Consider the following 121,896-nt stretch of genomic DNA (forward strand, 5'->3'; position numbering starts at 1 on the left):
ATGCAAATGATACATTGCTATAAAATTTTCTATTCAACAAGGCTTTTCATTTGGGAATCCTAAGGGAAGAATTTGAAAGAAAATATTTTACACACTGGAAGAACAGCAGCAGTGGTATGGGAAAAGCCAGATTTTCAGGCCAAGTTGAAACACAAGGGAAATGGTATAAAATAAAATGCTATAGTAGCCTTGGCTTTATGACTATTTCAGGTACAAGCTTCACTCCACAAGAGTAGCTCTTAATTACTCTGCTCACTTACATGGCCTTCTCTTCTAGTGCACTCCTCTCCACATAAGCTCTTCTTCTTCCTCTTCCTCTGCCTCCATCTCAGTCCACATAACCAGCTTGCAGCAGCATAGATGTCCTCTTTCAAACTCAGTGCTGGTGGTTGGAGTCTTCAGTTCCAGTTTTGCTACCATCATCACTGTGAATGTCCGGTCACCAAATGTGAAGGAAAAAATGAGTCCTTACATTTAATTATGTTTTTCAGTCACGTAATCACAGTATTTTGCTCTTACAAAACATAACACTTCTCACTTGAAGACCTCTGAACTTCTAACTGATTACTTAATTAAGTCACAAAATGTTCCTGTGATCTAGGAAAGTATTGAAATGAGTAAACTGGTATAGATGAGTAAAGTCATTAGTCAAGATGACTAACAGAGATGAGAAATGTACTAATAGAGGGTAGTTGCAGTAGAAGAAAATGAGCTTCAAATGGGTTAGCAGAGTGATTTTTAGAGAATATTACTGACCACTTATGCTCTTTTGTAGCCAGCAGGAACTGTGACTGCTGAGGAATGTCTAAAAACTAAGTCTAAGTCTGACTTACACAGGGACACTGATGGGGAATAACAAGACATGTCTGAAACAAAACTGTGTTTGTGGCATAGGAATGCAGGGCTGAATGGATCATCTGGGTTACTGAGTCCCCTCACCTGCACAGACAACCACAGAAATTATACTGTCTAGGAGTCCCTACAGACCATAAACTACTCACCACCCATCTCCAATATCAGTTATTATTACAAATGTTACTGGCCCAGAAGTCTCTCCTGGTGGGTCTCACCATTGCCTGGCTCCAGCGGATGATACCGAGATCACTCTCCTGTGTGGACGTATTTACTGAGACTGTGTGGGCAGGGTGCATTATGACCAAGACAGCCATAGTTTTATTCAGCTTATCCTGTACTTTAAGTTCCCTGCACACCGGGGCCCACCAGCACCTTCTCCAAAGGTAACAGGAGAAAGGAGCAGAGATGGTATCATTTATTTCCCCCATCAAGTAGTGAGGGTAGCAAAGGGCTGATGAATGTGGAGTAATGCTTAGGTAAGATTGACAACTATTTCCTTCTGCTTCATACACATAACCAGCACCCACCTGTTTTCCTCCCACCCAGAGATATTTTTGAAAGCTTCTTCTAGCAAATTTCTGTACCAAAATTAAACCCATCTAGCAGTCAGCCTTACTGCCTTGCTCCCACGTCAGCTGTGTGTCATGACAACAGATGATAGAAATGCTGCTATTCAGGCTTCAGGATGCATGTTTCTTTTCTTTTTCTTTCTGTCTTTCTTTTTTTTATTTTTTAAAATTTTAATAGCTTTAAAAAGAGCTCTGAACAAAAGTGCTTGCTCCATGATGCATCTCTGAGCTAAGGTGCACAGGGCAGGTATACCTGCCCACACTCCAGTGGGCAAAAATAGGTAGAGTGGGTGAGGTTTCCTGTGGTGCTGTGGGGGTTGAGGAAGAAACACTCTGAGGAGAAGAAGAGACAGCAAGAAAGGGAAAATGGAGAGAAAGGAGAGGCAGAAGTACTCCCCACTTTGCTCCACACCAGAGCCCTACACATCTCCATTTAGGTCTTCAGCAGCTTGGCAGCCAGTACCTGGCCTGCATCAGGAACAATATGGCCAGCAGGAGCAGGGAGGTCATTCTGCCCCTCTACAATGCACTGGTTAGGCTGCACCTCGAGTACTGCATCCAATTCTGGGACCCTCAGTTTAGGAAGGATGTTGACTTGATGGAACGAGTCCAGCAAAGGGCAACAAAGTTGGTGAGGGGTTTGGAACACAAGCCCTATGAGGAGAGACTGAGGGAGCTGGGGTTGCTTAGCCTGGAGAAGACGAGACTCAGGGGTGACCTTATTGCCCTCTACAACTACCTTAAGGGAGGTTGTAGACAGGGGGATGTTGGTCTCTTCTCCCAGGCAGCCAGCACCAGAAAAAGAGGACACAGTCTCAGGCTGCATCAGGGGAGGTTTAGGCTGGAGGTTAGGAGGAAGTTCTACACAGAGACAGTGATTGCCCATTGGAATGGGCTGCCCGAGAAGGTGATAGAGTCACCATCACTGGAGGTGTTCAGGAGGACACTTGATAGGGTTCTTGGTTGCATGGTTTAGTTGATTGGGTGGTGTTGGATGAGAGGTTGGACACAATGATCTTGAAGGTCTCTTCCAACCTGGTCTATTCTATTCTATTCTATTCTATTCTATTCTATTCTATTCTATTCTATTCTATTCTATTCTATTCTATTCTATTCTATTCTACCCTATTCTATTCTACCCTGAACAGACATGTCCCTTTCCAGTCCCCTGCCAGCCTTCCCAGCCTTGGACATTCCTGGGCAGATGCCAGCATGAGCTGCCAGAGGGAGCCCACCATACCCTACCTGCCTTCTCCTCAACCACAGCGCTGACCCAGGATGTAGAGGCTGCTTGGAGACAGAGCCCAGTGGAAATAAGCCTGTGACAATCTTTAGCATCTACCAGCTGATCAGGGATGAATCCTATGCAATGGAGGAGAGGGCTTCATGTCCGTCACAACTTGCTTGAGTTAACATGTAGCACAAATGCCACAAGCCACCTAGGAAAGATGAGTGCTAATTTAGGAACAGTAAAGCCACAGTCAGGCTTTCACTGCATGACCACCTGCCCTCATAAATCTTACCTGTGGACTAACAGATCAGGAGACCCAAGAGTAGGCTGAGCTTCTATTTTTCCATTATTGTGATTTTATAAGAAAGGGCCATCACATGCAGCAGTGAAAGTGTGAAAAACAGGACAGCTGGTATAGATTAGTAGATTCTTGGTGTTAAATATTTCATTTGTCCCATGCTAGGTAATCAGAAATACTGAATGGCTTTCTTTGTAACAAAACCTGTTCTGGAATATGAATGTCAGCAGCATAAGGAACCCTGAGACAGGCAACTTTAAACACCATGAGAGCCTCCTCCCATAAAACAGCTTTCTTCCCACAAGATATAATTTCTCCTAGGACTGACCTGCAAATACTCCTTTGTGCTCAACTGCTGAACTAAGAAGTTTGTCTGTATGTCCCTTTTTTATTTTTGTGTACTGCTCACTCCTCAAGTAAGAAAAAGAAATAAATGTAGGCTCCCAGTTACTTTTGGGATCAGGCTATGCAAGGGCAGTCAGACGCTTAGAGAAGGGCATCTTCAGCTGAAATTGCTGCAGTTCACAGCTAACACTTTGGTAATCATCACAGTTGTTTCTGTTTCACAGCATATAAAAGACCAGAAGCAACCTCTGAGTGAAGCAAGAATTTAAATATGTCTTTGAGGCCTTTCCCATTTAGAAAATCACTTGTGTCTATGTTTGATTCTAAGGGCTGTTTCTGAATATAAATGCTTCCTTGAATCAGGGCTGCACAAGTATCAGAAGCTTAGATCAAGGAGCTGATCTGTCCAAATGAGACATTAGAGGCATGATGAAATGCTGCAGATCTTCCCTTTAATGAAATTTAGTTATGAAACCCTTTAATAAAGCTGCAGTGAGTATATTTACATTCCCAACAGAGAAAACCTCTCTCCTGAAAGAGGAAAAAAATTACCACAATTAATAATATCCTGATATTCTTCATAATGCCAGTAGATTGCAAATTTTTGTTGAGCTGTTCATCATTTTGAATTTCCATGCATCTTTTTATTTCACATACACACCCACTGGGGCATTTTAAGGACTAAAATTCATTGCTGTATATTAAAAATAGAAAATGAATCTCATGATTTCTTTTGTATCTCCCCAGTTTATTCAGTACACAAAAGACAAAATCAGTGGCATCCTGCCTGAAGAATAGAGTTATTTTTATTTTGGGTTTTTCTTATGTGCTGCAGATTTTTGGCTTAACTGTTGTGGTGTGAAGCACCAATGTATTTTCACACTATGAGTTTTCACATCATCTGCATTTTGCTCTGCTAATCCCAGATGTTTAATATCAAGAGCAAGGGCATTGATACCCCATTGGTCTCTTTTTCCAGCATCTCCCATGTATCTGTGTGTTTCTTTTCTGTTGCCAAAAGTTTTAACTGAAATACTGGTTCTACCATTTGAGGAGAGCTCATACCACAGACTCAGTGTGACTGTTGTGGAATTGGTCTGCTTTCTATCCTAGAAAAACATTGTGATATTTCCTTTCCTTCCATCTTTCAGCAGTTCCACAGTTGCCCACAACTGTCAAATAGTTACACATGGCAGAAAATTATTCCAGAAACAGCATCATTAGCACTGAAGGATGTGTATCAGATGACCCATATATGCCCAGATTTCCTATATCTTGTTTCACCCTTTTTATGGTGTTTTTTTTTTGTTTGGTTTGGGTTTTGTTGTTGTTGTTGTGTCCAGTAGGTTATTCCCTTTTGCACTTACTGGGGTTTTTTTCCACCCTCTTTGTCTATTATTTTATTTCAGATGAATGCAAAAGCATGTTCAGTGTTTCAGCCACGCTAATTGTCTGTTAATTTAATCTCCATCTCGATTTATTAACAGTGGGACTTTCTAAAAAGTGCTGCTACTTCCCCAGCATAATGATAAAACCCTTTCTATTTCTCCTCATGTTTCTCATGGAGGGTATTCACTTCGCTTTAAATGTCCTCTTTTCTCTGAAATCATTGGCTGCCTAATTGCTCTATCTCCTTCATTTCCCAACTACCATTCAGAAGTTTGGGTTACATGACTTTATTATTCTCGATCTTGAATGGCAAGACTTTCCATTTTTTGACAGAATTCTCCTGAGTGTAACTTTTTGGACATGTTTTACTATTTGCTTTACAGTATCACAGTATCACAGTATAACTAAGGTTGGAAGAGACCCCAAGGATCATCAAGTCCAACCTGTCCCAACAGACCTCATGACTAGACCATGGCACCAAGTGCCACATCCAACCTCCTCTTGAACACCTCCAGGGACGGCGACTCCACCACCTCCCTGGGCAGCACATTACAATGACGAATGACTCGCTCAGTGAAGAACTTTCTCCTCACTTCAAGTCTAAACCTCCCCTGGCGCAGCTTGAGACTGTGTCCCCTTGTTCTGATGCTGGTTGCCTGGGAGAAGAGACCAACCCCTTCCTGGCTACAACCACCTTTCAGGTAGTTGTAGAGGGCAATGAGATCACCCCTGAGCCTTCTCTTCTCCAGGCTAAACAATCCCAGCTCCCTCAGCCTCTCCTCACAGGGCTGTGCTCAAGGCCTCTCACCAGCCCCATTGCCCTTCTCTGGACATGTTCAAGTGTCTCGATATCCTTCTTAAACTGAGGGGCCCAGAACTGGACACAGTACTCAAGGTGTGGCCTAACCAATGCAGAGTACAGGGGCACAATGACCTCCCTGCTCCTGCTGGCCACACTATTCTTAATACAGGCCAGGATGCCATTGGCCCTCTTGGCCACCTGGGCACATTGCTGGCTCATGTTTAGGCAGCTGTCAATCAGCACCCCCAGGTCCCTCTCTGTTTGGGAGCTCTTCAGCCACTCTGACCCCATTTAGTTTTAATACATAACAGAAAACACAAAAAATACACTTATTCCTTCTTTCACATTTTAGGGACCATTTCTTCTGGGACTTTTAACTAAAAGATGACTCTTCCAGTAAAGCAAAGCAGATGCTTTCTGTTTTCACAGTTAGAAGCCCCTGACAAGCTAAATATAATACGTGTCCTGTACTGCAAGCATTATAGATGTACCTTTACTTATAACCATTCCCAACAAAATTAGTAGGAATATCTAACATAGTAAGCATATCTTTGCACTTCCATATGTATTTACCCCTGTAGCAAGCCAATTAAAAGGAAACAATACAAATACTAAGTGTATCTTGTGATGCAATTTTGGCTTTATTTCTTTGATTTCCACCTCCTAACTTATGGCTCTGGTAGCTAAAAGATGTGTTTAAACACTAACTAAATGCTTATGAATTTGGGAAAAAAAATGGATACCTAATATGAGCTTACCCTGAATTTATTTTGGGTGCACTTCACGTGCAGTATTTCATTGGATCCCACCCCATGTACCTGAAGAGCATTCATCTTTTTCTTCCTTTAGAAAGCAAAGATATTTTCAGTTCACTTCTGCTCCCTCTTTCCTGCCACTGAAGCAATGTTTGCTTCCTCTACAAAATGGAGACAAAAAAGGCAATTATATGAGTCATCAGAAAAGAGCAATAGCAGTAGATGGTCACTGATGGTGATCAGCCTGAATTGCTGATCTCTTGCAGATTTTGGCATCTGTAGGACAACTGGGACTTGTCTGGAGAGCAGCCCTGGTGCCCACATGGCAATAGGCAAATCCAGTTCTATATGAGAGCTAAATTTGGATTCCCAAAACATTGTAAGATAAATATCGTAGACTATTGCCTTAGCTGATCACAGGACATCAAAAGCTAGTAGCAGAAAATGGAGGTATTCCCTTCTAAGCACAATCACAGAATCACAGAATGGTAGGGCTTGGGAGGAACCTCTGGAGATCATCCCCTGCTAAAGCAGATTCACCTCAGATGGGTTGTGCAGGATTGTGCCCAGGTGCATTTTGAATATCTCCAGAGCAGGACTCTCCACCCAACTCTCCAGACAGTCCATTTCTCAGTGAAAGGCAGCACACCCTTCTGGTTTGTCAGCTGCTGCTCCCAGTTTTGTATTACTAGAGAATTTACTGAGGGTACATTCTGTCCATTCATCCAGCTGGTTGATGAAGATATTGAACAGGAGTGAACCTAGTACTGACCCTTAAAGAACACTACTAGCCATGGGCCTCCAACTAGACTGCACCACTGATCACAACCCTCTGAGTCTCATTCAGCCTCACTGTACCCTCATCTAATCCATACTTCCTAAGCTTACTGAGCTCAGGCTGACAGGTCTGTAACTCCCTGGCTCATCCAACCAGCCCTTCTTGTGGATGGGCATCACGCTGGCCAGCTTCCAGTCATCTGGGACCTCTCCAGTGAGCCAGGACTGGTGGAAAATGATGGAAAGTGGCTTGGCCAGCTCATCTGCCAGCTCTCTCAGCACCCTAGAATGGATCCCATCTGGTCCCATGGACTTGTGGGAATCCAAGTGGCTGAGGAGGTCTCTAACTACTTCTTCCTGGATCACAGGGGAACTATACTGCTCCCTGACTCCATCTGCCAGCTCAGGAGGCCAGTTGTCCTGCAGACAACATATCTTGTTATTAAAATTTGAGGCAAAGAAGGTGTTAAGTACCTCTGCCTTTTCCTCATCTTTTGTTACTATGCTCCCCTCCATGTCCACTAAAGAGTGGAGGTTGTCCTTGCCCCTCCTCTTGCCATTAATGTATTTGTAGAAGGATTTTTTGTTGTCCTTCACAGCAGAGGCCAGTCTAAGCTCTAAATGGGCTTTTGCCTCTCTTATTTTTTTTCCTACATGACCTAGTAACATCCTTAAACATTCCATGAGTAACCTCTCCTTCCCTCCAAAGAGGATACACCCTCTTTTTTCCCCTTAATTCACTCAGATGTTCATTGCCCATCCAAGCTGGCCGTCTGCCCTGACGGCTCATCTTCTGGCTCACACATCAGCTGTGATAAAAAGCTGTCCTCCATACTCTCTAAGAACCTTCTTGACTGCCTCCTCTCTACTGTGTTAAGTTCCCAGCAGATATCAGGCAGGTTAAAGTCAGCCATAAGAACAAGGTCTGGTGATCCTGAGACAGCCTCTAGCTGCCTATAGAATAATTCATCAACCTCTTCATCCTGGCTGGATGGTCTATAACAGACTCCAACCAGGATGTCAGCCTTTGGTGTCCTTGCCTCTAATTCTCAGCCACAGGCACTCAACTTGATCATCCTTGATCTCTAGTTCCATGGCATCTACAGCCTCCTTGATTTACAGGACCACCCCTTCACCCCTTCTCCCTCACCTGTCTCTCCTGAAGAGCCTGTAGCCATCAATTACAGCGCTCCAGACATGTGAGTCATCCCACCACGTTTCTGTGACAGCAACTACATCGTAACTTTCCTGTTGTAACAAGGCTTCCAGCTCCTCTTGTTTGTTACCCATGCTGCATGCATTAGTGTACCTGCACTTCAGCTGGGCTGCTGGTTTCACCCCCTGACTCCAGCTTACCACCCTCAGACTCCTGTCTGGGGGGACTGGTTTCAGCCCCTTCCCCCTTCAAATCTAGTTTAAAGCCCTGTCAATGAGACCTGCCAACTCCCTTCCTAGAACCCTTCTCTCTCTGTGGGATAGGCTGTTCTCATGTGCTAGGATCTTTCTCCCCCTCTGGGACAGATGTACTCCATCTGTTGCTGGCTGACCTGGTGCCATAGATAGTTCCCCAAGATTGAAAAACCCAAAATTCTGTTGGTGGCACCAGCCTCTGAGCCACTTGTTAACTACACCTGCTGTCCTGTTCCTCTCAGTATTTCTTCCTGCAACTAAGGGTATTGATGAAAAAAATTACCTGTGCCCCTGACCCCTCAACCAACTTTCCCAGAGCCTTGAAGTCCTTTTTGATTGCCTTTGGACCTCTGGTTTCAGCGTCATTGCTCCCCACCTGCATAACTATCAAGGGAGAGTAATGAGAGGACAGTACCAGACTAGGCAGCCCCCTGGTAATATCTCTGACCCAGTCCCCAGGGAGGCAGCAGACTTCCCTGTGGGAAGGATCCAGCTGACATGTGGGGCCCTCTGTTCCCCTCAGGAGGGAAACACCAGTAACAATTACCCTCCTCTTTTTTTTGAGTGAACAAGTCCTGATGCAGGGGGCAGGCTGTTTGGCTTTAGGCAACACCTCAGATTGTGTCTCTTCTCTCTTCTCATTCACCTCACCCTCAACTTCCAGTGCCCCATATTTATTTTGTGAGGGCAGCTGGGAAGGTAAGGGGAGCCATGAGGGTTTTACTTTGCCTCTTCTGACAGGGACCTGTGTCCATTTCCTGCTGCTTCTTGGGTCACCTCCCTCTGCTAGGGGAGCCTGCAGAGCCTGGTTCCTCAAATCCAACTCCCTTTCACATTCTCTTACAGTCCTAAGCCTAGCAACTTCTTCCTTCAGTTCAGCCACTGGACTAAGCAGATAATCGAGCTGCTAACACCTAATGCAGGCGTTATCTCCCTTGCCCTTCATTTCAGGTGCCAGGCTCCAGCACTCTCTGCACCCAGTTGCCTGGGCACCTGCTTGCTTAAGTTCGACCTCAGTCTGGGTCGACACAGATCTTTTGGGAGCAGCTTTGTGGTAAGTTACCACCATCCCTGTCCCTGGCCACTGACCAACTGCAGAACAACTCAGGAAGGAGCCCACGAGACTCAGCACCTCCCTCCCTCTGGTGAAGAGGTGCCGCGGCACGTGCCGCTGGCTGCAGCCGGGCCAGAAGGCTCTCTTGCCAACTGGCGTCGCGCGGCTCGGCTCTGCCGCGTTTAAATTTCCCGCGGCTGGTGTCACGCTCTCGAGCAGGCACGCCAGAAGATGACCCTGCCTGTCCTCGCTGCCTGCCAACGTCCTCCCACCCCGAAAAGCCCCACAAGGAAACTGCCTCTCAGCTCGAGCACGCCAGCCCCGGTGCCGATCCCTAGCAGCTCTCTTGCAAAATGGCGTAGGTAAAGAGAACAGGAAGAGAAAATTCAGTCTGTTTGAGATTTTACTATGTGGAAAACCTCTCATTTCTTCAGCATTTCCATACTGCCATCTGAATTTGAGCTTCACATCATTATGCAGTTGGGCAGCTGGCTACAGTTGGGATAGAAAGAGTTTCAGACACATGTCATCAACATGTTACATGAAAAGAAGAAAACCTAAACAATGCAAGGAAATTACTGAAATTAAAAAGGATTGGGAAATATTCCCCTTCTTTAAGCAAATGGCAATACAAAAGAAATTCACCAGATCTCAGCAGTTTACACTAAAGAAAACTCACCATTTACTGATGTGTTCCAGAATTTTAATCAATTTTTTCATTCCATATTTTAAAACAGGGCGAAGAGAGAAGCGTGACATTGCCCAGATAACGACGCTGAAGCACTCTTTTAGGTTCCTAACCAGAAATTAAACACAGAGGTTCGCGGCCCATTAGCAGTATTGCACAGCTGTATGAAGCTGTAGACGGGAACTTCGCTCACCCTGCCGATAGCCGCAGCAGATGCGTGGGGCGGCGGCTGACACCTCTCAGAGTCTTCACGCCGGGGAACTGCCGAGCGGGGCCGGGACTGCCCGGGGCCGCCGCCCGCCAACATATGGCTGATGAGCGCCCTCTAACGGCCATGGGGAGAGTCGCCATGGGCGGCAGCTGAGCGGCAGCGAGCGACGGCCTCAGCTGCAGCGCCGCGGAACCTGGGCTGGCTGCTCCAGCTGCTGATGCCGGGCCATGTGCTGCCCCTCGGCCCGCAGGGCCGCCTGCAGAAAGAAACCACGGCCGTCCTTAATCCCTGCCTGTGACGTTCAGGGAGGGTGGGAAAGTGCCTGCCAACGGGAGATTTATCAGCGTGCTCTGATCTCCCAGGGATTTTGGCTGCATCTCATCTCCTCGAGTAGCTCCAGCCACAGCTGTGTACCCTCAGCCAAGAACATTTTGTTTCCATGTCTCACATGCTTTTCTCTTTTCTTCACTGCCTTCTGGTCCCGGAGGACAACACTGTGTTGGGACGGCGCAAAGGGTCTGGTGGCTTCTCTGGCGGATGGATCCCAGTTCGTGGGTGGGGAGTGAAAGGAAGAAAGCCCAGGGCTCAGAGGGATGCAGGCAGCAGGGATTAGGGTTGGCTCCGGATGACACAAAGAGTGGCCAGGCTCAATGCATATGGCCTGCCAGTGGCCTCAAGGTCTTATAAAGAGGACTTTTTGGAAGAAAGAAACAGTCCTGGCATTTCCTCCCACTATGCTTCAGTGGGGGAGGGGGGGTGGGGTGGGGGAAGAAAGACAAAGGGAGGGAGGAAGGGACGGAGGGAGGGAGGAAGGAAGGGAGGAAGGAAGGAAGGGGCGGAGGGAGGGAGGGAAGGAAGGAAGGAAGGAAGGAAGAGAGGAAGGAAGGGAGGGAGGAAGGAAGAGAGGAAGGAAGGGAGGGAGGAAGGAAGGGAGGAAGGAAGGGAGGAAGGGAGGGAGGAAGGAAGGAAGGAAGGGAGGGAGGAAGGAAGGAAGGGAGGAAGGAAGGGATGGAGGGAGGAAGGAAGGGGGAAAAAAAAAAAAAAAAGGAAAAATACAGGGTGAATAGTGAAGGGTCCAGCTATAGTCACCTTCTGGTGCTGCCCCATATGGCCCATATCCCTCATTGCCTATAGAGGCTGTTTGCGTCTTGCAGGCTGGGATTACCTTCATATACAGGGTTCAGCAAGGTCTCACCTACTGCACACATGGCAACACCACTTAGCAGTTTCTTTTAGGCAGCAGAGGTGAGCAATCATCCATTCTGGTGATGCATCACCATCTTTTGCTGAAAGTTCCCAAGCCCACGGGGGCCTTTTGGCCATGCACCAACCTGTGTAGTCCCAAAGGTGTGTTTCCTGGAGACACTGCACTCACCAGAACCATCCCCAGTGGGTTCACCTGAACTGAAAGAAGAGAGAAGAGGGAGGTAATGAGTGAACCTGTCTCTTTATCTCACTGTACCAGATGAACTCAGTGATGTTATGTGTAGAGGCCGGTAAAAGGGAGGATGAAGGCAGAGGTTGGTGCCACACTCCCTCTTCCCTGCTCATCCTCCACTCATTCTCCCCTACTCATGCTCCACCTGCAGCTCATACCACAAGGTGGTATGTCAGGCTTCTGTGGGCACCAGTGGTCTGAGAAATGCATTTTTCACCCCATTTTGTGGGTGTAAATGGCAGAGCCTGTAGAACAAAATCTGTTATTAATTCCCAACTGCAGAAAGGAGGCTGCAGCTGTTTTGAGAGGTTTTCCTGAAAGCTATGCAGATATGCTCAGAATTTTAATGGTTGTTTACCAGCTAAAGTGTGCCATCGAAAGAGCATTAGGTTTCCAAGCAAATAAGGTGTGAACATCATTTCATCCTGGAAATAAACCTCTTCCTTCTTGTGAGTGTTTTTCTGGGTGAGCAGACAGTTTTTTATTTGATTGTTTCAGTTTTCAGTTGTTCTTTTTTAATTCACCCTTTCCCATCTAAGGAAAAAAAAAAAGAAAGATTCCTTGAAATATGCAATGCATTTTTAGATATACAAAAATCCTTTTGAGAGGGGGGAAAACAAAACAAAAAGCAAACCCCAAACAAACAAAAAAATCCCCCAGCCAAACATCAAACATTCACTCTGTGTGGTCTCTAAATCACTGAAAGAAAAGGGTAGCCCCAGAAAACACTGGTTGTAGTACATGCATAAAAATTAGCATCTGACTGAAGTGCCTAGCAAGCCCTGAAGAAAAACATAACACACAAAAGGATAAAGAAGTAGAAAATGAAGAGGCTTTGTAATATTCTGAAGAATGACAAGACATATGGCAGGGGTTTTATCTCCCATTTTCTGCAGTGGCCATAAACTTCAAGAGGATTCTTATTGCAAAGAAAATAACATGTCTTTAGCCAAACTCTCCAGTGCACGTTATTTATTTCAGGAATTAAGTCTCTGCAATCCTATTTGTGCTTTAAGGCAGTGTATAACTATAAGCCCTGTTTCTGTGACATTAATACATGCAGTTTCTCTGCAATATGTATATCATACATAGCTGCAAGGAGCACTACAGAAACACCGCAGACAGATACAGCTACACAAATATTTTTCACTTCATGCATTTGAAGTTGAAGATGTTTTTTTCTTTATTCCAATGGACTGTGAACTATCTGACCAGCAGAGAGTATTTACAGCTGAAATGACAGTCCCCAAATGCAGGCCAGCATTCCTGATATTGCCACTGCATGTGGGGAATGGGAAAGGTCCCCCAGTATCTGCCATCTAGCCAAAAAGTTATGATAATCCTGTATTTAGAGAGGACTATGCCTGAGCAATAGAAAGGACAAGAAAGGTAAGTGATGTAGTAAATGGTGGCCAGGAAATTACTAGGAATTTAATATAATATTGAGTCAGTGCTAAGGAGAGGGTTGGACAGCATGCTGCTATTCCATCAGGCCATCCAACTGAAAATATTAGTGAGAAAATTAAGCTGATCATCTTTCCCTATGGCAGAAAAGAAAGGAAAAGTAATCTGGACAGCCTGACCATTCAATCTAAGTCATCACATAATAAAAATGAGGTAATATTTCAAGGATTTTCTTTTTAACAATTGTAACAGTTCAGGTTACCATGAGATATTTTTGTGTAATGTAATAGAATCCCACTAAACAGTCAGTATTTGACCCCTGGTAATGGAGACACATAGGATCACTGTGCATTGTGTGCTTCTATTACAGGAGTCCAGAGGCAGATTAGGCTACTGAGATCACTTTCACCCATGTAGACATGAATTTATTCTCTCTTAACATGTAGTAACCTTCAGATTTGTATAATGATGGTGCCAAGTGAATTTCTATTTCATGCTAACTAATTTGTGGCAACTAGTTTCTAATACAGCATATGACTGCAGACAGCTGAGACTGCTTAATTATCAAGGATGGTTAAATAGATTTTTTTAAAGAAATGTCACAGCTGCCTATTCCTTACAAATGAGTCTTCTGCTCTGCACTTGAGCCTACAGCATATTGAATCAATGACTGAAAAAAGTGTTAAAATATTTTTTTTTTTAAGGATAGGAAATCAGAGCAGTGATAAACGTGATAAAGTTAATGCATAGTCTGAAATGACGAGAGGCATCAACTGAGCAAGCCAAGGGAAGAAATCAGCTCTCACTGCCCAGGGTTTTCCTCATTAAGAGAGTTGGTGCTCTCCCATTTTTCAGAAGTATTAAATAGGATTTAGTTATATAATCCCTCCACCTCCAAACTCTATTGCACATGCTGGCTTTCATGGACATGATCTCAAAGAATATAGGCACTTTGATTTACTATGAGAAAATACCAAGAAAACATTTACACTATCTGAACATAAACTGATTAAATATTGCCACAAGATTCTACCAATGCTCTGTCTGCTTGTGTGTACAGGCAGATAAGGAAATCATAGAATAGTTTGTGTTGGAAAAGACCTCCAAAGATCACCTAGTCCAAACTCCCTGCTATGAAAAGGGACAGCTTTAACTAGATCAGGTTTCTCAGACCCATGTCCAACCTGACCTTGAATGTTTCCAGAGATGGGGCATCCATCACCACTATGACTGAGACACTTGTTTCAATGTCTTATCATTCATATATAGTTTGAATCTACCCTCTTTTATTTTATTTTACCCTCTTATCCTATCACAACAGGCTCTGCTAAAAGAATTGTCCCCATCTTTCTCATAAGCTACCTGTAAGTATTGAACAGCCACCAGTGCTGTTCAATATATTCATCGACGACTTAGATGAGGGCACCGAGTGCACTGTCAACAAGTTTGCTGATGACATTAAATTGTGTGGAGTGGCTGAGACACCAGAGGGTTGCACTGCCATTCAGTGAGACTTGGACAGGCTGGAGAGTTGGGCAGGGAGAAATCTAATGAAGTTCAACAAAGGCAAATGTAGAGTCTTGCACCTGGGAAAGAGCAACCCCATGTACCACTATAGGCTGGGGACCAACCTGCTGGAGAGTCCTGAGACAGCAATGTGCTCTTGTGGCCAATGGTATCCTGGGGTGTATTAGAAAGGGTGTGGTCAGTAGGTCTAAAGAGGTTCTCCTCCCTCTCCACTCTGCCCTGATGAGGCCACATCTGTGTCCAGTTCTGGTCCCATCAGTTCAAGAAGGACAGGAAACTACTTGAAAGAGACCAGCACAGAGCCATAAAAATTATTAAGGGAGTGGAACATCTTCCCTATGAGGAGAGAATGAGGGAGCTGGGGCTCTTCAGCTTGGGGGAGACTGAGGGGTGACCTCATTCATGTTTAGAAATACATAAAGGGTGAGTGCCAAGAGGATGGAGCCAGGCTCTTCTCAGTGCTGCCCAATGACAGGACAAGGGGCAGTGGGTGGAAGTAGAGGCATAGAAGTTCCGTGGAAACAGGAGGAAGAATATTTTCACTGTGAGGGTGACAGAACACTGGACCAGGATGCCCAGGGGTGTTGTGGAGTCTCCCTCTCTGGAGATATTCAAGACCCACCTATATGAGTTCCTGTGTGACCTTTTATAGATAATCTTGCTTTGGCAAGATGGTTGGACTAGATGATCTCTTGAGGTCCCTTTCAGCCCCTAATATTCTGGGATTCTGTGTATAATATTCAGTATTCAGTATTCAGTATCACTAAGGTTGGAAGAGACCTCAAAGATCATCGAGTCCAACCTGTCACCACAGACCTCATGACTAGAGTAATATCTCACAGAGCCTTCTCTTCTTTGGGCTGAAGAGCCCAAACTCTCTCAGCTTTTCTTCACAGGAGAGAAGTTCCATTGCTCTGATCATTTTTGTGGCCCTTCTCTGGACCTACTTCAACAGGTCTATGGTTTTCCTGTATTAGAGGAGCAGAAGTTGGATACTCCAGGTGCAGTCTCACCAGAGTGGAGCAGAGTAGCAGGACCACCCACCTCAACCATCGGCCACATTTGTTTTGATGTGTCCAAGGATGTAATTTGCTTTCTAGGCTGTGAGCTCTTGTCCCAGCTTTCATCCACTGGTACCCCCAAGTCCTTATCAGCAGGGCTGCTTGCAAACCCTGTATTTCCATAGCCTGTAATGATACCAGGGATTGTGCTGACCCAGGTGCCAGGCATTGCACTTGGCCTTGATGCACCTCTTGAGTTTCACATGTGCCCACTTCACAAACTTGTCCATCCCTCTAGATGTCATCCCATCCCTCAGACATGATAACCACAACACTCAGCTTGATGCACACTTGCTGAGGGTGCATTCAATCCCACAAACAGTACTGGTCCCAGTACAGACCCCTGATGGGCACCAGCCATGACTGATTGCTATCTGGACATCGAACCATTGAGCACCATCTGTATACAACCATTCAACCAACTCCTCCACTGAACAGCCTACCCTGTCTCCCTGCATATTTGTGGGCATCCACAAATCCATGGGCCTCAGTGGGATACACCTGCAAGTGCTGATGGAGCTGGCTGAAGTTGTTGGTAGCCACTTTACATCTGTGAAAAGTCTCAGAGAACAGGAGAGTTGCCTGAGGACTGGTAGAAATCCAATGTCAGTCCAGTCTTCAAAAAAGAGCAAGAAGGAGAACCCAAGAAACTACAGGCCAGTCAGCCTTACCTGCATCCCTGCAAAGGTGATGCAAGTGTTTGTTCTGGGTGACATGGTCTGAAAAGCATATCAAGGAACAGTAGGTTATCCGGAGTAGTCAGCATGGATTCACCAAGGGGAAGTCATGCTTGGCAAACCTGATAGACTTTTATGATGGTACAATTGGATGCATGGATAAGGGGAGGGCAATGTTTTGATCTACCTTGATTTCAACAAAGCTTTCAACACTGTCTCCCACAGCTTTCTCACTGCCAGGCTTAAGAAGTGCAGATTGGGTGACTGGAGAGTGAGGTGGATTGAGAACTGGCAGAAGGACAGAGCTCAGAGCATTGTGGTGAGTGGGGCAGAGTCCAGTTGGAGGCCCAAGGTTCCCCAGTGATCAGTACTTGCTCCAGTCCTGTTCACCATAGTACCAATGACCTGGACAAAATGACAGTGTACCCTCTGCAAGTTTGTTGATGATGCAAAACTGGGAAGAGTGGCTGAAGCATCAGCAGGCTGTGTTGCCATTCAGTGACATCTGGACAGGCTGGACAGTCGGGCAAGGAGAAACCAAATGAAATTGCACAAAAGCAGTTGTAGGGTTCTGCACCTGGGAAATAATAATCCCATGTATCAGTACAGTTCAGGGGCTGACCTGCTGGAGAGCAGCTCTGGGGAAAATGACTTGGGAAATCTGGTGGACAAGTTCACCATGAGTCAGTAGACTGATGTCACAGACAAGAAGGCCAATTGCATCCAGGGGCACATTAAAAAGACTCTGGCCAGCAGGTCAAGGGAGGTTGTGCGCTCACTCTCTACTCTGCCCTGGTGAGGTTTCATCTGGAATACTGCACTCAGTTCTGAGCTTCCCTGTTCAAGAAAAGGAAAGGAGTGGAGAGAGTCCAGTGGAGAGCCACTAAGATGATATGGGGACAGAAGTCAGATTTTCTGAGAGAACCTGTGGGACCCATGCTGCTTCTGAAAGGCTGTATGCCGTGTGAAGGACCCATGCTGAAACAGCCCACAAAAGGACCCACAATGGAGAAGTTCATGGAAGACTGTTTGCTGTGGGAGGGACCTCACAATGGAGCAGGACAACAGTGTAAGAAGATAGGAGCAGTACACCAAAACTGCTACAAACTGACCACAAACCCCATTTCTGATCTTCTGTTTCTAAGGGTGGTGGAGGTAGAAAATTCAGGAGTGAAGGAGTGAAGTTAAATCTATGGGGGTGGAGGGAAATTGCTTTAGGGTTTGTCTCTGTTTCTCAACATAGGTGGTAACCTACCTCTATTCTTTTGTTCACAGGAATCCATGGACTTCTGTCTTTCAGAAATCCCTTGCTAAAACAGCAGTAAGCAGAGATTCCTAACTAGGCTAAAATGCCAATCTCCTGTACTAGCCTGTAGATTCATTACTATACAGGATCCATCTAGAGTAATTTCCTACTTATTTTTCCTGTGTAATTGCTCACCTAGAGCAATGTGAAATCAGCATCAGGTAATGTGACAAATTCGTTCATACAGTATCCCTCTGTGTCCAATGTATTCTGCAAGCCTGTATGCGTTCACTGTAAACGTGTAGAAACCAATAATACAGAACACCTCTTGCTGTTCTTATTTGGACACTTACTCACACACTTAGAGAAGTAGACCTGTCGTGTGACTGACCACACATGTTTTGGCTTATGCCAGGGGCTCTTTTGGACCAGATCTCCCAAGTTATCCCTGCAGTCAGAAGGCTGTGGGCTGGGGAAGAATGACACTGCCTCATGACAGCTGAACTGAGTGGGATTTCCAGGCAGCAGCTTGCTACAGTGAAGAAATCCATCCTAATTTAATTATTTATTAAATTATAATGATTTGGGGATATTTGAAGAAAACAGAGTATTGCAAACCTACTTTGGCCTACCCCCTATGTGGACATAAATTGGCATGATGTATCTCGGACAAATGGAAAGTTTTTTGATGCAATGTTGGTTTTTAGACACTATGCTTTCCATTGCAAGTCTATTTTAAAACTTTGTCTGGCTTCTTTGGCTAGAAGAATCTCTCGATTTCTTGCTCATGACCTTAGGTTGTGAATGCTATAAACATAAACTTTGTCTTGGAAGATAATATCAATTAAAATTTCTATTTAAAGAGCTGAGAGTGCTCAGCATAGGTTTTTTAATGTTGGATTAGCCAAGTCATCAATCTGAAACAGGAACAGACCAAATAAACATGACAAAGTAGAAATAAAAACTTGTCCTCTGGAGACACTCTGTCATTTATTTAAAGTAGACTAAGCAGAACAACTGGCTCAACAGTAGTTGGGGCAGCTCTGTTAAGGGAAATTGATTTCAGCAGAGATCATCTTGGAAAAAATAGTAATTTCCAAAAGAAGCCATATGGAACCACTTGTTATTCCCTCCTTTTTCTTCCCTAATCTACATCACGGGAAAATCTTTCATGAGCACAATCTTAAACATAGCTCCCTTGGGTCTGCTTCCAACAAAATTTTTCAGACACTACTTCTGATTAAAGGATGTGTTCTCATCAGGTTTACACAGACACCATATTTCGTGGTTTCCAGGTTCTAACTCTAATTCCTGTGGCTAGTACTGTGCTCCTTATTATTCTTCACCTTCTGTGAAAGGAACTAGTAGCCCACATGAATCACTCATTTCATGTCCAAATTAATCAAAAAGAATTGCACCAGGAGAAAATAGAACTATGACTAGAGGCTCGAGCACTAGATCCCCTGTATACATAGCTAATTCTGCCTGTGAAAAGGTGTTATAGTTGAGGTTTTTAACTACTGAGTGTAATTTATGGAATTTCACAGCACTGCTAAATTCAGTTTCAATTTGAGTAAAGGAATCCAGCACCTTCTGAAGTCACGTGTTTTCTTTGTCACACAAGCAGAAGTGAATTTCAGTAGGAGACCAAAACTGAAAGGATGATGGGACAATTTCTTTGACAGAAACCAAAATCAAGCTCAGGAAAACAGCTCAGGAAAAAGCAAAATTAAACTGATTGTTGTCATGGCTTTTCAAGAAATCTAAGTTCACATCTTACAATCAGATTTATTTTGGTTGGAGAAGAGCTATAAGATCATCAAGTCCAACTGTAAAGCTAAGGCCACTGTGGCCATTAAACCATGTCCCAAATTGCCATGTCCACAGGTTTCCTGAACACCTCCAGAGATGGCGACTCCACCACCTCTGTGGGCAGTCTGTTCCAATGCCTGGCCACTCTTTCAGTAAAGACATTTTTCCTCATGTCTAATGTAAACCTCCCCTGGCATAGTTTCAGGGCATTTTCTCTTGTCCTATCACCTGATACTACGAAGAAGGGACGAGCCCCTACCTCTCTACCATCTCCTTTTGGGTACTTGTAGAGAGCCTCCTCTTCTCCAGACTGAACAATCCCTGTTCCCTCACGCACTTCTCATGAGATTTGTTTTCTAGACTCTTCACCAGCTTTGTTGCCCTTCTTTGGACACCCTCCAGCACCCCAACATCTTTCTCATAATGAGGGACCCAAAACTAAACGCAGTGTTTGAGGTGTGGCCTCACCTGTGCTGAGTACAGGGGCATGATCACTTTCCTACTCCTGCTGGCCACACTATTTCTGATACATGCCAGGACACTGCTGGCCTTCTTGGCCACCTGAGCACACTGCTGGCTCAATCAGCACCCCCAGGTCCTTTTCTGCAAAGCAACTTTCCAGCCACTCTGCTCCAGTCCTGTATCTTTTCATGAGGTTGATGTGACCAAAGTGCAGGACCCAGCACTTGGCCTTGTTAAACCTCATAGAGCTGACCTTTGCCTATTGATGCAGCCTGTCCAGGTCCCTCTGCAGAGCCTTCCTACCTTATTGCAGATCAACACTCCCACCCAACTGAGTGTCATCTGCATACTTACTGAGGGTGCACTCAATCCACTCATCCAGATCATTGATGACAATATTAAAGAGAATGGGCCCAAATACTGAACCCTGCAGAACACTACTAGTGACCCCCATTCTTGGGGTCCAGATATTCAGAGAGTTTTTAACCCTTTGAAGTGTCCACCCAACCAAGCCATGAGCAGCCAGTTTCTCCAAGAGGATGGATGTGAGAAATGGTGTCAATGACTTTACTAAAGTCCACATGAACAGCATCCACAGGCTTTCCCTCATCCACTAAGCAGGTCACTTTGTCATAGAAGGAGATCAGGTTTGTCAAGCAAGACTTCAAGAACCCATGTTGACTGGGCACCTGCTGCATAATGGCACTCAAGATTCCCTGCTCCATGATATTCCCCAGCACTGAGGTCAGACTCCCAGGTCGGTAGCTCCCCAGGTCCTCTTCCTGCCCTTCTTGTACATGGGCCAATCTCCAGTCAGCTGGGACCTCCCCACTTACCAAGGACTGCTGCTAAATGATGGAAAGTGTCTTGGAGAGCACTTCCACCAGTTCCCTCAGTACCATTCGGTGTGTGCTTTCTGGTCCGGTAGACTTGTATATGTCTGAGTGATGCAGTAGGTCACTAACTATCTTCTCTCGGATTATGAGGACTTCATTCTGATCCTCACCCCTATCATGCATCTCAGGGGGCTGGATATCTAGTGAACATCTGGTCTTACTACTGAAGACTGAGGTAAAGAAGGTATTGAATACCTCAGCCTTTTCTTCATCCTTGACCCCTATGTCCACCAAAGGACAGAGATTCTCCTTAGTCCTTGTTTTATTGCTAATATATTTGTAGAAGCATTTCCTGTTCTCTTTAACAGCTGAAGCCAAATTAATTTCCAGATGAGCTTTAGCCTTTCTCATTTGCTCCCTCCACAGTCTCATGACAATCCTGTAGTCATCTTGAGTGTCCTGCTCCTTCTTCCAATGACCAAATCTTTTCCAAAAGACTAAGAGTTTGGGTTTGTCTCAACAAATACAATCAATGAGGCAAACAAATATCCTTAACTGGCTGATTTGTTACACAAGGAAGAACACCTGACATAAGCTTGTAGATTGTATTCATTTAGCCAGTCTGAGATTAACCTGTCAGGTCTACCCCCTTCCCCACAGCTATCAATGATATAAAAGCATCTCTGTGTGTTCGTGTGTGCACACACTACTAAATAGCTACAAAAAGCAAGAGTGTCATATTAAATGCTGATAAATTTAATCAGTCTACATTCTGCTACCATGCCAGTTATTTGCCTCCAGTGCCCATAAACTGTATCATTAGCACCATTATTGTAAATAGTGGGTAAATTTTCCTGGGCAGTGGCTTTTTGCTAAGGGTAGCAGAACTTCTGACAACTACCTCTTAAGGAACATTTGTGTGGGTTGTTTTTTCAATTTTAATTTAACAACTTGAGTGTAATTTGCTGAATATTAAATATGTGGAAGAGCTCACATAAAATCACACCCTATAAACATCTGGGGGATGTGAAACACTTAGCAGAGCTACAGTGTCCCTGGCTCAGTGACTCAGAAACCTGCTGTGTCCCTACAGAGATCATGTCATCGTTTGCCCACCCAGGCAATACAGATGTCTCACACTTTTGAAGTCTCTCTCCAATGCACAGCCAAATTAACTCTGCATTACTGAGCAAGTTCATTCTCTCCACCCAGCCCTGTAAACTCCATTGACTTTTATCTTCTATTGACTGATGACTCATTCACCCTGTAAGGGATAACATGAAAACAGCAAACACCCCTTATTCATTTGGTGAACTGAGAACAACAAATGCCCCTTATTCATTTGCAGATGGGCAAAAATCATAAATTGCTGCTGGGTTTGTATACTTCTACTTGGCCTAAATTGAAAATTAGTCTCAACTTACCACTTTCACACACACAATGTAGAGTCACTGAACTGCATTCTTTTACAAAACCCAGTCATTTGGAGAGAGTCCAGTGGAGGGCTACAAAGATGCTTAGGGGACTGGGCTATCTCTCCTACGAGGAGAGGCTGACACCTGAGTCTGTTTAGCCTGGAAAAGAGAACACTGAGAGGGGATCTTGTCAATGCCTGTAAATATCTGTAGGGTAAGGGTCAAGAGGAAGGGGTCATACTCTTTTCAGTGGTGTCCAGTGACAGGACAAGCTCAGGGCAGCTGGCACAAACTGAAATACAGGAGGTTTCATCTGAACATGAGGAAGAATTTTGTTACTTTGAGGGTGACAGAGCACTGGAACAGGCTGCCCAGAGAAGTAGTGGAGGATCCTTCTCTGGAGATAGTCCAAAACCACCTGGACACAATCCTGTGCAACCTGCTCTAGTCAAACCTGCTTTAGCAGGGGAGTTGGACTAGATGATCTCCAACCCCTACCATTCTGTGACTGCAATTAATATAAGCCAAATCTCTACTGATTTTCACAAAGGACAGGCTAAAGTGATATTCCTGCTCCCATATTACACAATAGAAGTATGTCTATATTTTAGTCAGCAACTATGAAATCTGAGTGTTTTGCACTCTGAAATTGTGAAGACAGTTGTGCTGGGTTGAAGTTTCCCATTCACATTAACTAACCACAGCTAACTTGGAAGCAAATGGAAGCTGTATTTACCAAGCAAAACCTACACTCTACAATGGAATGCAATGAATATGTATGAATACACAGTATTTGCAATATTATACAGGTATTTACAATTAGAAAATAGCACAGAAACCCCCCTGCACCCCCTCTGGTATTTCCAGGGATCAGGGAAGCTGCTCCACTCTGCCCCCCCAAATCTCCTCTCCCCCTCCTGTAATAGAAGAAAACAGGAGATGGAAGGAATGCTAGCTTAGAGAAGCAGAGTTAATGTTCTTATCTTTTCTCAAGGCCCACCAGTAGTGGTTATCTCCCCAGCAGAACAGCTAAGCAGCTAGAGAAAAAGAAAAGGAATGAGAATGGAAGTGAAATATGAAAGATGTTTATGGAACAGCTTCCCAATGTATTTGTTTAGAATAATCTTTTGTTTTCCTTTTTACACCCAATAGTGAATTATTCATATTTTTCTACTTTTCTGCTTGAAATCTGCAGCTAGATTTTAAAGGCACAGCCTAAAACTGCCACAACAATTTAGGACATATTTTTTTTTTTCAAATGATAGGAAGTCAGCTGGAGAAATACTTTGGCCACCATGAAGTTCTCAGTTCCAGTATTTTTCATATGAAAGAAGCATTCTGGCCCACACTGTGGCCTTCTGACACCATTTACTACAAAAATCTCTAATTCTGTCCAAATCACTTCCATGCAGTACTTACTGTTCCATATCAGCCTCCACTAAGCATGAAATACTTAGGAAACGTCTACCATTTGTTAGGACAATATAAACTCTCAAGAGAATAGAATTAGGGAAGCTACTGTTTTCTTACATCATCAGAGGTTCAGATTATCCAGATCATGGTACTCATTGCTAGCATATGCATTCCATAGTGTTTTTATCTGCGCTGTTACACAGCTAAAAGAAACATTCGAGAGAATGACCCTTTTCCTGCACTATACATTTTATATATATTGTCTTTCAACTATATTGCCAGTACACACATGCAAAGCAAAATAAAGCAGACAGAACTCTGATATGTGAATGTTTTATATCCATGGAGCTGTATTCTGCAGTCATGGGGAAGCTTCAGAAGGAAGAAAGAGTTTTAAGACAGAAACACTAGAGTTCTTTCATTTCTACATCTGAAAAAATGCTGGGAACATAGGGCAGTTCTGTCAGAGAATTCTGAACACTGTTCATCTTTTTTCAGCACAAGAACCATAAAGAAAGGCACTTTTTAATGTTTTGTTTGGGCTTATTTATTCTTTATTGGCAAAATGCCATGTCACAAGATGGATGAATATCAATACAGCTGATGACAAGTATTGATCCAGTTATATATATTCAAGTTAACTCCAAGTTAAGATGGAGTAATTCACATTGACACTTCAGAGGACAAATTCATCGGCAGAGCAAAGCCACACAGTCACAGTTTATAGTTCTCAGACACACAGTTTGTGTCAGTATCAATGTGATAACTTTCTCTAACCAGAGAAGTATGTGTTGGGTTTGCGCCTGGGGAGTTTTGGTAGCAGCAGAAGGGGGCTACTGGTGTGGCTGCTGTAAGAAGATCTGGGGAGCTCCCCCAGCTCTAACTTGGACCTGTCCCTGGCTACGGTCAAGCCAATCAGTACCTCTGCAATAAGGCATTTAAGAGAGGAAAGACCTATTGGTCAGCTTCCTTTGTTTTGGGGCTCCTTTTGTTTGGGAGACAAGTGGAACAGAAGAGAGGCAACCGCGTGGACTCTGAGGTTAGTACAGGAAGCAGTGGAGGCACACCAGAGCAGCCAGTCTTCTTCAGCCAGACTGAGCCCTTGCAGCCCTTCAAGATCAATGGTGGAGAAGAATCACGTCTGCAACCTGTGGAGGACCCTGTACTGGAGCAGAGAACTGTTCATGATGAAGGCCATGGCTCTGAGGGGAGGCCAAGCTTGTGTAGTCAGTTAGTGGAAATACTGCAGCCCATGCAAAAAATCCACACTGGCAGGAGAAGCTGTGAGTAGGACACCACATTGCATCAGGGGAAGACTGTGAGGAGTTTTGCCCCTGAGAAGGGAGCAGCAAGAACAACATGGGAAGGACTGATACTGACCTCCATAACCCCCATTCCCTGCCCTGCTGTGCCACTGCAGGGAGGAGGGAGCAGAGCTGGGCATGGGAGGAAAGGAGAGGTGGAGAGGTGGTGCTTTCACGATCTGGTTGTATTTATCACTGGCCTACTCTAATTCAATTGTTATGTGGATGGTGGTTTTGTTGTTTAAATTAAATGGATTTTGTTTCTCCAAGTCAAGCCTGTTTTGTGCTTGTGACCATTATTAGTGGGTGAGTTCTTCCTGTTCTTTGTCTTAACCTCCAAGACTTTTGTCATATTTTCTCCTCACCATCCCACCAGAGCACAATAGAAATGAGCTGTGTGGTAGGCTGGATAGGCTCAAACCACAATGAAATATTTGTTATGAAATAATTTATAAAGAAGATATGTCTTATATTGCTTATAAGGTATGCAAAATCCATTGTATTGCCCCAAACTTACAGCTTTCCATACAAATTTGGGGTGACATATTTTCAGATTTTTTAATCAGTACTTGGGATTTAGACTATCATAATAATTTCATTCATGATACAGCAGCGCTGCGATTTAACCCAAATCAGGGAATCTGTATGCTATCTGTAAGTACAGATGCTTGTCTCCCTAGGAACTCAAGAGGTGTGTCCTTGCATCCAAAGGCAGGTTTTGGCTTTAAGACCAAACCAAATTTTGTTTCTTTCAGTCAAAGACAGATAAATCTGGTTTCCTGTGACTTCACTTCAGTGATTTGAATGGAGGAGGAACTATGTCACTTTTGTTCTAAAATGAGGCACAACACGACTTGAGCTATGTTATTAATTGAATAACAAATTAAAGATTCTAACTTTCATATTGTAAACATGTAAACACCTCCTTATCTTTATTTAAGTAATTGAAATTAAAGTGACCTTGAGCTTATGCTTTGGTATGGTGAGGGCCAAAGTCAAAATGGCAGAAAGAAGCTTTTTGAAATCATGGACAACAGTTTTAATTTTGTGTATTTTCAGGAAGGAGACTAGGCAATGAACAAATCATATGACTTTTTTCCTGCAATGTTGTCGCAAGAAGGGGTCGCCAACGATCAATATGACCCACGAAATCCAACTTTATTGAGCATCAGACACTTCTTATATACAGTAGCCTAGCTGCCAGCCCCACCTTCTGCGGTTAAACATCCTGCTTTCCCATCCTGATGAGATAATCACAAGAATTCTGTTTTACATTCTCCTTTACTTGTTATCGCCTGTAAGGGCGCAGTGACCTTGCTTTGGTATCTTGTTATCCTTTGCAGGCAGCTGCAAGCACAGCTACAAGGCCATGGTGGCCTGGCTGCATCAACACACTAGCTTACTGTGAGCAGTAAATAACAAGATGGAGTCCGGCCTACATACTCTGTTCAAACCGTTGTTCCATAGAACCATGTCTTTGCAAGCCATTCTGCAACAGAAATTGGTGAATCAGGATAAAAAAACATTACTGTGTTTGGAACTACTGAAACAATGGCTTTCAAAGGTTAATTTTTGCTAAATCACAGCCATCTTTCACTGACACAATCAGCGGTGCTTATTATATTCATTAAGTCTTTTCTTAGAATCAGAAATTCAGACTTTGGCCTCATGTGGCTTTGACAATACCAGATGTTCACATAAAATCCCTGGGACTCATTTGTTCATTTTTGTTGGCTTAGGGCTCTTCCTCCTTCCTGTACTCTCACATTTCAACATAGTGTAGATATACTTTTTTCTTCCACAAACTTTCAAAACCAATTCATCCTCCAGCAAAAGCCCCCACACAGCTTCAGTCTGGTAGGACAAAGAGAAAATTAGGAGTGAGTCATGCCAGAGACATGTGGATGACTGATTGTAGGGCTTTGGCTAGGGCTATAGAATCATAGATTCATCCTGGTTGTAAAAGACCTTGAAGAACATTGAGTCCAACTGAAACCTAGCATTGCCCATCGTTAAACCATATCCCTAAGCACCCTACAGTCTTTCAAATACCTCCAGGGATGGTTACTCAACCATTTTCCTGGGCAGGCTGTTCCAGTGCTTGACAACCTGTCCTGGCTCTCACAAACTTCCACAGACAGGAGGGGAAGTAATCCCCCCAAAAAACTCTGATAGGATAAGGAGTTTAATGAGATGATACAATGCACAATTACCCTAGCCTACTTCACAGAAAAGCAAAAGCAGAATCAGAAGCAGCAACAGAAGCTAGACATAAAATTACTCCCCCACCCCCCAAGCCTGCAGCCCACCCATCGGAAAAGACCAACACCCCAAAACCAGCAACTGGAAGCAGCAGCTGGAAACACAGAAGGCTTTCATGTTCCAATCCTAACTATAAGCCCCATGACACTTTGCTGCAGCCAGCACTTTCATTTGAAAGCTGGCATGACATCAGCGTGTTATTGAACACTCATCAGTAGATTCAATTGACTAAACCCACGACACAACCCCTTCAGTGAAGAAATTTTTCTTAGTATCCAATCTAAAACTCCCCTGGTGCAACTTGAGGCCATTTCCTCATGTTCTATGGCTTGTCACTTAAGAAAAGAGACCAACACCCATCTCTCCACAACCTCATTTCAGGTAGTTGTAGAGGGCCATGAGGTCTTCTTTCGGACTCCTTTCCTCCAGGCTAAACAACCCCCGGTTTCCTCAGCCACTCCTCATAAGACTTGTGCTCTCATCAGACCCTCACCAGCTTTGTTGCTCTTCTTGGGACATGCTCCAGCACCTCAATATCTTTCTTGTAGTAAGGTGCCCAAAATACATCAAGCATCAAGTTTCCCAAGCACGTTTCCTCTGTAGATCTCACAGAATTCCACAGATGTTAAAAACTATTAGTCATGCTGAAAAATGTGACACATATTAAATTAATTTTAAGTATCTTTTTGAAGACTCATAGTAAGTTTCAGCTTTACTAAGAGTTGAAGCCAGGCCACACAATTTCCAATGCCAGGCATTTTCCTCCAGCAAATCATTGCCCTTCAATACCCTGCTGGTGATTGGGTTTGAGTGGTGCAAATACTCTGTAACTTGTAAGACATGTGATACCCAACAGTCCTGAATTCAGGCTCTGAAATTCATTTAATGCTAAAAAAAAAAGCTACATTTCTGAACACTCTATGATAAGAAAATGCTACCACAGACATCAGTAGAACAGCCTTCCCACTCCCTTCTCAGTGAAAGAAAATTTCCCAGAAAAAGCCACTTGCTGTAACCAGAATTATTTTCTTTTCTCCTCTTCCCTCATTATGTCACTTTTATGCTTCCTATGGTTTCTTTCACCATCTTTACTACACAGACCTTTACAAATTCAATGGATGTACTTTGCCCTCCTCTTCCTAAAGGCACTGGTTTACATGCCTTCTTCATAGCTGAAGTTACCTCTCTGCTTTCTCTTTAGTTGTACTGTTCTTCAAATACCTGCTTTAAATGTTCTTCTCTTAGGCTAAAGAAGAGTGCAACCAAAACACTCTTAAAACCCTTTCTAGGCTTGTATCTATCTTGGAGCAAAAAAAATAAAGCACTTAACAACAGCAGGGTAGAGACTCCAGACTGTACAGCTGCTATCAGAGCTATGAAACTTTAATAAGGCACACAGAAGACAGGGAGATGATTCAAAACAACCAGCATGGCTTTACTAAAGGCAAGTCCTGCCTGACCAATCTAGTGGTTTTCTGTAATAAAATGTCTGCCAGTGGACAAGGGAAAGGCAATGGATGTCATCTATCTGGACTTGTGCAAGGCCTTTTACATGGTCCCCCACAACATCCTTCTCTCTAAGCTGGAGAGATATGGATTCAATGGGTGGACTGTTCAGGGGATAAAGAATTGGCTGGATGGTCACATCCAGAGGCTAGTAGTCAATGGCTCAATGTCCACATGGAGATGGGTGACAAGTGTCCCTCAGGGGTCCATACAGGGACAAGTGCTGCTCAGCAGGATCAAGTGCACCCTCAGCAAGTCAGCAGATAACACTAAGTGGCAAGCTTGATGTGCCAGAGGGATGGGATGTCATCCAGAGGGACCTGAACAATCTGAAGAAGTTGGCCCAGAGGAACCTCATGAGGGTCAACAAGGCCAAATGCAAGGTCTGGCACCTGAGTCAGGACAATCTCCATTATCAATACAAGCTAGGGGATGATGTGATAGAAAGCAGCCCCATGGAAAAAGACTATGGTGTACTGGACACGAGCCAAAATGTGAATTTGCAGCCCAGAAGGCAAATCAGATTCTGGGCTGTATGGGAAGAAGCATGGCCTACAAGAAAGTTGGGAAAGACTACATACAAAGGCCTGTAGCACTAGGACATGGGGCAATGGTTTTAATCTAGAGAAGAGTAGATTTAGGTTGGACATTAGGAGCAAGTTCTTTACTAGCAGGGTGGTGGAACACTGGGACGTGGTAGAGGCCCCTTCCTTGGAGACATTTAAGGTCAGGCTTCCTAGGGGTTTGAGCAACCTGGTCTAGTTGAGCATGTTCCTGCTTACTGCACAGGAGTTAGACTAGAAGACCTTCAAAGATCCCTTTCAATCCAGTATGTTCCATGATTCTGTCCTTATCAAAGTTGAAGTTAGTCCTTTTTTTTTTCTGCTGGTTTTCACTTAGTCAGATTACAAGGAAGGAATAAAAATGCCTATGGGCAGCATCTACAAGGTTTGTGTTTCCACCTGACTGAATAGCTCTGCTGACTGCTGGAAGGACTTAACTTCCTATGAAGCTGTGGACAGAGGGAAGGAGTGAGAAGAGCAGCTCCAAGTCACTTGTACAGATACTTACAAGCTGGGTCAGATATCCACTGTCAGTCTGCCATTAAGGATTACATTCAGCAAAATGTCTGTGACAGCTCTTTGCCAAAAAGTACTCTTTGATGTATAGTAACAGCGACATGGTGAGGATGAGATAGTGCAGAGTCCCTTGCAGATGTTTTTCCTATTTGCAGGTCCTTCCACACAATCAGTTTACCCAGGCATTGTATGCTGCAGATTACCATGACCCTGCTCCCCTGGGGAAAAAGGAAAAAAAAGCAAGCATCTTCTCCTGTTATTTTCTTTCTTATTCCATACCGGATCCAGGCTCTCCCCTGTGCTAAAGGAAAGGTTAAAATAACAGGGGCACAGAGTTCTTTTAGTCTTCATTAAACCATACAACAAGTTGTGTCAGCTGCAGGGCGGACATGGAAGATGCAAACACAACATGGGACTGGTTTATGTTTAGATGTACTTACACAGGCTTTCCTGAAAGGCATGGAAGTTTCTCTCATAGACAAGTGAAGACAGTTTATTGGTTACAAATATTAACCCCCCAAAAAATGGGGTTTCTGTATGGCATTTTACACTTATCTAAAGCAGATACTGCTTTCCATAGCAACATACTCTGCAATGAAAAAAATCAAGTGAAAAGAGCTCACTCCTTCCTGTTTTAAGCAATACTTCCAATCTCTTGGCTGCTGTGTAAACATTTATTCATGCGCATGTGAAAAACAACAACAACAATAAATATTTTTTAAACAGTCAAGGAAGAGACATCCTTTTGATAAAACGGGATAAGTTCAGCTTTCAACCACTAAGGTATCAATTTCTAGCATCTCTTCTCCAAAGTGATGAAAATCAGACTAATATTTAGACAAATATTTGTTCTAAGGGTATGGACATAAAGAGGAGATGCAGATAACTGGTTTACTACTCCAAAACCTTTTGCAGGTGGAAAAGGTGAAACACAAAGACACGCAGTTTACTCCTGCTAACAGAAGTCAGAAGAAGTGCCTGAATGAGCTGGAAGTCTCATGGTTTTCCATCCTTATGAGACTTCACAAGCTCTACTTTGCCTCATTCTCAGATATTTTGACCCAGTCTTTTGTGTTCACCCTTGAGGACAAAGAGAAAAAGAAGCAGGTAAAGAAGATGGTAAGGTCTGGCTTAATTAATAGCCACTTCAGAAAGATGTCTCAGTAATAGCAGACATTTCAGACATAGGAGAAACAGGGTGAAATGGGAAATATTAACTTGGAAATCAGAGATCTAGCGGATCGTCATCCAGTGCAACAAAATTTTAGAAACACTGTAATACAGCAGCAATTATTCCGTACTGCACAAGCGTTATTTTTGCCTTCAGAAGTGCTCATCAGAGGGCTATTTTCCCCTTGGTCAGCTGAAGACACTCGTGTTATTAGGAAAGAGTGTCAGGAAACAAATATCAATGTTACTGTGAAAGGAAACCTGTTTCAACTCCCATGATTGCAGTTTAACACAGCTGCACCCCAAGAGAACAATAATGAGATTTGTTTCTCTTTTAAGTCTCAATTTTACACAGAATAAACCATCCCTGCTAAAAAATGCTGCGAACGCAAGAACTGTCTGGGAGAATGTGAACACAACAGAGAGAGAGAAAAAGAGAGCACAAGAGTAGAGATGAACATGTATTTATGACAGGGGAAATAAACATGTTTCCATATAATATTTAACTCATTTCTCTTGGGTAATTCAAGAAAACAAATTGTAAACCCTCCAATATTCTAAACAAACCCCACTGAGTATACATTAAGGCCTATTTTACATGGTTGCTATAGTCATCTACTAGCTGCATGCCTGTGTGCAGAGCATAAGAAATGGGGCATCCAGGCAGAGTGCCCACCTGTGTTTCACAGTCCCTTTGCAAAACCAGGTGTCAAGAGGTGATTGTCTCCCAGTGTCCTGCCACAGATGCCTTATGTTTTATTTCTGAGTTTTGCTTTTGCCATGGGGCAAGCAACTTGGAACCTCTCTCTGCTGATGTTGCGCTGGCTGTATGCATGTGGGGTGGGTACACAAACCTCAGCACCTCACCCCAGAGGCACAGGCATATGCTCAGATCAGCAGCCAAGGGTGCAGAAGTGGGGTGTAAGTATGCTGGGAGGTGTTTCATGTCTTCCCCATACCTGGGAAGATTCCTATGGCTTCTGCCTTTTGTGTAAAGTCTTTCAGAATCTATGGACTTACTGCAGATGTCTCTCAAACTCAGGCTTTCTTCCTGTTTGCAGCTGTTGCTGCTGCCAGGCTGGTTGAGAGGGGCTGCTGTTCCCTACCAATGACCCATCACTCAGACCTCAGTTGCTCAGCAACATACTGCTTTTTCTTCAGCCAACCCAGAAAGGTCTCCTATGACTGGGGAAGTGATGAGCTGACAGGAAATCACATTCAATGCAGTGACCATGTCAAGTCTGCAAGAAACATCCTATTCTCACTTTGCTGTTTTGCAGCTGAGACAAGCAAATCTGCTTCTCAGCTGAGAAAACAGAACAACCATTCATGTGTTATGGGGAAAAAAAAAAAAGTTCAGGAAACAGAAACAATAAAAAACAAAGCCCAGACTTCAGAAATAACCACTAGGCAGACAGTACAGCCTACCAAGGTAGAGTGATCCTCCCTGCATGTATTTCAGTAATAGATAACTAAATATTCTGTATTTAAGCTGCTCACACTGGTCTGCAAAGTTACTGTTTCATGTAGAGCAGGGGGAGAAATTTTGTTATTATACGAGAAATATACAAAAAGCACTGCACAACTACCATCTCATACATTGCATTAGCAGTCAAAATTCATTCCAATTCCTTTTGTTCAGTAAACAGATTTTTCCAGAGAGTATGACATTTCTTCATCACCTGCCCTGAAGTACTGGTATCACCTTTTTTATCTGACAATGGTTTCTGCTTGTCAGTTCAGAAATATCAGGATTCACAAGTGGGAAAAGTTATATATTTTTATTATAACAGAGTGCTCAGTCAGGAAAACTAAGTTTTCTTTCCAAAGCTGCTATGGACATAAATCCCTCCTGCAAATCCTTTGACCCTTTTCCATACTTCTGTCTATAAAAAAAAGAATCAGCTACTTTCAAATTGCTCTGAGAAGCCAAGCTATACTTTTCTGCATACAAAATCAAAATCCTGATTTTGAAATGTGATGAGCTATCATTCACTGTTATTAAAGGCTACATATTATGATTTTAAATCCAGAAATGTCTGCATGCTGAAGTTTAGATGTGAAATTATAACCCAGTTTTTGTAGGAGGCATCTGAAAATAAAAGCATATTTCAAAAGGAAGGTAGAGTATTTGAAACCACAGGGTAGCTATACTGTACCTCCTAACAGTTCCCTCATTTCTCCGACTCCTGTATGTACATCAAAAACAGAATTAGAACAGGAGTAAAAGAAGTTACAAGCGTTCTGAAGGAAACTGATACACAACTAATACCAAGAAAGGGCCCCCCCTTATTTAAAAAAATTCAGCTTATGGCTCTTCAGGCTTAATGAGAAAAGGTCACAAACATTTCAGAACCAGTTTTACTTTCTCAAGCAGGGGAGTGATTGATCATGGATTTATTGCAAGGATGTAATTTTATTTTTATGGCAATTTTGAAAAAATAATTATATGACATTCTTTGCATTATTGTCATTTTCATCTCTTCCTTTTAGATAAGCAGGCTATAGTTACAGAATCATAGAATCCTTTTGGCTGAAAAAGACCTTTGAGATCATTGAGTCCAAACACTGTCAAACTCTACCAAGCCTGGCACTAAACCATGTCCCTTAGCACCACGTGTACAGTCTTCCAAACACCTCCATGGATGGGGATTCAACTGCCACCTAGGGAAGCCTATTCCAGGGCTTAATAACCCTCTTTCAGTGAAGAAGTTTCTTCTAATATCAATCTTAACATGCCCTGGTGCAACTTGAGGCCATTTCCTCTCATCCTATCACTTGCTGCTAGGGAGAAGAGACCAACACTCACCTCACTGCAGCATCCTTTCAGGTAGTTGCAGAGAGTGATAAGATCTCCGCCATCATATAAGGTCTCCCTTCCACTTCATGGCATTACTCAGAGACATCCACCAATGTGTTGAAGTCAGTATTTCTGAAGGACAAGAAAACATATCTCATAATTTAACTTTTTCATCTCCAATTTTCAGAGAATTAAAAAAATAGATAATCACATGTTTTCTTTGTTTCTATTAAACAACCGTCCTCAGATGCTTGGTCCTCTGATGCTTTAATATATGGAGTAGTAAGGGACTTCTCCCAAAAAGCTGGAAAGTGTTGCAGATCTTTGGGGAAATGTTTACTCTCCAAACTTGCCAGTAACAAGAGTATGAAGGGAAAAAAAAAAGACAACAACTTGTCTCTGCCATAATTCAAAGGGACTGCAATGAAATTAAATTAGGCATGGGTTTGACTCCAGAACTTAGATCAGTTTGTTCCCATGGATCCTGTACTAAGATGCTCCTGTTTGGAGCAGATATTTTTCATTCCTTTGCAAATAGGGACAACAATAAATTTTTTAGACCATCCACATTAACAACAATTATCTGCGCTAAGAATGCATCACTAACCCTAGCTATACTAAATGCTCACATCTGTCAGTGAAAGGATCATCCAATTACACAGCAAAACTGGTGGGCTCTGCTATTTCCACAAGACGACCCTTCTTTTCCTGCATCAAGACTGTCCTTCATACATTAGGCTGAAGGGAGTGGGGAGACAGAGTTCTTTTCCACCATGTTTGCATTGCATGGAGCCAAGCAAAGTCCTCTTCAGTGCAGCCCTCATGAAGCAGCTGGCAAGAAAATGCACCATCAGTTTCAAAGAGTGTTTTTTCTGCAAGGGTGTACCTGGCCTTCCAGAAATGTCCCTTATTTAGCTACCAGACTCCGTCTCGTGAGAAGCTGCCCACCATTTATTCTGTAGAATCTGTAAAACCAAAATGAAACTCAGAATTTGAACAACAAAAAGGGTCAAAAGCTTCTTTAAAAATAAACTAATAAAATTCAAACTGGAAAGACAGAAATTGGTGCAGAATTATCTCTTATTGATGTCGGACCTTTATTATTTTTCAGAACACTCAGAAAAGCACTTTTGTTCCACATCCCCAGCCTTTCTGGTTTAGATACTGTTCTGTCACAAAATCTTCATGAGTGGAGGGAGGAAGGAGCAGAGAAGGTGATTTCTCACAATCTACTCATGCTGAAGTCAGAAACAAGTAACTCCCAATTTGCCATACTCCTCATTTCAATCGTCACCATAGTTTCAAATATTTGCGCTGACAGTCAGCTCTTGAAAAGACTGGTAACCACCATGTGCTGGTTTGAGCCTTAACTAGAGTTTAACAACTCAGATGATAACAAATTGAGAATTCCTCCCATGCCCCCCCTTCCTTTCCCTGGTAAGGAAAGGGAAAGAAAAAAAAAAAATGGGAGAAAAGAGGGGGAAAAAAGGGATAGGGGAAAGGGAAGGAGGTGAATCTACAAAAGAAATAGTCTGGAGTCAGTTTGGAAGTAGGAGAAGTAAATTTTTAATAAGATAAATATATATATACACGCACACATATCTCAGTAACAGTGAGGGTTTACAAGGCTAAGGGATAAGGATAAATAGGAAAGTATACAAAACCAAGCCTGGAAGGCCTTTTATTTCCCTGGATGTAAGTGGATTCAGTCCTTTAGAAAGTATGGGTGCAGCTTGGAGAGAGAGACAGGCCTGACCACGTGGCCAATGCAGGAAACCAGTAGCAGCTGATATTCTTTCAAGCAGGCAAAGCAGGAGAAGAGGACACCACCATAAAATGTCCTCCTTTTTGTAGGCTTGGTGGACAGGAAGGGGGAGTGGAATAGACTGCCTTTGACCTGGAGGACCCCTCCTGCTGGGAAGAGTAAACCAACTCCTTTTCTGCCCACCTGGATCAAGTTTCTTTTGTCCTCTCCACGGGCAGGGCTCTTTCAGCCCTCCACCCAGGATGGGTGTAACCCAGCACACTTCAGATGGGCAGGATTATTCCAGTCCTCTGCAGACAGAAGGAAAAACAGACTTGTTACCATGTAAGCCATTATCCTCCTGGGGTAATTACTCTAAGAATCACCATCTAGAAACTTTTTGTTAATAGAAAAGACACTTGATATCACACTATTTGTATTTATGCTATATTAAGCATGTATAATTAGTTGCTAGTTATTAATAAGCTTGCTGTTATGCACCCTTTATCCAGAATACATAGAATCAAAGAAATCGGGACAAAGATTTTCAGTTTGCCATGGTGTAAACTGGGAAGTGGAGGCATGTGGAGATCAGGTATCCTGCTGGCAGAAAGGCCAAATGCTTTATGGGGAGAAGGCATGGGAAGAAAAGGAACAAGAGGAGGGAAATCATGATCATTGCTAAACAAAAACTCCCACAGGGGAAAACCAAAGATGTTCTCTAATAAACCCACATGAGTATTCCAGTCTGTGTATTAAATTGGCTCACAGTGGGGGTGAGCATGGTACAGGAAACACAACTCCTAAATTGCAGGTTTTCTGGTGATCTCACAACACAAACACCATGGTCAGAAGAGTTACATTTTTGTTTCATTTAGGGGGAATCACTTATGAACTATTGCCAGCCACTCAAAGCTGTACTGCTTCACACATCACAAATGACTCAGAGTCATGAGAGCTTAAACAAACATACAAGTAACAGTTGAGGAGATACATCAAAGGCACAATGGAATAATGAAAGCCACGTTTGTTACTGTTTTTCATGCAAATAATCAGATGCTGAGTACATCAGCCTCAAAAAGGGACAGAATCCTTTGTTCTCCAGGACATGGATTAGCTTTTGTATGGTTTGTTAATTATGCTTCTTTTAGATTTTCTTTGCTTTTTTTAAGTCATTTGTTACAACCAAAAAGCAAAGAAGGTGTCTTGAATTTGCAAGATATTTTCCTCTGAAGGCAAAGGAGCTAGTGGCACTTTATAGTAGATGCTTCCATTGTCTTTTCTGTCTAGGGCCTTTCTCTGTAACTCAGCACTGCTTTCCTTCACAGTGATTTTACTTCACTACTTGAGTGGCTTTGAGATTGCAACATCTGAAGAAACCTCTCCTTCAAAAGTAATTTTGACAAGAAATGTGGGTATATGCCTTCTGCATACCTGTTTGGAAACTCTTCCTTTTGAATTTGGGGTACAGTCTACTCAGGCTGGCTACTTGAACCATCAAGTCTTTGCATAGCTTCCCTACATTCCTTCTCCCAACACGAACACAGGCATTTTTACTGCAATACCACTAGCAGGAAAACAAAAATCAAGTGTGTGCAATAGTTAATGTCATATTTCTCAGAGAAAATCTGTTTGACAATTAGCATTCACAGAGAACAGAAAGTTTCCAGGTGTGTAGCAGGGTAGAAATAAATCTTCAAGTTTTAGGTTGCAAAAAACTTATTTTTTTTTTCTTTTCACAAAGCCCAAAGATATACTAGCTGGTCCAGCCTGGCCTTAGAAACGTGCCGGGATGGGACTTCTACCACCTCCCTGGGCAATCTATTCCAGTGTCTCACCACCCTCATGGTGAAAAATTTTTTCTAACATCTAATCTAAATCTACCCTCCTCTAGCTTGGATCCATTCCTCCTAGACCTGTCACTACCTGACACCATAAAAGTCCCTCCCAGCTTTCATGTAGGTCCCCTTCAGATACTGGAAGGCCACAATAAGGTCTCCTCAGAGCCTTCTCTTCTCCAGACTGAACAACCCCAACTCTCTCAGTCTGTCCTCATAGGAGAGGTGCTCCAGCCCTCTGATCACCCTCTTGGCCTTTCTCTGGACACATTCCAGCACATCCACATCTTTCTTGTAATAGGGGTTCCAGAATTGGACGCAGTCCAATTATCCCCCATTAGTTACTACAGTGGTGAATGGATAAGTATCCTGGGTTCAGCTAGGATAGTGTTACTTTTCTGGAAGGCAGATGGGAGGGACTACACCCAGGATACCCAAGAGGGTGTTCCATGCCATATTGACTTTTTGCCTGCTATATAAGGGGAGGGCAGGCACTGGCAGAGACAGTTATGGGCATACACAGGGCTTGATGAGAGCATCATGCTCTATATCACTCATTTTATGTATTATGTCATTAGTGTCACTGTTATTCCTGCTATTTTTTTAATTTTTTTTTTTAATTACTCTATTAAACTTTTCTTATCTCAACCCCAGAGTTTTGCATTTTGCTCCTGATTTTTTCTTCCCATCCCACTGGGCCAAGGAGTGGGTGCAAGTGCAATTGTGTGAGCAGCTGCATGGGGCTCAGCTGTTGGCTAGGCCTAGATCACAACAATAATAATGTAGAATTTGCTTTGATGTATAATTTTCAGTGGAAAAAATTTTATTGCTAGCATTTCCATTCATAGTTTGAACAATATAAATAATGTTTTCATGACAGAAAAAAAAAAAGAGTCAAGCATCTGGGAATGAAAAGTAATTTTCTTCTGCATTTTGGGGAGCAAAGCAGCCACAGAATCTACTGCAAACTCATCACTCACTTCTAGGTTGATAAAGGGTAGAAAATTGTAGCACCAATAAGTTCACCAGAGATATTACTGTTAAGTAGGCCAAGAAGATTATTGCCTATTTTGTGAAAGCTAGCTCATCACATATCCTATTGAAAACTGCATTAGAGCTTCAACTTCTAAACCAAAATAGTTTTCCCTAGCAACAAGACCTTTAAGAGGCGTTTCTCCTGAACAGCTTATTTAGATTCAAATCCCAAGCTTCCCCTTTAAGGCATATGAATCCAGGCTGCAACTTCCCTTGCATACACCTAGCCCATAAACAATAGGAATCATACACAGGTTTCTATGGCTGATACAAGGATCCTTTCATCCTTCTGGGATGAGAAGAGAACATCCACACAGTGCTCAAGATGAATAATAATATCATCAGGAATCAGGAACACACAAATTCCAGCAGAGATGGAGATGAGAACTACCTACCTCATTTAATTCTCAGTCGTATTCTAGAGGATTCCCTTGTGGTCACTCTGAGATATGCAGACATCTGTATCTTATAGTTTCTTCTCTGAGATCCCCAGGAAAGTGGTGTGGTACTATATGAGGTACTGCACTGTTGCTGAACCTCCAAGGACCACAACAAACAGAATCAAATTTATTGAACCACTTTTGTTATAAACCTTTGCTATCAGTTACATGAAACTTTCTACAGCTTTTACCTTTCAGTCAGAAATTTTCCAGGCTTCTCCTAAGGAAGTGAAGAAAACAAAAAACCCCAACCCCACATACCTGGGAACAAAAGGGAAGTAGAAAACCATGTGCCTTCCTCAATCACATGCAACAGTCATGGATTCACTTTACACAACATCTGAGGAGGCTTAAAAAAAAAAAAACCTGTAAGGGCAAATGTAAACATTTGTCAGAGAGGAAGCTAAATAAGTGTTATCATGTATTTGAACATTGAGTGAACACTGATTCGTGGAAATCATTAAGTTTTATGGAAAAAAAGAAACAATCAGACTTCCTCTGGAGCATCGTATTTCAGGCATGAAATATATTCCTCTGACATGTTCCAGGGGAGCAAGGCAGAGCAGTTCACAGCTCCTTCAGCTCACCAGCTGAGGCACTGCATCTGCAGCTCAACCCTCATTCTCCCAGGGGAGAGCCACCCCAGGCAAGTTCCTGGTGAACTCCTGACCTTGCTCAGGACCCACTTTGCTTTCTGTCCCTACAGACAGTGCTGTTATGCCAGCTGCATGTCCATGGGAAATGTCACTGGGAACAGCTCCTGAGGAAATGGGGAACCAATAAACTAGTTTTTACAGGAGTATCCTCACACAACAGGTGAATCTCAGCCTGTGTGCAGCTCTCCTGGCTGAAGGTGCCAGGGCATTGCATCTTGTCTGGTGGACTTTGTTACTGCAGCCCTTCTTGCTGGTATTTGTCTTGCGACTACCAATTTGCTTCCCAGCAAAGAATTACAAAGATGCCAAGGGGTTTTATCAAAACAAGGAACTACATAAAAAAGGGGTTTAGTCCATTAATAATTCTCTGCACTACATAGAAAGCTTCTTCCCTCAGCCTGAGCTGAGGGAAAGGCAGCACAACTCACATAACAATGGGATACTTTTGATGTGTATCAAACGATGTCATAATTCTGCCCTACATATATGCTTAGAAATTGCTCTCATAGGGGAAGAGTAGTGGTTTATTTCACCGACAAACAAAACTTTTCTTGGCCTACAGATCAACTCAGTATGAAACTGGAGAAGGCTGAGTGTGACAACACGAATTTGCAAGCAATTATTTAAAGTAATTAGTAAAATAAAATCTGGAACAAATTTTCTCTCCAAACCTCACCTGAATGAAACTTCTTCCCTCAGCTAAGAAATACTTAAATGGCATCCCACAAATTGCCACTTATTTGCAAACTATATTGTTCACAGATAATCAGAGCCTAACAGTGTCTTTTTCCACATTAGAAGTTACCAATCACTTAAAACTGTAACATTTTACAGAAATAATCGGTTTTCATAAAGAAAGGAAGGATAAAGAATATCCATTAACATTCATTTGGAAAACTGCAGAATGGAGTAATTTGGGTTTTCATGTTCAGAAAACATTTTTTTGTTACCCTTACTTTAAAAAAAAAAACAAAAATTAATTTTGCAGAGTGTTGACACCTTGTTTTAATTACCAGAGAGGATTCTTTTTTTTTTTTACTTCATGAGAGCTCTTTTCAAAACTTTCTGTTAATTTGTCACCAAACAAAAAGTCTGTATTAATCATGACACAGTCTGTTTTCTGTTCTGTTTCTCTTTCAGGAAGAACTGAATTTCATTCTATGGCTGGGAAACACAAAGATAACATAAATATTCTACAAACACTATGTTCTTGTCATAGTGGGTTTACTCCTGTGATTTTGATTTTTTTTTTTTCTCTTTTATTAACAAAGTCCTGCAAAGATGTCATTTGTAGCTATATCTTGTGGCATCAAATTATCATGTTAGTTTGTGCCTGTGAGTCATCCCAGCAAGTCAAAACGATGCTGCTTCTATGAATGTTCGTGAAATACAGGGCAACAGGGGCCTACAGGAAATTTGATGTACATAAAAACCTCAGAGTTGAAGAAATGTACTCGTAGGCACGTATTAAAATACTCAGCAATGCTTAAACACGCCATACTTGCACAGAAGGGTGATTCTGATTTTTATGATTTGGCAAAATCAGACACAGCAAGGTTAGCAGTGGTATCTGAACTTAACAGTAATCACCACTAATGATACTTTGTTTTGGAGGGTATTCTTAGTACAGAATCACAGTCAGAGCAGCAGCTTACATGTGCCAAGTAGTGCTTTCCGTCCCTTGGTTATCAAAAAAACCAAACACCATGAGAAAGTAAGCTGTAACAGATGAAGTCTGATCTCAGGTGGACCAGTGCATGCCACAGACAGATCAAGACAGTGCTTTTAGAAACATTTAAAAGCCACAACCTCCTAAATTTGCCTTTGTGAACACAAGGAGTAGATGGAGCTCCTGCTGATCTCTGCAGAGGTAGTTTATCATCACATACTTGCAAGAAATAGGCAATTCTGGCATTTTGTTTCCCCAAGTATTTGAGATAATGTTTGGCTTCTATTTACCACAAAATTAACAAAATCATTCTATGAGAATTTTTACTCGCACTAGACTACCTCTATTACCACACACATTTTAACTGTCCCTAAAATCTCAGCCTTGCAGGTTTTTTATTTAGTTTACATAGCTAAGAAGAGTAAATAACTGGGTTTGGTTAATGAGCTCACAGAGAAACATCAAAAAGGGGCAGTGATTTATCAAAATGTCAGATAGTAATGAAGACTGATTAGATCACATACTTCACCCAACTGCATGTCTGTATGAAAAGCCTGCAAATGGTCAAGTGGAACAGCCAGCCTCTGCTTCAAAATCTATTTGTGAGTCTCCCCTTCCTGACATAAGACATGGTTTGCTCTGGAATGTCCTGTCCCAAGGGTGATATTAAAATATCTGCTAAATGAAGGACAGAGCCTTCCCACCCACTCACATTATCCATCACAGAGAATTACAAGGTTGTCTGTAAACAAACAAGGTGTTTTCTCTTTTTCATTGCTTTTCTAAATGTTTACAATCTGCAATGTCACAACCAGTGTCTGTGACTTTCCTATATTTACTATTAAATCAGGACAGCAATCCTGTATCAGTCAGTCAGGAGAAGAGACATTATAAAAGAGAATATTAAATATATGAAGCAGGAGTGACAAGAAAGAAAAGACAGGGAAGTTTATGAGGACATACATGTCCTAAGTATTTGAAAGTATATATGCATTGTATATGGAGCTGTGTAAAATAGACAAAATCAGCTTCCATAGACCTACAAAAGCTGTGGCAACCTTGATAATACTTTTCAAAATACAAACACTTTCAAGATGTCCTGGAAAATATTTTCTTGGTCTAGAGCAAACTGAAGCAATTCTCATTTTGCAGTACATTGCAAATAACTGATGCCATTTCCTTGTTGTATGCAGGTGTTTTATGAATTATGGCTCAGATGGTATAATGTCTGTTAACTCATAGTAAAATAAATTCTGTTCTTATGAGGAAGCTTAATGTAACATGGTAGGGTTACAATATATTACTTGGGCCCAGGGCACATTCCATTATGCAGTATAATCTTCCTCAAACCCACAAATTTCTTCACTTGCACTATTATCAGCATTTGCAACAGGGTTTATTTCTCAGATAGCAAATCTGTAAGTTTGCTAAATTAACCAAAGCCTTCCTGCCAGTGTTTTTTCTAGTCAGTCACAGACACTGAAATTCTTATCACCTGCCCTTGTCTCAGGTCATAGTACTGCTCATACATCAGCTGAGCACAGGTTTCACTATGCTGTTCTCCCCATTACACTGCCTAAGTCCAAACATGGGTAAACAAGAGAGTGCCTCAAGAAGTAAACAAAGTAGTCACTAGGATGTATGCTGAAAAAATAATGAAAATAATTAAAGGTCAGTATCAGAAAATATACAGTGAATGGGTGTTGAGAATGTATGGCTCTGAGCTGATCTGATAATATAAAAATCTATTTAGTTGGTGAGATTCATGGGAAATGAAAAAATGTGGCACTTGAGCAGAAAAACAGAATCTGTGTGATAAAGTCTCGCTTCACAGTACAGGATCAGACTAATAGTATTCTGCCTGCCTGCCCATGGTTTCCTTCAAGGACAGCTGACTTTAAAATGCCTGTGAGGAGAAGAAATATTTGTGAGGGGAAGAGGTTGCAGTTCATTCACAGACTGCTGTAAGTGGTGAGAATTATTCAGCTGTATAACCCGAAAGATAGGAGGTTTAGTGCTCCTCCTGCTGCTCTGACATGTCTTATCTTTGGTTCTGAGTGTTTCCTGTGACGTCAGGGCACCGCTTTTCCATGAAGCATGAACAACTTTATAATGTACAGGGCTGGCTGCAGACCTCAACTTTCCCTGGGGACACCAGCTATTGCCGGATGAGGAGTGATCACAGATCTAGGCAGTATGCTGCAGGGCAAGCTGAAACAATTACTGTGGTGAAATGAGTCTCCATGTATTTGGTAGCTATTACAAAGCAGTTAGGTGGCATAAAAATCTGTTCCCACTATCCAAAAATCTATTAGGACACAGCGGTATTAAAAGTAATTTTAAAGGTTCACTGTGAATTTTTTTGGCTCTGGCACAATTTTTGTAGTTTCATTCTATTTTCTTGTTCTGTTTTGCTTTCAAAACCAATTTCTGCAGCCAAAGAAACCACATACATGTTTGCTGGACCACTTAGGTCTAACAGAGCAAAGGTTGTAAAAGTCTCTAAAGTGTTTCAGGATGACTTCTGTCATCATTTGACAGTTGGCTGGGTTTCACGTAATCTTTCCTATAAAAAAATGAGGGAAAATTGTTTACAAAGAAAAAACAACACATACACACCAAAAAAAGCCAAACCAGAGAAAGTTCTCAATTTGTGTCAGACTGGTGAAGTACGTTATATAAAAGCAGCTCTGAATTTTTCCTGAGCCTGAGGAGTGTGATAATAGCTCAAGTGGCAGCCTGAATGCAGCTGCTCTGTTTCCAGAGAGAAAGATTGTCTTGCAGCTGGGTTCTTCTCCTGGGACAGATCTCTAGTCCTCTGTGCAGTCCTAGAGGGGTAGGGTCTGACCTGCCCTTTCTGCTTTCTGCCTGCTTGCCTGCAGAGCCTCACCTTGCTACTCTTCTCTCTAAACCCTGCTGGGTGTCAGACATGCAAGATCACCCTGGTCACTGTCTCCAAAGTCCTGGTTCCAGCTGCCCAGGATGTGTTTTCCTAACACTTCTCTTTCTACACATGCCCAGCTTGCTGTGCTAGAACCTGTGGGTGGGCAGCATCTGCCATCTGTGGGGTGTCCTGCTCTGCATGTTATGGCCCCATGGCTACCATGCCCTTTTCCAAGATGGGTATCATGTGTCTGGAAAGCAAGGACAGCATCTTTGCACTGTGAAAACAAGCTTAGAGCATGGCTGACATCCATCAACTTTTTAGTTGTTGTTGTTGTTAAAAAGAGAATACTAAACCAAGTATATTAATGGAAGGAACTTGAAGAAGAGAACATTTAACCTGTGAGAAATAGGCTGAGAACTCTAGAATTTCCGTTACTCCAAATCTTACCTTCCATAGTGGATAGTTTATGTTATAATCTTCTTAGAATTTAAACAGTTGTGTCCAGGACCTAAGTTCAGGGGAACCAGCTTATTTGAATTCCATTCAGAACACCAATTGCAGGTTGTTGTACCTTCTGCAGAACTGAGAAAAGTTGAGGATAGCCACTGATGTGGGTTTTCTTGTTACAAAGCCACAAATAATCCTACTCTTGCCTTTCAGACATGCTGAATCACCCAAAGGAGTTTCATAATTGTACCTCTTCTGTATTTCTCTGTTATTTTCAGAAATTTCTGTAGGGAAAAAAAAAATAGATGGCGTCCCCCAGGGATCAGTGCTGGGCCCCATCCTCTTTAACATCTTCATTGATGATCTGGATGAGGGGGTTGAGTCAGTCATCAGCAAGTTTTCAGATGACACCAAGTTAGGAACAGATGTTGGTCAGTTAAAGGGTAGAAAGGCTCTGCAGAGGGACCTCGACCGACTGGACAGATGGGCAGAGTCCAATGGGATGGCATTTAACAAGTCCAAGTGCCAGGTGCTGCACTTTGGCCACGGCAACCCCATGCAGAGCTACAGGCTGGGGTCAGAGTGGCTGGAGAGCTGCCAAACAGAGAGGGACCTGGGGGTGATGATTGACAGTCGCCTAAACATGAGCCAGCAGTGTGCCCAGGTGGCCAAGAGGGCCAATGGCATTCTGGCCTGCATTAGGAATAGTGTGGCCAGCAGGAGCAGGGAGGTCATTGTGCCCCTGGACTCTGCATTGGTTAGGCCACGCCTTGAGTGCTGTGTCCAGTTCTGGGCCCCTCAGTTTAAGAAGGACATCGAGACACTTGAACATGTCCAGAGAAGGGCAACAAGGCTGGGGAGAGGCCTTGAGCACAAGCCCTGTGAGGAGAGGCTGAGGGAGCTGGGGTTGTTTAGCCTGGAGAAGAGGAGGCTCAGGGGTGACCTCATTGCCCTCTACAACTACTTGAAAGGTGGTTGTAGCCAGGAAGGGATTGGTCTCTTCTCCCAGGCAACCAGCACCAGAACAAGGGGACACAGTCTCAAGCTGTGCCAGGGGAGGTTTAGACTCGAAGTGAGGAGGAAGTTCTTCATTCGTCATTGGAATGTGCTGCCCAGGGAGGTGGTGGAGTCACCGTCCCTGGGGGTGTTCTAGAGGAGATTGGACGTGGCACTTGGTGCCATGGTCTAGTTGTGAGGTCTGTGGTGACAGGTTGGACTCGATGATCCTTGGGGTCTCTTCCAACCTTAGTTATACTGTGATACTGTGATAAGAATTTCATTTTGTATATTCACATTACAAACATCCCAAGCTTAATTCTTTCTGTGGTCGATTTCTATGCTAATGAGGTCATGAATGACCCTTTTTTACCATTTCTGACCTTCAAAGGAACTACTTGATCTTTCATAACCTCATTTATAATGCCAAGCAATAAAGGTTTGCCATCTTCCTTCTGCTTTCTGGAACTTTGTATCTTAAAAGCTCTGGGGATAAAAAAAAAAAAAAAAAAGAAAAAAAAATAAAGGGCAATTGTCCATTTTTGTTTTGACATAAAGAGAAAACAATGAACTATGAATAACAGCATGTAAAAAAGCTTTTAAATAAAAGAAATTTATGTTCAGAGCAAGTAAGGACATTAACACTGGAAGTTTTCTTTTACCTAGTTACTGTTTCTTATTCTTCAATTAGCATAATTATTTTGCATACTTTCCGTTGAAAATAAGTACAAGATAAAACAGATATTTGAATTCTTGCATGGGGATATTTTAGGGAATTTTGAACTATTTTATTATATAAACAAAGGAATAATATTTTGCAGTTACCCTGTCAAAATATTTATGTGCTCTACACACATTAATACAAAGATGAAAAAGTTCTTGTCAGATTTTTCTTGTTCTTTTTTCCACATGTACAACATGACGCAATCATTTGAAGACAGTGAAGCTGAAACAGCATTTACCATTTTCTGGAGTGCAGTGAAAGACCTAACAGCATGCTCCATATAAAATTGCATTAATGTGTTAATTAGGCTGCATTCAAGAACTCCAAAGTCACCTGCACAGATTCTGTTCCATCCCCAATATGCTTGTGAGTTAAGATGCAATCTTTGGGCATAAATTCTTTTTCTCCCTTACATCTGTGCCTTGTTCACTTAATGAAAAAGTCTTTGTATCCTTAATGAGTGAGTATCAGATAGGTACTCTCAACACTGTTGCTCAGTGCAGGATCCTCTGCAACCCTATGCAGTGCTACAGTCTGGGGTCAAAGTGGCTGGAGAGCAGCCAGGCAGAAAGGGACCTGGGAGTACTGGTTGACAGCTAGCTGAACATGAGCCAGCAGTGTGCCCAGGTGGCCAAGAAGGCCAGTGGCATCCTGGTCTGCACCAAGAATAGTGTGGTTAGCAGAAGCAGAGAAGTCATTGTGCCCCTGTACTCAGCACTGGTTAGGAACTCCTTGAGTCCTGTGTCCAGTTCTGGGCCCCTCAATTTAAGAAGGACATTGAGACACTTGAACGTGTCCGGAGAAGGGCAACAAGGCTGGGGAGAGGCCTTGAGCACAGCCCTGTGAGGAGAGGCTGAGGGAGCTGGGATTGTTTAGCCTGGAGAAGAGAAGGCTCAGGGGAAACCTTTTTGCTTTCTACAACTACCTGAAGGGAGGTTGTAGCCAGGTGGAGGTTGGTCTCTTCTCCCAGGCAACCAGCACCAGGACAAGTCTCTTATTCTGCACCAGGGGAAGTTTAGGCTCGAGGTGAGGAGAAAGTTCTTCACACAAAGAGTTGTTGGCCATTGGAATGTGCTGCCCAGGGAGGTGGTGGAGTCACCATCACTGGAGGTGTTCAAAAAAGGATTGGATGTGGCACTTGGAGCCATGGTTTAGTTGTCAGGTGGTATTAGATATTAGAATAGAATAGAATAGAATAGAATAGAATAGAATAGAATAGAATAGAATAGAATAGAATAGAATAGAATAGAATAGAATAGAATAGAATAGAATAGAATAGACCAGGTTGGAAGAGACCTTCAAGATCATCGTGTCCAACCTATCATCCAACACCACCTAATCAACTAAACTATGCAACCAAGCACTCCATCAAGCCTCCTCCTAAACACCTCCAATGATGGCAACTCCACCACCTCCCCAGGCAGCCCATTCCAATGGGCAATCACTCTCTCTATGAAGAATTTCCTCCTAACATCCAGACTAAACCTCCCCTGGCGCAGCTTGAGACTGTGTCCCCTTGTTTTGGTGCTGGTTGCCTGGGAGAAGAGACCAACCCCTTCCTGGCTACAACCACCCTTCAGGTAGTTGTAGACAGCAATTAGGTCCCCCCTGAGCCTCCTCCTATCCAGGCTAAACAATCCCAGCTCCCTCAGCCTCTCCTCATAGGGCTTGTGCTCAAGGCCTCTCACCAGCCTTGTTGCCCTTCTCTGGACATGTTCAAGTGTCTCGATGTCCTTCTTAAACTGAGGGGCCCAGAACTGGACACAGTACTCAAGGTGTGGCCTAACCAATGCAGAGTACAGGGGCACAATGACCTCCCTGCTCCTGCTGGCCACACAGGGTAACAGGCTGAAGAAGTGTAATCCATTCACTTCAACAAAGAAAAGATTGAAGGATGATTTCCTTACAGTAATTTCTGAATTGTAAGTAGGCAAAGACATAGATTCCTACCTGTTAACACTGAATTCACTGTGACAGTTTAATGGCATCATTAGAACACCTATTAAATCTTAACAGGCATCCTGGATTTCCACTGACTTCTGACTATAGCTGTTTCCACCTAGAAATACAATGTGGACTGTGGCCATCTCAGACAAAGCCAAGAAGAAATATTTGCAATGACAGAAAAATTAATAGCACAAGAAGTTCACAAGGATAAAACTTGCAGAGAGAGGTTATAAACTCCTTTCCAGGTTCAATAGCAGCACAGGTACTATGTCTTTTCTAGCCCACAAGAAGAGAAAATTAACCTGAAAATTGTGCCAGTATATTCACAGTATCACAGTATCACCAAGGTTGGAAGAGACCTCAAAGATCATCAAAGGTCAACACAGACCTCATGATATTCAAATGTACTGGATATTTTTTCTGTAATGGAGGTACCTCAGGTACAACTTTCTTCACAGCTTAATCATTGACCATTAAATAAATAAAAGACAACAGCATAAATTGAAACACATCAAAGAATGAAGATACAGAAAAAGATGTTTTAACGATTCCTGGTAGCATTTCATGGTCAATACTTACTGAAGGACATCTCCTTCACCACTTCATTAGGCCAAGGCCTGCCTCACCAGCAGAAACATCCATTCAAAAAAAGCACTCATGAGGAACACAATATAAATATAACCTTTAGTTGCCATTCACAGGGCCGCCAGGGAAAGGCTCCTGCCTGCAAACAAGGAGTGACATTTGTTTCTCTCCTGCAACACTTCCACAGCTACAGAGTGCAGTCTTCAGCTATGTATTTGGGTTATATTAACTGGCAGCCAGATGTGTGTGGTGAAAATAATGAAAATTAAGAGGCATTAAGTGGAGGTTGGTAAAAATGAAATACAGCTTTTCCTTAGAACAGTCTTTCAGCTTTGAAACATGCTACACTTTGCTGAATCCCACACAGATTGCTTTTACACATCTATTATTATTCTAATTATTACTATTATTCTATTCTATCTATTATTATTGTAAAAAATGGCATCATGGAATCATGGAATTGCTGCAGTTGGAAAAGACCTCATATATGAACCCTTTACATTTGTAATACTGTCAGACAACACATTCTAAGTGTGCTTAGAATATCTTTTATTATAGTATAGATATATTTTACAATCAATATTTTACATCCTTGCATCATGTAATAGAACTGCCCTTGCCAATTTAAAAAACTTGGGCTGGAAAATGGTACATTTCTTTCACAGTATTGACCTGCATTATGAATGAAGCTTTGAAAGACATCAATAAAAAAAGAAGAAAGGGCTTAAGTTTGTGCTATACATGAGGGTAGCCTTGAAGTGGCAGATACTGTTTTGTAGGAAACAGAACTGCTTTTTCTGTTGGTATAAGAAGAAAAAATTATTTCCTCTCAAGACAATATTAAAATTTAATTAGCTTAAAAATTAATTAATTTGAGAACCTGCATTTCAGAAATTCAGATAAAACTCTGCAGTGAATTTTTTGTGCCTAAACCATGTCATGTTACCGTCTCCCTTTTTGTTTTGGCACTGAAAATAAGTGCGTTTAAGCTATTTGAAACCTCTTGGCCATCTCAAAAGCTTTCTCTTTTGAAACCTCCTTTGCAACGCCACAGCCTCTTCCCTTTTTCAGTGTAATTTAAATCCTTAGCACTTAGAGACTCTTTCAGGTTCCTTTCCGAATTTCCTGAGAGTTGCTCAGCCTCAAGCAGACACATATGGGTTAAATGTCTTTGTGCAACCCTCAGAGGTCAGTCAACATGCAAGGCTTCCTGCACATAAAGTTAGGGTCTTAGACACATTCCTTCTGATTTAGAGAAGGACAAGAAACTCAGTAAGTTTCAGGTATTACGCTTTTATTGCAGCGCTGGACACAGGGGCATCTTTCCCAAAGGCCTGTGTAACAACAGAGATTTCAGCACAGGCTCATATACAAAAAGTTATCTATCTAAAATGACAGAGGTATGCTGATATTTCACAGAAAGTCTCGGTGCTTGCTATCTATACAAAGGTTATCTATCTAAGCATGACAGAAGTATTTCACAGAAAGTCCCAGTCCCTCTTTGATCCTCCCCTCTTCAAGGTCCATCCACCCCCTCCTGTATTCCAGCCAACCATAATAAGGGGAGTTCTTCATCACTTTTGTCATTTCATTAAATTGGGCATCTCTTTATCAACTCTGTTGTCTTGTTAAACTCAGTAATTATTTTTAAAGAATTTTCCACTCATCGACTCCAAGGATTTTCTACTTATCACTTCCACCCTCAAATTTGACAAATAACAAAAACTTAAGTTTTGTTACAGTACTGCATTTATATTAATCCGTTCACATGAGCATCTGTTAAGGGTAAACATAAATCCTTGTGATATAAATCACTAAATTTAACAGGGATAACTTTGTAGGTGGATCCTGGTTTTAAGGTGGTGATTTGAAGTTATAAAGGAAAGCTTACGTCCCACTTCTGTAGAACAAGATGGTTTTGTCAGATTGAGATATTAGTGACACAGATAAAGATAATTAAAGATCTGTATGAATATAGGATGGAGAATGGTAGAAACAGAGCATGCAAGCCACAATCTACAAGTATAAAAGCACTTGGGATCCCTGGCGTTCCTGTTTACAGAACCTTATGCCCATGGATCTGGCTACTGTAAACTGGTGACTGTTTCTGAAGGGATAAAATTTTGTATGAGTCACCCAAGTAGTTTAATCAGTAAGACATGCTAAGACCCTTCTATTCGGTCCATTTGTTCACACATCTTACTATGGGTGCAGAGATGCTGCTAGTAGGATGCACACAACAGAAAAGCGTACAGCTGGCTGTCACACACAAAAGGTAGTTGGGATTTAGTGAGCTGCTAGGCAAAGTACAAGTGTGCTGACCATCCCCAGTAAGGTAGGCTGTTGTGGAATGGTTTGAATTGCAGGGACATGGTTTTATGGAAGAGCTGCTTGAACAAAGTGTGTAGGCTGGACTCCATCTTGTTGTTTACTGCTCACAGTAAGCTGGTGTGCTGATGCAGCAAGGCCACCATAGCCTTGTGGCTGTGCTTGCAGTTGCTTATAAGATAACAGCAAATGAAACAAAGTATATGTGAAACAAAGAACTACTGAGAAAGGAGCTTGTGAAGTTGCACGTAGACCTAACTGCAAGGAGGCTGGATATTATAATGTAACCCTGGACTGATAACCAATAGAATAATGACATTTGTGCATATTTAGCTGAGATGCTTTATAAGCCATGCTTTTGAACAGTAAAGTTGAAGCTTGCTTATCAATCATATTGATTGCTGCGAGTCTTTCCCTCACCCATCTCGCCGTTGGGTATTTCTTCACAACAGTAGGCATTGGTCCCACAGGCAAGGTGAGTTCCTTGGTGCCACACACACACCAGCAACAGTGGCTTATCCTGGTGACTCCACCTAGCCATCCTATGGTTTCCCACTATTTATAAACTGCTGTTTACTTTCTTGAATTCTTGGCCCATCAACGATCAATCCCATCTCAACAGCCCTGCTCCTGCTTCCAGTGTCCCCTTTTCATACTGCTGTGAGAGCGCTCTCACAGATGTGCCAGGACCCATGAGGAAGTAGTTAGGGACTTGCTGAGCCACTTTGATAGCCACAAGTCCATGGGATCCATCCTAGGGTGCTGAGAGAGCTGGCAGATGAGCTGGCCAAACCTCTCCCCATCATATTCCACCAGTCCTGGCTCACCAGAGAGGTCCCAGATGACTGGAAACTGGCCAATGTGATGCCCATCTAAAAGAAGGGCCAGATGGAGGAACCTGCAAACTACAGGCTTGTCAGCCTCACCTCAGTGCCAGGGAAAATTATGGAGCAGATCATCTTAGGGGCAATCAACGAACACCTGAAGATGGCCAAGGGATCAGGTTCAGCCAGCATGGGTTTAGGAAGGGCAGGTCCTGCCTGACCAACCTGATCTCCTTCTATGATCAGGTGACCCGTCTGGTGGATGTGGCGGGGCCTGTGGATGTAGTCTACCTGGACTTAAGCAAGGCCTTTGACACCATTCCTCCACAGCAAACTGCTGGCCAAGCTGTCAGCCTACGGCTCAGACAGCAGCACTCTGTGCTGGGTTAGGAAGTGGCTGGAGGGCCGAGCCCAGAGAGTGGTGGTGAATGGTGCCACATCCAGCTGGCAGCCAGTCACTAGTGGTGTGCCCCAGGGATCAGTGCTGGGCCCCATCCTCTTTAATATCTTCACTGATGATCTGGATGAGGGGATTGAGTTCATCATCAGTAAATTTGCAGATGACACCAAGTTGAGAGCAGATATTGATCAGTTAGAGGATAGAAGGGCTCTCCAGAGTGACCTTGACAGGCTGGGCAGATGGACATGATGATATTCAATAAGTCCAAGTGCCAGGTGCTGCACTTTGTTCACAACAACCCCATGCAGAGCTACAGGCTGGGGTCAAAGTGGCTGGAGAGCAGCCAGGCAGAAAGGGACCTGGGAGTACTGGTTGACAGCTGGCTGAACATGAGCCAGCAGTGTGCCCAGGTGGCCAAGAAGGCCAGTGGCATCCTGGTCTGCACCAAGAATAGTGTGGCCAGCAGGAGCAGGGAAGTCATTGTGCCCCTGTACTCTGCACTGGTTAGGCCACACCTTGAGTACTGTGTCCAGTTATGAGCTCCTCAGTTTAAGAAGGACCTTGAGACACTTGAACGTGTCTGGAGAAGGGCAACAAGGCTGGGGAGAGGCCTTGAGCACAAGCCCTATGAGGAGAGGCTGAGGGAGCTGGGATTGTTTAGCCTGGAGAAGAGGAGGCTCAGGGGAGACCGTATTGCTCTCTACAACTACCTGAAGGGAGGTTGTCGCCAGGCGGGGGCTAGTCTCTTCTCTCAGGCAATCAGCACCAGAACAAGAGGACACAGTCTCAAGCTGTGCCAGGGGAAGTTTAGGCTAGAGTTGAGGAGAAAGTTCTTCACTGAGCGAGTCATTCATCATTGGAATGTGCTGCCCAGGGAGGTGGTGGAGTCACTGTCCCTGGAGGTGTTCAAGGGGAGATTGGATGTGGCACTTGGTGCCATGGTTTAGTAGTCCTGAGGTCTTGGGTGACAGGTTGGACTTGATGATCTTTGAGGTCTTTTCCAACCTTATTGATTCTATGATTCTATGACTTCAGCAAGGCCTTTAACACCATCCCCCACAGCAAACTCCTGGCCAAGCTGTCAGCTTGTGGCTTGGACAGCAGCACTATGTGCCAGGTTAGGAACTGACTGGAGGGCCAAGGCCAGAGAGTGGTGGTGAATGGTGCCACATCCAGCTGGTAGTCAGTCACTAGTGGTGTCCCCCAGGGATCCTATGGTTCTGTGACCCTGACCCAGGGTCAGGAGCACTGCTCAGTCACAGCCTCCAGCACCTGCTCAGCCCTCACCATGACAATAAGCGAAGATGTGGGACCTGAGGCACTCTCGTTCCCTCCCACAGTACCACTGCAGAGCCTGTGCGCACAGGGCACTCTGCACAGCTCTGGGGGTTGCAGACCCCCCCATGCCTGCCATGCCGGGCCAGGCGGAGGAACGGGAACTTTGGGACTTCGGGGAGAGCAGGAGGGAGGGGAGTGCTGGGAAGAGACGCTCGGCTCGGTTCCCTTCCTCCCTCTCTCCCTCCCTCCCTCCCTCCCTCGCCGCTTCGCAGTGCTTACTCTGCGCTGCCCAGCACCTCTCCGTTCTCACGGCTGCCGGTGTGCCTCGAGGGCTCCGCGGCCGGCAGCCCCGAGGTGCCTCTCTGCTCCCACCGCCGCCGCTCCCGGAGACAAAGCGGCATGCCACGGCCCTGCTTTGCTTGGCACTGCCTGTAGACTGGAGAGGACCCCGTGGAAGGGCCGCGCTCCCTGCCGCCAACGAGAAACTTAGAGCTGCTCCTGTGACACTTTCAAGACAGGGAAACGGTGATATCCTTTGATAACGTACTTTTCCCAACGTCTGTCCCTCCCATTCTCCCTCTGCTCCCTTGCAATCTAATAAACCCAGTTCATCAGCCATTTGGCATCGTTTTGCCTTAATTTACTCGAGGGGAATTATTTGAACCCTAGCACGGCTACCCCCACCCACCCTGCTGACCAGGTGATGACAGCAGATAATGGCTGAGATTGCAGAAACGCCATTTCACGGGCTGACAAGATGTTCCTTGGGCCCTGTTTGTGTCTTCAGTTCCTGTGTCTCATCGTCTTCCTTTTTTTTTTTTTCTTTTTGTGCTGGCCATAGCCATGCTGCTGTGGTGGCCAAGTCACGGATGAGAGTGCTTGATTTTAAGCACTGGTATCTTACGTAAACCTTAAAATTAGCAAGCTGTAATTTATTGTTTTCTCCCTCTTCCCATACCGCAGAGCACAACTCAAAGGCAGAGGAAAATCTACCTACAATAAGTTCTGAAGCAGATTCCACCAGGTGAATGATGTTAAGGTGAAGACTTCTTCCTCTGCCGTGAATGATAGCAGTTTCTTCTCAACTCAAAATTAGCTGACCAGGTGCTGCCTGCTAGAGTGCATAAGATCTGATCTGATCTACTTCCCTATTGAACTTTGGGTCCTTAGCATAAAGGAATTTGTATAGTTAATATCTTCCTGAATTCACTCATAGATCTGAAAAATAATTCTTTTGAAATACAACTCTACTTCTGTTGTAGACATTCAGTTTTTATAGAATAGAATAGAATAGAACAGAATAGAACAGAATAGAATAGAATAGAATAGAATAGAATAGAATAGAATAGAATAGAATAGAATAGGTAGAGTAGAATAGAATAAACCAGGTTGGAAGAGACCTTCAAGATCATTGTGACCAACCCATCAACCAATCAACCAACCCACCTAAACAACTAAACCATGGCACCAAGCACCCCATCGAGTCTCCTCCTGAACACCTCCAATGATGGTGACTCCACCACCTCCCTGGGCAGCCCATTCCAATGGGCAATCACTCTTTCTGTATAGAACTTCTTCCTAACCTCCAGCCTAAACCTCCCCTGGCGCAGCCTGAGACTGTGTCCTCTTGTTCTGGTGCTGGCTGCCTGGAAGGACAAAAGGACCAGTACATGACATACTGAACAATGTGCTACTGTAGTTAAACAGATGGTTCGGGGCTCGCTCTTTCATTGGAACACAAGATGCACATTTGATAACAGAAGTTTTCAAGCAGTCCTGCCTAATGCAATTCATAACAGGAAGCTTTTGTCAACAGGTCAAATCGAAAGGAAAAGGGAATTGTCACTGACTAATCATTTAAGCTAAAGTTCTGGCTTGATGAGGCTGGATGCTTTAGAAGAATGAAGTAACCTAGAGATGTAGACTAAACTGATCTTGTATACAAGTATATGTAAGGACAAGGTCTGTGTACATTGAACTTGTCTCTTCTGTGAGAGAATGGCGAAATTATTGTAGCAAAGAATATGCAAATTTTGCAACAGTCTTCACAGGATAAAAAATCCCAGGGATCTGTCATTCTGGAATACTCTCTGAATGAGTTTAGGACTTTTTATTTGGCAGCGTATGAAAAAATGCCGAGGGACTTGGGACCTAGGGAAGAAAGCACTGAGATAGGATCTTAGCAATGCAAGGGGATGGGGCTGTACTTTTTTCAGTGGTACCCAGTGACAAAACAAGGGGCAGTGGGCACAAGCTGGCTGGAAGTTTCATCTGAACATGAGGAAGAACTTCTTTACTTTGAGGATGGTGGAGCATTGGAATGGGCTGCCCAGAGGTGGTGAATCCTCCAACTCTGGAGGATTGAAAACCTGCCTTGACACCATACTGTGCAACCTGCTCTAGGTGGACTTGCTCTGGGCAGGGGAGTTCGACTTGGTAATCTCCAGAGGTCCCTTCCAATCCCTACCATGCTGTGATTCTGTATTGTGCTAAATTAAATTGAGTGGGATGTTGGATTAAAGCTAAGTATTAAGACAGCTGAGGGTTTGAGCAAGGCACCTCATTCCAGTTGTCTTCACAAAGTGTATAGCTGAGCTGTTTCAATATGTGGGGTCAGCTGGAGTGTTTATATCACTTTCATTTACATAATATATCACTTATATCACTATAATTAAGCAAATATTATACAAAATATTACAGATCATCTGCCTTCTCTGTGCTTTACATCTTGTTTATGCTGAAGTATTTTCAAGTTCAGTTTCTTTTGGAAACAAAGCAAGAATGCAATGCTGCCATCTAATAGTGGTTTGTATTGCCTTCAGAATTAGCTAGAGAAGACAATAATTCTGATTTAACCCTGCAAGGCTAGGTGAGGTTTTCTAAGGAGAGGGGTGTGCAATTAGTAGATGACAGACCACCCCAGTGTAAAGCAGTTCAAGCCCAAAATCCAGTAGTTACCCAGAGCTGTTTTCAGGTGCTAGGGTTGAATCTCAGACTGCAAGATGTAACTAAAACAGGCTGGGTGACCTGGGTTTTCACTTCAGCCTGCAGTGCTTCCAGCTGTCTGGAAGGTAAGTAACTTCAGTTTCAATTTTGAAGGGAAGCAAGACTTGCTGTGTATAAGCTAACTCTTTCTCTCAGCCATTGCTGGGCTGTGGACCTCCATGTTCTGAGGCAAACTTCATTATGACCTTGACAGCTTTTCTAACAACCTTGAAACTTAACTTACACTGATGTATCTGAGGCAGATTAAGCTGCATGATGACTTCTACAGTACTATTACATCATTTTAGACTTCAGTTGCCTTTTTCGGGGGGGGGGGGGGGGGGGGGGGAAGAAATACCTGAGTAATACAGTTCTCTAAATGCAGAAGCAAATCTTGTCCTTCCTCCACCCCCCCAACTTGTGTGTGTGTGAATAGGACAAAAAGTAGGTAAGTATAGTCTAGAGGCTAGAAAAAGCCTCTTTGTACTAAATTGCAGAGACCCTTTTGTACATTTGTTATCTTACCTTTGTAGGCCTGGGGCAGGGGGTAGTGCAAAGAACAGTCTTATTTCATATCATTTTAAGTCAGTCTCCCCATTCAACGTTAAGAGCAGAGCTTAATGTATAGAAATATTATTGTGAAATTTTGTTATTTACCTTTCAGTCAAGTGAAAATTTACAGCAGTGCTATGTGGTGCTGCTAGTTTAAGTATGAATTCTGCCATTCTACCAGAAGAAATGATGCTTGCTAAATAACCCCGGTCCAAGAGAGACAAGTACACATTAAGCACAAACATCTAATGCTAAGAGTGCTGCACAGGCAACAAAACCAGGAGCTGTTTGGCATTTGGTGACCGTGTAATTTGGATCAATGAACCCTATGGTGTGCTGCTTCTTTTGTAGCTCAACCCATTTATTTCGGCATGGCTCTTTAACTGCTTCAAAAGCTGCACCAGTATTATGCTTTGTATAATTTAAAAAAAAACAAAACAGAATAGCACCTAACTTTTTCTAGTAACAGAAGAATTAAAGGTGTGTATTTCGTACTTAAATGTTTTACAGGGACTAAACAAATTCCTTATAGGCTATTACTAAAATTAGTCAAGTTACCCATTCTTCTCTAGGTGTCAAAGCTGTGTTTCAAAGCAATCTACATCTCGATGCAACATCTCAAATGCTTTGCACTTTGATGACCTTAGAACTGCTTAGTCAAACAATACCCTTAGACTAAATTAAGACCCACGGTGACTCTTCTACACTCTACAACATTTTGGACAACAGAGCTTGTGAAGGAAGCTGTTCATCTTAACCTGACAGACGTAGTTAAATAAACTGTGTATGTATTTGCAAAAGTCACATTCATGGTTCCTAGTTAACCACTTGCTCTTTTCAGACAGCTCAACACACCTGCTTTTATCTTGTTTCCCTCAAAAAGATCTTTCAAACCTTAAAATTGCTACTGTAAACATAGCAAAAATAACTTAGTCCTTAGCTGTAGTCCAAGTTGAATTGTAAAGGGATGAATTATTGAAAACTTGGGCCTTTCCAAGATCAGTATATTACCTGTATAGGAGGGAAAGACTCCTACCAAAAGACTTTCATGTTCTCAGTGCTCTGCAATGTCCTTTGTTGTAGTTCATACAACGTATTCCTAAGTTTTACATACACCAATGAACATTAGGGTTTATAAAGTTGTAATTCATCTCAACAGAGAAAAAAAATCCTCCTTTTTGAAATGCTAAGTACTGGTTCTTATAGGTAGGTACGCTGCTGCAAATGCTATGATGAGAAATACTTTTAAAGTTACTAACCAATAATGGGGAAGGCAAAGTGATTGTAATTAATTCTTTATTATGTACTTCTATTAGTAAGTACTGTTATTTGGGGCATGCATAGTAACACTGCAACAATTATATCTATCACAACATTACAAGAGAAGCTATCTGAAACCTTGAATGTTCACATTTTGTGAACTGCCACTTCAGTCTAATTTGAGATTCAAGACAGTTTTCCCTGCTAAATCAGGATGATAAAGTAATCTACCTCCAAAACTGACCAGGTAAGATTTGGCATACACTGTACTCTTAGCTGTAAATTACATGACACCAGGGAATGTCACCGGTAAAGAGAATTCCAAACTCAGTGCTGCAACTTGAATTATATCTTCATTATCCAGCAATTAGTTAAAGCCAAGACAGTAGATCACAGGGATGCAATTATTGTTTATAATGTTATTACTGGGAAAAGATAGAAGTATCTTTATGTTCTATACAGAATCAGACATGCTTATAGTGAAGAGAATCATTTAAAACCAGAAACACATTGGAATGCCAATGCATAAAATAAAGACAGTCAAATTGTCTGGGACAGGCCATGCTAGATGAGGGATTTGTGGCAGTATGAGTAGCTGCCTCTGTTTGCTGTCCCTTCTGCTCTTTTATTTGTTGTGAATGTCATACCAACAGAGTGGTTAGTATGGCTCAGCTATTCCATTTTCAACTATACATCAGAATTCCAACCAAAACAGATAAAAAGGGACACCAGCATGTGTCTGTTAACACCACTGCCAACAATGGCAACATGTATCAGAGAAGGGATAAACAAGATGAAGCAGCTACCTCTGCAGTGATTCTTCTCATGAACTGGCACCCCTGTGAGTATGAATGGAGACTCCGTCTTTCAGAAAGTGCCTTAAGAAGTGCCTTAAAATAAATAAAAGGTAATGATTGCCTTTGCATTTTCAATAGTGTGTGAGGTAAGGAAAAAGTTTCACTCTTGCATTGGAAATGCACTGGTAAAAGTTCAGACCCACAAGTGCCAGAGTGGCATTTCATTTCCTCTAACACATACATAAATGCATTAGAATTGAATAGATAATCATAATATTGCTGTTTTAGGAAAGTGCCTGTTATCCTGAGCCATATGTAATGGGTAACTCCTTCTTTGCACAGACTAAAAGCTGTAGAAGACATGAGAAAAACATATATGCATATTTACTCAGGATGAGAAGACAATTCTTTCTCAATGGTTAAACCACATTTCTAGTCTCCAGGACTAACACAGGCTCATAGAGAAACTGAGAAGAATTGCACAATGGGGACAACCTAGGTGGCATCCTGCTTGCCCTGAACTTAAAGTCGAAATTATTTCTGTTAAGATAGTGAAGTACGAGTACTTAAGGATGAAAACCCATTTATGCAGATAACTCGTGTAAGAGTGACACAGTCACATGAGCGTTCTGTACTGCTCTCACTGGGTTGAATTAAAGATAGTTCAAATTCTGTAACAAGGTTAATCCTTCCACTTGGCAGACTCCCAAAACGCTCTAGAGTTTCAACACAGAGGGCTCCCCTTCAACATGGTATTAAAAACAGCTTTCTTATTTATGGTATGCAGTTCACAGAAGACATGGAATGATAACTTTTACTAGAAAGAAAAACCTATCAAGGGAGAATAAATGTTTCCTTTGTACCTTTACATCATAAAATTGTGTGGCTATTAATATGACCATAAGCCTTGAAACAAAAATATAGGTAGCATATTCCATGGAATCATAATGGCATAAGGGAAACCTTTCCCAGTTTCAGAATCTGAATAGCATGGACAGGCATCAACAAACAATGCTGCATTTAGAACAAGCAGGTTATGGTGAAAATCCATCTCCTGACTGAGAATCATTGACACAGTCGATAATTTGTTGTATTTTTTAAGAATCCTTCCACCAAAGGCACCTTTTCCGTCCAAAATACAGTTTTATTTGCAACAGTAAACACAGACAAAGTTCTCATAAATTAAAAACCTGCCATAAATTAGAAGTCTTATTCTTATGGCCCTAGCACATGCAGCAGAAAGTAAATCCCACAACTGGGTCACATACAGTGAAAATGATTCTGGGAAAGTATTTTTCATTGCAAAACATGTCTGTTCTTTAAACAACGGGGTACAACTGCATTTCTCTGTTAGATCTTATTCTAACCAGAGGGAGTAAGAATTAGTAGATGACATGAGAAGATAAAGAAATGTAAATCCCATGTCTGGCAGCTTAACTTTAGACATGAAGAATACAGAATCAGAGAGGCTAGAACAAACCTCATGAAGTTACAATCCAACCTTCTCAGAGCAGAGTTAACACTGGATTGAGACTAGGCGAAAGACATTTAAACCAAAATCTGCCTTCACCCTTAATGGATTTGAACTGGGTATATAGTTAATGTGTCCCCCATAAAGTAAACTCTTCTTAACTACATGCAATAAGACAAAAGCAGTATCTGAACAGACATTCAGTGTACATAGCTAACCATTCTTGAAGTCATGTGTACATTTAAAAAACCCAAAGAAACAAAAAATCCCTCTTCATGTTAACCCATACCTATTTATGGGAAAGAGTCTTACACAAGCGTCTAGCCCTTGTAAGCATAGGCTGCATTGTTCACTGTGCAACATTCCTGAACTGTGAACAGACATTACCTCTTTTCACCTAGCACTGTGGTAAAACCATACAATCCTCAGAAGCAAGAAACAAGTGCAACAATTCATACAGCAGTTTTTTCCTTTTTAATTTAGTGATTATTGAGCAGCTCCAGAGCAGGCACTACATTACTTCAAACAGAATCAAGTACCTTTGAAATAATGTTGAAAAATAACCTCTTCAATTCCGTATACTCAGGTGCTTATACACACTCACACAAATTAATTTAGAAAACCTGTACATATGTATTTTTCAGGAAGTAACTCAAAGAACTGTACCACAAAGGATTAGTTTCTGTATTCAGACCACAAATTACAATCCATTTTTCCAGAGACAGGGTTTAAGGACACAAAATGCCATGCAGTGCTATTTAGTAGAAAATGTACCATTAAGATAATTTATCTACTTAGTGTGCTAAAAGAAAACACAGAACTCCTTAAATAAATGCCAGTTTATTATAAATTAGAAATATTTATTGTCCTTGAGCTTGGCAAGCTTAAGTTATCTGTGTTTTCTTTAAGATTATCCCCATGTTAGACAAGAGCAAAGAAGTATTTGACTAGGAAGCTTAAGGATCCTGGATTTTCATATTACTGGCTGCAAAGATGGTTCAAGAAAGCAGTATCCGTGTTGAATCTGAATCTGAAAGTCCATCTTCATGATTAGTTGCCTCATAATCACCGACATTATCAGCTAATTCAATGTCTTGGTCATCATTGCTCTCTGCACTGTAATCAACTTCTTCAAGGAAGCGAGGCTCATCTTCATCCAAAACGTACGTAGTGGGGCTATAATAAAGAAGAATTTGGAATAATCTTGTCAAAATTTTACTTGGAGGACTATATTCAGACTGTCCCTATCCTGACACATAACAATCCAAAAATAATCCTCAAATAATATCAACTTTTTAATGGCATGTAAAACAATTAGGTGCTAAACCCACATTTGTATGACTCTGAACATGTTACTCAGCCATATACCACTTGTTATCCAAATATGCCATGACAGATTAGCTACACACCATAGACCTATGCTAATGCCTTGTAAGAACTTCACAAAATTTTCAGTATCAGAAGTTCTTGCAGAGGGATATTACAACAGAGAGAAATAGCTGCTGCTATGAGATAAAAACAAAGCCAGAAGAGTCTTAAAAGTTGAGAATTATCTATATTTTTTAAAATACATATTCTACTGAAAAGCATTATGAGCAGTATCCCTGTACATATCAAAGCTGACAAAACATGGAGTCACATTTACACATGCAACTAGGATTAAGTTCCTGTATTTGTAACTTTACTCATATCCTAACACTTGCATGCAGTTGAAACTTTTATGTTAAGCCTTGCAACTCGGAAACAGCAGATTCAAGGAACTAAGACACTGCACAGCAGAATGGTTTATGTCCTTAACTAATGGTCTCCACCTTCACCTCCAAAAGCAAGTGGACTAACACCTTCAGTTGTAACTGGAGAAAAGTTAAAATACTTTATGATTTAAGGGCAACAAGGCTGGTGAGAGGCCTTGAGCACAAGCCCTATGAGGAGAGGCTGAGGGAGCTGGGATTGTTTAGCCTGGAGAAGAGAAGGATCAGAGGTGACCTCATTGCCCTCTACAACTACCTGAAAGGTGGTTGTAGACAGGAGGGGGTTGGTCTCTTCTCCCAGGCAACCAGCACCAGAACAAGGGGACACAGTCTCAAGTTGTGCCAGGGGAGGTTTAGACTCGAGGTGAGGAAAAAGTTCTTCACTGAGCGAGTCGTTCGTCATTGGAATGGGCTGCCCAGGGAGGTGGTGGAGTCGCCGTCCCTGGAGGTGTTCAAGGGGAGATTGGACGTGGCACTTGGTGCCATGATCTAGTTGTGAGGTCTGTTGGAACAGGTTGGACTTGATGATCCTTGGGGTCTCTTCCAACCTTAGTTACTGTGATACTGTGATACTGTGATACTCTCAACTCCACAAGACAGAGCGGAAGAAAACAAAAAGTGTTCTCCAGGCTGTTTTAGTAACCTCTCCTGGGACACAAAACCCAATCTGCCTAAAAGCACTAAGCATTCATAAATATTTGGGTGATTTTCTAGTTAAATTAAATTCTAAGAATTTGTTACAGTCTAAGAATTTAATCTGCATTTGTGGTAAAACTCATACGAAACATTGAGAATGTTACAGGGTACTTGTAGAAATGTTCATCAGTTTTGGTAAGTTTTGCCTTAACAACATTCTACCATGGCTGTGGCTTTGTAATTAAAAGGATTAATCATTGTTTCTTTCTAAAGGTACTTTAGGAGCACGTGGATCACCTGAAGTCTACAATGCTATGTCTACTGGATATAAATAAATTCTACAATATTTTTTATCTACTTGTAGCTACATGCTCCAGGTACATGACATACTGCAATGGTTTGTGCTTTTGATAGTCAATTCAAGTACTGGGATAAAAACAAATGAAAAACTGTTAGTTCTAGCTTAAAGAAAAAACAAAAACAAACCCAAAACAACAGGGAAGGGGCTGAAACCAGTCCCCTCAGACAGGAGTCTGAGGGTGGTAAGCTGGAGTCAGGGGTGAAACCAGCAGCCCAGCTGAAGTGCATGTACATTAATGCACACAGCATAGGTAACAAACGAGGAGCTGGAAGCCTTGTTACAGCTGGAAAGTTATGATGTAGTTGCCATCACAGAAACGTGGTGGGATGACTCACATGACTAGAGTATTGTAATTGATGGCTACAGGCTCTTCAGGAGAGACAGGTGAGGGAGAAGGGGTGGAGGGGTGGCCTTATACATCAGGGAGGCTCTAGACGCCATGGGACTAGAGATTAAGGATGATCAGGTTGAGTGCCTGTGGGTGAGAATTCCCCACAGTGGGAACTCAACACAGCAGGGAGGAGGCAGTCCAGAATGTTCTTAGAGTGTATGGAGGAAAGCTGCTTATCCCAGCTGCTGTGTGAGCCTACCAGGGGTAAGGCTTTGCTTGACCTTTTTACAAACAGGGAAGGGCTGGTGGGAGGTGTGGTGGCTGGAGGCTCTCTGAGGTCCAGTGACCATGAGATGATTGAGTTTTCAATACGCAGTCAAGCTAAGAGGGGCAGCAACAAAACCTCCACTCTGGACTTCCGGAAAACGGGTTAACGCCCACCCTGAAAACAGGGGATGGAGGACTTGCGAGTGCTTTGCCCTCCCTGCAGGGCGTTTTCCCCCTGGAAAACTGAGTCTGTTCCACTCCCTCCTCCCTGCCCAGCTAGGGTATACAAGGGAGGACATTGCAGCCATTAGCTCTCTTTTTGGCTCCTGCCTTCCTGGATGAGCGCTACTGCAGCTGCCTTCCTGCTCCTCTGCCACGTGGTCAGGCCTGATCCTTCTCCCTGCTGCCTCTGCACCTCTTCAGAGAGACTGGTTCTGTATTCTTGGGTTTTTTTCTCCTCCCATCCATCCTTGTTCCTTGCCCGTGTGAACTTTACCTGTTTTATATACATATATATACACATTCTACCCACAAAAAAAACAAAAAGCAAAAATAGTCAGAAAATAATCTATCAAAAATTCAGTTCAGTCACAGTGTCTGACTTCTGTTTCATGGTTCACTGAACAAGCTCATATTCATCAAGCCATGCAAAAAGGAATGCTCCACAAAACTAAATACTTCTGAAGATTATTTAAGCAGTAACTGGGACAACAACCCACTATGTTAGTTAATGAACTAGGTGTTTAAAAAAAATTGTTTACATTCAGAAGAGATAGTGAGGGGGAAAAGCAGAATTTTTGCTACAAAGCCACCTTCATTTTATAGAAGGGGAACCCAGCATACTGTAACAACACATACTTGGCACAAAGAATCTGTGGTAGAATCAGCAAAGGAATACAGTTTTTCCAAGTCTTGTCACACTTTCCACCCTAATAAGTCCCTACCTACCAACACATCTTCTAAGGAGAAGAAGTTTAAATATGTTATTTATTTAAAGAACAAAATTAAGGGAACTGCAGAAATTATATCATGTTCCAAATGCACAGATTTTTTCCAACTTCTGCTTCTAATCACTGGACAAAGATAGTGATTTGTTAGCTTTTGTATGGCAAGGAATCCACACTGCAATTACAGGACAGGCTGTGTAATTCAATTCACAGGAAATGGAGCCATTAAATGTTGGCCCAGTATTAACCAATAATTCTGAATCCTGAAACAGAAAACTACAATGAGCTATTCTGATGACAAGTATTTTATTAACCACTGATAATGTATGTTAATGCATAAAAGAAGGCACTTAAAACAATTCATGTTAGTGAAGTATAGTATAGATTAGTAAAGGTCTTTAAAAAAAATCCACTATTCACTCTTTTTAGTAACTGTCATCATTTGGAAATTAAACTGACATAGCTGCTCCAGTTAAAAAAAAAGGGCAACCAAAAAAACCTGTTTTAAGGGAAAAACACAGGACTAGACACACAGGCAAAAAGAGTTTCCATCTTCAAAGTGGCTTGTCAGTTCATGGAGCATGTCCTATTTTATACTGTCTTGAAAAAACACAGCTACATGTATTCAATAGAATTGTTTTGTTACATTTGTATAAATTTTTCACATGTGTAATCATGTAGGTATACCCCTAACTTTGAGAAATTCAGCCACTGTGCACAGTGTGTCTGACGCAAGACACTTTAGACATTTGCTCTAGCATGTGCACATTTTAAATTGTCATCTGAAACTGAAGAATGCTTTTTATTGGTATTTCCCATTTAATAAAATAAAAATCAACATTCTAAATTACTTTCTCTGTTCAAGAGAAGTATCATTGGTATAGACTGACAGATCTTGTTTTCAAAGCTACAAAAACCTTTAATGTAAAAACTGCCTGAAACCTGTCTCATAATATCTTAGCTTTCTGCTACCCTCCACGACAATGCATGTCTTCTCAATTATTACTGACAGTAAATATTATATTTATTAACTTTTTTCTTTCCATTTCTTCACAAAATGGCACCCAAGTACATTCTACATTCAGAGAAAAAAACCTTTGCTATATACAACTCACATACATTTGATTTACCACAGTATGTTTTGTCCTGATGTAGCAAATATTAACCGTGGATATTTTACTTTCCAGCAATCTTTATTCTAAAGACCAGTATGAATCTGCACAATGTCATTACTGCACTGTAACGAAGTAAGCAAGAATGAGGAAGTTTAACTGAGGCTGGGTCACAAGAAATGTAGACATCAAAACACCTGAAAAAATGTCTTGCCATTTAATCAAATTCTGCATTTGCCTCCCTGCTGCTCCGCACCCCTGGCATATCGTTCGACAATGTATCTTTAGCTGCCTCCACGCTGATTCTGCGGGTTTTAATTTTCTAACTTTTCCCTTGGGCTGTTTCTAATTAACTTGTTCAATAATCCCTCTTCCTCTACCCCTGCACCTCCCACTTTTCCTTTTAAAGGGAAGCCATTATTTTTATCAGGTTAGCAAAGGCTGTCACACAAATGCAGTTCTGTATTGTAAGGGGTGCCATAGTCTGTGCGTTTTCTTTCAAGTCATGGCAGTTAAAGGGAATACTATACTAAAACGTGAAGTTTTGCCTAATTTACATAATAATGTTTTATGGGTAAAAATACATTAATTCCTAAATACCTGATTAATATACCTAATACAATACTGTGGTCTTGAAGTTTATTAATAACCAACACTATTCCCTTCATTGTAAAAAAAAAAAATAGTAATTTCTATATCACCTGCCACCAAATATACTGAATTTAGGAATTAATACTATTTTTTCCTAGAACTTTATTTCATTGTTGTTTTTAAAATGACAGTAACTTACTGCATTTTTTTTTTTCTTATTTACATTAATACTCCAAGCCTATTTTTAAAAAATAAACCTATTCCCTACTGTGGTGTATTTTTTCAAACTAAAGTTTTGTTTCTCTCTCAAAATATATATTTGGCATTTTCATTATCTGTATGACTCAATTACAACGAAATTAATCCACAAGCCAGACACAATCACTACTAATTTCAACCCCACTGGGATGAGCAGTTTTCTGAGACTACCAGGGCAGTATAATACATTCTAAACATTTTCTTAAGAAAAACTAAGATATATTCCCTGCAAAACTACAAAGATTTGCACCTACTTGAGAAAGGAAAGAGAAAAATCTGAAGAACTAATTCCTTTTAAAACTGTATTGCTAGTGGAGAACAAAAATAGAGGAGAAGGAATCAGGAAGAGTCACAAAGGATTAATTGCTCTGTACTTTTCTTCTAAGTTTCCCCTTTAGAGTCTATATTCTCTTCCAGATATCAGCGATGCTGCATGAGCATGCAACAACACACAGGCAGCTACCTTGGCTGTCTCCTTTTAACACAGAGTAAAGATATTTCCTGAGGGGAATTTCCAGGCTAAAGAGGAAAATAACATGTCCAACTCTTTTCTAAGCCATTAGAACCCAATTTAAGTCTTGTAGAGTTATAAAAGTTCATTCCACAGCTTAAAAAAAAAAGCAATTAAACACTTCTTTTGTGCTATCACTCTGCTATACGTTTTGCGAAACTCAAACCTGGCTTAAATTAGTTGGATTCAGCCATCACTATCCTGCAGCCCACATTAATATTGGAATCATGCTACCAGGAGAGGAAGCAAAGCTTCAAAAGTTGTATGAAGAATTTATAACCTGCTCATCATACTTTTTTTCAGTTGCTTGGTGGGTGGGGTTTTTGTTTTGTTTTTTTCCATAGGTACTTGTTTCCTTACTTTGGCCTAAAGATAATAAACAGTACTCTGATGCTACATGCTACACAGAATCAAAAACAATCACTTAGGCCAGAGGAGGGTCTTGGTGTGTGAGCACTGCCACCAGGCCCATCAGTGAAATTCTGAGTCTCATCTTTGATAGATTTTAATTCCAACCTTCTGAAATACACAGATAGGAAGAAAGATGCAGCAAAATATGCCTTCTTTTCAACTAATTTGTACTTCCTGGCTATGGTAAGAAAGACCAAGGAAAGCTCAAGTGCTGCAGGAGAGTAGTAAGCAAGAAACTTTTATTCACAGGTGAAGGTGATTAGAATTATGCAAATGTTTTGGTAAAGTTTAAGAATTATGAAGAGTGAGGGAAATAAAGCAGGACAAATCCTTGTAGTCTAGAGAGACACCCTTTGCAAGAAGATCTTGTACACATTCTGACTGCATGTACCCCTCACTCCTTGCCTCACCAGTCTGATGCCTTTTCTGAAGTGTAAGATTAAGTACAGGAAATGGATTTTGGATCTTTTTCTTTTTTTTTTTTTCCCCCCTTTCCCACAGACCTTTTTAGCTGTCTGTTTTTTTTCTACACATAGATATGCTGGGTCCCAAAAGCTCAGTCTGCTTCACTGCTATAATTGAATCAAATTAACAAATGAAAACACACCAATGACCCTCAAAATAATCAATGGAATGACTAGAATTTCCAGAAAGAGGTCAAGTTATTGCACAAAGGAGAATTCCAGTAAGTCCTAACAACTGACTGCAGTCCTCATGTTTTGGTTTCATTGCATATAGGCTCTATCAAACTTGTCAGCATAACAACTATAATTCTTACTACAAGGCCAGTGTAACATCTAGTCTAATCTTTTCCATTTGGAACTGGGGGGTAAGCATTGGCAAATGGATCCAAAATAATTGAAGAAAAATAAAGTGTTTCGATCATCACTTAAGATGTTAAAGTGCACTGCCAGAGGGAAATAAATCTGCTTACAGCTTTATTTTTCCTGAGTCAAATATGTTTCAGACATAGTTCAATATGAACTCATGGAAACTGAGCCTATATGTAATGAAATACTGGAAGTATATTTTAAAATATTAACACCTACTTGGTCATTTTAAGTACAAGCAGTAAACCCCAAAACAATTTGAAAAAGCCTCAAAATCTTTTGAAAAAAAATAAAAGCAGTGCTTCTGTACGTTTAGACTCGAATGTTTAAAGTTTCCAGCTTACCCTTTAAAGCATTAGAATTGTGTTTGTGTAAAAAGTAACACCAGGAATACTCAAAATATAAAGCCTCATTCACTGCTGTAAAAACAACTTTATTTTATACTATTTATTAATTTTTTTTAACCTGCATTTTCTGTAGGTAGCTTCTCTATCATACTCTGGAACACTCTAATGGTAAGTAATAACCCACAATTCATGTAAGTATGAGGAAAGACAATACAAGTACTGCTTCTAAATAGAATAATCCAAATGGACATCTATCTTCACAACATTTGCTCAGTAGATGTTCTTTGTGTATTTCCAGCATTAAAGTGAATGGATACTACTAAACTGATAGGTGTTTCTTAATATCTTGTCTAGAACCGTAGAGATATGCTAAAATTTCAGCACTTTGGAGACAAAAACTGAATCAAAGAGTAAATAGACTACGTATTTCACAGGTTGGCATACAGGTGTCAAAAGCTGGTAATAACCCATTAAGAAATAGGAAAAAATATTGAAGGAAAACTTATTTCCTGTTAACTACGAAGAGAGGAACTTCTGCTACACAGAATACCAGCCAGATCTTTACTGAGAGGGAAGAAACAAAAACCTACCAAGCAAACACATTCTCCAACCAACAGTGAATTCTTACACAGCCAGGGAGCCCAGCTCTCCTGTGCTTCAACTGTAACAGTACCCTGAAATACCAATTACAGGCTTCTCTACATTTTGTTATCATTGGACTGGGAAGTGAGGAAAGAGCTTGAGTTTGCTCAGCTTTATCAGAGGTGTCACTAGGAGGTGGTACTCATCACATCTATGTAAATTAGTTGTGGTGTTATAGCAAAATTTTCTCGAGTACTTTTCACATCCTCAAGATAACAAGAAAAATTACTAATGGAATCTGAATGAACTGCAATATCTTGAGGTAGTGCCCAGTCATCATCTTCACTGCACAAGAAAAATACAGTATAGCCTCAAAAACCAGTTCAGTGATCATACAAAAATACTTCCTACATAAAACTTATCCCCACCTCTTAAAAAAAAATATGAAATAATATGGGAAAATCCACACTGAACCACACTTTTTTCCAGATGTTCTTTTTCCAGTACTGAGACAGTACAAAGCTGACTTCAATAGAATTTATTTAAAAAATACTATTATAATTTATTATGAACAATACCCAAAATAGAGGAACATGTTATCTCCATTCTTCCATTAAAGAGATGACCTTTAACTACACCTTGTTTTACAGTATGTGTTTCAGTTCTGAATGTAAGCCAGTTTCTAAAAATAAGTAACATGAGACTTCTCCCTTGAGTATCATCACTGATAAACAGTCCAGGTTTTTGAACCTTCTGCTGAGACACGAATTGAGTGCTATCAGATAGAAAACTTGAACCCCAGGATATCTGGCCCAGTTGTCATATGGGCATTTTTGTTTGGGAACAGACTAGAACTGCACTGCTCTAGATGGACTTTTCCAAGTAATTGAGGAAAGATATCTGCAGCAGAACTCAGCTGAGTTCTTCATTGAGTGAAGTCATTCAATGATCTCTCCCCAGATAAAAAGCTTTTCTTGCAATACAATTACTTTTGTGTTTTTCATGACCTGGTCTTTTGGGATGGAGACTGAACCTTCCTCATTTTTGAAGTTCACAAGTATCAGTTACATTCCTCACAGAATAGGAGTATAAATATTTCCATGTACAGTCTCAGTAATATTAACTTTATTATGACCCTCATGTTATCATTCATCCATAGTCAAATGTGCCATGCCAACTACCTTGTGCTTTTGCAGTAAAACATCATTAATTACTGCTTTCAGAAAATTCAGTATGAAATCAGTGAATTGGTCAGACAAGTGGCAGAGCTGAAGGAGGAGGTGGCAAGGCTGAGAAGAATCAGAGAAGGCAAGAATGAAATAGATTGGTGGAATCATACCATGCAAAGGTGGAGGCTCTTGAGAAGCAGAGGATCCCCTCCCCTCATGTCACCAGGCAGAAGGAAGTGGCCTAAGAAAAGGAGGGGAGTTGCTACAGGTCCCTGATTAGCGGGGCAGGCAAACCCCATCCCACCCTCCCTTACCTCTCCAGTTACCCCTACACAACAGATTAGGAGCTCTGGAAGTTGAGAGCCAGGATTGAGAGACCCTGTGTCCTATACCTGCCAGGTGGAAGACAGAAGCTTAAATGAAGAGGGTGGGTGGTGGCAGGTGCATGGCAGTGGCATTTCTCAAGTTTCAGTCTCTTCTGTCAACACTTAGATGTAATTCCAAAGAACAACTGAAAGATCTATCAGTCAGTAAGATCCTCATGTATTTTAAGAGGAATCCTAAACAGCTGACCTTCAGAGAATACATATCCAAAATCCCTCTCAACACACATAAAACTATACACACAAAATCCAATTTTATTTCTCCTTAGGCTGATGATCCCTGTCCAAAAAACCCAATCTGTGTTTTCCCAATCCAAAATTTTAGAACAGCTGCTTTCCATAGCTACCTGATGATTAACTATCTCAGCATCCAGCATAGCACGAGTGGAAGCAGATTATCTGTGCTAGTATCTCTGTAGTATTGCTCATTAAACCACTATGTTACATAAGTGGATAAGGAAGAGATTTCTTAGAAGAAAGAAGATAATTGTATTAATTCATTCTAATTGCCAACTTTTCAACCCAGGCAAGGAATAAACGAAAAAGGAAGTCAAAACCATTCATAGTTTATCCCTGACCTCCTCTTATTTTAAACACACTGTAGAGATTGTGAAATACAGGTTTGCTCTTGCAAAATTAAGGGAACTGGTATTTTATTTACATTTTCAAACTACATCTTACAAGGCTGACAGTAATTCATGCCTTAATTGAAACTTTAGAGTCTCATACTGAACAGTATGTTACAGATGCTGAGATCTGCTCGCTGCTGCTACCATTGTTTTGGTATCAATATTATGTTAGTAAACAACACCAAGGCATTCATAGTGATTAAAATCCCGTGTTTTGCCTGCACTGCAGACACTACACTAATGTAATTCCAACAATTGTAGAGCACTTTTTGCCTTTTTTTCCCGTGCCTACCATACAATTCTTTCCTTTCCAGCAGACCTACATATATTCCAGTGAGGCTTACACACTGGTGGTGCTACTCCAAGCTTTGTGATCCTGTCTGTTCCAGGATCAGCTTTACCCAAGCACAAAATTAGATCTGACATCAAAAATCTAATCATTATAAGGATGCTAATGCTGTGAGCAAATGATTCTGGGGGATCCAGCCATCACTGGAGCGACAGATATACAGATTATCACCACTACTCTTTATACATTTTTAACTACTTCTTTAAGTCACTCTGTTATTGTCAATCCTACTGTTCTTATCACCTTTTGCTTATGCTTCATTACTATCTGGAAGTATGAATACAAGCTCCAGCCCTTCTCAACAGTCCAGATACTGGTAATGCTCACATTTAAATGCTGGAACTAAACATCACCTTTCTTTACCACAGAGCACAAGACATGCCCTCCCCTATCTCTGATAGTTTTGTATGCTCTACAGACAAATCACTCAGTAGTCTAGCATCTAATGAAACTCTCAGTTCCAAGCACCTTCTTCTTTCAGTTGCACAATAATAGATTTCAATTTCCCCCCAAATCTCCATAGCACTGCTTTAGCTAAGTTGGGGCACTGTATAGCAAAGGCCACTATAAAGTATTTTCAGCTCAAAGTATGCCAAAAGTTGACATTATAGTGTGTAATTCTTATTCTTTCCCAATTTAATGCTTTTCTGGTCTAGAACTCTGCTTTATCTAATCTCTGATCAGATTTGCAGAAAGAGATGCATGTGCATGTGAAATCACTTATTTGATGTGAAATCCCAATTATTAAGTGCAAGTGGATACTTCAGCGATAAAACACACAAATGGAAATGCATGACAGTATGCATCTAGATTTTTAAGAACTGGCAAAGTAAATTGGCTACTGATACAATTAATTTCCTTTGTCACCCAAAGATTACTTCATTCATTTTAAATTTTTTAAGTGTACTATATATCTCTGCTAGAGGCAATAAGAAATAGTAAAAAAAAGATTGGAAGAAACTTTGTCTAAATATATTTTTAATACTGTAGCCAGTAATAAAAGAATAAGAAAAAAGCTCTCAGGCAATTGAGAGCTAAGACCTACTGAATTTTACTGCATGTAAGTACTGGATTACATTATGATTGCCAGTGTTTATCCTAGCACAAATGTCAAATGTGATGCACAGGCTAACACTGCATTTTCTTTACAAGCTTGAAACAACTGAGTTAATGAAACAGGTCTCCAAGATATTCAGATTATTGTTATACTAACAGATCACAATGCAACAATATTAGTTTTGAGTGAAAGATGAGAACAACAACATTTTTGAGAGAATCTTTACATCACTTGAGAAAATGCAATTTCTGCTAAAAAAAAATAATATAATAAATGTGTACTACCTTGTCACTTTACAGCTTGACTCAATCAGCTCATTTTCAATATCCAACAAGCTAGAAGGCAGATTGTGTTCCACAGGTGATGTCATTCTTTTTAAATGCAGTAAACCAACACAGAACTTTGCTCCCATCTCCTCCAGTTCTCTTGTCCCTATCTGCAATCCCTAATTCAAAAATAAGATTTAAAAAAACAAAATACATACATGCAGATGGACCCACACATACTGCAGAACTGCAATTAAAAACACATTTTATTATTTTATTTAACACACTTTCTTACTCTAGAGACAGAACAAATGAAGATAAGAGAGTAAATACTTCACAAGAGAAAATTCAGAGAGTAAATATGTAATTCCTCTAAGGCTGAACAGACATTTCCAGACAATTCTATATTTCTTTGGAGCTTCCTAGTCTACACTTCTAGTACATCAATATTAACAGCACTGTACCCAAAGGCACTGGAAGAGAGACAAAGATCATGTCCAAGTTTATAAGTATCAATTATTTTAAAAATCTGAGACAAAATGTTCAAAAGGAATTTCACACATTAAGATTTCAAATATAAGATTCTTCAACAGAAGTTCCATCAGGAGGAAAAAAAAAAAAAGGAGTGAATTCATATTATAGCTGTGATGAAGCTCTTTGCTATGTTCTGACATATAAATAAGACTATTTAAGGCAATAAAGCTACTCCTTGACAAAAGCATCTCTCACTCTCCTTTATGTTAGAGGCTACATGTGATAACTTTGAAAGCATGTACTCACACATTTATTAATTAGAAACAACAAAATATAAAAAGACATAGCTGTTTTCTAATTCAAATGATATAGCAAGGCATTTTCCTCTGCAAAAATTATTTAGGAGGTAGAACTTACGTAACACTCTCCATGTTTCCATAAGTGATAAAGCATCCTACTGTTATTTTTTCTTTTTAGCCAGCAGTGTAGAATGCACAGACAGAATCTCTGACCTCATCTACTTTATGAAAAAAGAATGATATTCCATAGTGACCCTCAACAGTTATGGAATTGGCTAATACTGACTGTATATGCACTAAGAAATTCAATGTCACAATCCAACGCCTCTTCTATGCCTCTTATGGTAAAGAGTATTTTTAAATGAATTTTGACAAAACAGGCAGGGAAGCAGAAGAACCAGGAACTGGTGGTGAGATAAATCATCAAGGAGGAAAACATAGAAAGCAGAAGAATGGAGAAGAAATGTTCACAAAAAGCTAAAAGACACAGACAAGCTTTGTCTATGTTGCCACACTGATGCTGTATTTTAAAATGAAATGTTTGAAAGAATGTGTTATGCAGCTCTTGAAATGGTACAGTTACATACTCTTTATATGTTTAGAACAAGTGCATACTTAATAAATGGAAAGTCTGGAAGTTTTATTTTGTTTTTCTTTAATATTTGTTTTTTCCTCAGTAATATTCATAAACAAGGTGCTTTTTAATAACAAGAAAGCTAACTCTCTATCTGCTATTCTAAGCAGTGCCATCCTCCAGCCAAACAGTACAGAAACCTGTTAGCTGTGAACAAGTATTTTAATAGTAATGCTACTTACCTCTTTTACAATGCTTTTGTGCTGTAGGTTTCAAAGCACTTTATTAATAAAGGAAGAATTATCCTCACTTTACTGATGAAGAAATGGAGGCAGAGAGGGTTGAAGCGATTTGCTCAGTGTCTCACAGCATGTCACTGACCCCGCTGGGAACAGAAATCAGTTCTCCTCACTCACAGTGCAGTACCTTATCCACAGAGGACAGTTCTGGGGTTTTGGTTGTTTGGGGTTTGGTGGTTGTTTTTTCATTTGTTTGTTGGTGGGTTTTTTAAATTGTTTGCATATCAGTAACATTCAAAGACCCCAATCACAGCTGGGGCTCCACTATGCTAACCACAGGAAGATACAGTCCCTGCCCTGAAGAGATTAAAATAACATTAAAGAGGCAACAAGTATGCAGAAGAAGGGTAACAGTAATCTCACTGTTACACAGATTACTAATGTGCACTACTTGATGGTTCACAAACTTTTCCAATAATAGTCTACATCTGTTGCTGAAGAGGTTATCATTAGTTGGCAGATTCTTTACAGACAATGTAGTAAGAGTTGCTCTAAGTCAAAAAAGGAGAAGAGAAGGAAGTGCAAGAACAACTGTTAGAAAGATAAATAGCATGTGCATGGCTGCTATTTCCAGCACAGCAGAAAGAGGATATAACTAAAGAGACCTATTATGGATCATAAAAGAAATTATAAGATAAAATTACTAGGTAACAAAATCTTTAAACAAAAACTTAAAAATTAAGCAACATTCCCAAATTTATTAATCTCCAATCCAAAAAGGGACTGATTTCAGTTTTCAGGTAGTTTGAATTACTAAAGAAATTGTTCCTTTTGCCTGCCATCTTAATTATCCTCCACAGCAGATCTTAGAGCATCTTTTCACCTGAATGTTTGCTTTTCAGTCTCTTGAATAACAGGTGACTGAGCAATGTTTGCAGCACTAATTCTCAATGCACTCCCAAAACCCCATGCAAGAAGTTAAAAACAAGATTGCCTCCAGAGATAACTGTCACCAGGGATCCTAAATGCAGGTAAGAATTGCTAACTTCATTTCAACAGCTTCCTGGCTGGAAATAGTCCAGCATCACCATCATCTGAGTAAAATTAGTAAGAATATTAAGAAAAATTGATATTCTGATACTATACAGCTTTAGTAAAGACTCATCATTTCTTTCACAAACAGAATTGTTGAATAATCCTCTTTGTGCTTTGAACAAAATTCAGTAATGATGCCAAGTCAGAAGAAGACTTTTATGTGATACACAGTTTAGTCCCTCAGATCTGAACTGTCATGTCCACTAAGGTGGGAAGTAGGAGAGGAGACAATTTCTCAGAGGAAAGTTCAACTCCTCTCTGTTTTGAAATAACACGCTATGAAATAAGTCATCTAATTTACACTGTATTTGTAGAGTTGCTGGCTCTGCCTCCCTCCACTAAAAGAAAAAAATTAAGCCTTTCTTTGTTATGCCTAGTGGCTGTGGTCTTTTAGAAACATTTCCTAAGTCTGAGCATTATTGTAGTAAAGAAAAAAAAAAATTAAGAATCTCTCTGTATATTCAGAGGATGACTAAGACCTCACAAATAGTTTTATTCCAAATAAAATGAATGACAGAACAGCAATTTGATCTCATCAGCCAGTATATATTGCACAGAAGAATGTTCTTCATTTCTGAGTAAATGGTTTTTTTCCCCACAGATTTCAGGCATTCTCTTCCTTCCTTACTGAAGAAAGGCTTTTTATGTTAACCATCTTGGAAGTTTGTCCACAAAGCACCTTCAGTTCAAGTTTCTCTAACAACACTGCTAAAACCATGAAGGTTCATGTTTAAAAATATTCTGGATGTTTCAAAATAAGCAACTTGTATGAGTTGCTACTTTCTAAAGCTCAGTAATGATATCTAAGAAATAATGGAATTTTCTGACAACAGCAGGAATGTTTCTGTTAACTAACAAGAGTAACTCACTCATTTAGTACTTACACACCTACTGAAATTTTTGCCAAAATATCTCTCTAGGGAGATAAGCATGTGCGTTGGAGCACACATTAGTATCTTAAATATAACTTGTTCTAATTTATTGTTGTTCCACTTCCCTTAATCCCAAGCCTTCTAACTCTTTGTCACCACCTTACTTGAGACTCGTGGTCATTTTCTTAATAAGCACTTTAAAAAAAAAAAATAATGCTGTTTTCAAGCAGAGGAAACTTACTTCATCTGTGATTGTTCATTTCAAAAATCCGCTTCGATTTGTAGCTATATTGAACATGGTGACAGAAGCTGAAGATGAGATGTTAGGGTGGTAGTTCTCCTGGTTTTTCACCTTCAAATAATTTCTTTGAACTAAGTTTTTTACTAGTGAAAAACTATGAATAGAGTCACCTTTTGTTTTCAATTATCCATCCCTGTTAACACTTTTGAAGGAGACAAATTATAAGTAAGTTTTAAGTAAGGAAGTCATCAACTATGGTAAGTTCAGAGATGTGGTACCAGTAGTTCTGCTAACCTGACATGTAAGTGTTTTGATTTATAAGACTGTTTTTGCAGCTTCACAGGAAAATTCTGTAAGGGTCACTACCAAGTATCTGCTGAAGGATCATGAACTGTTATGGTGAAGTCTGAAACTGCTATGTGTAAAGGAAATCTTAAGTGTAGTATGGGCGTTTATTACTAGGCATTTATTACTACCCCAGTTCAATAATCTACTGGAAAAAAACAGTTCTGATTTTGTAAACTACATGCATATATATGTGTTACAAGTGGTAATTAATATTAATCTGGTTAAAACAGCCAATAAGCTTAACATACTATGAGGGAGGGTGTTAAGTGACAGACGACAACTGTTACACAACCTGTAATATTCTAAATTACATTATTTCACTCTAGCGCACACAGATCTTAGAAGAGTTTTACAAGTTTAATGCAAGCAAGCAAGCAGAGTTATAGAAAAAGAAACCAATGCAAATGTAAGAAATGATAAGCAAGACAGTTTAACTGACATATTTCCTTACCTTGTATTTTCCCTGGTCACATCCACATAACGTGCTTTCCATTGTGTAGCTCTTTTGTACTCCTATCTCTCTCCAGACAACAACTCTTGCTGTTGATTCCTTGGACTTTTCCACTACAAAGCTGCAGCTGCCCATGCAGAATGCTGGGGCAGTTTGACTCAGGATCTTAGGGAGTGCCTGCAGGACAGTAATTTACAAAAAAAAAAAAAAAATATACAGTGATTCCCTTATGTCACATATGCAAGCAAGAGGGAGTAGAATATGCAGTCACAAACTGCTGCAATGTGAATTAAAAGAATAAGAATGAAAATATTCACAGTTATCACAGTATCACCAAGGTTGGAAGAGACCTCAAAGATCATCAAGTGCAACCCATCACCACAGACCTCATGACTAGACCATGGTGCTGAGTGCCACATCCAATTTCTCCATATTCAGTTTTCAGAACTCACTGTGTTCAAGTGACAACAGGTTTGCCATTTCCTTCTTATTAAAATCCTCTTCTTCAGATCCAATCACTAAAACTGTTAGTTATGTGGGTAAGAATCAGGATACAAAAGAATTCTTCAAGTGATGACCATCTCCTCCAAACTGACTGATATATCTTTGCTCAAGTTAAGTGTACTACATACCCCATATAACTAATTTTAAATTAGTTTCCAACTGTTTAAATGATCCACCGTACAGACCTAACACAGGCACAATTTTATTAACACATGAAATTAATTTGTAATCAGCAAAGTGCTAGGTGCATATTTAACTTCAAGAGCATGAACTAAAGTTTAATATAACTGTTTGCATTACATATTTGGAAAAAGACAAACAGTTATACAAATTTATGTATTTGACTAATCTTAAATGATTACATTCTTTCCAGCTTTTATCAGTTAAGCCAAAGCACATCATCACTTTGAATTTACTATTTCAGCAATTGTGGTGGTTTGAAAGGAAAGGCTCTGCTTTCCCTCCCCCACTGAGAAAGAGACCACGGCTAAACCCAGTCGGAGAAATGAGAGTATATTTTACAAGGAAACAGACCATATGTAACACAACAAATACAGGTATTCTACAATATATACAGGAATATACAGCAAATGAACTCAACCAGAAACCAGACCCCCCCCAGAGGGGGCTTCCCCCTGTGCGCCCCCCACCCCCCACCTCCCCTCTCCCCCAAAGAGGTAGAAGAAGAGATGAGGACAGTTAACAGGGCAGGAAAGGAAGAAAGGCCTGGCACAGGGAGTTAGTATCCCATCCTAGTTGGCCAGAATCCCAGAAGCAGATCCAGCCGAGAGGGACAGCGAAGGAAGGAAGACAGAGAAAGTCCCAGCTCTCCTGGGTCTAACCTCACCTCCCACAATCCTACCAATGAAATTCGTTTAGAATACCAAAATATTTTACAAACATTTAGCCAGTGTGCCCCTTTCTTAAAGGCACAGCGTCAAACGGCCACAGCAATACATACACCCTTATTAGTGCAAGCTTGCCCAAAATTCCACTCCATCTTTTTGAAACTGTAAGGCTCTTATTGTCTTTTGTGTGCTACGGTACTGCAAGCTGAAGTGACAAACTTTGCATGGGGAAGTGACATCACATGGGCATGTGATCCTTTTGAACAGCAGAGGTGAATGGTTTTAGACTCAGTATCTGGGAAATCACACAAGAAAAATCAAGGAAGGATTTTTTTTTTCTTCCTAAAAGTGAGGGGGATTTAAAGGGGGGGACATGGAAACACCTGAAAGCATCAGTACTCACTGACACTCACAAATTTCTAAAAAGCATTTTTATGTGTATTCACATGCTGGTGAGGCTTCATCACACCTGCAGAAATCTCATAGAAGTTCAGACGCATTGGGTTGCACAGATTTGCACTCGCCACAAGGCGGCAGAGGAGTTACACAGAAGAAGCAGGCAACGCGTCTACAACGCAGCGGATGTTGCTTGTGCGAGTTTAGACACGTGTCTTAACCACGCATATTTTTATCAGGAACTTTTCCCATTTCCATACACCAAAATTCTACTTCCTGGAGAGATGCAGTGTTATTTTCTTGTTGATAGAATGTTGCTTACCATGTTTAAATGGCTCACTTTTCCCATCCAGTCATTACAAAAGCACAGAAGCGTATTTTCCATGTATCTACTATAATGGTAATGTTGAACACAAATAACGAAGTATTGGCATAAAGACCCTCCAAAATAAAGCACCGTACTAACAGCAAATCCTTCACTTTATTAACTAAGCAATGGTTAAAGCTCTCAAAATACTTTGAAGTACACTCGTGAAGTAAAGAATGACCATTCTAAGCAAGTCTCTGCTTATGCTATGAAGTCATTATGTGCACAGAACAGTATTATGAAGTTATTGTAAAAGTATATCCCAAATTCATGCCAAGTGAAAAAGCTACAAAAAAGAAACTTACCCTGTAACCAGGGTCTTCCATTAGGTCACAAGAAGCAGCATTAACATTTGTGTGCCACATTGTCTCTTTGATGCTGCAGCCATACATAAATACATTTTTTTTACGAGAGTGACCATGATAATCACAGTAGACCTACAATAAATCATTTGGCAAAATAAAGCCAAGACATGTGGAATTAACATTTAATAAAAAATAATATAAGAACAAGTAAGTATTTTTATTTGTACTGTTGAAAGTTCCAAAGTATTAGGAAGTGCAACTCCTTACATAATTAACTTGTGCATTAATACCAAAAAATGAAGGTTTGATCTAAGGAAGATTTACCCTAGCAAATGAAACAGATTTAGGTGTAAAGGTTTGCAAAGGACCAGTTCTCCAATTCAAATTTAAGTGTGACATGGTTTACAAGACCAAATGAAAATGTTTACAGACTAGCTACGTATACAAGGTTAAAAGAATCAGAATTGCTTACAGACACATACTCACCAAAGGCAAACGTTTTATAGCAGCCAGATATTGCAGTAACCCTTTAGCATGGTAAATAGTGGGATGCAGATCTGGATTTGGATTTTGCCACTGTCTGTTTAAATCTTCTCCACTTAAAGAGCAACGGTGGCTATTGGAGGGGAGGGGGGGTGGAAAAACGCATGATGTAGTCTGTATTATCATACTTTTAAATAAGCCTCCCCCCCACCTCAAGTTTTCCTCATCACCACTGCTTCTTTGGAAGGTGTTTGGTAAGACACAAAGATCAGTTTTCTATGCTGCCAAATAATTCAAGTGCTTGTGGGGGGTTAGAGTCATGTTAAAGAAAACCTAAAAATAAATTAGAAGTAGATTCTTATATGCATTAATCTTAATCTTGCTTTGTTGTTGAAACTGAAAGTTTGTAATTCTAGTCAAATGCTATTTCAAAGTCAGTCATTTTGACTATATGAAATCTTTACAGTTTTGTTGTCTAGACTTGCATAGTATAAAGACTAATGCCAACCAGAAATCTAAGACTTGAAACATTAATTTGTCAGGAGACAAGTAGCTGTGAGAAAAACAAGGAAGGCAGGAAGGGAGGGAGGGAAAGGAAGGCAGGAAGGGAGGGAGGGAAAGGAAGGCAGGAAGGGAGGGAGGGAAAGGAAGGCAGGAAGGGAGGGAGGGAAAGGAAGGCAGGAAGGGAGGGAGGGAAAGGAAGGCAGACCCAGCAAACAAAAAAACACCCCAACAAACCACCAAAACCAAATAACCTTCAACAATCACCACCACCAAAAAAAAAAAAAAAAAAAGGAAAGTTAAAAAAGCCCCCAGTAAATAAATACAACTCATCTTCATAGTCAGCCAACTACCAGATGGAGCTTTTAAACTTGAAAAAAAATGGTATGCAGTTCATTTCTCTTTAGATTGTATCTGCTAGGACAGATTTATTAGTTGCCCCCGTGTTAAACTTTCCCTTGTATTCAGCATGATTTAATTACAGGTGTTCTGCTACAGACATGCTTTTACATATACAATGGCAGGGTTCCACTCAAATCCACAACTGGTTTAGTTTTATTCTTTTGTTCAGAAAATCTTTTAAAATACTACCTATAGCTGGGTAGAAAGGAACTGTAGCTTCACCATAATGAAATTTCTATTTCATATGAATTCCCTGTAGCCAAATAAACAGGCTGCTTAATGGTTACTTGCACCAGTTTCAAAAGCATCTGAAAAACTCCTTAAAATGCTTCAGAAAAGAGGCAGTGAAACAATTACTATTAATAATTTATAAAATTACTATTAATATTACTTACTAAATAATTACTAATTTAATAAACTTAGGATACTTTCTTACCCTTTCTATTGCACATGTATTAACTTTCCACCTTTTAGTAACAGTTGACAACAGACATTTTCATATGTTGCATCTAAAAACTGTAGCTTTTTTTAATTACATAACAAGTGTTCTCAGATACAAGGATTGTTTCTTTTCATGAGAACCATGAACTTGTTTAGCTTTTCCTAAAAGCAGTCCACACCTATCCATGATTATCATGGTTACCTTCTATGAACATCCTAAAATACTGTCTATAAAAGCAAAATTCATGGAAAAAGAATGTATCTGTCTGCAAAAAGAACTTAAAAGAAAGGAAAAAAACCAAAAGTTGTTGCTATTTCATAAGTGAAGGGTTTTTTCCATATTAAGTATTGCACTTATATAATTCTAGGATTAATATTTTATTTTTCTATTTTTAAACAACAGATTTTAAACAAAAGACCTAGTACTACAGATCACATACTTGTGAGTAAACTTATGCTTACTTTCCATTGATGACACCATCTGGATTGAGCATGGGGATAATTTTGAAAATGTAAGATTCTCGTAAAGATTGGGCGCTTGGATTATTGCTCAAAAGGTACTCCAGTGTTCCCTTCATAACCCAGCTTGCATTAGTCTCTCCAGGGTGTACACGAGCAGATAGGAAAATGTAAGGACGATTCCCTAAAAGAAGCATGCATTGAAGTTGTAATATGATTCTCACTAAGCAAACAGTTTCTCAACTAAAAGAAAAAGAGGCAAAGGACAGCTTCATTTATTGCGATGCAAAAACACAGTATTTGGGGGAGTGTTAGTATTCTTGATAGAGCTTTTCTGGAGTGTTCTTGTAAGGATTGCTAATTCAAGAGCTCTCACAATGGAGCTTTAAATTATGTCAGACAATTACAAAGTCCCTGTTTCGAGCTGGCAATCATAGTATGAGGGGTTGGGTTTTTTTTTTCTCCAATATATAAGAAAAATGCTAGAGTGAAGGAACAAACCAGGAGTTCTGTTGTAACTAAAGCTCACTTCAAATCAACAAGCTAAAAACCTGGACGTTTGAAGAAAAAGTTACTGGGAAGCCAGGTTTTCTTTTCCAAGAAATGTAACATAAAAAAATACACAGCAACTCATTTAAAATATATGGATATATGCATACTTTTACATATCCAAATATAAATACCCTTATTTGACTACCACAAATATATACTACTAAAACAAAGCAAAGCCTCAATACTGACACCTCTTAATTTCAAGAAATTCAATAACCCTATTTTATTTTGCTATTTCTACCATACACAACAGCTACTACTAAGTTTTTTTCATAAATATCTGGGTTTACATTATTCTCAGTTGATGAGAAAGAAATTCATACTTACTGAAGTGACAGATATGTTCATAGTAATTGGACTCTGGCATGGCCGTAATAGTAACTAAAGGACAACTATTGCCAGCCAGGGTCTCACAGAGAACATCTTGTCGAAAATATATCTGTTGAGGGTTGTGCAGAGATTCCAGCTTCTGAAGATGCATCTTCACCCCAAAAACAATGAAAACAAACTTCAAATCTTTTGCAGTCGCATATCACAGCATATTCCACAGGTACTATTTAATTGATTTAATTTTTGTCGTCCTAAACTACATTCAAGTTTCCATTCTAATTTTGGCCACATCATTCCAACCCCATGCAGTGCTACAGGCTGGGGTCAAAGTGGCTGGAAAGCGGCCAGGCAGAAAGGGACCTGGGGGTGCTGATTGACAGCTGGCTGAACATAAGCCAGCAGTGTGCCCAGGTGGCCAAGAAGGCCAATGGCATCCTGGCCGGCATCAGAAATAGTGTGGGCAGCAGGAGCAGGGAAGTCATTATGCCCGTGCTCAGCACCAGTTAGGCCACACCTTGAGTCCTGTGTCCAGTTCTGGGCCCCTCAATTTAAGAAGGACATTGAGACACTTGAACGTATCCAGAGAAGGGCAACAAAGTTGGTGAGGAGTTTGGAACACAAGCCCTACGAGGAGAGGCTGAAGGAGCTGGGGTTGATTAGCCTGGAGAGAAGGAGGCTCAGGGGAGATCTACAACTACCTGAAGGGAGGTTGTAGCCAGGCAGGGGGCTGGTCTCTTCTCCCAGGCAACCAGCACCAGAACAAGAGGACACAGTCTCAAGCTGCACCAGGGGAGGTTCAGACTGGATGGTAGGAAGACATTCTTCACAGAGAGAGTGATTGCCCATTGGAATGGGCTGCCCAGGGAGGTGGTGGAGTCACCATCACTGGAGGTGTTCAGGAGGAGACTTGATAGGGTGCTTGGTTGCATGGTTTAGTTGATTAGGTGGTGTTGGATAATAGGTTGGACGCGATGATCTTGAAGGTCTCTTCCAACTTGGTCTGGTCTATTCTATTCTATGCTATTCTATCCTATCCTAAAGACTGTTTTGCCAACTGCTTCAAGGAATACGGAAGCACAGGGGAAACATTATTTTCTACCAGAAGATACTGTTAGAGTATGTGGAAGTTAAGAACCTCTGCTTCATGAGGTTATCTGATCAGGGACATTTTCAGTGTAGATAACAAGTAAAGGGAGAAGCAATAAACAGAGACAGAGCTACAATCCTGATAGACCAGACAAAACAAGAACAACAGCAAAGATGAAAGTCTCCAGTCTTTAACTGATGGGTCATTAAGAATGTACAGGCAAAGCGTTGGAGTAGGCCTCCTAAGGGATAAGAATAAGAAGAGGAACATGACAATTTGGGATATTCAAGGCAGGGCCATGGGACTATACAAAATTTGCAGTCTGCTCTTAGCTATCTCTCTGAGCAGCCTCACTTTCCATGCTGTGCCTGTCAGTGCTGTGTGAACTAGGTGCAACTAGCAAGACAGGCAAATGGATTTGGGGGTCATCAAATCATCTGAGTAAGGGTCTTGGCCTCAGCAGATAGAGAGGCCACACTTCTTGTCAGCATCACAGACTGTGCCCAAAGTACTACTGCAGGGATCGAAACAAGTGAATCTGCAAGCAGTGTAGGCACTCTACAGTCTGTGTCAGGAGCATGGAGTCAGTCTTGGGAGTGGGTAAGGGTCTTGGTGTCCAGCCACTGAGGCAAGAACAGTGTGTGTCCCACAAAACGACAGCTAGTGGGGTAGTATGGATGAATGAAGCAAGGAAGGCTGTTTCAGTACCAGCATCTAGAGTAGGAATATGAGTTATGAGCCTATTAGAAACTGCTGTGAGGCAACCACATGCATCCTCCTCAAAGCTTCTGTGCCTGGGTTGGTGCATGTCCAATTTGCAAGTACACTTCAGTGTGGGCTATCCAGCAAGTAGAAGGGCCCTGGGCAAGGCAGTGTTATCAGATGGGAAAAGTACATGATGGCATCTGAGAGGAACCACAATTACAAAGTGCCTGTAAGATGAGTGTGCAAGTACACACATTTGCTAGTGAGCATCAGTCTGGACTAAGCTGCAAGTCAAAGGACAGCACAATAGGTAAGAGACTGGGATTCAGGTAGGGCTACGGCACAGATGAACCATGCCAGCTGTCCACAGAAATGTGTGTACTTCTGATTCCAAGGAGTACAGGTAGGTGTGTATTTCTAATAGTGAAGAGCAATTCTTACCAGATGAAGAGGAGGAAAGTAACATGGGGGTCTGTAATTCTTTTAAATAAGCCCTGGTGGTGACACACACAGGTGCTGTTGACAGCAGCACATTGCCTGTACTAGCTTGTGAGGAAGCATACCTGTCTCTGCCTCTGAAATACACATTGAGATGCTAGTGGTTGAGCCTACAAGCAAACAGGAAAGCAGCAGCCACATCCATTGGCTTAGGACAGAGCCCCTTAGGTCACAGAATCACAGAATGATAGGGGTAGAAAGAAACCTCTAGAGATCATTTAGTCCAACTCCCTTGCCAGGGAAAGTTCCCCTAAAGCACGTTGCACAGGATGGAGTCAAGGCAGGCTTGGAATGACTCCAGAGACTCCATCACCCATCTGTGCAGCCCGCCCCTTGGTTGGGCTCCAGTACCCATGCAGGAGGAAGTGCCATGCCCCACAGCTGTTTGAGACAGCAGCTCCTTATAACATCCTTTAACACTACTCCTTTCAAGACCAAGTGTAGTGCTTCATTGATACACCTGCCCCTTGAATCCCCAAGTTTGTTTTTATTGCTATGATAGAAATAACCAGCAGACATTGTAGCCAGAAGAATTTTTAGTACTAAAAAGCTTCACAATACTTCTTTAGTCAATCCATTATCCTAAAAATGTCTCTATCTTAACCATAGCAACTTGAATAGGTCAGTTATGATCAGGCATATGTAGAACAGCAGGATATAAGTCATTAGGCTCAAACACAAATATTTCATCCAGTTAGCACCACTTCCAGTCAGTTATGAACTGTGATTACTGGAACACCCATTTAGTCTGCAAGGAAGTACCAATTTGATATTTCCAGAGACTGTTCTTTAGCCTATACACATGCCAGTCTAAAGACTACTATTTCCAATCTCCACATTTCTCCATTTTCAGGGTAATTTTAAACTTTATAAAATGGAAGTAAAAATAATTCATTCATGGCCTCTTACATTTCCCATGGTCCACAAGTACAAATATTTAAGTAACAGACCATAACATTCTCACCTTTAAAGTTGAGTATGTATATGGATAATGGTATGCAAAGTAGCAGACATCATCTTTATGTTGGAAAATCACTGTGAATGTAATTGTGTAATAAGATTTTCCTTTCTGACCTCCAGCAGCAACTGAACTTCTTGAAAAGTGATTCCTATGAGTAAAATGATGATACATTCATTAGAGTATTTTTTTTCCATGTAACTGATTATTCCTGAACACATATTCTAAAAGCCAGGAATATTTTTAGTGATTTTTTCTTCCCCTCTGTGCACATCCAGGTTAAACACACTAATTCCCGCCATCTGTAAAGGCACTTTGTTATAGCAGCGATACAAATTCATTCATATTGAGAAAATGTGATTAAACCAAAATAATTAAAATATACCAATAAAAAAAGGAAAGCAAGCAACTGCTAACCAAGAAGGGTAATGCACAAATATGCTGTAGTAACTCATCCTGTGTTCCAGGATTGCTTTACAATGCTCGCACTGTATAATACAAGAACCTAATCACAAGGACCACGTGATCAGTATTAATGGAAGTCATTCTTAGGATACCCAGTATGCATGCACAACACATTCCTTTAAAAGCTTCTCTGGAATAGTCTGTAATTTTTCACAAAAGCATAAAAGATAAATCTTAGTGTGCTAACAAAATAAGACCTTATGTATTTCAGCCACTGCTGTTACTCTCTGTAGAAAGAGCAGTAACACTCAGGAAAATTTTCCCAGGAAGAAAATATAACTCTTACAATAGAATTATGAAACTCAGAAGGAAATCTCTCTCCTAAAAAAATTGTGCCTCATACTAATTTTCACTTTAAGATTTGCTGTGTGGTTGATTGGTGTACTTACTTATAGTAACAAATATCTGTCCCAACACGAGTCCAACATGGTCGAGAATTTAATGCTTCTTGAACAGAATACATGAGGGGCTGCATACCTTAAAGAAAAAAATTGCATTTCACTTCACTAACATTAAATATCAAGATCTTAGAAATGAACCACATAACCACTTTTATGTCTCAGAACTATCCATTTATTTTTTTAAACGGTAACTCTTTGAAGTTTCTAATTTTTTGAGAGCATACTGAGGATGAACACTAAGTAGAAAAGAATACATATTAATTGAACAGTATTTACTAGGTAGATAATTAGCCAAATACACTGACTAATGGAGATTAGTAAATAGTTTAAAAGCGTCTTATTATTGGTCAAACTACATGGTACTATAGGATTTTAACAATGTGAATGGTACAGTTATGACAGAGCAGAATATAATGTTACTCTATCCCAGGAGTTTGAGGGGAAGGAATAGGGGATTCTCTCCTCCTTCTTCTTAAAAGATGAAGTTCAGAAAACCCAGCAGGAAAAAAAAAAAACAACTAAGGAAAATGTTTTGAAGCTTAATGACAATACTCCCTTTCCCCATTCCTGACTACTGGAAGAAAGGCATATTCTGTAAGCCAGTAGTTTTGGATAAGGTACAAGCACTACCTGCTGGAGACTGCAAGGGTTACCTACAAAAAGTCCAACATTTCAGAGTTTCACTTGTTCAAGATATTTGCCTCTCTGTTCAGAAAGAGATTAATAATGACAGCTATTACTACCCTTGCATCAATGTGGATCAACAGGCTTTCATGCTGTCCTTCCAACCACGGTTTTAAGACACATTTTCATGGCAGCCACCAGCAACTTACTCTAAAAAACTGACAGGTAGTGTTTTAAAGATACTGCTTTTCCTTTTAACTGAAACTTTCAAAACATATTCTAGTAATACCATTAAAAAAGCCTGATTTGACAAAATTTATGTTCCACTAATCCCAGAATGCAGAGAAAGAAACAGCTGAGCTGTCCAGTACAGGTATTTTTCTATGTATTTCATCTCACGTTATGGGAACTGTATCTTACCGTAGTTAAACTGACTGTTTGACTTTTCACAGTTGATGATGTTAAACCGGTAACCAATGCCAGTTTTCATTCCACTTACTTCAAAGTAAAACCACTGATGATAATGATTGCTATTTATATCCGAGTTCAGGATTAGATCATATTCATTTCTAAAGACGAATAAAAACACATCAATCTCTTAAGAAACAGAAATTAAAGGCCTTATGTGTTAAAAGAGTTGAAATATCTTACTTTCTGATCTGTATAACTTTGCGCAGGTTTCCAGACTCAAATTTGGAATTAAACTTCAAAACATCTGCTTCCTCTGGTACTACACAACTGCCAGTAGAAAAAGAAATTAAAGAGATGAACATAAGTACAACAAACATATTTAAAACAAGCCCATTAAGTTTATTTTAGGCCTCACTTGGTAATTCAGAAATTATTTTGAATATCTAGGTAGCAGAAACACTGTTGCATCAGATTTCAATGTTCCTTGAAGTCTGTCATGTTAGTACTTCATGTGTCATGCTTTACATTTAGTACTTTAAATACTACAAATCGTATCACAGAAAAGGTAGAAGAGGCTCAGAGTATTCATTGACTTTTTTTTTTTCAGAAGGGTAAAAACTTACCTCAAATTATCAAGGTCATACACAACTCTGTCTATAATGTCATTCTGATGAATCAGTCTTTCAATATCTTGAGAGATTTTTGTCCTAGGAAAAAAACAGATTTCTTCAAACTGTTGCACCTTGTTTCCAATTATGAAAGAGGAATTACTGCATACAACAATGAAAGATAACAAAGTTGACATAAAGACAGTGAGAGAGATTTTCAGAGACCTCAGCCTCACCCCCATTTATGTACACAAACTGTAAGTATACTGAAGTTCAAACACCTGCATTCACAGCTGACTAAGTCCAACATTTGTATGCGAGGATCTGAGTTTTCATGCACACAACCCACTGGATTTTATCTTATGAGAAAAAAATGCACCATTGCATACTTCACAGTAGAAGCAAGAATTATTCAAACATTATTTATGTCAATGCTTTAATCAGGGAGAGGACTCAATGATATTAGTAACTTACATAAGTCCTAACATCACTAAAATTAAAGAGTTTTACAGAGTAGGTCGTGCAATGAGTGTGTTAGTGCACTAGCTTTTCACCTCTTGAGATCTAGGTTCATTTATCGACTAGGTAACAAATAAGAATGAATTTGGTGATGTCAGCCAAAATGTCAACTGTATGTTTATCCAGATCATAAAGCCATTGCATAACTGGCAGTATCTAGGTCCTGGTTTGGAAAAGTAAATGTGTTGCAGTTCAAGAATGAAATATAATGGCAGAGCTGTGTAGAAAAGCTTGCACAGCACCTGCAATAAGAAGAAAAGGAGGCAGATTAACAATGAATAATACAGGAACAGAGTGGTAAAGTACGTTCAGGAGGGAAATTCTCCATTTAAATAAAATAAATATTGTTAACAAATGAAAAACAAACCAACCAACCAAACAAAAGGTAAATGAAGAACTCCAGGACCTAATATTAAAACTTAACTGGAATAGATAACAAATCACAAACCCAATGTACTAACAAAGCTGTAAAAAGGCCAACTCAGCACAATCTCTCTCTCTCATCAGGTTCAGTTCAAGGCAGAATTACAGATTTTTTTATCTTGCACTTGTTCCTACTCAACTCCTTAGATCTCAGTATGTCTCAGCTCTAAAGAGTCATCATACTTCCTGTCTTTACAGATTTTTTGCCAATACAAAATCCATTAATGAACGTTTAGCTTTCTAATACCATTGTAATGACCAATGTAGATAAAAGGAAAGAAGAAATGGTATTCAGGCTGCACATGAAAAAGAAGTTGTAGTTGGTATTTTCAGGTTCAAAAAAAATCAAGAGAAAATAGATGCTATACTAAAATAATCAAAGGAAAAAGTGAAAAAACCTACACTGTTGATGTGCAAACTGTGTGTACAGATCATTCCTTTGTTGATCCTGATTCACCTGATGATAACTTCTAAGTGTCAGATGACTAGAAAATACTGAAGTGATTGAAAAATAATGAAGTTTATAGCAAAACCCAACCTAAGATTTTAAGGACTCAGAAGAGTAGAAATTGAAATCCAAATTTATAGCATATTGAATGATACAGTAATTTTCTTCCCTAAAAGACAGAATAATATACAACATTTCAGCTGCCTTCAATGACATCCTTCAAACAACAACTGGTAGATATTTCGCAAAAATTGTGTTACTAACGAAAAAAGAGCAAAAGCACTCCAAAGCACAAATTCAAAACCACTGCATCTCCTAGAATACTGCAAGACTAAAACAAATTCTCCCCAAAACCCCACAGCCCACTTACCTAATAAAAGTAAAAACAAATCCCACCTTGGGCCCCATTTTTTTCTTAAATTACAAGGAAGGATCAAGGCAATACCTTGTTTTTCTAAAGCAGACACAGCTGACAAGCAGTAACTAATTGTTTATATTAAAGAGAACATAAATCCCACTAAATGCCAAAAAAGTTTGTGCACATCTTTGCAAACTTTAGTTTAGTTGGGTACGTGGAGAAACGTTTGATTTTCATCCCCTTTCTTCCCTGAAACTTGTTACATTACAGTAACACATTGAGTCATTTGTAGAAAACTGAACTCTCAGAACCCTGTGATGCAGAGGTCTTGCTTCCAGTTTAACAGTATTACCTAGGATTTTGGGCTTGTATCTCACAAGACCCGTAGAAGTTACTTTCAACATTGAAAATAAAACAAAAATAAAACATTTCTAAGTGAAATCAAATATACTCTAGAATTACTTTCACAGTTCAGAAATCATATTTATGCATAACCACATGAGGAGGTTTATTGGTTAAAAGTCAGAATTAATACAATGTTCTATATCTAAGAACAAGAAGCATTCGAATGGCAAATTCTACTCAATTCTACTCTGAATTCAGAATTATGAAATACTAAAAAAACATAAATAAAGATTTGCAAGATTGTCTTAAATTTTGTTAAAGATCCTGAGTGCTTTCTGACTTAGGACCTAACGCCTTCTAAATCAGCCAAATCTGTTTAAGAATAAGCTTACATGGAAGATTTTTCTACTTCAACACTGAATAGCACTTCCTAGTAGCAGTGTATTGACAGAATCACAGAATGTCAGGGGCTGAAAGGGACCTCGAGAGAGATCATCCAACCCTCATTCATTAGTGTTTCCACATTTGGTCATTTCACTGGAAAGATCACCTTTTCTACAACACATGTGAAACAGCTAAATTATTTTAATTACACAACCTAAAGACACAATCTCTTAATAACTAAATGTATATATGAAGAATGTCATGAAACTGGTGAAAGTTTTAAATATAAAGCTGAAAACATTTAATTTAATAATTAAACAAGTAGAAAGGTGTTATGCCTACTCTTAAGTGTTCTCCTAAGATGCTCGTGTGTCTCCATAGTAATTTGCTATGCATATGAGCCAGCTATTCATACCACCTCTGCAAATCATTCTTAGAATTCACATCATCTTTCATTACCTTCTAATATTTCTCAGTGAGGAAATGAGTGTGATGATGGACCTAACCCTAACCATATCCCCAGCCTTTGTTACCTCCAAATTCTATTACACTGCAAACACTAAAAACAAGCATGTAAGTGCACTATTTTTTTATTATTTTCCCCACTACATCTTCCCAAGAGACAGCTTTGTTAGCACAGCAAAGTGAAAAGCTAACCGATTTCTAAACTATTAACTGTCCTATCTTTGCTAAGACCTGAAGGGAGCATTCAGGTGGGACTTTTTGTGGATTGTGTTGTTTGTTGTGGGCTTTCTGAAGTTTTTTTTTGGTGGCTTGGTTTTATTGCACAAAGGACAAAATTTAGATGTGAGATGGTGGGAAGGCAGAAAAGACAACTGTAAATTAAACTTAGTATTTAGAAACTGAATTACAGGTTAGCAATTACAAAATCAGCTTGTGTCCTTGTCAACAGCTCTGCATTGATTTAATGCCTACTCACCTACCTTCAAACTGTTCTTCACTGAACACAATTTTAGATGCCAAATTAAACATTGTACATGTGCCTGATACTCTCATCCCAAAGACTGTTTCCCAAGGGAAGGAAAATAACAAAGAAAGAAAAAAAAAAAAAAAGAGTACAGTCTCACCTCTGCACCCCATATGGCCTTTCCAGAATAGGCTCCTCAAAAGGAGGTGGAATATGGCCAAAATAATCTGGATAGGCCACTTCTGAATATTCAGGGATGGACTTCGTGGTCTTTACCATTTCAATATAAAGATCACAATCATGAACCGGTGATACATCAGAAACCTCAAGCATTACTTGTTCCCCCGAAGAATTAGATCTAGAATCTTCCTCCTCCGAATCCACTCCAGCACAGCAGAGTTTTCCCAGTTGGACAGATGATCCCTCAAAGAGGCTACTGCCACAAGGTGAAATATGTTCGCAAGGTTTACCATAAGAAAGTGTGGTAAGGTTAGTTTTGCTTTCTTTCTTTATTCCAGACCCTGTACTAGAATATTGATCATTTTTTGGACTGTTCTGCAAACTGATTCTGTCCAAGCCTTTCACAATTTCTTGGCATGATGGAAACAGGTCTCTTTGATCATTTTGCTGATGTAACCCACTGTCTTTGATATTCCCTTTCTTTGACAGTTCCAGAAAGGCTGGTCTCCTATTGTATTCCTCGGTCAATAAAGGATTGCTCTCTTTCAAAGCAACTTCTTTCCTTGACTGGCTTGGTTCAGCGGAGTGCTCCTCTCCGGCTGTAGGAACAACAATAGGTCCACTCAGATTTGCATCAGGTACAAAAGGCTTTGGCTCCTTGGAAACCAAGTCACAATCCTTAAAAAATAAAAGAAAAAAAAAAAAAAAGAAATGATTTAACAAACAAATAAAAGTAAACCGTTTCTGAAGTTTCATCTATATTAGAAACCCTTCTCTTTCAGTATTTCTGAGATGTTTTGCAATATCTGAAGAGAGTGTAATTTAAAATATGACAGTTGTTATATTTTAAACTTATACAAACACAGCAGTGAGGCTCCAGCTTTTACAAGACACTATCAAAGCAATAGAGCAGTAGCTAATCAATAAAAAAATTATCAAGCCCAAATATTTTAACCAACTATTTTAAAGAGCTGTAGAACACTAAAGGAAATTTCTAATACAATGAAACTTTGTTAGAAATCTCATATTTTCTTATTTTCTGCTGTGGGTAAGAAGAACATCAGAAACCTGTTTTCCTGTATATCTGACCCACTGATAACTGGTCTCTGGTAACTGATAACGTGTAACTAAGTAACTCACTAGCCCTCTTATATGTAGCCCTAGAACTGCAGACTCATTTCTTAGATAGAGAACCATCAACCCCAGAGAAAATGCCCAAGCATATTCCAAAATCATTCTGTCATGGTGACAAATGTCCTGGGAATCATATACTTCACCTGAAAGTTTTCTGAAAGCTCTGGGAAAAACTGCTCATACATGTTCAGGTCTTCTATGGATCTTCCCAATTCTTGTCTGGGTTTCAGTTTATTAATATCAGTCTCAATATCATCATTCTGAAAGAGCATCAGAACAAATTAATCCGGCATCCAGAATTAATAAACTTATAAAGTAATCATATTCACCTTTACTGCATGCATAGTCATGCTTTAAAAGCTGACGATCTCCATTTTAAAATTATCTGAACTGCACCGCTCACCATGAAGGTTTAAACATCCTAGTCTTGTTTGTATGCCAAAGCCCCCACCTTAACAAAAACATCACAAACACCTCCATTTTCTTGCTTTCATTCAAATGCATTATGCACAGGTATCAGACTTCGCTTTATGTCACACCTGTGCATAATCCAACTACCTCAATCTGGAATGTGGGGGTTTCATCTGACTGCAGTGACAAAGGAATAACTGCTTCTATGGAAGATACTCCCTTCATCACAGCTCATGAAAGCCTTGAACAGAACCTGACACTCCAGTCGGTGGACCTTTGTGCAACATAGATCTATAGTAGAAGGTAGGTCTGACTGAATTTCCTTCCATGTTCTGATCGGCAGCTGCAGAGCCCAAGAAGATCTTCCCAAAGGGATGCAACATTGAGAAGTCTGATCTCTACCTCTACAGTTAGCTGAAATTCAAAGTTACTTTGCTTAAACACTGACCTAGTAAATTCCAGTCTCAAATGACAGGAAAAGTTAGAGCAGCTCTGACATACGTAGCAACTTATGTGGGGAGTGTGGGCTGAGAGGAATACAAGTTGTGAACTGAACACTGTCAAAGGAGTTTGGAGTTCTGTTCCACTGTAGTCCAGACACATCAAAAGTGACAAATATGTTTTTGATAAAAATCCTGAAGCTGTCCAAACAACAAAAAATGGTATTTTCCAGTTGCACTCGCCTTCCTTAAGTTTCAGGAGCTTTCTGAATTTTAGAGGTTGCCCTGAAAACCTCCTCAAAGTCCTTTTAACACCTAAAATGTGACTTTATTAAACGATTAAAGGAACTTCCAAAACTAAAATCCTGTTATGCCTGATTCCTGGCTGTTAATTCAGTTGCATACCAACCTTGAACTGTTGGTCCTTTTCATCATCATTTTCAGTTTCAATTTCCGATTCTGTTTCAGCATCATCGTTATCATCACTTTCATCTACTACATCGTCCACTACAATACAAAGAAGTTTTGGAGGGCAGATTATACATTTAATCCAACATAATGGTAAAAAAAAACAAATCTCTGTGTTCTGGGTTTACTTTCTTTCTTTTTTTACCTACCACTTTTAAAAAACTATGAAAGGAATTAGTGGCAACTAGTAAACATTAATTACTATTACTAGATTTACAAAACATTTGTTTGACAATACTGTTGACTTATTACATTTCCATCTAGTTTTAAGCCACAACTAAGATCTCTGATTTAAACAAAGCAAAACAAAACCAAAAAATAGCCCAACACACACCCACTCAAAAAAGCCCCAGCAACACCACAGAGGGCCATCAGAAATACTTCACAATGTGGATGTGCCAAGAAAATCTCTGGGTGGATTGAGGTCAGCATAGAATGAGATTGCTCTGGCACCTTTTCCCAAAGCAAGTAATAATGACCACATCCCCAAACTGAGGTCTCAACAAATGGGACAAAGCACTACATTTTTTGTCTTGCTTAAGACACCAAGCACTCCACGTTTCTTAATGTACCTCTAGTCCTAGTTATCCTATAGATACATGAAATGGCAGCCAGGAATAAATATGTTGTGGCTTCTCACAGCATATTGTCAGGTAAGTTTAAAAAATAAAGGCAATAAAAACAAACCAAACCAAACACCAGTCCAGATTCAACCAGTATGGAAAATACTCTAGGAGAGTGGTCACTGTAACTGCTCAGGTTGGGAACAAAATTTTATCCACAAAACATACAGCAAGATGTTATTTTTTCAGGTGTATGGAACTATTTGGACAGTAACAAAGTCTAATTTCTACTTGAGTTAGAGCCCCAGGATATTGAATGATCTAGGATGTCCTCCTTTTATAACAAAAGAGAACTCAAGGAAGCTAACTAGTTGTTTACACAAAACTAATAAGAATTGGGCTGACCCCCCAATATGCAGAAGTGGCCATTAACTGGTATTCTGGCAGATGTTCTGCATACCAGTGGCTATTTGGATCTTTTTCTAGAAATCTTATGCAATTTGAGTACTGTGGGAGTTTTGTTGTTTTCTGAAAGTTCTCCATGCAGGAAATTTGATGACTCTCAGTAAAAAGCTCATTCAGAGCTCTACATATTATACTGACTTTCCAGAGTGTGCAGGATGCTTACATGTATTGCTTTTACAATGTTGACTATACAATATTACACTTTAAATAAACACAGAGCTGTACCTATCCCGTGTCTTTTAACACTGGTTTTTTTTTTCCTAAAAAAGAAATTCCTATCTACCCTATTTCCTGAGTTGTTGATTTTTTAATACATAACAAACCCATTCAAACCAACCAACCAACCCAACAAAAAAATCCCAACAAAAAACACAAAACAAAACAAAAACACCCCACCCCCCAAACAGAAACCAAAACATTACCCTACAAAACTATCAGTAATGTACTTCAACAGAACAGGAAGTTTCTAAACAAGTACTATGCAGTACCAAAAATACCCTACTACATACAGGTTTCATTTCTGCAGATTTTGGAGCATGCTTCTAAATCTATTTTCTACTATGAAGACAAGACAAACCTTTAAAGTCTGCAGTTTGAGTCTGACACATATGAAACCCAGTCAGACAACTGTCGTCTTTGAGACTATGATTACATTTTGTTTCATCAGATTTTATGAGTAAGAAGGTATTGAAAGCTCTAATTTTGCTTCTGTGTTTTAGAGCAACTGAATTAGTTGCTTAACCAGGTGCCAAGCTGTTTTACCTCATATGAAAATGTATTAAAAGTGTTCACAGTGGAATGAATCTATTTCCTACAAAAAAACCATGCAAACGCTCTGCAGACTAGTATTGCCTAAGAGACTGTCACAATTCAAGTAAGCAGCACTGCAAATGAAGGAACAACCACAACTATTTAATGGCGCATGGTAATCCAAATCCACTAGGTATAGTTTATCAGAGTAACAGACAGAAAGGAATGTAGACTCCTGTAATACAGTATATACACTACATTACACTGCACATACATTGTGGATTAAATTGAGTATTTGTTGCTGTTATTCATATCATGCTGCTGTCATGCCAGTTTCAAAATGTAAGGGTTGGCTATAGCAAAGTATTATGGGGCTTGAAGTTCAGACTGTAACGTAAGAGGCTTCCTGTTCTAGTTGCTGCTTTTGGATTTGGGATTTTTGGGTGTTGGCTCTTCCACAGAATCATAGAATGGTGTGGGTTGGAAGGGACCTCTGGAGGTCATCTAGTCCAACCCCCTCTGCAGTAAGCAGGGGCATCCTCAACTAGATCAGGGTGCCTACAGTCCTGTCAAGCCTCCCTCTGAATATCTCCAGGGATGCAGCCCAACCACCTCCCTGGGCAACCTGTTTCGGTATTCCACTACCCTCATGATAAAGAGCTTGTTCCTAACATCCAATCTAATCCACTCTTCTCTAGTTTAAAGCCATTGCTCCTCATCCTATCACTACAGGCCTTTGCAAACAAGCATGGAGGTGAGGCTGACAGGTCGGTATATCCCAGGGTCCTCCTTGCTATCCTTTTGAAAAATGGGTGTAATGTTTCCCTTCTTCCAGTCACCAGGGACTTCACCTGACTGCCAGGGCTTTTCAAATATCACGCAGAGTGGCTTGACAACTATATAAGCTAATTCCCTTAGATTCTGGGATGCGTTTCATCTGGTCCCATGCACTTTCATGTCTTCAGGTTCCTCAGATGGTCATGCACCCTGTCTTAACTTATAGTGGGATGTGGGGTAGCATGCTCTTTTTCTGCCTTTTTTTTTTCTTGTATTTCACTGTGCTTTTTCTGCAAGTAGGCAAATGTAAGGTAATTGTGCATATTACTATTATCTTATTTATTCAGTAAACTCTTATCTCAACTCTTTACTCAATCCAGAGATCTTGTGTGTTACTCTTCCCTCACTTCTGCATTGGTGGGGGGAACAGACATGTTAATTCAGTGTAACAGTTTAGTGCAAGGGCTAAACTGCCTGCTTCCTCAACACAAAAGTGAGGGGAAGAGTAACACACAAAAACTCAGGGCTGAGTTTTAGTTCCAGTTTCTGAGATATAAAACCTAAAACTTTACCACACATGTAGACAGAATTTTCATCAGCTAAAACTTGAATTTAGAAATTGGTGCTTCATACTATGAGTTAGAGCTTTTCCCACATGACTCTCAAGAGTTCAGGTTTTATTGGAGAACACAAATAACTGCAATTGATTCCACATTAGACAAAGCAATGTTAGAAAAAAATGAAGACAAAACATTACAAATCTACCATACCATCAGGAGGCAAATTGTACAGCTGAGCCACAGGACCACTGGCAGGAATAACTGGGAGTTGGAAATGGAAAGCACTTTTAATAGTTGGTAAAGGAAGACGATTTTTAGGAAAACATTTTCTCATTATTAGGCTGGATGTGTTGACAAGTGGATCCAGAGTTCTTACTGCAAGGCACTCCTATTAACAGGAAAATAACGAAGACAATAGAGAAGTGTCTTTCAAACTAATAGTCAAATTAAATTTGTTTTATAGATTTCTAAAATTCACTGACAACACAGTAATATGTTTACAATAAATTTTGCTTTGAAGGCTAGGACTTCTACCTAATCACCTTTTTTTTTAAAATGAAAAGAGTATTCAAAATTAAGTTTGACAGCACCCCTGCCAACATAGTCACAGCCAAGGAATAGCAAGTATTATTTAATTCTGTACTATTTTATTCCACTTTAGTAAAGTGCAGAAAATAATCCTTACCCCTCTAATAAGAAATGACCACAAATATCATAATAGAACTATGACAAAATTGAGTCTGGATCTATTTTTAAAGCCCAAGAGACACAAAACAACAACAACAAAACTCAACTGTAATAAACTTACTTGTGAAGTGTTGTAAAGAATTTTCATTCCATTGGCATCAATGAAGGCTTTTCTCCCCAGTTTAATGTTTGTAACACTTTTAATGCACTGCAAAACTCCTTTCCGTATCAGCATGTATCTGTGTCGGCTATCATGGCGGTGCCAATCAACATAAATCATTAAAAGCACCTGCACATATCCTCTGTCTACTGCTCTCCTGGCATTTGTTTCTTTATGAAAAAAAAAAAAAAAAAAGTTAGGAAAAAACCCCACACCATTATTTTCACATCAATGTAAAATTACTCTTTTTATACAAGTAACTGGATCGTTTCAGTTAAAGCGCTTAGCTGAGTTTTACATCAACCTAAACCAAAAGGATAAAATAGCTGAGGCCAGTAGTCTATATTTCATCTTTCAGAATAACATTGCATGTAATTCCCATAGTTTGCCAGAAGGCTAGTGTACAATTACCTTTAAGTATAGAGAAAGACACTGCCAGCTAGCATGTAAAACATAGTAAGTGTTTCTATAAAGCATGTATATCTCTACCCACACACACTGTATGAATGTAAGATTTGAAATAAGCTTCTTATCGCTTGGGAACCATAGTGTTTTGCAGAAACTATTGCTCAAACTTTGTAATTAAAACACCTCTAACCCAAGTAGTGGGTAATCAGCAGGACTACTGGACTCCACACAGCAGAGATGAGTATTTATATGAAAAACTTTACTTATATAAAAGTAGGGGAAGTTACAACATCTAACCTCCTCAGGATTGAACAACAGATCTGTTATAAAGACACATCTTTTAAACACACATTTTAATGCTGGGAAAGAAATTAAATTGCCAATTTGAAGAACAGAATACTGATGATATCTCAGAAGTATTTCCTAAGGAGAAAATAAAAATTAGGAAATACCTTGGTCTTACAGATTTGTGTATCATACTGATCAAACACTAGAAGACTCAGCATTCTGAAATACTTGTATAGAAGTTTCTGGTCATTTGACTAAAATGGTTTTCTGCAAATCTAATGATGCTTCAGTTCTTATCCAACTCCATTAAAATAAGTAGGAATACTATAGCTTTTATAGAACTGTTTGGAGAGCACAAGTTTTTAATTCCTTGTCAATTACAATCATAGTGCAAAAGACTCATCAGGATCCACTGCTGCTGGCCAAGATGGCCAACGTCTGGGTACAGACCCCATTCTGTAACCCTTGTTTAAACCTCACAAGCATCTCTGACAGATCTGTCATTGGGACTTAGGATCTTATTTTTTGAGAAAGGTACCTAATGAAACCCTGTATTGATCCCTGCCATCTAACAGAAACTTTCTGATATATGTATAAAGAAGATGCCCGGGAGTAAAGCTATAGGTGTTAAGCTATAGGTGTCCTTTACTGAAAGGCTGGCGTGACCTGATCCACATCAGCTCTGCAGAAGCAGCACAGCCTTTCTGCTGTGTAACTGAAGAAATTGAAGAATGTTATTGAACATATATGTATGTACCACAAAAACATTGAAGAACCAGAGAATGCACATAAAACTCTAGTTTTATTTCCAAGTTTCCTAGCCTTAACTTTGTTGTGGCCACACACTTAATATCAGTCTCACTGTCTCTGTGTGTGTAAACATAAATACACACACACATTTCAACTAGACAAACAGTTTCTTGTAGTCAAACACTTACTTGATTTTAGCAACGCAGCAAGTGTGTCTAAAGCAACCCTGTCAACATAACAAGAAAAATCAAACCAATCACCAACCAGTTAGCTTAATCTATAACACAGAAAAGCTACACAAAATATTTACTGCTAATAGATTCATTTATCATCTATTCTCATGTCTTTCTGGTTGTGCTGTGTCACAGACTTTGCTTTTAAAATTTGATTTTTCTAAAATACCATGCATGTCCGCTACATATGAACTCTGTAACCTTTAAAAATATCGATGCAATGGCTATACAAACTTTCAGCCTTTGCAAAAAAAATACATAAAGGGACATAACATAACGTTTATGGATCATACTCATTGGATGATATAATTTTTTTTTATGCAGAACAAATACTTCTGCAAAGCAAAGGACACTATTTTGGAAAACTGCAGGTTAAACGTGGTGGTGTATGAATATACTGAGGAGTACTGCTCATCAATCTGTATTACAATATGTAATTATCAGTGTAATATTTTTCTTGTACACAAAAACCTTGTCTCAACTAATTCAAGATGTTAAACTAGAAAATACATATACTGATTTTTACCCTTTTGTAAAGACAGACATCACACACAATCTTAGACCACAAACAAGGTTATAATGATTAATCACATCATGGAATAGTAAGTTCATATGTCTAATTTTAGCTCAGGTTTAAAGGCACAGAGCATTTTTTTTTTAAAAATGAAACTCCAGTGACCACAATACCAGATTTAAATAATGTTAACACTTCTTGTGTGTGTGTGTACTGAAGTTAGTGTACGAACATGAGATTATTATTTTGCTGACTAGATGAAAAGCTCGGTTTTCCGCAAGTACGTACTTCAAAAACGTTTCAGTGTACAAAAGGTGGCAGTGTTTATCTCCAGTTAGATCAACTCACCTAAACTCACTTTAAAAACCAAGAAACAAATAATATCATGGGTGGGGAGGGAATTTTCAAGGTATACACTAATTTATTTATTTTCCCAAACACAACAGCCAGAAAGCTGGTGCTTTCTACAACACGTTCTTACTCTGAGCTTGTAATAACTGTACAGACAGTATGACTATAAACACAAAGGATGTGTGTGAGCCAATTTAACAAGTTTGAAAACTATGAGATTGCCCTGATCTGCTTGTCTTGATCTGGGGATAACCATGGTACAGTTTCCATGCAGGAATATGAGGCAAAAAATAGCACTTATATTCTTTTACCAGTACTGTGACTAGACATTCAAATATTTTGCATTAGTATACAAGGTAAAATTAAACTGTCAGATCTGCAATTCTCCTTCCCACCTCTATCCACTTTAACTTTCAAATACCAGTTATATTTGATTTCTCTAATATTAGTCTTCATTTAGAGGTTTTGAAACATATCTAAGGTTTTTTGGTATACTGCATTAAAGAGACTTTACTTACTTCATAAGGCTTGTGTTCTTTTTACTAAAAGGGCCAATGATTTTAAATAGCAGTTCCACTACTCCATTCTTTCCCAAGGACACTGCATTTACAGCTGCAAGATCCATTTTAAGGCAGGCAAAAGAGAAATAAATAAATCAATACGCTTAAACTAAAATCCACCTGAGTTAATGTTGAACAAAGCGATGTTAGACATTAGTGCTTTAAGATACACAGTGAGAAGCAGGTATGACAGTGTGTGATGACCCAATCCTGAGAAAACTTGAAAAAGAAAGAAAAAAAATTAATTATTACTTTACAAATAAAATCACTTATTACTTCCAATGCATGCTTCTGCTTTCTTTGGTACTAAGATGTATCATAAAAAGAATTTTTTTAAAAACTAAGGCAAAATATGTCAGAGTTTATCAAGAGAGCAGTTTCTAAATTTCACCTCTTAAGTTCTACAACCTGCTATTGCCTTTCCTATCAGAATAGAGATGGGTATGTCCACCAGGATTGGAAAGCCAACCATTCTCTGTACAATTTTAAAATGCCAGTAAGAATAAGCTTTCCTGAGATACATACTAGGCATATATGTTCTCAGGAAAAGAATTCTAAAAATAATCCATATGAAAAGGAACAAGAAATTATGCTATGGCCTATGCTTGAGAAACACCCACTGGATGTATACATGGCTGAAGTCCAATGGCCACTGAAAATACACACTGCTGAAACAGGCACAGAGATTCAATTCCTGACTGAGTTTAACAACATGCACTTCTAACAAAGCAGGATGAGAGCTGTTATTAGTGTAGAATTTAGTACTTCAAAACAAGCTGCAATTTCAATAGCAGCAGAAACATTAAACTGCTAGACTCTAAGGAAAGTTACTCAAATCTGTATAGTACTGCCTATCACAATGTAATAAGTTACTCCTGTTTCTATGGAGCAGGAAATACGGAAAGATAGACTTGAGCAGAACTCAAATCAGAGCTCTGTTCAATATTCTATTTTCAGGATGAAATAAGTTTTCAACTAAGATATGCAAGTTTGTATTTAACTTTTCCATTTAGAAGCATTTTACCTCATTATCAGACAGCTCAACAAAAAGAAATCTTCCACAATTTAAGAGAATTGGGACTTTATGAATTATGTGAGCATCCTGAAAACATAATCTTACAGATCATCAAATCAATTTTCTTGGAGGAAAGTGGTTACATTTTCAATTTCTCATAGTTATTCAAGGGAAGGAAAACTTGAGAGCATCTAACTGGCAGAAGAGATACAGCAGGCATCACACCATTTTCATTGACTTCCTGCTGCCTGCCCAAACAATGAATTAGGCTCTTGTGGAATAATGTTAGTTGGGCACTGCAACACAAGGAACAAGGGAAACTTTAAATCAATAAATATTTCCCGTGTGAACCAACTTTTAAATTAGCAAGAATGAATAAAATAACAAAAAGCAAAAAGCACTTTAAATATGAGCATGTATAGCAGAGGGAATAATTATTTAATTTTAATTGCTTTTGCAAGTAGAATTTTAGCCCTTCTGGTTTACATTTCAAAGCATCAGCATTTATGCAAATTAAGATGACTCAACATTCCATACGTTCAACAGCACTGGTTAATGTTCCCCCTACTACTTACATATATATACACACACACAAAGCAAACGAAAAAAGATATTCAAAAGAACAAACATGTTTCGTAGCTTTTACTAGAATTCAAGCCATCTGATGATATAAAAAGCAAATTCTCAGATAAAAATAATTATTTTAAATATCTAACATTAAACAAGCATTCATATCCAATACTTTAACTGTATCTAAGTTTAAAACATTGTATCACATGAGAAAGGATATAATTATCTGTGATACTTACAGTTGGTTGAATAAACTCTTAATACTTGAAGACACGGCAATATTAACTTGTGGTTCTGCAAATTCTGCTTCACTAAATTCAATGATACGTTCAGGGCACCATTAATTCTTGCTTTCATGCCAATCTTTTTGTCTGACATAAAAAAAATACATAATCAATCACACTAATTTTGAAACCATTATAAAAAGTTAAATTAACTGCTAATTCCTTCTACCAATAACATCAACTCTGCCAATCTATTTTTCACCATTCATTCCTCTGTTTTACTCCTACTTTTCTTCTCTACCAATTCTGAGTACATGGATGCTTACACAATAATACAAAGAATCCTCTTCTCAAGTTTCAATTACAAAACTGTGTAACATTAAGCCATATTCCTTAAGTACACCATTACCACCTTTTGGAGCAACTTTTGCAAGAAGAGTATGAAGAAGCACCATCAATTCTTCATTTGGTGGAGTGTCTTTGCTGGCAGTCAAAAGCAGCTGCAGTAAGATCTGTGTCCCTCCTTTAGTGACTAAGACACTTGCTCTCCGACCCCCACCTAGAAATTAAAATTCAACTGCTATCACCAAAAGCAAAAGAACAATTAGTATCTAAGCTACAGCTATCATTTAGTAAGTCTTTAAAATAGGAGTATTTTCTTCATATGTCACTGACTATGAAAGAACATGCTGGATTTAAGACTTATAGCAACACAAAATTATACTTGTGTAATTACTTGAAAGGTAACATCAGTCTTTTTATTCTGCACATTCAACTTTGGCAAACATCAGAAACAAAACAAAACAAAACCATCAAGCTAACACCAAAAAATGCAACCCTAAAAGACTGTAAAAGAATACAGGCATATAAACACAAATTGCTCCTCAATGAACTTACCAACTGAAACCACCTCAATGAGAATATTCAATATATTTACAATAGTTTGAGGATCCTTTGTATTCTGCAATAAAAAAAGATTTACTTACTTAGTGTAGAATATAGCAGTTTAGATGCGTAAAGTTCACAGAAACTGTGACCATTAAATCAAATAGAACTGAAGATGTAACCACTCAGCTAACCATCCCATTATGAAGCCTGACTTAATCACAAAATTAATTAAAATTCAGGTTGTAAGATGGCATGTTAATTAGAACTGATAGCTGACAAATGATTTCTTAGAACCTCTAAAAATTGTGAGGAGAAGTTTTTAGTAGGTTATGCACTTCAAAACTGTACCTAATCATTACAGTCCCACACAAGTTTTGGAGACCAGCAGGATAACGTGTTTACTAATATCAAATCCAATGATGAAAAAAAAATAAAAAAGCTTGATAACCACACCAATTAAAATGCTTTACCTCTAGGGTTGACAAGATAATTTCTATTCCAGTGGAACCTTTAGAAGTCATCTCCTTCCTGGTTTTTTCTGCCAAAGAGAAAACACCACTTTTTTTGTTTAATACACTAGCTTACAGCGGGGCTGGGGGGGGGGGGGGGGGGGGGGGGGGGGAAGTGATCATAAACAGATTGATCAGAAATTCTACAATGCAAACAACAAAACCTAATAGAAAAGGTCTGTAAGGACAACTGAAATAAGCAGACGTGATTGCAAAACTTGTTTTCTATTTCACTTGTTCAATCTTGTCATCTCCTAGAAAAAAAATTACAAAAGCCTCTCTCTTCCAGACACATCTGCTTCTCATACATATATACACACATACATCTACTGTGAATTATTACTTAGATATGGATGTTCGACAACACAAAATGCACACAGTATTACCAATACTATACCAAATAGCATTAAACGTGGCCTTAAACAGGTGCTTTCAACCATCAGTGACAAAAACAGATGGCTGATCAGATTCATCAAACAGAAACAAAAAAAATTAAAAGAAGTCCAGCACAGAAGAAATACAAGAAGGAAAGTTCAAAATGAAAACTAGTAAAACCACAAAACATTCACCTTGACTCTGAACCAGATGAAGGATCTTTGAGGTGACATATCTGGCACTGTCTGCTTCCCCTAATACAGAGCCCAGATTGATCTTCTCCAGCTGTGACAGCAGGGACATAGTCCGAGAACTGGTAGAGACACTACAAGAAAGATTATTTTAACATTTGCTTTTCCATCTAGATCACATAAAAAACCCACTAACAACAGAAATTCCATGTCATAGTATGTAGGAGAAATAGCTTTGTATTTTATCTCAATCAAAATATAGTTTTAATTCTCCTTAATTCTGGCAAACGTAACAAATTTTGTAACACTTGCATTGCAGTAGACTAATTATGTACAACAGCATCCCTAAGAGCAACTGTGAACAGGGAGGTTGCTTGCAGCAAATACAAACCAGATACAAGTACAAAATTTGTTTATCTATGTCAATTAAATCATATTTACTAGAGTTTAAGTTAATTGCCAAGATACTGTATCAGGCATGCCATTCAAGGAAAAAATGGCTATAAACAGTCCCAAAGACTCTTTGTGATGCCAGTTGGTGATCTGGGAGTGAAAGAAAAGATTATCATTCTTGAAATGAACAAGCTAGCACCTATCAGATGAAGAAAAATAATTTTGAAGAAAAAGTTTCAGAAGCTGTCCAAAGTGATCAGAGTTTATAGACTGATTTTGAACACAAGGATGACATCATGAAATTGCCCTCAAAATGTATTTTAACATAAAACCCAACTTCAAACCAGGAATTTTTATTGATATGTAGATTATAGAGAATGAATGAAAATATAATATTCAAAACAGAGTCAGTCTAGAAATTGGTTTATTTGTTCTCCAATTTTAGATCATAAGCATTATTTAGAATAGTTTTGAGATTCGCATTTGCACATGAAAGTAATGTAACACAGGTTTAATGTTTAACAAAGGTTTAACATTTGAATTATAGTTGCGTAATTAACTATAGGAAATTTCCAATTAACTACCTTCACTTTCCACTTCTGTAACTTTGGAATCCTGCAGTAATCTACAATTATTCTTTTCACACAAATATTTCTCTATCTGTAATAAAACTACAGCATGTAACGTTAGTTTTGTAATTACTGTCAATTTTGGTTATTGCAGTGAGGAAATATTACTCTTTAATTTGTCATAGGCTGAGTTTTAATCTGCTGCTCTTACTCAAAACCATCCTGCCTCATGCCAGCTTCAAAATGGAAGTGCTGGCTGGAGCAAAGTATTATGGGGCTTGAAGTTCAGATTATAATATGAGAGGCTTCCTGTTCCAGTTACTGCTTTTGGATTCTGCTGGGGATCTGAGTGTTGCCTCTCTTCCGCTGAGATGGCAATAGGACAGGGAGGGATGGAGGGCTTGTGTTTGTAGCTTGATTGCTTCAGCTTGCTGCTGCTTTCTGATGCACTTTTTCTGAAAAAAAAAAGAAGCTAAGATAATGGTTCATTTCTATTATGATTATCGGGTTTTGATCAGTAAACTCTCATCTCACTTTTTTGTCTCAACCTGGAACTTTTTGTTGAGTTGTTTCTGCCTCACTTCTATTGTTGGGGGATGTGGACAGGTTAATCCATTACACACATCTGTGAAAAAGTTTCACATTTAGAGTTAGCTCTACTACAATGATTAGTTTAGATATAGACAAAAATGTTAAAAGCAAGAAATAAAAAGAACCTGATGGCAAGGGCTGTACTGTCATGAAAGCAAATTGACAGAACAGCTGCCAAGGACTACTTCCACATTCTCATACTGGCATAACCAGTAGAGATGACACTTAGAAACTGTTACCATAAATAACAAAAAATATACTAATTACAGACCATACATCAAAATAATTTTATTGTGACTCAAGTATATATCAACCTCACAGTTATTTCCTAGATTTCAATTTTAAAGTATTTTTTAAGTCTAAAATAAATCTGTCTTGGTTGCTGAAATATTACTTACCTTGTACAAGTGAGGCATAATCTCTCCTACCCTTTCACAGAATCTAAAGCCAGGGTGGATAGCATAAACCTGTTATCATTTATGCAAGTTTTGTTACTTCTCCACTTATCTACTGAATTGAAACACTCCAAAATAAACCCAAGATTTTAATGTCTCTGAGACACGTGTTTTTTCAACCCACCCATTCTAAAGCCTTCCCACAAGAGCACTATTTAGTCACTGAGGGTTACACAGTCTCTACTACTTTATTTATGAAAGTCAAAACTAAGGAGCACCAGAAGAAATTTCATAAAACCATGTACATTGGGCTTTTCAGAGTTGGATGAAGATCATGACTGCTCTTCATGGCAGACATATATCCAACTAGTCATCAACAACCTGCAAAAATAGTGATTCAATAACCAAGGGCAGCTTCACTCCAACATTTTGTAACCCTTCATTTGACAGTTTTTCTCCCTGTATTTTAATTCTCTATTTCTGCCTCCCCTTACTACATGATGATCTTGTTTATTCCCCTGCAGTGGTATACTTCTCTAAGAACAGTAACCTACATGTACTTCCATTAAACATTCATAACCATTTCCTGCATTTCACAAGAGTATTTTGAAATAGTTCAGTCCTCCAATATTTTTGTGGACCTTTCCATCTTCAAGCTGTCTGTAATTTTAACAAAGACTTTCTTCTTTTTCAGGTTGTTAGTAAAAGGTCAAAATGTTTTCAGTCATTAACTGTTACTTGTAACACTGTTTTCTTCTGAAAGTGATCAGAGCACCTGTATTAAGCACTCCCCTTAGCTTTCTCATGTAAATCCCACACAATGGTTATTTTAGCTTTAAACATATATGTGGTATTTCAATGGCATTTTCCTGTTGAAACTGTTACTGTCACATACATTAAAAAAAATTTGATGTATATTCAAGAACAACTCATACCACCTTCGGCTGTTCGCAGCTTCACACATTTGGTTAGTATTTGCAGGATCCTTGAGAGCAAACAAGAGATGATACTTGATCTACATGTACGTGTTTTCTGCTCTCTGACTCCCACACTCGGAACCACCCAGTTTGCCTTCTCTCCTTTCTCTTCTCAACCCAAACCACTCAAGCTCTGAAGACTACCAATAATCATTACTCTGGAGTGGATTTAGAATTTCTTAAAGTACCCTGAGCTGAAGTTTACCGGGCTTATTGATTCCACAGACTGCACATCTCCATAGGCAGGAAACCTTCCTCCACCCCATGTTCAAATGCCAGAGTTCAAAATGGCCTTCATACCACTATCTTACTTGCAGAAAGGAAGCATGAACAAGCTTGCCCTCATCTCATCTGCTGAAAAAGCGCACAGCGTGACTCTAGCTAACCAGAGAGCTTTGTGGATTTCCTCATTCTCTGGTTAGGAAAGCTATGAGTAGATACAGAGGAAATAACTGCACAGTGAGAAACAGGGGACTTCAGGGCTTTGCATTTGAAAAAGAACTTCTTCAACAAGAAAAAAAAAATCTTCTTAATGTTCCCTCACTGCTACAACATACCTTCCAGTCCCACCAACTCCCAAAGGGTTACCCATTCTAACTCTGATTATGAAGAAGTGCTAAATTCACAACTCTTCATTACTCATTGTACCCTACTTTCTCTGCACAAATGCTGAAGAACATCATTAAACTGTCTGATCATCATAAGAAAGACAAATCTAAAGACTGTGGCAGAAGCTTATAAAAATTCGGTTATCTTAGAACTGGTTTTGGTTCTGTATCTTGCAAGAATCCTTCCAAAAGATAATAGTCAGATGAAGGAAGTTATCAGAAACTATCTGGTTCCCAGTTGTGTGCCTGCTTCCTTTGAAACTCTCTTTGCAGTTAGGCAGCACACTAACAGGGGAGTTTCTTCCTTCCTCACAACAATGAGGTCTTCCGTGTTACAGTGACCCTTTAAAAAACTATTTTAAAGTAGACAAACTTTTCATGAGTTTGGTTTCATTGTATTCCAGTGCAAACCATTTCCTATTTACTTTTTTTAGATACCTCCACAGTTTCAAATAATCTTTAGAGAGCTGGCAATTCTGACTAGTTCACAGCTACCTCTGTATAATAAATTCTCCACCATTTATTTACAATTCAGGGAACAACTGTATTGACCTGAAAGGATGGGAACATTTTAAACTCAATAAATACAGAAGAATAAATGGGACTCAAACAGCCACTGCAAAAAACCTAATAATCTTTGTTACAGTATACTTAATGCATTACAATTAGCATTATTTCCATTGCTGACAGAGTTTGACATTATCACAAAGACTAAGGAACTAAAATACTCTTCAGTATCAAACATAATACTTTGGTCCATCTCTCACACAAACAGGAAAAGACAGTCTCTGATAAGAACATTGTTAAAGCAAATGTAAAGATGATTCTACATGCAAACATTTAAATTCAATTTTAAATCCATCCCAAGACACAAAATTTACCCACAGTGGAACACATCCTTCATGAAAATCCATCCATTTAAAAAATAACCACATTTCAGAGAACCAAGATTGAAGACATAATTCCCTATATTGCCACCTTTAGAACTGTTTTCAGTCTGATAAAAAGGTGTTTCAACCTGCTTTAGCCCAAGAGTAAAAGTGAAAGCCTTTCAATGGTTTCCTGATTCTTAAAAGACATGTTGCCTGCCTCAAATAATAAAACAAATTATCAGAAAAATAACAACCTTTCGACTCCTGGAATCTGTCACCTAACTTGTCCTGGCTGTGTGTTGCATTGCAGAACTGACAGACATCTAATGAAGAATTCATGGCTTCTTATACAGTATTATAAACTTGTCCTTCAGTTTCTTCAATAAAAATAGTTTTGGTTTGGCAATATTTACATGATATTATTATACTTTTCCCAATTAAATGTAATGGATCTTTAACATTTCATTGTTTATCATACTGAAAATGTAAAATTTAAGAAGTTAATAAACATGAAGCTACTTTATGCTAATCAATACTGACTCAGTGTTTCAGAACATCAACTTACACATTCTTACTAGGGGCCCATAATGTGTATTTTATTTGTCTTATTATGAATATAAAGCCTGCCTTTGACAAATCTCAAATGGCTTGATGTCGAGAAGTCACTACAGTTTTAAATTTACCTTTTTTCAGATGATGTTTTTACTTTGTTCATATCGGAAAGCTGGTTCTTCAAAACACCATCTCTGATAACCTGGAAGATATTAAACAACTACAAGTTACCAACACCATCTGTTCTTTAATGATAAAATGCTGTCACCACGTTGGATGTCTCTACATTAGAAATAGTAAATAAGTTCATTTGCATCAGTTGCCACAAGTTCTTTTCAATCTGTTTAATCCAGCTTATAAAATAAACTACTGTAGTTTAAGTAAGGACTAGGACTCTGTATTATATTTCAGTCCTATCAAGCTCAGGGAGTCAAATTCTAATAAAACAGAAATTTGTATCAGTTACTTAATAGACAATATTTTCACATCACTTTTGCTGAAGCCAGTCAATACATTTCTTTAAACTTAGTTGACAATGCTGTGAGAATACACAATGTATTTATTTCTGGCTGACATTTCGTATATCTATAGGATAACTAAGACTAGAGACACATTAAGAAACATGAAGTGTTTTGTGTTCTTATGTAAGCAAGACCTGAATACTCTTCTTGGACAGAAACGATACCATGCCAAGGACTCAATTTTCCTATCCTTTTAAGGACACAGTGTCCTCAGAGTACACTGCTTCCTCAAACAGTGCCCCAAAGCAATTAAGGTTGCAGCCTACAGGACTGTTAACTGAACCTAAGTACTTCCATTTGAGATGAGTGACAAGTACTCCCACTGTGGAAAAAAAAGTGTCCTCAATGGGTACAGTAGTTAGTTTTAAAGTAGGAAACAGAGTAAAGAGGAAAGAAGATGGTCAAAGAGATAAGTGGTGAGAATGAAGAAGATAAAGCAATGAAGTAAAGCACCTGTTGTCTTTGGAAATATAGACATGAAATTCAGTCAAGCACACACACACAGCTTTCCCAGCTCTCTGCTCCAGCCCTCTGATCATCCTCGTGGCCCTTCTCTAGACACATCCAGCATGTCCATATCCCTCTTGTAACAGGGGCTCCTGAACTGGATGTAGTACTCCAGGTGGGGTCTCACCAGACCCGAGCAGAGGGGGAGAATCACCTCCCTTGACCTGCTGGCCATGCTTCTGTTGCTGCAGCCCAGGATCTGATTGGCTTTCCGGACTGCAAGTGCACATTGAGAGCTCATGTGGAGCTTCTCATCCACCAGCACCCCCAAGTCTCTCTCCTCAGGGCTGCTTTCCAGCCAGTCACTGCTCAGCCTGGATTTGTGCCTGGGATTGCCTTGACCCAGATGCAGGCCCCTGCACTTGGCCTTGTTGAACCTCATGAGATTGGCTTGTGCCCACCTCTCCAGCCTGTCCAGGTCCCTCTGGATGGCATCCCTTCCCTCCACCATGTCTGCTGCTCCACACAGCTTGGTGTTATCAGCAAACTTGCTGAGGGTGCACTCAATGCCACTGTCCATGGCACCCACAAAGATGTTGAACAAGACTGGTCCCAGGACTGATCCTTGAGGGACTCTGCCACTGGCCTCCACTGGGAGATGGACCCATTGACAGCCACTCTTTGGGTGCGGCCATCAAGCCAGTTCTTTATCCATCTAGTGGTCCACCCATCAAACCAATGTTTCACCAGTCTGGCGACTAGGCTGTGGTGTGGAACAGTGTCGAAGGCTTTGCTTCCTTTTTACTTCCTTTAAAGAAAATGAATAGTTAAAATAGTTAAAAGGCCTGGATTAGTAGAATCAGGCAGCAAGTTTTACTGGGGGTGTGTGTGGAAATAGATTCTTGAATTCACGTTGCCAAGTGTTGTTTTGCTTGTAGTGTTGATCCACTGTCAGACAGATAATGAATAGTCTGCCAGTACCAATAATGTCTACATATTGTAGTGCACTGAACTGCTATGCAAGTGGAACCAGCTATATCTTGAACATCAAGGTCTTAATTTGTGTTCCTCTAAATTCATCACAACGTATTTCAGTGAGCACTAGTGTGCAAGTGCTCCACATCAAGAAGCCAAGCAGGCATGAAAAGCACACAAACTTCTGGGGGAAAAAACAAAAACAAACCACCAACCAAAAAATAAAACACCCAGAACACAAAATCCACTGAGAAGTAACAGGAGAAAAAAAAAAGACAGAAATGCATCCATCAGTGATTCAGCAAGTTGTAGTAGATTGACAGAATGCTAAAGGCAGAAGGTTCATTAGTCCCAGTTACATATTTTTGTTAAACACATTTAATGCCACTTGCCTGCCAGTGGCAGTTCTTCTTCACTAAAATCAGGCCAGTCTAACCTGCTTCCCTTATCTCTTAGAGGAATCCTTTTTCATTTTTATGCAAATACCAAGAACTTCATAGCACAGAAAAAAACCACCTAATCATCCAATTTAATCTACATCTGTTAACTAACAATGGCAAGAAGGAATTTAAAAAAGGCAAATGTTACTAACCAAATACTTTGCATGCACTGTCACAGAGCTCTTTTTCTATCTTCTTTTAAGATTCTTCTACATAAACTGATGCATGATCAAATGTAACTCATTATTAGTCGTGTTGACTGGAAACTAGCAACCCTGAGTGCACCCTCAGCAAGTTTGCTGATGACACCAAGCTGTGAGGTGCAGCAGACACGCTGGAGGGAAGGGATGCCATCCAGAGGGACCTGGACAGGCTGGAGAGGTGGGCACAAGCCAATCTCATGAGGTTCAACAAGGCCAAGTGCAGGGGCCTGCATCTGGGTCAAGGCAATCCCAGGCACAAATCCAGGCTGAGCAGTGACTGGCTGGAAAGCAGCCCTGAGGAGAAAGACTTGGGAGTGCTGGTGGATGAGAAGCTCCACATGAGCTCTCAATATGCACTTGCAGCCTGGAAAGCCAATCAGACCCTGGGCTGCAGCAACAGAAGCATGGCCAGCAGGTCAAGGGAGGTGATTCTCCCCCTCTGCTCAGCTCTGGTGAGACCTCACCTGGAGTACTGCATCCAGTTCAGGAGCCCCTATTACAAGAGGGATATGGACATGCTGGATGTGTCCAGAGAAGGACCACGAGGATGATCAGAGGGCTGGAGCACCTCTCCTATAAGGACCAACTAAAAGATTTGGGGCTGTTCAGTCTGGAGAAGAGAAGGCTCTGAGGTGACCTTTGTGGCCTTCCAGTATCTGAAGGGGGCCTACAAGAAGGCTGGGGAGGGACTTCTCTGGATATCAGGTAGTGATAGGACTAGGGGGAATGGAATGAAACTGGAAGTGGGGAGACTCAGGCTGGACATGAGGAAATTCTTCACCATGAGAGTGGTGAAGGCCTGGAATGGGTTGTCCAGGGAGGTGGTTGAGGCCCTGTCCCTGGAGGTGTTTAAGACCAGGTTGGATGAGGCTGTGGCCAGCCTGATCTAGTGTGGGGTGTCCCTGCCCATGGCAGGGGGGTTGGAACTAGATGATCCTTGTGGTCCCTTCCAACCCTGATACTATGATACTATGAAATGTGATGCCCATCTACAAGAAGGGCCAGAAGGATGATCCAAGGAACTAGAGACCTGTCAGTCTGACCTCGGTGCCAGAAAAGGTCATGGAGGAGGACATCCTGAGTGCCATCACATGGCACTTACAAGATGGCCCAGTCAGCATGGGTTTATGAAAGGCAGGTCCTGTCTGACTGATCTGATCTCTTTCTACAATTAGGTGACCTGTCTAGTGGATGAGGGAAGGGATGAAGTCAGTCTACCTGGGCTTTAGTAAAGCCTTTGTCACTGTCTCTCACAGCATTCTCCAGAAACTCATGGCACAAGGCTTGGATAAGCACCCTCAGCACTGGATAAAAAACTGTCTGGCTGGGTCCAAGGAGTGGTGGTGAATGGAGATAAATCTGGCTGGTGCCCAGTCACTAGTGGTGTCCCTGAGGGCTCAGTACTGAGGCCTGTCCTCTTACTATCTTTATCTGTGATCTGGACAAAGGGATTGAGTGCATCCTCAGTAAATTTGCAGATGACACCAAGCTGGGCAGCTGTGTTGATATGCTAGAGGGTAGGGAAGGTTTGCAGTGGGATCTGGACAGGTTAAGCTAATAGGCCAAGGCTAATTGTATGATATTTAACTCAGCCAAGTGCCAGGTCTTCCACTTGGGTCACAACAACTCCATGGCAAGCTACAGACTTGGGGGCATGTGGTTGTAAAGCTCCAACTCTGAGAGGGACCTGTGGGTATGGCTTGACAGTCAAAGTGAGTTAGCAGTGTGCCCAGATGGCCAAGAATGCCAGTGGCATCCCAGCTTGTATTAGAAACACTGTGGCAAAAAGGAACAGGGAGGTGATTCCCCTATACTGAGCACTGGTGAAGCCACATCTTAAGTATCGTGCTCAGTTCTAGGTACCTCACTACAAGGACATCGAGGTTCTTGAGCGTGTTCAGAAAAGGGCTATGAGGCTTGTGAAGGGCCTGGAGCACATGGCCTATGAGGAGCACCTGAGTGAGCTGGGGTTGTTCAGTCTGGGGAAGAGGAGGCTGAGGGGAGACTTCATCACTCTGTAAAACTACCTGAAGGGACATCAAAGCAAGGAGGGGGGGCAGCCTCTTCCCCTTGGTGGCAGGTAACAGGACTGCAGGAAATGGTTTCATGCTGCGCCAGGGGACGCTCAGGCTGGATGCTAGGCACTACTTCACAGACAGGTTTATCAAACATCGGAATGGTTTGCCTGGGGCAGTGGTGGAGTCACCATCCCTGGAGGTCTTTAAGCAGCTGTGTGGACTTGGCACTTAGGGACATGGTTCAGTAGACCTTTCAGTGCTCGGCAAAGGTTGGACTGGGTGATCTTTGAGGTCTCTTTGAACCAGATGTTTTCCATGACTCTGTATGCCTCAGCTGCATCAGAACCTGCAGTTAACTTCAAAGCATTTTCCCTTTTATCTCACATTAATCAATGCTCGACAGTAAAGGAGGCAGATGCAAAACCAAGCTCCAATCCTTCTGAAAATAAGCTACTGCCTTTTGCTTGTCCCCTCTGATATAAATGTTTATAGTAGGAAACAAAAAAAAGGCTGCTGATTAGTCTACCCATTGCTGCATAACAGCAAAGTACTGACTCTCTGACATGACTACATAAACTGCATTATATGATCAGACATTCAAAATGGCATATGTAAAGCTTCACAGAAGACTGAAATACCAAAAACCTGTAGAGCAGCTTGCCAGTAACATCAAGCAGCTTACTACCACCAGGTCACATAACTGTGAAGTAAGAGTCAGACACAAGTAGCCAAAAATGAGCTGCAAATACCTAATAGTGATTTATCAAGAAAAAAATGCAAAGTAAGGAAAAAAAGTACTTCATTTCTTGCTTGGAAAGAAGGTCCTAGAAAGTTACTGGTACACAAGCACAGTTACCCCACAAGACATGACAAATCTGACATCATGGTACGGAGCACCACGTTCAAAGCTTGTATGATTTAAGGTGACAGAAATACTGAAAAAGTCGGCTCTTCTTTCCTACCTAGTATAACCCTTTTATCAAGCAGAAGCTGAATGTCACAGGGAGGGAGAAGGAGGCAGTAAAAATAGCCACAAGGGGAAGAATAATTATAGCAGAAACTTAGCATTTTCCTACTCTAAAAACTGAACCAGAATCAGAAATCCAATTACTTTCCTTAGCTCTTGGAAGTGCTTCCTGGATGCAGTGCTAAATGTCAGTGACTGTTCTTTTGACTTACACGGTCTTGAAGGCTGTAAAGAAATCAAACATCTAAACCTGCTCATCACACAGAATCAGAGAGTCACAGAATGATAAGGGTTGGAAGGGGACTTTGGAGATTATCCCCTCATAAAACAGGTTCACCTGGAGCAGGTTGCATAGGAACACATCCACCAGGTGGGTTACAAGGATCCACAGGGAACAACCCTCCACAGCCCCTCTGGGCATGCTGTTCCAGTGCTCTCCAATTCTCAAAGTAAAGAAGGTTTTCTTTATGTTTAGGTGGAAATTCCCACGTTCCAGTTTGTGTCCCTTATTCTCTCACTGGCCACCACTGAAAAGAGTACAGCCCCATCCCCTTGAGGCCAACCCTTCAGGTATTTATAAGCATTCACAAAATCCCCTCAGACTCCTCTCCAGGCTAAAGAGACTCAAGTGTTTCAGCATTTCCTAGTAATAGAGATGTTCCAACCCCCTAGTCATACAGTTTTCTGTCCCCCTGTCAAGACTCTTCCCACTAATTAATTCCCTGTCTCTCTTGAACTGGGGAGCCCAGAACTGGACACAGTACTCCAGAATAAGCCCCACTAGGACAGAGTAGGGAGGAAAGAGACCCTCCTTTGACCCGCTGGTCCCCAGGTGCAGGACCCTATGCCTGCCCCAGAACTTCAGGAGGTTCCCCTTTGCCCAGCTATCCTGCCTGTCCAGATCTCACTGAATAGCAGCACAGCCTTCTGGTGGAACAGCCACTCCTCCCAGTTTTGTACTATCAGAAGACTGCCTTTTTTCCCATGTGATTGATGAATATGTTGAACAAGACTGGACGCAGTACTGACTCCTGGTTAATACCACTAACAGCAGGCCTCCAACTAGACCCTGCACTGCTGATCACAACCCTCTGAGCTTCATCATTCAGACAGCTCTCCATTCATCTGTCTACTCACCTAACCCACACTTCCTAAGCTTATCTATGAGGATGATATGAGAGACAGAATCAAAAGCTTTGCTGAAGTCGAGGTAGATGCCCTCCTCTCATAAACCCAGCCAGTCATGCCATCATTAAAGGTTATCCTATTGGTCAAGCATAATTTCCCCTTGATGAATCCATGTTGACTGCTTCTCCACATGCTAGCTCACTAGTTAAATTAAACCCAGCCCTCAAGTCTGCCTTTAACAGAGATAAAATAAAAAAAAAAAAAAAAAAATCCATGGCTCCTTTATCTATTCAATCCTACTTCCAACCTTTAAGCATCATTAGCACTCCGAAACACAACCATTTAACAATCCATAAACCTTTCAGCCACCATTCTTTCTAATCCTTGATTTTTACCGTTTAGGTTATGAATTACACTTGAAGCTATTACAACAGTATTATCTACCTCCACTATGCAAAGCCCTGGACATCCTGCTTCTCGTAAATGGTAAGGTTTTAAAAGAGGTAATGAACACATGCTTTTAAATGCATTAAGTTTTTAGGATCACAGTTTCAGGACTGTTAGCTCTGCAGATGTTGAGAAAATAGTATTTGCTGCTCCCCTCCTCCTCTTTTACTTTCAATCTTTCCATCTTTAACAGAATAGTATTTCCAAATGTAAACCACACTGAATCATCCATGTATTCAGGACACATACTGAGCAGCTCATAATCTTCTTCATGCTTAGCACAGGATATTGGACAGTTAAGCTGCGGATAGTGGCAGCACTTGGAAATACCTAGAGATACACTGCCATTTACAAATCCCTCCTAAGCACTCAATATAAGCAGATGCCTTGTTCAGCATGCTCACATTCACTTCAAGAAACCTGACTTCCTCTCTAAATTGTTTAAGAAGTTCAAACACTTTAATTACTCTAGGGCCACCCAAGGACCACTTGAGCCACATTCAGTTCTTTTGGACATTAGCAATTTGTAACACTGGAGCATCTCCAAAGAGCAGGCAGCTCATACAGATACTTGAATTCAAGAAGTTTCAAGTAATATTGAGAGGCAAAAAACAGATGGCTTCCAGATATGTCCAGTATCAACATGAATTTTAAAGCCTGCTAAGTCTCTAATTGTACAATACACTGATGACATTTTGTTGAATGACAAGCTGAATGTCTTCCCTAGATTCCCTAAACATTACATGAAATAGCAAGCTCCTTCTGTAAGCCCAAAGAACTCCAGCAAGGCTTTTGCTCTCTGACTGTAGCTTCTCATGCATAATTTTAGGAAGTTGTTGCCAGCACCTGCAAGGTAATTAACACAAATCTGCTGATTCTGTGTTTAAATCTACTACTGAGCATTTTTCAGAATCCAAAGCTTTCACTTGGAAGACAAGCTGTGAATTTCTTCAATATGAAAACTTAGTATCAAACACTGCCATGAAAACTGAATAATAACCCGGAGATTAAGAATCACTTCATGCAAACATGGATAAAGGTATTACTTCACTCACTGAGAATACTCCTTGGCTTGGTACCCTTTCCTCCCTTTTTGAAAATAAAAAAATAAACAAAGAGTGAAACTTATTTTTATGAAACTTTTTTTTTTTAAAAAGAACGTCCCTTGATTTATCTGGGAGAAAAAAAATATCAGAGCAGTAAATTGAGACATCAGAATCTAACAATAAAAAAAATCTTGCCCTGCTGAAACAGGGCCATGTGCTAAAAATTTCTTGACGTTAAAGTCCCCAGAAAAGGAGATCATGAGTCATTCCCCAGCCCCCAAAATAAAATAGATATTCCAATACAGACTTGTATTTGCACTCGCAATGCACTTCATAATATCCAGTCAAACTCTCAGGTGCCAGGCATGATTTAATTGAAAGATTAACCAGAAGGTGGGGCTATCCCATCAGCAGAATCCTGTTACACATCAATATATACAGCAGCAAAATACAATCAGCAAGCTACCTGCAACATACAGGAGCCTTTTTGTTAAATATAACATTAAAAGGTAGTTCACACATCTATTTGTCTTTTTTTAAAAAGACCAAAAAAGAGAGAGGAAAAAAAGACATTAGGTGGAATGATCTAATTGGTGAACTAATTCTTTTCTGACATAAAAATACACCAAGAAAAAAAAAAATCAACATTCATACCACATACCATACAAGTACTAAGAATTTTACCTCTGCCTATGACATACCACAGAAAGCTTACAGCTGTAATAGGATATAACAGAAGTTCATTCAGGTCAGGATTCCTAAACATCTGACAAAGATAAGCCTCTGAAAAGAGTTTATGCTTAAGAGGAACACCACTTCATCCACCGACACATAGCCTGTTTCCTAGATTCTATATCAAGCATTTGAATTGACACCTAGAGATGAGCTTGCCAAGCCGTACTTCCACAACTGTGAAGAGAAGGCAAAAGCCGGGGTGGGGGTAACGACCCACAAACAAAAAAACCACCACCCAAAAAATTTTAATGACGTGCTACCCACGGCGAGTTAAGGTCAGCAGGCGTTCAGCGGGCTGTACTGCACGGCCCACTTAGCGTCACTCCAGTCGAGTTTTCCATGCAATTCCCACACAAGGTTATCCCGCTCAGCGGGGCGGGAGGGCACAAGGCCAAGGCGCTACGAGGCTGGCAGGACAGGGGCCACGCAGGCACCCCCTTTCCGCTTCGCGGAGCGTAGTTTTACTGTAACGCGTCCGCCCCACAGAGCGCGGACGAAGAAACGCACTCTGCGGGCTCCGCCGAGTTGCGCGCCGCCAAGCCACCGGCTCCGCTCTCTGCCGCGGGCTGGCTGACCGCCCGGCGAGGCCCCGCAACTATGCGGCGCTCCTGCCGTAAGGCCCGTAACCGTCCCTGCAGGTGGGGACATGCAGGGCGCAGCTGCCGGTGAGAGCTGCCGTGGTCGCGTGTCTCCACGCACAACAGCAGGGATGGGCCCGCCGCCTGACAAGAGGAAGCTGGCACGGGGGAGCCGGCACAGGGGAGATTCGGGGGCCCCCCTCTCGCCCCAGGCTCGGCCCCTCCCCGCGGACACTCGCCGCGCCTCACATCACCCGGCCCTGCCCCCGCTGCGGCCCGGCCCCAGCTACCGAGGGCGATACCCGCCCGCGGGGCTTCACCTTTGCCATAGCCCCTCTGAGGGACGGGCGAGACGGCAGCGATCAGGACGGGGCGGCGGCTCCGTGCTGCGCCGCCACCGTCTTCATGCGAGCGGCGGCAGAAACCTGCCCGCACCGCAGCACGTCACGGCCCCGCCGCGCCCCGGCCTCGCGCAGGCGCCAGACGCCGCCGGGGGGAGAACGGTGCCCAGCTTGTGAAGTACCGCGGCGCGGCCCCCGCCCCACCGCCGCCTGCGGGTTGAGGCGCGGGGGACCGCGGCAGCGGCGGAGGAGGCTGCGAGAGAAAGCCGGCGGGGTCTTTACCTGGCCACGGCCTGCCTTCTCGCGGCCCGCTTCACGCACGCTGCTGCGGTCCTTGCCTGCGGCAGGCGGCGGGGGAAGGTGCGCGCTGCCTCAGGCAGGCGTGTGAGAATCACAAGGTTGCATGATCAGCATGACAGGCCGCGTGAATGCAGCTCGCTGGCAGCGTCACTCTTGAAGAGGTCGCTCGCACCCGAGCTGTCCGCCTTGCGCGGTGCGATTCTCCCGCCCGGCGGGCCTTTCACAGTCGAGTTTTCTAGGCAGGTAAGTACTAGCAACTGCAGCGAAGCCGCAGATCCTCCACTGCCTAGGGCACCGAGGAAGCACTGGGGCACGTTGAGAAACTCGGGTTAGTGATCTGTAAAAGCCGAATTCGTAAATCTCCTTTTTTTCTCTTTTCTTCCCCTCCAGACCCTTGCAAAAAGGAAACAATACTTCATACACTTCAAAACAATTTCATTTTACGGCAAATTACTCTCTATGTGTCTGGACTTGACTACTTGGTAATCAGTAATGCCTACTTGAAGTGGGGAATTTAATCTCCTTCCCCACA

The 121,896-nt window shown here is 40.7% G+C and overlaps 1 protein-coding gene across 4 annotated transcripts; it reads right to left on the reverse strand.

The window, feature by feature from the left end:
* Window positions 1-60,919: 60,919 nt before the first annotated feature.
* On the reverse strand, window positions 60,920-121,569 carry AGTPBP1 (ATP/GTP binding carboxypeptidase 1). 4 transcript variants are annotated; one of them, XM_054177967.1, is made up of 26 exons: window positions 121,347-121,569; window positions 111,350-111,420; window positions 106,265-106,395; window positions 105,657-105,724; window positions 105,196-105,259; window positions 104,711-104,857; window positions 104,314-104,445; window positions 102,448-102,541; window positions 101,020-101,057; window positions 99,347-99,555; window positions 98,749-98,926; window positions 95,365-95,462; window positions 94,248-94,364; window positions 92,951-93,648; window positions 89,401-89,484; window positions 89,018-89,104; window positions 88,787-88,935; window positions 87,731-87,818; window positions 86,883-87,027; window positions 83,626-83,779; window positions 82,750-82,930; window positions 80,947-81,076; window positions 80,461-80,592; window positions 78,041-78,217; window positions 73,466-73,626; window positions 60,920-61,835 (listed from the first exon to the last, which is right to left on the reverse strand). In XM_054177967.1, the coding sequence occupies exons 2-26, from the start codon at window positions 111,379-111,381 to the stop codon at window positions 61,658-61,660; spliced, it is 3,672 nt and encodes a 1,223-aa protein (XP_054033942.1). In that variant the 5' UTR covers window positions 111,382-111,420; window positions 121,347-121,569; the 3' UTR covers window positions 60,920-61,657. The 4 variants fall into 4 exon arrangements, 3 of the variants coding, with proteins under 3 accessions (XP_054033942.1, XP_054033941.1, XP_054033943.1); XM_054177966.1 differs by lacking the exon at window positions 121,347-121,569 and adding an exon at window positions 121,044-121,173; XR_008463084.1 differs by lacking the exons at window positions 60,920-61,835; window positions 121,347-121,569 and adding exons at window positions 75,037-75,179; window positions 121,044-121,173 and having other exon boundaries at window positions 73,523-73,626.
* Window positions 121,570-121,896: the final 327 nt, after the last annotated feature.

This window comes from Dryobates pubescens, chromosome Z, assembly GCF_014839835.1.
Source record: "Dryobates pubescens isolate bDryPub1 chromosome Z, bDryPub1.pri, whole genome shotgun sequence".
NCBI lineage: Eukaryota > Metazoa > Chordata > Aves > Piciformes > Picidae > Dryobates > Dryobates pubescens.

Bases quoted from the DNA above. Each gene is read 5' to 3' on its own strand.
- AGTPBP1 (XM_054177966.1), bottom strand. The intron at 89,485-92,950 runs GTGAGACTGTAC...TTTTTTTCCTAG, and splicing joins AGGCCATATGGGGTGCAGAG to GACAAAAATCTCTCAAGATA. The intron at 61,836-73,465 runs GTAGTACACATT...TCTTTATTATAG, and splicing joins TCAAGCTGTAAAGTGACAAG to CCCCACTACGTACGTTTTGG.